Raw genomic sequence first — 144,179 nt, 5'->3', positions numbered from 1 at the left:
CAAACTTAGCATTACATCTGGTGCTTTCATGTGTTCCTTCCCAATCTCCCTTCCCCATCCCATTCCTGGAATGTACTCTTCATCTCCACCTGTTAAAATCCTTATTTACCTTCATGGCTCACTTCAGAGGTTACCCCTTTTGTGAAAACATCCTTGATGATTACAGCTATATGTACTCTCTCCCTTCTTGAATAATTCTAGAGCTTTATCTAATTCTCTTTTTTGCCCTGCCCCTTTATCCCCTAACCACATTTTATTTCTCTGTGTGCAAACTTGGAATCACACCCTAGTAATTATTCTCCCATGTTTCACATATACAATTATTTGCCAGTCTTTTTGATTCTACTTCTTTATTTCTTGAAATCATGCCTTTTTTTCAGTGGTGTTCTGGAGCTAACCTGCCTCTAGAGTTCCAATTATTCAAATGTCTGAGTAAAAATTTACATCCTGGAAATCCATGAACACCACAAATCAGGATTTAACTGTTTATTTTATATATTGTCTAGGCTTAGGAAAGTGATGAAAAGAGTATTAATAATACAGATTAAGTTGAAAAGTGTGCCCCTATAGAATTTTCTTTTTCCAGAGAAAAAGTTGTTAAACATTTATCAGCACTCCCTACCTTTTCTCTGCTTTTACTGCTATCACCTTACATCAAGCCCTCATACTATTCCTCTCAGCAATTATAATTGCCTCCTAATTGGTCTTTCTTCCTGATGTCTTTTCCCTTTTCCAGTATCTCCACTACTGTCAAAACTGTAATCCTAAAGCAAATCTCTGATTATGTCTCTTCTTGCCCAATAAATTCTAGCATATTACCATTAGGACAAAAGAAAAAATTTTTTTCTGCTTAATACTGAAATCCCTTTACAAACTAGTTCCAGAATATCTTTACAGTTTTATTATATATAATATCCACTTATTCTAATTAGAATGTGAGTTACTAGAGACCAAAGTTTCTTCTTTTTAAACATTTTTTACCCCCAATGCTTAGTGCAATAAGCACCCATAGTAAGTATTTAATAAGCATTTATTCAGTCAGGCAGTCAGTCAGTTTTTACTGTAATCAAACTAGTTTTCTTGCTATTCATTATCATTCAAGATCTCCCATCTTCATACATTTACAAAGGTTGCCATCCGTTCCGGGAATAGACTTCCTTCTAAGGTATTAAAATGCCTAGTTTCCTTCAAAGGTTAACTCAATCACCACCACTCAAATGAGGTCATTTACTATTCTTACTTCCTCCCCCTGCTAATGTTCTGTCTCATATCATATTTTGTACATGTGCATATTTTGACTCCTATAGGGTGTAAGCTTCTTGACAAGAAAGATTGTTTCTTTTATGCCTTTGTATCCTTTATACTTATCCCAGTGCCTGACACATAGTAGGTAATTAATATACACATGATTAATTGACTCTGTGAACACTGAACCCTATTTCCCTAGTAGAAAAATTAAAATTTGAACTGTTTAATTTTCATGTTTTTATAAATAGTATTTAGCACAATGCCTGGCACACATAACCATTTTTCCCCATTTGAACCAAAGAATAAATTTGCCTGCCAGATTCCTAGATCTGACACTTTCTTTGGACTTTTTCTATTCCTTGATGAAAGCACTTGCTTAAACAGGAGGATTTTCTTCAGATTTTACTTTAGAACCAAGTACCTCCATTATTAGAGGTTGTTTTCATATTCTCACCCAATCACACAATCAATGTTTCATCCTAGCTTGGGGCAGAATTTCAGGTGAGGTGCCATGATTTCTATTAGTCAGCAGGAAGTTGCATCACAATGTAATGATGATAATGAGAGAACCAGATTCCCCTCTTCCCTCACCTTGCATCCCCATGGCACCTCTGTGCTTTTGCCATTACTCATCCTGACCACAGACAGATGTCTGATTCAGGAGAAAACATTACTTCTTTGACAGCAGAATTCAGGGATTTAGGGAGTATTCAACAGTGAAATTAATAGAACTAGTTAGGATTTATTAAGACAAATTTTCAAGTAAAATCATCTTTATAATTAGTCTTATACTGCATGTAGCTAAAACCAATGCTTATTCAGCCATTTAAAAAAAAGTATTGGGTACTCAGTAAGTGCAGAAGGTTGGATGGTTATCTTTTCTTGTTACTTTATTTGTTATGCAGTTTGGTTTGTTATGCCTTTGCTTTTTGTGTCTTCATATGGGCTGGTAAAAAAAAAAAGTAGGTGTACCAGTAGGGGCTCATAAGTTATAGTTTGAGTAGTCACAGACCCACAAGGTCCCTGTGAGGGAAGATCCATATGTAAATTACAATTAGAAAAATAACCAAATTATTTTCCTATATTAAATTAATGACATGTGAGGGCCAGGTTAGAGTTGTAATTATCCCCTCAGGTATTAACATCTAAAGTACAGAATCAGAATGCTAGAGATGAAAATGACCTATCTTGAGATAATCTGGTCCAAACTATTCATTTTACAAATGGAGAAACTGAGACAAAGAGAAGCAAAATAACTTGCCCGATCATATAGTAGACTAGTGTGAGAGACAGATACAGATCTGGAATTCAAACCTATTGATTCAAAATCTAGTATTCCTTTGTCTTACATGATTTTTGTTGTTTAGTCATGTCCAATACTTCATGACTACATTTAGAGTTTTCTTGGTAGATACTGGAGTGGTTTGGCATTTCCTTCTCCAACTCATTTTACAAATGAGGAAACTGAGGTAAATAGGGTTGAGTGGCATGCCCAGGATCACACAGCTAGTAAATACTTGAAGCCAGATTGAACTCAAGAAGATTAGTTTTCTAGACTCCAAGCCTTGAGCTCTACCACCCAACTGCCTTTTCTGTATGATTCTTCCTCCAAAATTCAGTGATCAACTCGATTGCCAATGTGAACACAGCCATTTCTCTAAAGATATCTAATACCCCCCAGGAACTTACAAGATAACATATGAATGTATTATGCTAAGGATATAAAATATGTATGGTCAACCCTGGATCAATTATTCAATAAATTACAAATATCTAGAATGTCCAACTCTTATTGATTCCTTTCTCTAAAGAAAAATCTCTTTATCTAACCTTTATTAGAAGGAAAGTTTTAATAACTATTTGCTAGGGTTCATGGACATTGTAGATGTTAACAGATTTATTGAATCAAGATATTCAGGTATCGTAAATGCTTTGTAGTATTTGCCAATTTCAGAGGTATAAAATGTTCACACTGAAGATTAAACACCTCTTGCACACTTCTGCCTTCATATTAAAGACAATCTCATTGAAATTTTGATGTATAGTCCCATTTTCAAGAACTAGATTTCTTTTTTTTTTAAGCCCTTACCTTCCATATTGGAATCAATACTGTGCATTGGTTCCAAGGCAGAAGAGTGGTAAGGGCTAGTCAATGGGGGTCAAGTGACTTGCCCAGAGTTACATAGCTGGGAAGTTTCTGAGGCCAGCTTTGAACCTAGAACCTCCCATCTCTAGCCCTGGCTCTCAATCCACTGAGCTACCCAGTTGCCCCCAAGAACTAGATGTCTTAGAGCAGAAGTTTTCAAAGTTGAGACTATTATTTATCAGAAGTCTCTAATATATTTTCAAGAGGTTCATGAGTTCAATGCTATTTTCATAACAATACTAAATACTTATTTGTCTAATAAAATTTTATTCTCATTTGTGAGGCTAGCTTTTCTTCATATACTCCAATCAAAATATCATATCACAAAAGATTGATTGCATAAGAAATGAGAATCTAGTCATCTTCTATTAATATAAATATTAAAGAGATTTGCAGAAATATGTAAAACAATGCCACTGCTCACAATTTTTTTTGTTTTGGAAAAAATAGTTAATTTCATAAAAATATGTTATTTATGTTAATTCATTATTTTTAAATGAATAAATATTTATTAATTCATTTTAAAATATCTAATACAGTAAATATAGATATGTAACCCTTTCAAACAAAAGCTTTTGGGGATAAGGGTAGAGCCAAGATGGTGAAGTGAAACAAAGAAGTTCAATGAGCTCTTGTCCACAAAGTCCTCCAAATCAATTTAGAAAAAATCCAAGACTATATCTTGGTGTGGAAATCCTAACAAAGTGAATCCTTTATACAGCCCAGATCATATAGGGAGACAGTGGGCAAAAATGTCAGAAATTGGTGACTGAGTGGCCAGGAGCAATATGAATGCACTCTAAGACCCAAGGAAAAGCTGTGCACTAGGTCAAGGAAAGATTACAGACTTGTACTGGGCCACCATCAGACCAAAAACAGAGTACGGTGGTAGAGGCAGGTTGGCAGTTTAATCACCCATTATATATTTCTGTCATAGAACCAAGATGAAATGGGAAGGGAACCTGCACAATGGTGTGGTATTCTTAGGAAGGCAGGCTTTGGGGACTTTTTGGGTGGAGTCAAGATGATTGCATAGAGGCAGCAAAAGTTCAGACCTCTGAAAACCCTTCCTTACCAATTAAAAACCAAATGATCCTAGGGGACTGAAAGCCAAATCTAGCAGGACAGAACCAAGGAACCCTCCTGCTGGACTCAACTTAAAAGCTATACCCCCAAATAGCCTGAATTTGAGAACACTCGGGTTTAAGGGGAAGGAAGAAGGAAGGTCCCAGGACCCCTCCCCCACCTACAGTACTGAGCCTCCAGCAGTGGCTAGAATCTCTGGGCAGGCAAGGGAGCTAGACTGGAGGGAGTACTTTGTGAAGATATGCCTGGCTCAGGGCTTTGAACACAGGTGGCAGGGAGGCAGCTGGAGGAGAACTTCAAAGAAGGCAGCCCAATCACAGCCAAGACATTCCATATTGCCCTCCCTCCCCCGTTCCTGAGGTTTGGGCCTCAGGGCACATCCAGCTCTGCAAGTTCAACTCTCTGGGCTTAATCTTATCAAGTGTTCAGAGGGCAGGGAAGCTCAAGTTCCAACCCCCCCCCCAGATTGCTCTGAGAGCCTTGCTAAGCTCCAAGGGTGAAGGTTGACAGAAAAGCCCAAACCAACAGACCCAGCAAATAATGACAGGAGCGAGACTATAGGCAACTACAGGGGAAAAGGAAGGGCAAATATGAGCAAACAAAAGAAAATGAAAAAAGAAATTACAATCAACAGTTTATAACCAGGCAATGAACAAAGAGCAAATGTAACAAAGGAAGATCAAGAAACACTAAGCAATGACACAGAATCTCCAGCAAATTGGACACAGGCTTTGGAAGAACTCAAAATACAATTCAAAACACAATTAAGAGAGGCTGAAGACAATTGGGAAAAGAACTTAGAAAGCAAGATAAGTCATCTGCAAACAGAGGCACTTGAACTAAAATGAGAAAATAGTGTCTTGAAAACCAAAAATAATCAGCTTGAAAATGAGGCAAAGGTGATGAAAGATCAGAAGGAGAAGGATAACCAAAAAGCCAGGGATGAAATTTAGTCATTAAAAAACAAGAATATAACAATTAGAAGCAAATGACTTCACAAGGCAGCAGGAAACTATAACATAAAATCAAAAGAATGAAAAAATTGAGGAAACTATGAAATACCTCATTCAGAAAACAGACGATTTAGAAAATTGTTCCAGGAGAGACAACTTAAGAATCATTAGTCTACCTAAACACCATGACAAAAGAAAAAGCCTGGATATCAACCTACAGGAAATTATCCAAGAAAACTGCCCTGACATTCTAAAAAAGAGGGAAAAGTGGAGATTGAAAGAATACACAGATCACATCCTATACTTAATCCCCAACTGACAACACCTAGGAAGGTTATAGCCAAATTCAAGAACTATCAGACCAAGGAAAAAATATTACAAACTGCTAAGAAGAAGTCATTCAGATACCATGGAACTACAGTGAGGATAACACAGGATCTGGCTGCATCTACACTGAAGGACCAACAGGCATAGAATATGATATTCTAGAAAGCAAGGGAACTAGGTCTATAACAAAGAATCAACTACCCAGCAAAACTGACTGTATCCTTTCAGGGGAAAGTATGGTCATTTAATAAAATAGAAGAATTCCAAGCATTTGTAAAGAAAATACCAGACCTGAACAGAAAATTTGATGCCCAAACACATAACTCTAGAGAATCATCAAAAAGTAATTAAGAAAGGAGGAAAAAAACAAACAATCAAAAAAAATTTTAAAGGACTCAATAAGTTAAAATGATCGGTAATCTTACAAGAAAAGAGGATATTGGTAACTCTTAAAAATTGTTATTATCACCTGGATAGCTAGATGAATTATACTTAGAGGGAACAGTGACAAACTGTATAGGATGAAATGCCAAGAAATAAATAAGTATATAGATATATGTATGCATAAAAATATATATGTGTGTGTGTGTGTGTGTGTGTGTGTGTGTGTGTGTGTGTGTATACAACTAGAGTTAAAAAAAGAGGTTAATACTAAGAGAAATGAGAAAAGAAACAAAATGGGGTAAATTTATGTCACAAAGAAGCTCATTGTGGGAGGGGGGAGAATATCAATACACTGGAAAGGTAAAGACATTGGAGATAGGAAATACTCATTCTTACATGCATTGAAATTGACTCAAAGAAGGAAGAACAATCAAATACATTGGTGCAAAGAATTGATTTTCACCTAGGGGAATAGAAGGGTAACAAACAGACTGGTGGGGAGGGAAGGAGTATAAGGGAGGGAGAGGTGGGGGGGTAGTTTATAAAGACTGTAAAGAAAATAAGAGGGAAATAAGAAGGGAGGGGGTAGAAAGGGAATTAAAATGAGGGGGAAATTAGGGGGACTGATTAAAAACAAAACACTGGTATAGAAGGAAATAGTGAAAGAAGAAAGGGAAAGACTAGGAGTGAAAATCAAAATGCTGGGAAATACACAGCTGGTAATCATAACTCTGAATATGAATGGAATGAACTCACCCGTAACATGCAAGCAAATAGCAGAGTGGGTTAGAAACCAAAACCCTACCATATGTTGTCTATAAGAAACACACTTGAGGAAGGTAGATACTCATAGGGTCAAAGTAAGCAGATGGCACAAAATCTATTGGGCACCAAATGAGAAAAAGAAGGCAGGAGTCACAATCATGATATCTGACAAAGCCAAAGTAAAAATAGATCTAGTCAAAAGAGATAGGGAAGGTAATTACATCCTGATAAAAGGCAATATAGACAATGAGGAAATATCAATACTCAACATGTATGCACCAAATGGCATAGTATCCAAATTTCTAAAGGAGAAACTAGTGGAGCTCAAGGAGGAAATAGATGGAAAAATGATACTATTGGGAGACCTGAACCTTCCTCTATTAGAACAAGATAAATCAAACCAAAAAATAAATAAGAAAGAGGTAAGAGGGTTGAATGAAATCTTAGAAAAATTAGATTTAGTAGATATGTGGAGAAAAATAAATAGGGACAAAAAGGGATACACCTTCTTTTCAGTAGCACATGGTACATTCACAAAAAATTGACCATGTACTAGGACATCACAACATTGCAAACAAGTACAAAAGAGCAGAAATAATAAATGTAAAATTCTCAGGTCACAATGCAATGGAAATAATGATTAGTAAGGGTATATGGAGAGGCAAATCAAAAATTAATTGGAAATTAAACAATATGATACTATATTCCAAAATTGGTTAAAGAACAAATCATAGAAACAATTAATAATTTCATTGAAGAAAAATGACAATGATGAGACATCCTTCCAAAATCTAAGGGATGCAACCAAAGCATTACACAGGGGAGGATTTATATTCTTGATTTCATATATTAACAAATTAGGGAAGGCAGAGGTCAATAAATTGGGCATGCAAATTAAAAAACTAGAAAGTGAAAAAATTAAAAATCCTTAGAGGAAAACTAAATTAGAGATCCTAAAAATCAAAGGAGAAATTAATAAAATTGAAAGTCAAAGAACTATTGGTTTAATAAATAAGACTAGAAGCTGGTACTTTGAAGAAACAAAATAGACAAAGTACTGGTGAATCTAATTAAAAAAAGGAAAGAAGAAAACCAAATTGACAGTATCCAATATGAAAAGGGAGACCTCACCTCTAATGAAGAGGAAATTAAGGCAATCGTTAAAAATTATTATGCCCAATTATATGGCAATAAATATGGCAGTATAGGTGATATGGATGAATATTTACAAAAATATAAATTGCCTAGACTAACAGAGGAAGAAATAGAATACCTAAACAATTCCACATCAGAAAAAGAAATTGAACAAACTATCAAAGAACTCCCTAAGAAAAATCCCCAGGACCAGATGGATTCACAAATAAATTCTATCAAACATGCAAAGAACAACTAATCCCAATATTATACAAACTATTTGACAGAAGGCAGGCTTTGGGTTGTTTGAAGAAAGAAGGAATTTCAGAAATCAACAGTGGAAATGATATGGCTCAGATATCAGACTCAGAGATCGGTCTCATTTAAAGCACCCAGCTATGAAGATTAAATGAACTCTCCCCTGCCCATTTTTAGATTTAATCACCATAAGCATATACACCCCACTTACACTTCAGTAGGGGAGGTCTGTGACTCATGTGTGCGATAGTGGGTGACTAATCAGAATCGACTTACTGCCCCCTGGGCAGTCCTAAGCAAAGCTTTAGCTTTAGTTAGTACACTTAAAATGGAAGGAAGTCACAGGAAGTGAAAAGGATCTTTTAAAGTGCCAAGAACTTCCTGTGAAGAGGTCTTTTAGGTCTTTCATCTTCAACTTAACCCAAGGAGGAGCTCTGACTGAGGACCTTGGACTGCTTCTATTTTCTTTAGAACTACCACTTGGGGGGAGTGAAAAAAGGCTAACTCCTTTCTTGGGTTTTCTGAATGACTAGCCGTAAGAGAGGTGTACCCTCTTGAGTGAGGCTTCCTGCTTCCCCAGGTCCTTGGATCAAGGCTGAGAACCCTCTAGGTAAGGACTAATTAGCCCTGCCTGGGTTGAGGCAGGGGTCAGAGCAAAATACTTAGTGGGTAGGCTAGATATCTTACCCTATCCTCTCTCTGATTTTATTACTTTCACTCTTTCTATATTTTATAAATAAATTGCTAAAAAAATCATTTTGGAATTGATTAAAATTCCTGGTGAATCTACTCTTAAATAATCCAGTCCAATTTTTTATATTAACCCTTTAACATTCTAACCCCTTATACAGCTGAGACTGTAGAGCACTTATCAAGGGAAGAATCCCAAATCAAAGAGGCACTTAAAATTCTGTCACTTTGGAACAACAAAGTTTTCTAGCAAGCTTATAAAAAAAAGAATCCAGAAACAGTTTACTCTGGCACAGACCCAAACTGGGGTCTGGAACTTGCAGAACTTAAACCAAAGGGGCAGTAATAAGATTTTGCCTTGGATTAGACCACTCAGTAAATATAGAATGTTTACAGGTTGCTTTCCTGACTCGAGATCCTATAAAGACATTCTATATGCCAAGAAAGCAGCCACAAGACCAGCCCCAAACTTCCCTCCAGAAATCTTGTAAAGCTTAGCCCTAACATTAAGTCTAGAGCCAGAAAGTAGGATGGAAATATGAGAAAACAAACAAGCAAGTAAGCAAAAAGAATCCCATCATAAATAGCTATTCTGGTGGCAGGAAAGGTCAAGACCCAAACACAGAAGAAGAGAATGACTTTAAAGAATCTATAAGGGGGAAGCTGTTCAGTGGATTAAGAGCCAGGCCTAGGTATGGGAGGTACTAGGTTCAAAAATGGCCTCAGACACTTCATAGCTGTGTGACCCCGGGCAAGTCACTTAACCTTGTAAATCTTGAAATTTTTCAGACTTGTGAATGATAAAAATTTTCCCCAATGGGGAATTCTCAATTGGAACAATTCTCTACTGGGAACATTCCCCATTTCGACTGTGAGAATTCGCCAGGATCAGAAATGGGAAGACCTCTACTCCACCCATACTTAAGACTGCTTTAGGGGAGAAAACTCCTTGCTAAACAATGAAAGTACTTGGACCCATGCTTATGATGAGGCAGGGAGTTCTTTGAGCCATGCCTGTTTTTAGAATTGATACAATGGGATGCTAGGTACCTATAAAGGTCAGGCAACTTGTAAACTTGCCAGGAGCAAAGAGGTGGAAACTTACTTAGAGGTTTTCTCTTGAGGAGATTAGTCGACTCAGCTGTGTTTTCTCTGGTTCAGACTTACTGTGGGGATTAGTCAACCCAGCAGTGTTTTTTCTGATTCAAACTTACTAAAGGGATTAAGTCGACCCAGCAGTGTTTTTAGAATGGGTTGTCCTTTGGAAAACGTCTACAGTGATTGGTAGATGTAAGGACTTAGGGGAGGTGACATAGGAGAAAAACCCCTATATAAGAAAAAGCAGAATCTCTTGAGAGGAAGAATCCTTTTGGAGGATCTCTGATGAGGATCACTTGGGAAGAATCTCTTGAGAGAGGCTCTGGAGAAGGGAAGCTCTTGGAGGACAATCTCTAAGGAGGTCTCGCTGGAGCTCCTCTGAGGGGACTTTGTCCCTCTGGAGGCTCTGGAGAGAGGCCCTTTGAAACAGTCTCTGGCTGGATCTCTCTTTGAGGAGGACTCTGGCTGGAACTCTGTCTGGTGAAGTCAGCTGAGATGGAGCTGGCCTGGTGTCACTAGAATCCTTGCTTAGACAGACCTTGTGGTGAGTGATAAAAGACTGACTGACTGATCTCTCTCTCTTAAGACTCAGGTCTAGGCCATGTTGGCTTAAGACCCTTCATACTTATACTTTTTTTCTCTCTCTCTCTTTCTTTGATTACTCATTATATTATTAATTAAATTCTCTATAAAACCCAGTTGACTTGGGCATATTCATGATTGGGAATATATTCCCTGGCGACCACTTTATATTTGATTTAAAAACCAAGACACTGTAGTGAAACATATTTTCTGTGGTCAAATTTACTCACCCACTCTTATATCTATCACAATTTATATCTTCCACTATTTTACTCACTAGAGTTTATGGCATGTAACAACCTCCATTGCCTATTAAAAAAAATAAAACAAAGCTCATATAAATAATGTCTCAGGTAAAAACACACTGTGATTTTATTAAAAAACAAATAAAATAGAGCACTGGTTAATTTGATTAGAAACAGGAAGGAAGAAAAATCAAGCTAGCAGTATTAGAAATGAAAAGAGTGAATTAATCCCCCATGAAGCAGAAATTAAGAAATTGTTAGGAGCTCTTTTGCCTAATTATATGCCAGTAAATCTGACTATATAAATGAAATAGATGAATATTTGCAAAACTATGAAATGCTTAGATTAATAAAAGAGGAAGTAGAACATTTAAATCCCATCTCAGAAAAAGAAATTGAAGCCATTAATGAATTTCCTAAGGAAAAAAATCCCCAGGGTCAGATAGATTCACAAGTGAATTCTGTCAAACTTTTAAAGAACAATTAACCCAATATTATATAAACTCTTTGGCAAAATAAGCAAAGAAGGAGTCCTACCAAATTCATTTTGTGATAAAAATATGATGCTGATACCTATGCCAGGTAGAAGATAGAAAAAAGAAAAGAAGAAAAATAGAGAAAGAAAAGTATAGGCCAATTTCCTTCATGAATATAGGAGTAAAATTTTTAAATAAAATGTTAGCAAAGAGACTATAGAAATATATCACAAAGATTTTTCACTATGACCAGGTGGGATTTATACTAGGAATGAAAGTCTGGTTTAATATTAGGAAAACTATCAGCATAATTAACCATATCAATAACCAAACTAACAGAAAACATGATTCTAGATACAGAAAAAGCCTTTGACAAAATATACCAATTCCTATTAAAAAAATCAAACACCAGAAAGCAAATAAATGGGCCTTTCCTTAAAAAGATAAATAGTATCTATTTTAAATCATCAACAAGAATCATCTTCAATGAAGATAAACTAGAAAGGCCTTCTCAATAAGATCAGGGGTGAAGCAAGGATGCCTATTATCATCACTATTATTTAATATTGTAATAGAAATGCTAGCTTTAGCGATAAAAGAAGACAAAAGTAATTAAAGGAATCAAAGTAGGCAATGAGGAAACTGAACTATCAATTTGAAAATGATATGATGGTATATTTAGAGAATACTAGAGATTCAACTACAAACTAATTTAAATAATAATTTTAGCAAAGTTTCATGATACAATATAAAGTCATAGATTATTAACATTTCTGTTTTTGCCAACATAGTGTGATTTTTAAATCTCCATCTTGCTTGGTCTAGCACCCAAAATTGTGCACACCCACGCTACACGGGCATGTGCTAGGCAATGGCAAATCAGAAATAACTAACTGCCCACCTGGGCTATCCCAACCCAAGCTTGAGCCACCATTGGCACTTGTGAGGCACAGGAAGTGAGGTAGAGAAGAGCCTCGAGAGTTCGCTCACTTCCTGTGGACAGGGCTAGGCGCCAGTTCGTTTTAGGAACTAGAGCAGAGAAGAGGCCTGCAGACAGCTTTCCTTCACATCGGTCATGTGAGTCAAGGGACTGATTCCCTTCTCTACCTTGGCCTTCCAGGTGTAAACTCCCTCTGGCTCTGCCAGAAGGTTGAGTTAACCTTTTTCCCTTGCCCCTTCTTTCCTTCTCTCCCTCTCCTTCTTTCTTACGCCTGTTGTAATTAAACCACCATAAAACTCCATTCTGACTTGAATGTTTCATTTAGGAATTTCATAAGTGAATTCCTTGGTGACCTTAAATTAATATTATATCAATCTTTAAAAGTGATTTCACTATCACAATAGTCTACCAGCAAGAGATATAGAGAAAAATTCCATTTAAAATAACTCTAGACATTATAAAATACCTGGGAATCTGCTTGCAAAGACAAACACAGGAATTATATGCAAAAACTACTGGGAAAATAGTATCTCATACGCTATATACCAAGATAAGGTCAAAATGGCTGTATGGTTTAGACATAAAGGATGATATTGGGAGTAAAATTAGGGTAATAGAATATTTTACCTGTCAGATTTATGAAGAAGTAAAGAATTTATGACCAAATAAGAGATAGAGAACATTATAAGATATAAAATGAATAATTTTGATTGTATTAAATTTAAAAGGTTTTGCGCAAACAAAATCAATGCAACCAAGAGTAGAAGGTAAACAATAAACTGCTAAAAAAGTTTTACAATGAGATTCTCTGATAAAGATCTCATTCTCAAATAAATGGAGAACTGAGTCAAATTTATAAGAACACAAATCAGTCCTCAATTGACAAATTGTTAAAGGATATGCATAGTTTTTAGGTGAAGAAATCAAAGCTATCAGTAATCATATGAAACAATACTTTAAATCACTCTTGATTAGAAAAATTCACATTAAAACAACTCAGAGATAATACTCACCACATATCAGTTTGGCCAATATGACAGAAAAGGAAAGTGACAAATGTTGGAGGGTCTGTGGCACAATTAGGTCACTGGTGCATTATTGGTAGAGTTGTGAACTGATCCAATCATTCTGGAGGACAATTTGGAACTATGTTCAAAGGACTAAAAAACTGTGCATACTCTTTGATCCTGTAATACCGCTACTGGGCATGTTTACCAAAGAGATTTTTTTTTAAAAGATAGAGAGGAAGGACTTACATATACAAAAATATTTATAACAGCTCTTTTTATGTAGCAAAAAATTAGAAATTTTGAGGATGCCCCTCAACTGGAGAAGAGATGAACAAATTTTGGTATATGACGGTGATAGAATACTATTATGCTATAAGAAATGATAAGCAAGACATTTCAGAAAAAGCTGAAAAGATGTACATGGACTGATTTATAGTGAAATAAGCAGAATCAAGAGAACATTGTACCAAATAACAGCAATATTGTACCATGATTAACTGTGAAGAATTTAGCTCCTGTTAGCAATAAAATGAGGCGACAATTCTTTTTTAAATTTTCTTTTTTAAAGCCCTTACCTTCAGTCTTTGAACCAATACTGTGTATTGATTCTAAGGCAGAATAGTGGTAAGGGCTAAGCAATGGGGGTCAAGTGACGTGCCCAGGGTCACACAGCTAATCTGCCTAGAAACACCACAGCCAATAAATAACCACTCCTTCTGAAGGGAGGAGGCAATTCTTAAAGAGCCAGATTTAAAAAACATTTTTTTCTTTGCAAAAGACTTTTCAAGATACAAGATGGCAAAGAAATTATTACTAGCCATGGTTTATCTAGCCTTGATTGGACATTTCTTTTATATGATTTACCACTTATTTTTTTTGTCATGATTCCAGATTATATTTATTTTCTGCTTAACATCTATGAAAATTTTCAATGGCTGAAGATTAGTGTAGATCAATTGATTTTATTCATTCTCACATATGCTGGAGCATTATTCTCCTTAATCCAATTATACTATGGCCTAAAAAAAAAAGGTGTGCATCTAATTTATGGGAAAAAAAGCAAAAGATAATGAAATGGCATTGATGATTTTAGCCATGAAGGAGGAGATGACACAACTAAAGCAAATGGTTAAGCAATTGACTGCAGAGAAACAAAGTTGCAAAGATATTAACACACAACAAGACATACCTAAAAATAACAATATAACTGAGCAAGAAAAGACAGATGGCGCTGAAGGTGGAATACTGAGATCAAACAAGCCTACAACCAGAGAGTGTCATAATTCATATTAATACACATTAGCCATTTACAGCAGCAGACCTTGAAAGTCTGAAAAAAAGGATACCTTCCTGGTTTTCAGATCCTGTGGGATGTTTGAAATAATTTAAAAGAGCAGTTAGTGCTCTTTTATGCAGTTTGATACAAATTTCCAAGACACTGAAATTCTTCTCTCAGAATTATTTTCAAAAGGGGAAAAGCAACAATTTATTGATGAAACCAGAAATAATCTAAATTTAACATCCTGGCCAAAGGAAGGAACAGACTTAGAGTTATCTAATTATGCAAATCTACATTATCTAAAAAAATCCAGAGAAGATCTATTAGAGGCAATGAAAAGTTTTTCAAAAAGAGCAGATACTTGGAGACAATTTGAGAAATTGAGACAGGAGAGTGGGGAACATCCATCAAAGTTCCTCAATAGGGTGATTGAAGGAGCACAGGATGTGCTTGGATTTGAAATTTTAAATGAACAAAATTTCCAACACATAAGGAGACTATTTGTGAAAGACAGTAACATGCCTATTAGATCATATTTTATACATTAGTTCCCAGACTGGGAAACACTAAGTCTGGAAGATTTAAGAAAAATTGCAACTTACATATTCACAGGGCATATAGAAATCCTAAATGAAAAGGATGAAATAATAAAAGAGCTTTAAATCAAGCTCAAGGAAGCAAATAGCACAATTAAGCAAAAAGAAATTGAGGAAATAAAAAAATCTAGCCACTCTGCAGTCCTATAAACCCACAAGAAATTACACACAAAACAATCAAAGGAGAAATGTACTGAAATGTTTCCTATCTGGGAAATTGGGACACATAGTTCATGACTGCTATTTAAAGGCACAATTAGTCCAATTGGACTACAGTTCTATTGAGATGCTAGATGGACACACAATTTGGCAAAGAAGGACTTGTAAACCAGCTTACATTGCAATGATAGGTGGAGTTTGTCAAATAACAAAAGTTATACAAGCTTTACGAACAAGAATAGCAGAGTTCCACAAAATGGGTTTGATACAACAAACAGTACCCTGGATTACAATTTGTACAAAGTCAAACCACAAAGAAACAATAGTGACACATAATACTCAAAACAACAAGATCCCGGCAGTCAAGGATACCAGAGTGACATGGAGAAAACAACTTTCCAGCCCAAAGGAAAATATTTTTTTTAAATATATTTTATTTGATAATTTCCAAGCATTATTCGTTAAAGACATAGATCATTTTCTTTTCCTCCCCCCACCCCCCATAGCCGACGCGTAAGTCCACTGGGCATTAGATGTTTTCTTCATTTGAACCCATTGCTTTGTTGATAGTATTTGCATTAGAGTGTTCTTTTAGAGTCTCTCCTCTGTCATGTCCCCTCAACCTCTGTATTCAGGCAGTTGCTTTTCCTCGGTGTTTCCACTCCCATAGTTTATCCTTTGCTTATGAATAGTGTTTTTTTCTCCTGGATCCCTGCAAATTGTTCAGGGACATTACACCACCATTAGTGGAGACGTCCATTACGTTCGATTATACCACAGTGTATTAGTCTCTGTGTACAATGTTCTCCTGGTTCTGCTCCTCTCGCTCTGCATCACTTCCTGGAGGTTGTTCCAGTCTCCATGGAACTCCTCCACTTTATTATTCCTTTTAGCACAATAGTATTCCATCACCAACATATACCACAGTTTGTTCAGCCATTCCCCAATTGATGGGCATCCCCTCATTTTCCAGTTTTTGGCCACCACAAAGAGCTCAGCTATGAATATTTTTGAACAAGTCTCCAAAGGAAAATATTTTAAAGCATCTCAGAGGAAAAGCATCAAGAAAAGCTGCTAGAGAGAAGAAACAAAGAGAAAAAGCTGAAAGGGACAGCTAAGACTTTCAACTTTGTAAATTTATATAAGAAGAGGATAGAGGGAAAACGGGACTTATATGTAAGACTGGGTGTGGCAAAATCATAAAACAAAATTAATTTCACATATTAGGGAAATAGCATATAATACTACATAATGTGGAAGAAAGAAGAGATACATCAATCAACATGAGAAGTGGAAATTTGAAGAAACTTGATTAATTATTCATTCAACACAACACTATTAGACACAAAACACAAAATCACAAATTGACATTTATTGGGAGAGCTCGTGTAAATAAAGGAATGTCTGAAATTGTATTTATCAATATGAATATATATTTACATTTGACTGACATCAGGATGTGGGAACTATGTATATTGTTGTATTATAATCTCTATAAATAATGTATATGCTATAATTAGGTTAGTAACATAGTGATATGGTCTATAAATTGTAAACCTTAAAATTTCTTAGACTTATAAATGTTGGAAATTTCACCATTGGGAAATTTCATACTTGAAAAATCTCCTATTGATAGTGGGAACTCTATTGGAATGTGAACCCCATTGGCATGGGAGGTTCCTCCTCCTCCCTTCTTAAGATTACTTTAGGATAGAATCCTTTTGCTGAACAATGGAAAGGGCTTTGACCTATGCTTAAGCATAGAACAGGAAGTTCTTTGAGTCATGATTGATTTTAGAATTGATACAATAGAGATACGTGGAATGACAGAACCAGGTCTTGGAAAATACAATTTCCACCACACTCAGTCCTAACAGGATTTAGGAAGGGCTACAGCATAGATCAAAAACTGCCCCCCATACTAATGAACCCCATGTTACCTTAAAGGTGGGTAACACCTATTATGATTGTCTATTAGACACCGGAGCTTCCTGATCTGTATTAAAGAGAACACCTGATTTACAATGTTATTCTGTTGGCTCAGAGAATGTAATGGGAGTATCAGGAATAACCCAAAGAGTTAAAAGACTTCCTCCTAGAATGGTGTCTGTAGGACCCCTAGAGATACAACACTCCTTTCTTTTGATGCCTGACTCCCCTTTAAATTTGCTGGGGAAGGACCTTCTATGCAAACTCAGAGCCACAATAACCTGCTCCCCAGATGGCTCATTATCATTAGAAGTACCAGAGGAATCTTTAAATTTACTCCCTGTACTTCTCTCGGAAAACCAGGAGGCAAAAGAGCCTTCCACTTTTGAAATACCTAAAGATATACCGGAGTCTCTTTGGGCCACATCTTCTTTGGATGTAGGCTTACTTAAATCTGCTGTTCCTGTACAGATAAAAACTAAATCTAGCCCACCTCCTTCTATCCCTCAGTATCCCCTCTCAAAGGAGGCAATTGAGGGTATTACACCAGTTATTAACTCATTAATAGAACAGGGAATAATAATCCCTTGCAAATCTGAATACAACACGCCCATCCTGCCAATTAAAAAACCAAAAAAAGGGCCCGATGGCAAGCACCTCTATAGATTCATACAGGATCTAAGGGCAGTGAATAATCACGTTATAAAGAGATACTCCATAGTTTCTAACATACATACTATTATTTCATCTATTCCTAGCACAGCTACATACTTTACAGTAGTAGACTTGTGTTCAGCTTTCTTTTCCATACCAATACATGAGAACTCCAGGCATATTTTTGCTTTCACCTGGAAGGGCTCACAATATACCTGGTGTCGGCTGCCACAGGGTTATGTCGAAAGTCCGAGCTTATTTGAGCAAATTTTGAGCCAAGACACAGACAATATAACATTTAAAAATAGCAAATTAATCAAATATGTAGATGATCTACTCTTGGCTTCAACAGATACAAAAACATGTCAAGAAGATAGCAAACACCTTCTTTTGGAATTGCGCAAAAGAGGACATAAAATCTCTAAGGATAAAGTTCAGTGGTGTCTCCAAAAAGTAGAATATTTGGGATTCATCTTGACTGTGGGTGCTCGTTATATTTCTCCAAAACGAATTGAGAATATTCAAAAATTGAGTGCTCCTACCACTAAGAAACAGCTGAGAGCAATTTTAGGAGCAACAGGGTTTTGTAGACAATGGATTCCTTGCTATGGGGAAATCACTAAACCCCTTATAGCGCTAACAAGGGATTCGGTTCCTGAACCCCTCAAATTAGAGCCTGAACACTTGTCAGCTCTATCAGATCTAAATATGTAGCATAGCATGTATATATGTTGTACATAAGACAAGGTCATAGATTAGACTAGGGACTTAGAGAATAGTTATAATAAGTAGGGAATAGATTAGGAGTAAGTTAAGCTAAGCATAGCATAGACAGTTATATTTAGGAATAGATTTAAGCTGCATTTGCAAACAGTTAGTAAACTTTTAATTGTTTATTGTAAAGCTAATGTTGAAATTGTGTTTAATAGAAATATATATAACTAAAATAGTTTGCAAATAATTATAGATATAGAAAATAGAAAAAATGTTTGTATTAGTTTAATTTATCAAGAGTTAGTAGTATTAGCACTAAGATTCAAATTTCTTTGTAATGGTTTTGTTCAAACATTTATTGTACTGAATTTATTTGTAAAACCCCCAAACTACCCTTACCCAAACTTTCCTGCATAGAATTCCTTAAAGTAGATAAAGTTAGCATAGAATAGTAATAGAGTAATTGAGGAAGTTTGTTATTTTGGGGAGAGTAGTTAGAAAGTAGATTGAGTAGCTTGGTAAGGATAATAAATATAAGTGACCTTGGAAGGTCACAACAAATAAAGGGGGCGATTATGGAAAGTATCACAAGTGTCTTTGTGCACACTCATCTATACACCATAGATGAAAACGCACAAAGACAATCGTCATCCTCGGTTACCAAGAGACTACTACTAGACTAGACTAGATTATGGAAAGGAAAACTGAATCAAGCTCTGAACTTTCTGCCACTGAGGTGGAGCAAACAGCGGTTAGAAGGTTAGAGTGAAATTGATGGACAGCAATGACAGTTGGTGGGGAAAGGAGAATCTTGGAGAATGAGAGTTGCTCTTGAAGGACACTCTCTCTTTCCTGGCCCTCTGAGGGGAAGGAGCACTCTCTCCCTGTCTCTGGATAGAAGTACTTCTATTCCTGGATTTTCTCAACTGTGTGCTCTACCTGGATTCCTGTGATTGTGTCATTGAACAAAAGGATTTAAGGGAAGCAGTTTGAACTGTAAGGCTGGTCTTGAGGGGCATCAACCTGAAGAGATAGGCCCAACCAACTCTAAAGGTCAGAACCTTTTCTTCCTTTTGCTGTCTACTGCTAAAGACTTTGAACTTAAGAAAACTAGCATAGATTAGCATAAACAGGAATAAAAGAAACCCTCTACCAGCCTGCAAGGCCTGGCCTCAGCTCTAAAGTTGAGAGAGACTCAAACTCAGTCTAGGAAAATCCTGATTCCCTCTTCCCTGATACTGTCCCAATCCAAACTTGTTATTAAATTCATCTTGAGTTAAATAACCTGCAGTCAGATAAGAGGACTGTCATTTCAGGGGGACATAGAAGGAGCTGAACCTCAGGACAACCATTCAACCATAAATGGTCCTTATTGGACCCCTGCTGGGCAACCTTGGTCTAAGGGGAGGCTTGTCCCTCAGGAGGGTCTGTGCTTACCTTCCCTGGGGTATCTTCAACATCAATCAAGAGAGAAGAGATCCCCTCAGGCTATTATAGTTGGTCCATTTCTTGGGAACCTCATTTTTCAAAGATAGCCTCTCAGCCAGGGGTATCTCTCTCCTTTTACTTCACCAGCATCCATATTCCCTCTATCCCTTCAATGACTCCCTTCCCTATTACAAATCGTTCCTTATCCCCTGTATTTCTTCAGTTCCTACAATCCCTTTAACTATTACACAATTCAGAAACAATTGACTAACCTCTGGGTAGTCCTAAGAAAATTCTAAAACTGCGATTGGTCCACATAAAGTAGAAGGAAGGCACAGGAAGTGACCCAAAGAAAGGTTTTAAAAGTAGTTGCAACTTCCTGTGACCAGCTCTTTGTCCTTCTAACTTGACCTTGGAGGAGCCCCAGCTTGGGACCTCAGACTGTTTCTAGTAAGACTGTTTTTGTATCTTCACTTTGAACTACCACATGGGTGAGTGAAAAGGGCTGACTCCTTAAGGGACTAGCTTCCAGAGAGGCCCCCTGTCTTGGAGGAGGCCTTGTGGCTAGAACACTTGCTTTATTCACCACTGGCCCCTCTTACCTATGGTCCTCCAGTGGAGAGTTAACAAGCCCTGCCTGGTTTGAACAGAACCAGAGTAATTATCTAATGTGATAGGATAGATACCTTCTCTACCCTCTTTTTCATTTCTCTACTTTCACTCTTTGCATCTCTTTTATAAATAAATACTGCTAAAAAGTCATTTGACTTGAGATATATTAATTTTGGCATCCACATTTCTCTTATATTTAGTCAAACCTTAATTTTTAACTCTTACAACTTTATAAGTGTGACAAGGAAATCACTTTAAAAGACTGATATATATTAATTTAAGGTCACCAAGGAATTCAGCTATGTAATTCCTAAATGAAAACTCAAGTCAGCCGTCAATCTTTTATGGAGTTTAATTACAATAGGAGGAAGTAATTAGAGAGAGAGAGAGAGAAAGGGGAGAGAAGGGAATAGGGCTTAAATACCCCTTCTGTTTAGGCTGGGCCAAAAGGCCCAAGCCCTTAGATAGCTGGGGCAAAGAAAAGAGATCAGTCCCTATCACTCACGTGACCAAAATGGAGAAACAGTCTCAGAGGCCCCCACTTTCAGCTTCCTTCAGAGCAAGCTTCTCAGTGCACACCAACCACACCGACCAACTTCTCAACCACCCCGAGTCTTCAGACTCCCCCATCTTTAAGGAAACCATCCAAGTTGCCTCCCCTCAGTCCTCACATCTACCAATCACCTGTCCATCAATTTCCCTGTGCCAATGGAGGCTCTAGCTTAAACCCAGGACTGCCCAGAGGTCTCTGGCTTTTGCACATGTCTGTTGAAGGTCATATTTTCAAATAATTAAATCTTTGCTCCTTTGCTACAGCCCTTTCTAAATCCTGTTAACCTGAGTAGGGTAGAGATTGGAATAATTAAATTTTGATCTAGGCTGCAGCCCTTACTCAATCCTGTTAGGACTGAATAGGGTGGAGATTGATTCCAAGTATCTCCATTGTATCTATTCTAAAATCAATCATGACTCAAAGGAATTCCTGTTCTATGCTTAAGCATAGGTCAAAGCCCTTTCCATTGTTCAGCAAAAGGTTTCTGTCCTAAAGTAATCTGAAGAAGGGAAGAGAAGGAACCTCCCATGCCAATGGGGTTCACATTCCAATAGTCAAGACCCACTATCAATAGGGAATTTTTCAAGTATGAAATTTCCCAATGGTGAAATTTCCAACATTTATAAGTCTAAGAAATTTTGAGGTTTACAATCCCCCCTGATGATCATTGGGAGACTAGTCTCCCCATTGATCATTTAACATAATTATTTTGTAGTTCTAAATTCACTTCTAACTAAAGATATACACAATATTCAATTTTCTAAGAGAAATTAGAATAGTGAGAGAGGAAATAGAAAAGAAAAGAAAGCAAAACCAATGTTTGCTAGGCGCATTGATAGAAAGCCAAATTAGGGGCAGTCCCTTTTGGCATAAATGTGTACAGTTACAATAAATGTTCAATCAAAAGTTCAGTCCAATCAATCACATCCAAAGTTCATTCTTGATCTTCTTGATGAAGTGTAGGTTTTCGGCATCTTTCTGCAACAGTTCATTCTCTGGATATAAAAGTTTCAAGCTTCTTTCTTGAAGATCTTTTCTCGAACAAAATCAAAATCTTTGAATTTTTTTTATAAAAGTAAAATCTTAAACAAAATTCTTGGATTTTTATAAAAATACAATCTCAAACAAAAAAATTCAAAAATTCTTAGATTTTTAAATTAAAATACATAAGGCAATGAGAAATATTTTTTTTAAAAACTCAAAAGACTGAAAAATAAAAGAGAAAAGAAAATGTAAAGATATTTCATACCAAAAATGACTGACCTAGAAAAAAGATTGAGGGGGAAAAATAAATACGAATCATTGCACTATCTGAAAGTCATTACCAGAAAAGGCCTGCATATCATCTTTCAAGAAAACTTAAAACTGCCCAAATCTCTTGGAAATGTAACAGTTAAAATTTAGGGGAGATGGGGAGACTGAGGCAGGTAGAAATTCGTTTCTCTCTGCAAGAAGTATTATAATTTTTAGAGGTTTATTAAAGGTTAAAGATTAAAGAATATACAAGTAAGAAACATGTGCCTAGGCTAGAGGCCTAGACAAAATAACCTCACATCACGCAAGAGACGCGCCTGCTCCAAAACAGACGTCCAAAAGAGCCAAGACCCCCTCAAAAGCCTTTGAATGAGCTTAAATACCTTCTTGATCTCGGCCCAGGTGAGATTACAAGGCATTCTGGGGAAGTGGAGCAAAGGCTCATGGGGATTGTAGTCCTGTATTCGAGTCTATTTTTTTACAGAAATAGAAGGCAAAGAGGAAATAGAAAACATATGTCATCTTCTGAGTAAAAAAAATAATATCCTCGGTAACATCATAGTCAAAATCCAGAGTTTTCAGATCAGACATAAAATATTTAAGAATTCAAGTACAAAGAAGCCACAGTCAGGATTACATACACGATTTAGTAACCATCACTATAAAAGAGTGGAGAACTTGTAATATGACCTTCCAGAAGGCAAAATATATCAGTTTTCAACAAAGAACAACTTACCTACCAACACTGAGTCTAATGCCACAACAGGAAAAATTTAATTCTATCCATCAGAGGTGCTAAGAAACATTGAAGTTCAAAGGAGTGAAGAAAAACACTAAAATGGTTAACATGAATAAATAATGGTAAAAAAATTAACCAAAGAGAAATTACTTATATTCTGATACGGTGAGATGATTTGTGAGTCACCTCAAATAATGTTAAGAAAAGAATGGAAATAAAGGGAAGAAGAATATACTGGGGAGAAGGAAAAGGAAGGTTTGGGGAAATTATCTCCCATTATCAGGATGCACTAGTAGATATCTACATAGACAAAGGAGGAGAAGGGAATGGAGGAAGCAGCTGATATTTGAATTCCACTTTCTTCTGAACTATTTAATAGAAGGTTGAATACTTACATTCAAAGTTGAGTACAGAAATTCCTTTCATTCAATAGAAAAATAGGAAGGGGAGGAGGAATTAAAGAGAGGGTAACTTAAAGGTACATATTAATTAGTCCTAAGCAAATCAAATTCTTAAAAACATACAAAAATATTTATAGTTCTTCAGGTGGCAAAGAATGGGAATCTGAGGGAATGTTCACAAACTGAGAATGGGTTAACAAGTAATGCTATATACATGTAGTTGAATACTATTGGGCTGAACTTTTATTGGAGTAATGATCAACCAGGATTCCAGGGGACTAATGATGAAACATGCTACCCACTTCCTGACAGAAAGACAAAGAACTTAGAATTCAAAATCAAGCAAATTTCCCTTTTAGTTTACAGCCAACTTAGTAATTTGTTTTGATTGACTATATTTTAATGGGTCTAGTTTTTCTTGTGTTCTCAATTGGGAGAGGAGGATTGAGTTGTGAAGGTGAATCTTTGCTTACTAAACAAATAAAAAATATATTTCTTTAACTTTTTTTTTTTACCAATTACATGTAATAACAAGCTTTCACATACATTTTCTGGTTATATGATAAAAATTGTCTCTCTCCCTTATTCCTTCTCCCTTTCCAGAGCTGGCAAGCAATTCAATATGGTTTATACATGAATACATATATATAGTGAAGATTTAAATGAACTCTCCCCTGATTGTGAAGATTAAAATTGCAACCCCTGCCTATTTTTTAGATTTAATCACCAAAAATGTAAACACAAAAGTTTAGTATGGAGATTTGCCCATTTTTAGATCTAATCATCAAAAGTGTAAACATCCCACTTAATCATTAAGTAAGAGGTCTGTGACCCATGTGTGCAATAGTGAGTGATCAATCAGAATTAAACTGACTGCCCCTGGGCAGTCTTAAAGCAAAGCTTCAACTGTGATTGGTAGATGTAAAATTGGGGGAAGACACAGGAAGTGATGAAAAAGAAGCATCTTTAAAAGGAGCTGTCACTTCCTGTGATGGACAGTTTTTCATTTTTTGGAAGTAGAGACTGGATACAATTCTTCACTCTTTGGATTGGAGGTTGGACCCTAGACCCTGTTCCTGGTGAGGCTGTTCTAAAATATTTTCCTTTGAACTGACACATGGTGAGTAAAAAGCTGACTCTTAACTGCTGGATTTTCTGAGAAAACTAACCTCAGGAAAGACTCGCCTCTTAAGAGAGATTTAGATATCTTTACCTTATCCTCTCTCTGATTTTCTTACTTCCTTCTTTCTACATTTTATAAATAAATTGTAAATAAATCTCTTTGGAATAAATTAAATTCCTAGTGACCAGTCTTAAATAATCCAGTCCAACTCTTTTAAAATTAACCCCTTTTCCCCCTTTACTATATATATATTTAAGTTTTGGAATCCTCAATAATTTTTGAAGGTAAAGGAGTACTGAGCCCCAAAAGTTTGAGAACTCCTATCTTCTAGGCATATAATCTACTCTTCTACTTCTATTCTATTTTCTCTTGACTTATTTTCATCTTTCCTTTTTCTTTGTCTTTGTTTCTTTATTTAAAATTGGAAGGGCTTTAGAGGCAATCTAGTCCAATATCTTCATCTTAGAATGCTTCACTTTATTCTCCTTTTCTTTTTCTTCTGAATCTATCTCTATATTTACTTCACACACCTGAAGGTATAACATTGACATTATAAGTAGTGGGAGCAAGACCTAGACTTTAATTCACACATTTTACTTCTGACAACAAATATGAATAACCCACATGCTGCAATTCCTTTCTAAGTCAGAATTTTATTCACCTCTTCTAAAATGACTCATTTCAATTTCCAAACCATGAAATGAAACACAGAAATATATAGGAACTAAGGAAAAGATAACACCCTCTTTCTTACCTACTACCTTCAAAGCATCTGACCTTGAAAAAGTCAAAGCAACCTTCCTGGGTCTCAGTTTCCTCATCTCTAAAATGAAGATATTGGACTAGGTTGCCTCTAAAGCCCTTCCAATTTTAAATGTCATTTTTTAATAACAGTTAGCATTTTTATAGTCCTTTAAGATTTTCAAAGAGCTTTAAAAATATCTCATTTGGTCCTCACAACCACTTTGTGAGGGAGGTGTTATTTTTATTATTTTTCCATTCTTACAGATAAACTGAGGTAGAAAGAGGCTATGACTTTCTCAGGGTAACACAACTAGGAATTACTATACATGTAGCAGAATTTCAACTCAAGTCTGCTGAATGTAAGTTTAATCCACAAGGCCATATAGTTATATTTTTTAGTGACTGCCATTTTTTCTACTTTCAAGGCACTAGTTGTGAAAGAAAAACTCTTTGCATCTTAGCCAAATTCTGACAGAGACAATTTATTAATAAAGATGTTTCTGTCTGATGGAAGAATCAATTTCCCAAGTTAAGTGGAATTGCCATAGAACCTGGCAATTATCTACATTTTATAGTAATCATGAAACAAAAAAGAAAATTCCACAGAAATATTGCTACAAGGGTTCAAAGTCTTTTTTTTTTTTTACACAAAGTCTTGATAATGGTTTTTGATTTATCCAACAAAACTATAAAAATGTTTATATCGGGCACACCCTTGGAAAAATATCTTCCACCAGCCAATTATCCTCTCTTTAACCACTTCCTCTAAAAATTCCCCTTTCAGTCTGGTCAAAGGTGAACTCACAAAATTGCTTCTCTTAATTGGATTAAACAAAGACTTTCAATCTTTTCTTTGGTTAAGGGTGAGCAAGAGATTACTTTCTTAATTTGGTTCTTGTTAAATTGAGCAATACTTCCTCTGTGTAACAAAGGGACATTCACTATCTGATCTAAATTTTAAGGAGTCAAACAAGATTTCTCTTTGAATTCAAGTAAGCTTTTTATTACAAAAACGGATTCTTTTGATTCTAGTGAAATCAAGAACTTTAAACCTGGTCATCATTGCATAAATATTTCTCAATATTTTAAATATCACTTAATATGTGAAAGACAAATGTTCCAAAGTGATTGAGAACTGATTTGAAAACTGGGAAGATTTGCTTTCAAATCCTGTCTTTCCAATATATTGCTTGTATAATCCTGGGCAAGTAGGCAACTTTAAGACCAAGAGTTTCAAAGAAGGAGTCAACCTGCATAAGTAGAGGGATTTTCCTCACCCAAGAGTTTCCTATACAAATAAAATTACAGGTTCAATTTCTATCTTTAATATTTTCCAGCACAAAAGAGGTCTTCAATGGATAATAAAAGACTAACACTTCAGAGAACATTAAGGTTTATAAAATATTTCACATATAATACCTTGTTTGATACTGACAACAGCTTTCCCTGGTACAGTATGTTATTATTATTGCCATTTACAGATGTGGAAACTGAGACTGAGAGAGAAGCTGGTTTGTTTAGGATCACACAGCTAATAAGTGAAAGAGGTATAATTTCTTCAGAATTTCTTTACTCAATACCTAACTTTTCAGTCTGTCTCCCAGAACTTCCCCATGAACACCCTCAGGTAAAGCTAAAGAAGTCAGTTGTACCCCAACAGAACTTTCATTTGTATACACAATTTCTTTCTCCTAGAATACAGTTTTTTCCCCTTTTTCAGTTGTTTAAATCCTACGTATCCTTCAAAACCCAGTTCAAATTCTACTTCCCAGAGGAAGACTTTTCTGAACATACCTGCCCAGGTAACAGCTTCTTTAGCCTATCTCTCATTCCCCTGAAGTACTATATCATTTATTATTTCTATTTTGCACTTATTTAGCACATTGCCTACAATCTGGTTTAACTATCTTTTCATCTGAATATATTTTATATTACCATTTCCACTGTAAGATAGCAGAGTGGATAGAGCACTGGGCTTGGAATGAGGAACACTCATCTTTCTGAGTTCAGATCTGGCTACGGCAGTTACTAGCTATGTGAATCTGGGTCAGTCACTTAATTCTGTTTGCCTCAGTTTCCTCACCTGTAAATGAGCCAGAGGAGGAAATGGCAAACCACTCCAGTATCTTTGCCAAGAAAATCCCAAATGGGGCCAGGATAGGCAGACACAACTGAAAATAACTGAGCAACACCACCAACAACAAATTATACCTCCATCTCCATTAAAGATTTGAACCTCGAAAGCCAATATTGCAGTTCTTAGAGCCCCCACAATGTTTTAAACACAACCCATTGCAAATAGCAGGTGCTCAATAGATCATTAGAAGGGTATGAGATGTTCCTTAGTCTAGATATCCTGAGCAGGTTGAACTAAATGTTACTTGTGTAAAGTAAATAGAGAAATTGGCTGGGTCAAAGGGTTTAAGTAAATAAACAAACAGTCATACAGCATTGGAGTTAGAAGAGACATTATAATCCATCCCTTTCATTAGTTTTATTTTTGAAAAGTTTTATTGATGATTTAAAAAACATCATGGTTATTGTGTACTAATGAGTAACCTTCCCCCACACCCATTCCCTCAGTTTTTTAATAGGAAAAAATATTTTAAAGGAAAAATTGTTAAGCAAAAATGATTCTGAATACTCATCTTTCTGCAATTACTACAATTTCTGCAATTTCTACCATTACTACAGGTAGACAGGTAATGTGATAGATACTACTGTTTTCCTCTCTTTTTGAAGAGGACTAATGACATCAAGAGGTAATGTTTCAACTTGTGTATGAACTAGATTTAAGTGAATCAGAGTTTTACAAAGCCAGGAGCTTTACTCTCTCCTCCAGAGTCATCAAAGTCTAGTGGCAAGACAAAAATCAAGATGACTGACAATGCCCCAAGATGCAGTCAATGACCTCAGCATCTTTCACATCTGATTGAGTTCTAAGTACTCCAAAGTACCTGCTTTAGTTGCCTTCCTGGATATTAGAACAAATTGTTCTCATGTGCATATTTCTCTAAAAGAAGTCTTCATATGCTCAAAGTGGACATCCCCTTCACTCATCAACCAGTTTGAGGCCTATCAGTTACCCTCAATCTGGTTTAACCAGTTTGCTGAGACTGTTACCAGGGTATGGCTGCTGTGAATGCTATGGCTTCTTGGAGCCATAGGTAAGAGTCAGGTGATAAAATGTAATAAAGTGTTGAAGCTGAAGTTGGGAAGACCTGATTTCAAATATGTCTCAGATACTAACTAGTTGTTAAATTCTAGGTTAAATTTCTGACTCAGTTTCTTCATTTGTAAAATAAGAATAATAACAACACCTCTCACCCAATGGAAGGATAAAATGAGATAATATTTGAAAACCACTTTGAAATTATTAAAGCACTACAAATGCTGGTAGTTACTTTGGAGGTCAGTTCATCCAACCCCCTCATTTTACAGATGAGGAAATTAAGATCAAGAAAGATTAAGGCACTTGCCAAGGGTAACAGAGTTGGTAAATGTTTGAGGAAAGAGTCAAATCTAAATTTTCCAGATTTCAAGCCCAACTTTAGCCCAAGCCCAAATTTAATGATCATTCATTAAACTTTCTTCTTTAGCTTTCTACCTGGACTAGGAAGGTGTATTTGATTATCCATCTTCCAGTATCAACACTGGTTATTACAATTACTCAGAGTTTGTTTTCATAACCCTCTTTTATACCAATGATGAAACAGAGATCTGGAAAATGGTGACAAGGTCTCACAGTAAGTCACTCACAGTTAGTGAAAGAATCAGGACTAGAATCCAGGAACTCTCCATTATTCTTTGTATACAATCTCTCTACCAATCAATGCCTCTGGAATCCATAAATATAAAAGATTAATTAAAGCCATAGGGGACAATTTTGTCCTAAGGCCTCTATTGTCCAAGAAATCTCAAAACTTTATTTGCATTACAATTTGTTGTTCTTAATGACCATCCCAACAGGGAAGATCTCAGGGCTCTACTCCTCTTTAAATATCCCACAGATCAGCACTGTTTGGAGGGATGGCACCATAAGATAATATCCTGTTTTTAGCATGAAATCCGCAGAACCACTGAATCTCTATTTGAGGATAACTCCAAGCAGTTACTTAGTCATGACTTTCCCTTTGCAATCTCTCCAAAGTAGGATCTTACAAAAGGCTTTATATACATTATCTCATCTGACCTTCGTAAGATAGGTGTAGTTCATGTCTTTCTCTTGGAAGTTTTCTTAGCAAAGAATTTGAAGTGGTTTGCCATTTTCTTCTCCAGTTCATTTTACAAATGAGGAAACCGAGGCAAACAGGGTTAAGTGATTTGTCTAGAATCACACAGCAAGAATCTGAGCCTACATTTGAATTCAGGTCTTCCTTTATCTTCTGTGCCACCTAAGGTAAATACCACAGGCATTTTGCCCCAATTTAAGTATGAGGAAATTTAAAGTTAGGGAGATAAAGTAATATTCCCATGAGTACATAGCTAGTAAGTGTAGGAAATAAGATTCCAGGCCAAGTACCACAGAACTCCAGACTGAATAGACATTTCTCCAACTTTTTTGACAATGGTTTAGTCTTTGATTGAAGATTTCTGATGATGGAGAACTTAGTACCATTTAACACAAATCTTTACACATTGGGACAACTTTAATTGTTAGGAAGATTTTTTTCCCCTTTATATTCAACTTAAACTGGCCTCTTTCTACAATCTCAATCCAGGGCCATAATACAATTATTTTGTTTGATCTTCATAACAACCTAGTGAGGTAGGTAAGTGCGTTTATTATCTCCATTTTGCAGATGAGAAAATTGAGATTAAATGACTTGCATAGTTTCACATAGTTAACATCAAGGTACTCCCTGACAATAGTCTGGGGTCCGAAGGGGTAAGAAGAATGAAAGTGGAATTGACATGGGCACTGTACCCCAGAAACCCAGGCCAACTATGATCAGGGAAAACTCCATTGCCCTTGTATCCTTGTGACTTAACCTAGAAACACCCAATGACCCCACCCAGGGTCCTGAGATGTTTACCCTCTTTTGTCCTCTAGATTTAAGGTGGACAAAGAGATGAATCTTTATGCCTCCCAGCAGACCCCAGTCAGATGACCACCCCACCCCACCAAAAGCCTGAGGGACTAGCACTCACTCAGGTCTTGTCCACACCAGGACCTAGCATCTAAAGAGTATATAAACCCCAGAACTGATGTCGTCTGGGGGACAGCCTCTCCATCTATGTTATCCCCATGGAGGAACAGCCTTTCCTTTCATGCTGTCCTCCCAAGGAACTGCCCCCCATCTTGCTGTTCTACCTTGCTATCCTCCTGGCCACTCTCAACATTACTTCCTAAATTAATAAATCTCTTTTTGTTTTTAAGCTAAGTTTTGGAGTCATTGCATGCTTGCAAAAGGTATCCTTCCCGAACCCAAAAGGGTATCCTTCCATGCCCATAACAGAGTCAGGAGAATCAATGATGCGGATGTCAATCAAAGGAAACTTTATTGAGAGTAATCATGATTTTTATAAGGGGATGAAAGACAAGCTGTGGTTAGCTTTCCATATACATGGTAACAGGCAATGATTAACAGGGAGACTTTATGCTATTATAATACACTCTGTCATACATCAGTGATTTATTGGATACATTTTCAGTGGGGGTTCAAGAGACAGCGGAGGGAGAAACTTCCATGGGTTACTTAATACATGCCCAAAATATCCTTGGGTTACATGATACATACTCAAGAGTTTGCCTGGGTTACCTACACCTGCAGGGGTTTCTAGTGATATGGGATACAAACAAGCCCTAGAAGAAGAAGAAGAGAAGGGAGGGGGAATATGGCTAAGAACTTTCTGCTCTATGGACTTGAACTTTGCCTGAGGGTCTCCGGACCAGAGTTTTACTTTGGGGTCTTAGCCTGATACAAGTTAATCAGTATCTCAGGCTTGATTTGAATTCCAGTTTTCCTGATTCTAGGCCCAGTGCTCTATTCATTGCACCATCCAGCTGACCCTATTAAATAAAATAATAGTAATGGCCATTATTTATGAGAAAATATTTCACACCTCTTTTCTTCTCCAAATAACAAAGAAACCCCCCAGCAAACCTCCCCTTGATAATGTAATAGTGTTGAGAAAGACTTTGAGTAGGTAGAATTAAGTTATCTGCAAGGAAAGTGTGATTTAAGAGAAACTATCATCCATCTTACACATTTCATTTTCATTAGCCTGTCAGTATGTCTGAACTCCATGTACAGTCTTTTCTGGACTTAATAATGAGTTTGGGATCAGTCTTTTTGTTTTAGACTTTTCATTCTTCATTCCCTAGCTGAGTGGCCCTGGGTAAGTCTCAACCTCTCTAAGGCTTTGCATCCTCAAATACATTTGCATTATTTCCCTGACAAGATTGGTATGAAGAAGGCCCTTAAGGGATGCTAATGTAGTTATTATTGTTGTTGTTACCTATTTAAAATTCAAATACTTCCCAGAAAGTAGGAAAACACCTTAAATCAGTATTAACTAATACCTCAGTCAGCTTTTTTTTTTTTTAATCTGATCCTTTCACACAATAGTAAATAGTAATGCCCAACAAGAACAGGGCATTAGATGGTTCACAAAAATTGAAAGGACAGTTTGAAATAGAGAAGCAAGTTGAAAACGATGAGAGGGTGCTTAAAAGTAATTTCACTTTCTTTACATCTCTTCAACCCAATTCGATGATAATATGACTATCAGATAACATAATTGCTTGTTAGTTTGTTGTTCTCTAAATACTAACCCTAGTAAAAAATAAAGATGCTACACTGTCTCTCTTAATGTTCAAAATTCGATTTCTTTTCACAGTGGAATTTCATTTAGGTTTCAGGTCTGCCATCTAGTGCCCATTATAATAACTGAATAGTCTTGATGAAACTATAAAATCTGGTTCTATTCAAATTGGCAAACATTTATTAAGCACTTACAGTATTCAGAATACTGTGCTTGGGGAGATAGATAAAGATCAGGTCAAATTATTTTTCTTTCTATTAGTTTTTATGGACTAACAGAAATTGTAAGGTATTATTATTATTTTTTTGGGGGGGTAGTTGTGGGGAGAGGTAAACTGGTGAATTCATTCATGTTGGGAATTCTTGGAATGGAAATTCCCCTCGCAAGTCATATTGAAGATGCCCTGTTGTCTGAGGCACTGAACAACCTGTGATCATACAGTGAATGTGCATCTGAAGGACATGAACTCAACTTTTCTTGATTTCCAATTTTCCCCTCTATTTACTGCATCCCCTATCTCTCCACAAATAGTTATAACAGAAAATAATGTAAGCACCTAGGAGAGGTGGAAAACAAGGACTTGTGAAAGAAAGTTCATTAATAATAAGTTATCACAGGAAAAGTTTCATAGAAGAAGTAGCTTTTGAGTTGGGCTTTGAATGAGATTTCATTGCATGGGTAGGGAGTGGGGTGTGGATTGTATTCATTTTATAACTTCCAAATTCTTTTAGTTCAGATGAGCTCTTTCCTTTCTTATAGGACATGATGGTTTTTGCCCCTGATTCCACATATTTCTGTTTTGGGTCATGCAGGTCATTCCTCAGGTTTAGCTCTTTATGGGACTAGGGAAAAATGACTATCACCCCCCCCCCATTTTGCCTCTTTCAAGGTCATTTGATCTCCTATACTCCACTTATATTGTTGTTCAATCCTATCTTACTCTTCATGATCCTATTTGGTGTTCTCTTTTCAAAGATACTGGAGTAGTTTGTCATTTCCTACCCCAGCTCATTTTACAAATGAGGATACTGAAGCAAACAGGGTAAAAGACTTGCCAAGGGGTTACATTGCTATTAAATGTCTAAAACTAGATTTGAACTCAGGAAGATGAATCCTCCTGACTCCAGTCCAGGTGCTCAATTCACTGCACCACCTAGTAGGTCTCCACCTTATAGAGGAGAGAAGAAACAACCAGAAGAAAAGAAAGTACAGGATCAAGTGTTCATAAATCACATGGAAGGCTCAGGGAATATCAAGGCCAAAGACTATTCTCCCCAACTAGTAGCTTACAGGATTGGTGTCAAACTGAAATAGAAACAGATCCCAATGAGTTGAGCAGTGACTTGAAAAAAACCCCACAAATTAACATTATCTATACCATATTATAATTTTTTTTTTTGCTAAATATTTCTGAATTACATTTTAATCTGATTCTTCTCTGCTCTTAAGAGTGAGCTAGAAGTTTCACAGCTTTGGTTTATAGTTGTTTTTTGTTTTTGTTTTATTTTCCCCTTTGATAGCCATTGTAAAAGAAAACGAGAGAAAGATCAAGTTTCTACACTGAAGACTTTTGTCTGTTCTCTCAGTTTGGAACAGACAGACATTAGGTTTTTCTTTACCTTTCAGTAAGAAGATAACTAATGGTTTAAGAGTAATATATAAACTTACTCTTATATATATATATATATATATATATATATATATATATATATATATATATATATATATATATATAAATGCTCTGAATCAGGGAGTATACCTTCAACTCTCCCAGGTGAATTTGTTGTAGGCAAAACCTATCAAGAGTACAGTACCAATACTACCTGTTTGACACCACCATCTGGTCAGTACTTGTTAAGAAATTCATGATTTATATATGTTTATTTTATGTTTTATTCAGTTCATTTTAGTTTAATCTCACGAGTTCTTTAAGTAAGCCATATATTATGTGCAAAAAAGTGATATTTATCTTGGGGTTCTTATTTGTTCTTTTAAAATTTTATTTTTAGATCTGTATTCTTTCTTTCCCAACTCCCCCCAACAATTGAGAAGGCAAGAAAAAAATAAAACCTCAGTTAAAAATATCTCTGATTTGTTGTTCATTTTACCATACAAGGTGTCATATTCGTAAAATATATTTCAAAGAAAAATAACAAAGCAAAAGTAGCTTGTAAATCTTTGATTTTGAGGAATAAAAAAAATGTTAGAGCTTGAAGGAAAACTAAAGATCATAAAGTCCAGTTTATTCAGAACAAGAAAAGCAAATTAACTAATCCAAACTCACAGTTTAATTATGTATAAAGTCAGAATTAAAACTGAAGTCTTTTCCCACTGATTCTTCTTGAGAGCAGGGGCTGTTTTTTTGCCACAGGCAAGGTCCAGCTTCACTTGCAACTCCAGGGGTTCCTGACAGGTGGCGAATAGTCAGTTGAGAAAATAACAAATGGAAAACAGCTATATATTTTAAGACCATGGGCATGCTTTGCACCTGATAGCTGCTCCGCTATCCCCAGGCCTGATGTTTATTTTTATACCCATTTTTTGGGCACACAGATACATTATCTACCACACATGTCTAAATAGAGATAATTGGAAAAATGATACATTAACTTTGAAGAAATCACTTGATTAAAATTCCATATTCTTATATTGTGATTACAGTTTCTTGACAGAATAAAGGTTTCACACAAGATAAAAGATTTCATCACAGGTGGTTTAATTTTCTCATTACCCTGTGAGGAGTTTTGAGCTTATAAATAATCAAGGAAATTTACTTATTACTTTTAATAAAAATAAATAATCAATCAGAAGTTCTTAAAGACAATTCAACAATCATATCATTGAGGTTGAGAGGTACTAGGAACACAATTCAGATTTAATATTACTGATCATTTTCCAGGGTTTACTAGGGAGTTTCTCAAGGGGAAAAATCAAGTCACTGAGGCATGATGAAACTTGGTGTACCTGTACATTTTGTATGGGCTTTTATGATTGATTTGTATTCTGGCTTCATGAGAATAAATTTCTGTGAGTGGGAAAGTTCTGGGCTTGGCTTGTAGCTATGGTTTTACTGGGAATTATGTAACTAAGTAAAAGTTAATCCATGGTAGTCTTTTGAGATTGGGTTTGAGGGTCTGATCTTTTGGTGATGTTTTGGAGAAATAAAGTACAGGTATTTTGCTCTTGTATTATTCCTAGGTTAGGGAGAATAGTAATCATGTCAATTCCATAGGAAAGGGATGTTAATGAGAGAGGTTATGGAAGGGGGGTTGAGTGGGAAGTCACATCTTGCCAAGGGCCACTCTGTGGATTCCTTAGCTACCACAAGTGACTTTGTCGTGGTGTCATGGCCTGATGGCTCCCAGCATTTTTTGTTTGTTTATTTTCTTGTTTATTTTGTTTTATTTGTTTGCTTTGGGAGCTTATCACTTAGCACTGAGTCTGGAAAACAGTAAATACTTATTAAATTCTCATTAATTAACTGGGAAACCATTGAATTTTTCTGAGCTAAATCAACTCCCCTTTATAACCCATTCCATGTTGCAAGTACACTATTTAGGTTAGGACTAATAAAATTTTGTTTCCTCTCAAAACTTCCCAGAACAGTAGATATGGGTCTAGATTTCAAAATACTTTTCAGTTCAGTAAATATATATAACTGAGATCTTAGCCAATTTATAATTACTCAGGATAGGTACTAGTTGTTAATAATGAACATCTGAGAAATCAACATAATAATTGCTTAAGTGGAGTAGATGCTATAAATAAAATGTAAGATGAAAATCAAAGATTCACCATGTTTAATACAATTGATTATATTAACATTCAAATGGTTATATTATTTTTTCCTCCAATCCTTTTGACATGGATGATTTGAATTTATATTAATAATTGAACCAATGGTTTCTTTTCTAATTTTCATTCATTTTTGAAAAAAAAATTAGATGTGCAAAATACACATTGGGATTAATTCAGAGTTGGACTATCACCATATCTCCAAGAGCAAGCCAGGGAAATTCTCATGCTGAAAAGCTCCTTAGTAAATATACTGGGAAGAGTATCCAACAAAAGTTCCATTCTGATCAAGAAAGTTCAGAAGGCACACTGGATAAATATTGTGGATATTGCCAACTGTAATAATTGTGGTATGTTTGTTTCCATTATGATAGTTTGTTTCCATTAACTAAATTATTCTTTAATTCTAGTATCTGCTACATTGCATTGCCAGCAATGATTTTTGTGTCCTTTAGAATGCAATGCACATTCTAACACTCAGGTTGGTTGGTTGGCTATTAATAGTTCTTTATAATTGAAGAGGACCAAAATAGCATCACAATGTCAGAGTCATTGTACAGTGTGTCCAACTGTATTTTTTTTTATGAAATTGATGAATAAATGAATGGAGGTATAAAAAAAGAATTCTTTATTATTATTTTTTTAATTTAACAGGGGACCTGGAGGTCTTGTTACCATAGAGATGTATAGGGATTAACCAACCCACAGTAACAGGAAATAGAAACGACAATGCTGACAGTTAGGGCTGGCAGTGGTGGGGAAGTTGGCTGCTGGGAGTGTGTTGGGTTGGTGGTTGACATTTAGTTGCTGGAATATAAAGGTGGGTCCAAGTTTACTGAGAGGGCTTTTTGGCTTTAACCTTTAGAGGGCTTTTTGACCTTTTCTGGTTTGGGAGGTGACTGGTCTTTGATGACAGACCTAATTGGGTTTGATTAAGCGCTGATTGGATTGGTTTTGATTGGGTTGGAACTTTGTGGGGTGGTTATTATTATAGGTAGATATAGGCAGTATTAGGTAGTAATTATACATAGTTATAGGATAACTAACATAGGCTTTAGGAAATTTTCTTTCTCTACCTCTTTCCTATATTTCTCTACTTTACTATATTCATTTTACTATATTCTTTTACTATCTCTATTTTAATTAAATGAAATTATTAATTGTTAAAAGCTGCTAGAAGTTTTCTTTTCTCTGGATTAAAAAGATAATATTAATTTACAACTCTACTATATTCTCGTTAAAACTTAAATTATTAAAAGCTGCTCTCTTATTTTGTCAAAACTCCTAATTTAACTCTCACAGAAGAAAAGAAGCTCCAAATTAAAAACAAAAAACCACAAACCATTTAGGGATAATCAAGATATATGCATATATCTTGATCAGCTCAGAATAAAAGTTAAAAAACTAAATATGTCTCCTAGAGTAAAAGCCAAGGGTTATTTTAGGGAAAGCTAGTTATGAAAATGCCTGAGACTTCACTAAATTGGAGCACATTAGATCTGGACTTGAGGAAAAGGAGACCTTTCAGACTTTCCCTGACCTCTTCTCCTTGCCACTCATACCCCACCTTCCATGAAGATTTTAAAACAGACACTGCCACCACTCCCAGACAGTTGCATCTGACAGGCAGTCTTTAAAAAAATGTTTTTTATTGATGCCTTTTGTCGTTACATCAGTTAGTTCTAAAAAAAATTAAAAGATCCTACTAAATTAGAATCTTCTCTTCTGACATAGAAAATCAATCAAACAAAACCATGTGAATCTGAGTAGCTTGCTAGCTAGCTAGATGAGAGAGAAAGAGACAGACAAACAGACAGACAGACAGAGACAGAGAGATATAGAGAGAACATACTGCTGTGGTAACCATAGTCCCTTGCTCCTCCAGCATGAGAAGTAACCTGTGCTTCCTCATTTGCTCTGTGAGCATTAGTCCATAAATTCAGACTTCTTTTTTTTTTGTGTCATCTTTTCATTTACATTGTTATAATCATTGTGTTCTTTTGTTTCAGACCAATTCATCATCAGTTTGTATATATCTTCCCATCTTTCTAAATTTCTCCTATTCATCCTTTCTTAATAATGTCAGGGAGTACTTTAGATTCCTTATTTTTTACGTCAAGTAAAGGAGTTTGGAATATTTTTTTCAGGAATACAGGACAAAGGATTTTCTTTTTTTTTTTTTTCTTCCAAATGTGGGAGTGGAGATGGTGGGGAGAGAAAAATAAGTGATTGCTAACTGAAAAAATAAAACAGAAAAGAAACAAAGAAACAAAAAAGAAGCACCAAGGAAGATGCTATATAATTACTTTGGATGAGCACAAAAGTAATTTAATCTGTAAATTGACTGAATTGAACTAAATGATCTCTAATATTTCTTCTAATTATAACTTCCAGTATTTTCGTTCTACTGGGCTCTCATATATTTTTTCCAAGATTGACTCCATTTCTAGGAAGATTTTTTTAACTTTTCCCTATGCTCCCTAGGTGGTCTCACCTTTACTATACTCTTGTTGGTTGAGATGAAATGATCAATGAACACTGGCTATTTTCCCATTTTCCTCTCCTTTGACTTTATTAATCCTAATTATTTCATAGTTTTTGTGTGAATCTTATGTTTCATAACAACTAAAAATATTTAGGGGGTACATCATGAAACAATTAAATTAAGCCCTTAATTAAGGGTCTACTAAGTATAAGATACCATACTGCACTATGGGGATAATGAAAAATGGCTCCTACACACAAGGAACTTACATTATTTTGCAACAAAAGCCCCTACTGAGCTTTCAGCTAAACAGAGAGGATCATATTAACCATAGAGTCCTATGATTTCTAGATATGTCTCTTTTATATCTGATAACCCATATTCCTAATTAAAATTGAATTGCCTATCTTCTCTAAACTTACTTTCTGTGTTCTTCAAAGACTCCTCCTAGCACAGGGCTATGTTTCCCATTTGAGATACTCAGGTTATCATAACATTCAGAACCCCAGTGAAAATTTGGCACTTCTACAAGCTAATATGAGGCCCCATGTATTCATCTTTATAGTCGAGTCAGTCTGTTTATATATCTATAGTAATTTTATCTGTGGCCACTTTAAATGAGAAATGAATTTACCCAAACAGAATGTGAATTTGTAGCTTTATTGCTAAATTTAAGAAATATTTATCAAGAATTTATTCTGTGTAAGGTACCCTTATAGGTGCATCTCTTTTGAGGTAAACATAGATAAACATTCAGAAATCCAGTAAGACAAAAATAGCAAGAAGGAGAAAAAAGTTAAAGAATCCAATTCTGAGAGCGAGAAGGGCTAGTTCTAGTGCCTTTAATGCCATAAATAAGTTATTTGATTTTGAGTAATTCATTCAAACTTTCTGGGTCCATTTACTATTGGTAATTTAAGGGGGTTTATTTTTAAGGTGACTTCACAGTGTAATTTTTAAAATTCAACGACTTCTAAAAGTATATGTGGGGCCAGCTAGGTGATGCTATAAATAGAGTGCTAGACCTGGAGCCAGAAGACTTATCTTCCAGAATTCAAATCTGACCTCAGACACTAACTTCTGTTTGACTCTAAGCAAGTCACTTAACCCCATTTGCCTCAGTTCTTCATCTGGGAAATGAGCTGGAGAAGGAAATGGCAAACCACTCTAGTATCTCTGCCAAATAAACCCCAAATAGGGTCATGTAGAGTTGTTCACAAGTGAAATGACTAAACAACAACAGCAAAATTATATGAAAGGCAGAATAATGCAGTGAACAGAAAGGTGACATTAAAACTAGGAAAACTTGGGTTCAAGTTCAACCTCTGAAACATACTGACTATGAACATCTTTTCCTGAATACACTATGGGATATGGGGTAAACTGTCACCTTTTAGGGCTCCAGGGATATTTAAGACTTGCATTTAAAAGAAGGTATTGACTTGCATAACCAGAGGGAGTTTCTTTATCCATGAGTTTATATATATCAGTGTAGTCACAAATATTTCCTATCCCTTAAATTATATAGAGGTTGCCTTTATGAATATGCTATTTTAAGAAATGGGGACTATTATGCTCCAGATATACATAGTATATATTTCTTAATAGGGTGTACTTCATATACAAACTCTCAAATATTTGTCTGTAAGGAAAGCAGTTTGGCTTAGTGTAATAGGGCTAGATTGGGAGTCATAAAGTTTGAGTTCTTAATATTATTATTCCAGAGTAGGAAGGGTTCCCAAAAGTCATCTAGTTCAACACTTTAATTTTACCAATGAGAAAACTGAGGTCCAAGAAGTTTACATGACTTGACCCAGGTCCACAGGCAGTAAGTATCAGAGGATAAACTTTACCTGAAGCTCTATGACTCTAAAGTCAAAGCTCTTTTCAATTTCGACTCTATTACTTTACTACCTATGTGAATCTTGGGCAAGTCACCTAATTTTTCTGGACCTTAGTTTTCTCATTTGAATCCATATCCTATTTTATTTAAATACAACTTTGATTTAAACTAGGTTGTAGGCTAAAAACCTTATGATGTCAGAGATACTAGCAGAACTACTGCTGTTAAATCATAGTGGCTTTCAATAGTCTCCCTATCAAACTCATTATATATATTTTAAATTTCATTTCTCCTTCTTAAAAGTATTAAATTCATTCCCTGATCCCTATTCAAGGGTAAAATGTGCAATCAAAGCTATAGTTCCTACTTAGTAGCTTGACCATCCTGTGGAAATTGATTTATTTTTGTCAGATTTAAATCTGAGAAAGATATTTTTATTTATTATTTTTTAAACCCTTACCTTCTGTCTTGGAATCAACACCGTGTATTGGTTCTAAGGCAGAAGAATGGTAAAAGCTAGGCAATGGGGATTAAGTGACTTGCCCAGGGTCACACAGCTAGGAAGAGTCTGAGGTCAGATTTGAGCCTAGTATCTCCTATCTCTAGTCCTGGCTCTCAATCCACTGAGCCTCCAGCTGTCCCTGAGAAAGGGTTTTTGTTTAAATTATTTTTTATTTTGTTATTTTTTAATTTATTTTTTATATTATTATTTACTGTTTAAAAAATAAAAATTCATAGAGATTTAGAACCAGTGGTTCTCAGATACTTTATTCTGCCATACTTCTCCCTATAATCTAAAGGTTTCAAGTCCTTATATCTAGGACCAAGGACAGCTACAAACATTGCCTTAGACCGGATAGCTTTCTACCTTTGGATTTGCCTAGCGGAGAGTGGGGGAAGCTGGGTGGAAGGAGGGAGAGAAGTCATGAGGTGCATACCAATAGTTTATATACCATAACAGCAACATCCACTGCATAGTATTTAAATACCTTGCACCATTCTCTTGTTACCCAAAGGTTGGGGATTATGTAAGGGATAGGGAATACCTAAGGGAAGGGAGAGAAGAAGAATAGCACTTATTAAGTGCCTTCTATATGCTAGGCTCTTTGCTAAGTGATTAACAAATATCTCATTTGATCTTCACAATACCCTATGAGGCAGGTATTATTATCCCTATTTTATACTTGAGGAAACTGAGGCAGGCAGAAATTAATTGACTTGCCAAGAGTTACACAACTGTATCTGAGGATAAATCTTAATTTGGATCTCCCTTTTTCCAGATCCAACATTCTATTTAGTGAGATCACCTAGCTTCTGGAAACACAGGAGTGAGTCTTAATAAGATAAAGGGAAAAGGAAAGTAAAGGGCTAATACATAGAGATCCTGAGTCAAAAGTAATGGGAACAGAAAATAATAGAAATTAACATAGGATCATGGGGTTTTATAGAGCTGAGTCAGTAGCCTGGACTAGAGAATTGAGCTATAGTGAAATAGTTGTGTGACAAGTCTTATATCTTAAGATACTAGCTTCTGTCATATATGCTGAGTAAAGGCTGCTGGCTTTCACGTTAATCCATCCATGAAACTGTGGAACATGGAATTATCTGAGATGAGTATCAAAGTATGACAGAAATAGTTATTTTTGGTAATCCCTGATCCTTTAGTAACTTCCTTTTTTTAACCTTTACCTTCTTTCTTAGAATCAATACTAAATATCAGTTTCAAGGCAGAAGAATGGTAAGGGTCAGGTATTGGAGATTAAGTGACTTGCCCACTCTGGCATTCTATCCACTGAGACATCTCACTGCCTCTGTAGTAACTTTCAAGGGAACCTTGAGAGAATAAAATCATGTTCTTTCCAATCTGATTTATCACATCTCTTCCATAATAATATTGGGATTCTCAAAGCTCCATTTCAATTCCTTATTCTCTGACACATAAGGAAGTATTGGGTTGACAGAGAAAGTAAAAAAAGAGTGTCAATCCTGAAATTACAGGGTTACAGTAAGCTATGGGTATGCCTACGCAGAGAAATTTCTAGGAGTGAGGATAAGTCTATGAAAGCGACAAGGCAAAAATGAAGCATTAAGGTTTTTGAGAAGAGTTATTGATGCTATGTTATCATCTAGGACATTGCCTTGACTTGGGAATCCCCGGCTCTGGAGCTTTCTAGCCAATGTCACAGCTACCAGTCGACTATAGCCCTTCCTTCGGTGCTCAGGCAAGGTGTAACCATGAATCATTGTGGCAAACTGGTCTGTGAGACCCCAGGAAACTGGTTTACCATTTTCATCTCGGACACACACACTAGGAAAGCAGTAGATGAGGTTGGCAAGGTACCGGTGGCACTGTTCATTTCCACCCCGGGACCAAGTCCTGTTTAGGAGATCAGCCTCAGCAACACTCAGGTAAGACAGCTGAGGAGAAGACATCACACTAAAGGAAAATGTGGAATGTTAGATGGAATTCAATCAGATAATTAGAAGTCATTCTATTCATTTCCTTCATGCTGCCCAAAATTACAGTTACAACCATTTTAGGCAAGAGTAGTATAAGGCTAGAAAATTGTTTAGTTGATTTACAAGTAAATAAATTACATAGTTCTCTGTGACATCCCTTTGGAGTACTTCAAAAATTCTGATTATCAGTAAGTTTCTCCTTATAACTAATCTAAATCCTTTCTGTTTTAATATAAATCCATTTATTATTATACTCATTTAATGAAAATTAATTAGTACTTACCATGTCATAGATAATATCCCTTTTTAGAATTTGAGGTCTTACCAGGTTCTGTCTTTGCTAATCACTATGTAAACTTTTGGTAGGATTTATATTAATGGAGAGAGTTCACATGCCAATAATTCCCCATATTGATGAAACCACAGATCTTTCGTATAGTCAAATATAATATTTTGATAATTCTTTATATTCCAATCTACATATTCCATGGCATTAGAGAAAAAGTAGAAAGAATAGGACTTAAACCAAAAGATTACAATAATTAGAATTAGATGACCTATATCTAAATCCTGGGCAGGAAGATTGTCATTATAGAAGAATTTACAGAGAGAATAATATCAATGAAGTCATTATCTACCATACTATACTAATAACAGCCAATATTTAAATAGGGATATGTTTTCTAACTCGAACATCTCTACCTGTGCTATGAGCTTTTATTTAGGTTCCAGTTTGGTAACTATAAAACTATCTCAGAGAAGATGAATATCAATTGACTTATAAATAAGCAAATTCCACGGCTCCCTGTGGCATCCTTTTTGTGCACCTTAACTTCTGACTATCATTAAATTCTGGCACTTCATTGCCAACTTTCTAGTGTTTAAGGTAGCTCTATGAGTCAGTCAGCTAACTACTAAACAAGAAAATAATCAAGCCTTTGGCTTAAGTCGTATCTTTAATTTCTTCTTCAGAATTGTAACCAAAAGGGGCCAGAAGACATGAAATCAAAGACTGAAAGGTTATTGTCAAAGAGGACACCATCAAATACAGAAAATGTTTTCAGTTGATCATCTGGGTAACATTAATCAGGTAGTAAGTCATGTCTTGGTTTTTGTTTCTTTTGTCCAGTGAGCAGGACATTGAACAAATAATGAATGAGTTGGGTCAGCAGATAGGACTTTAGAGTTAGCTGGTCTAAATCTTTATACAAAAGGCTTCAGATCCCAGGCCAATGTCCAGGGTAAGATTAAAGCAAGATTGTGATTAATAGGCATTAGTAACTATTGTTCTATAACAATAATATTGAACCTAATCGAAAAGATGAGAACAAGGCCATGATGATAATGACCACTACTCATATTTATAATTTAACCTCAGTTTCTATTTTTTTCTTGGCTTTTATTATACTGATATCCAGAGTTGTAACTAGCGTTTTTCATTTCTGGCAAGCTTCATAAAATGTACTCTGGAAAATAACATAAAATGTCTTTAATCCCAATGTTTAAAAATTCAAATTCAGTTGAAGTTTTGCTGAGTGGAACTAAAGTGTGGCAGGAGCTTATCTGGAATATAGTAGCTTCAGAGAGGAGGTGTCTAGAAGCAGGCTATTTTAACTAATTATTTTTTATAATCACATGCTAAGCTCAGCTAGTATTTTCTTTAGTTGATTTATAACTGCTAAATCAGGTAAGGAGAATAAAATTATGAAATAATATGATTTGAAGACTACTATAGATAATGTAGAATCCATTAAAGACCTCTTTTTGTATCTACTTTGGTTTTTTTTTTTTAAGACAATATCCTTAATTCACAGACGTCTCTAACCTTCAAAACCCACTGAAAATTCATTTTAAGTTCGAGGACAATTTCAGTATCATGTCCCCTAGATTTGGATGTCTTGACTCCTGCTGCATATATTTCCTTAATGCTAATCCTCTAAACTCAGAAAAATGACCTAACCTACCGGGATTTGGCGTCTGGCATAGGGAATGGAGGAAACTCAACAGCCCTAAAGGAGGTCACATTTACATCCAACTGTTTAGAGTTTGCAACAGCTTTGGAAATTGCATATAATTCATCTTGGAGTCCTATGAAGAAAAAAAAAAAGAGGTAATGAAAATGAGAGTTTTAATTGAGAAATAAAAGTATTTTTATTTATTAAAAAAGGTAAACTCATTACAGCATTCTTCTAGCACTTAAGTAAATACCAAACAATTCAACAACAAATATGATACAGGAAGAAGAAAACTAGGTTTAAAGCCTGAAAAAAATCATACAACATTGGTAAGATTGGGAGTGAGAGAAACTATTTTCATATCTCAGCTCTAGCATTTATTAGCTTCATGACCTTTTCTAAGTCACTTTTGTAACCGTGAAAATAAGGTTTGCCAAGACTGTGAATTGCCAAACTGTAAAGGTTTTGGCCAAACTGTAAAGATAATTTTTAGTGTCTTGATTTAAATCAAAAATAAGTGGTCACCATGGGAAAATTCCCAAATATGAAAATGCCCAAGTCAGCTGGGTTTTATGGAGATTTTAATTAATACAAATGAAAGAATTAAGGGAAGAGAGAGAGAGAGAGAGAGAGAGAGAGAGAGAGAGAGAGAGAGAGAGAGAGAGAGAAGAGAGAGAGAGAGAGAGAGAGAGAGAGAGAGAGAGAGAGAGAGAGAGAGAGAGAGAGAGAGAGAGAGAGAGAGAGAGAGAGAGAGAGAGAGAGAGAGAGAGAGAGAGAGAGAGAGGAGAGAGAGAGAGAGAGAGAGAGAGAAGAGAGAGAGAGAAATAGTAGAAATGGCCTATGCCAAATGGCCTAGGTCTGAGCCTTAAGGGAGAGAGTCAGTCTTTATCACTCACCACAAAATCATCTCAAGCAAGCTCCAGTCTTTCACTGAAATCCTCAACTCCTGAACTGAGTTCAGAGACCCTCCTCTAAACTTCTGAACTCTCTAAACTGAGTTCAGAGAGCTCCTTTTAAAGAGAATTTTCTCTTATGTCACCTCCCCCAAATTTTCACATCTACCAATCATAGTAGATACTTTTTCCCAGGACTGCCCATTCTTAGTTCAAACCACTCTTTAGTTCTCACCTTCTCTGGGTAGATTATATCTTCTGAGTACTTCACACCTCTTTTGTTAAGCTTGGCTTTTGTAAGTTGTTTGACCTTTTAGTGATTAATTTAACCTTTATAGGTAGTTAGCACCTTTTTGTATTAGATCTAAAAATAGACCACCTAGCTTAAGGGTTTGGCTTCACTATAAGTAGGAGTTAGAGACTTTTCATTGTTCAGTCAGGAATTTGCAACTTTATCTTCCCCTAAGGCACTGTCTGAGCAGGGTAGAGTAATTTTAAAGTTCTCAATACATTCCTGACCAAGTACCTCCATTGTTACAATAGGGAAATTTGTTTAACCAAATTTTCTAAGGTACAGTCTGAGCAGTTTTAAGGTTCACACTTTATGACCTTGTTTCATTTTCCTGATCTGTAAAACAAGGGATCAATGAATTCTAATCTCTAAGGTTCCCTTCAGCTTTACATCTATGATTCTGTGAATTTAGTTTTAAGCTCTAGCTCAGTCACCTAGTAGGAAAGAAGCCTCAAGTGTCACTTAACTTCTTTGAGGTTCAAAATCCTCTGCTAAAATGTAGTTTGTCAGTATTTTCCTTACTGGGTGGTTGTGAGAAATGAATTAGATAAGGTGTGAAAGTGCTTTAAAGATATTTGTGTTAAAAATTAAGGAAACTTGTTAGTTACATATTATCTAATCTTTTATTCTAATTAATGCATATATTGAATATGAATTTTCTATTATTAATTTCACAATTATCAATAAATGTATCAATTTATAAAAACAAAAAATGAGGATTTTATACTTAATATTTAGGGGGAAAATACCTTTCTTGTCTACTTTATTTTAAAAAATTACAATATCCTTAATTCCCTGGCATTATCTTTATCCCTACAAAACTTCCTGAAAATTCAATTTCATCTCTAGAATCAATTTCAGTGCCAAGTTATGTTCAGTAACAAATCAAGTTATTTTGTACTTGTATTCTCCTTACCCAGTTGAGAAGTTCTAAATCAACTAAAGAAAGTACTAGATTAGTTTAGCATTTGTTTACCTAGATAATTAGTTAAAATCTGCTATATCCCAGATAAGTTCCTGCCACATCTGCTACATATTTATTTTTTGAAGGCATATTAACTTTAACAAAATAGTGACAAATTTATTCTTTTGTTTAGTAAGTCTGATTTTCAACATAGAATTGTTAGCCTCTTAAGGGCAGGTAACATTTCCTACTTCTGCTTACAAAACTGAAAAAAAATCAAATTGGAGGGAATCATAGAGATCTGAATATTTAATGAATATTTGACTGGATATATAGCATTTACTATGTGCCAAACACTGTGCTAAGTGCCTTACTTACATCATTTTAGCATTTGAACCTCACAAAAATGCTGAGAGGCATATGCTATTATTGTCCTCATTTTACCGATAAGGGAACTGAGGCAAACAGATTAAGTGAATTTGCTCAAGGTCACATAATTCATAAATATCGGAGGGCTAGATCTGAACTCAGATACTCTTGAGCCTCTATCCACTGTGCCACAAAACTGCCTTCTCTGGATGACCCAGAACTAAGTAACAGGAAAACTTTAGAGCTACCAGAATGTCTCATAGGCATGAACAACAATTAGCAAATCTAAGAAAACATCTCAAGTACAACAATAATAGTTAACATTTAATAGACCTGGAGCAGTGAAGTGGATGAGTGGACAGAGCACCAGACTTGGAGATGGGAGTCCCTGGGTTCAAATGTGACTTCAGGCACTTCCTAGCTGGGTGACCTGAGCAAATTACTTAATCTCAATTGCCTAACCCTTACTGCTCTTCTGCCTTGGAAATGATACTTAGTATTGATTCTAAAACAGAAGGTTAAGGGTTTATTTATTTATTTTTTTTTTATGGAGCCTTAAGGTTAACAAAGTGCTTTTTACACATTATTTTATACCATCTTTCTCTCATAAATCATTACTAACTTGCCCTCTCCAGCTTTATTGAAACAAGCGTTATCATGCAAAATATATTTGAAAGTGCTAGGACCATTTCCTTTTCATGAAGTTGGAATGAGGAGGAAGTGGTTCCAATATATGAAGTAGGAGATAGAAGGAATTTTTTTTTAATGTGAAATAATTTCATAGAATTAAGGAAAGATGTGGAGATGTAAAAGATTTGAGGAGGCAGTGCTACAATGAAAAAACACCATACTTGGAGAGAGACGATAGGTTCAAATTATAGTCCTATCTCTTTCTACTTGTGCATTTTTGGCAAATCATTAGATCTCCAGTCTGAAGTTTTCTCATCTATGCTGTGGGTTAGACTTGATTTCTTCAAAGGTGCCTTCCAGATCTTAATTGATAATCCTCTAAAATACAAGGGACCTAAGCTATTATAGAATCTAAATAGAAAGGGACTGAGGATATTTAGTCCAAACCATTGATTAAGTAAACATCTTCTCTATTATGCACCTGATAGTCATCCAGTTTTTGCCTAAAAATTTCTACAGGATGGGAGAGAGGGAAAGGTAACCAATTTCTAAGCAGGCCATTCCATTTTTGCTTGCTCTAATTAGTGGGGTACTTTAATTCATTCAAGCCTACCTATGCCTTTCAAAAACTTCCATCCATCAAAATTTTGCCCTGTGGGGAACCAGGAGGAGAAATCTAAACCCTTTCCCAGTTAACTGTCCTTTAAAATCTTGAACATAGTAATCATGGCCCTAAGTTTTCTCTCTTCCAGACTAAACTTACTTCCTAAAGCATAATTAGATATTTTGGCACCCAAGATACCACCTTCTTCTCCTTCTGAATGACCCCACAAACCATGGAACATTTCTGATATCCTGGTTGGTTGGGTGGAGTGGGGGAAAGGGATCCAAATTGAAGCTCAGCTGAAGTGGAATTGAGAGGCAGGAATGATAACAATCACAATGGTAACAACTAGGTTATGTTCAATTATTTTTTTTCTGCTGAATGCAATAATATGTTTAAAAAGTGTCCATTTAAAAAAATCACTATTAATTTCTTCCTCCTTCCCTGGCCTCCTAAACTATCCATGTCTTAAAACTCAGGTGACCTATCAACTTCTTTTTTTTTTTCCCCATGATTTATATCAGATTTTATTAGAAAGATTTTTTTTTAAAAATCTAGAATATTTTTCCATGGCTACATGATTCATGATCTCCCCCCACCCCACTCTTTCTTCCCCCTCCTGTATCTGACAAACAGTTCCACTGGGTTAGACATGCATCATTATTCAAAACCTATTTCTGTGTTATTTGTATCTGCAGTAGCGTGATCCTTTAACATCAAAACCCCAATCATATCCGCATCTCATTATGTGATTGATCACATATTTTTCTAATGCATTTACATTTCCACAGTTCTTTCTCTGGATTCGGATAGTGTTCTTTCTCACAAGTTCCTCTGAATTGTCTTGGGTCATTGCATTGCTGTTAGTAGAGAAGTTTATTATATTCAATTATACCACAGTGTATACTCTATGTACAATGTTCTCCAGGTTCTGCTCCTTTCACTCTGCATCAATTCCTGGAGGTCATTCCAGTTCACATGGAATTCCTCCAGTTCAATAGTCCTTTTAGCACAATAGTATTACATCACCAATAGATACCACAATTTGTTCAGCCATTCCCCAGTAGACATCCCCCCATTTTCCAATTTTTTGCTACCACGAGAGTGCAGCTATAAATATTTTTGTACAAGTTTTTTTCCCCCTTATTACCTGGGTAAAACCTAGCAGCGGTATGGCTGAGTCAAAGGGTAGGCATTCTTTTAAAGCCCTTTGCACATAGTTCCAAATTGCCCTCCTGAGTGGTCCATCAACTCCTTTAAATTACTTCTCATTCATAGTTTCTAGACCTATCAAATCTTAGACTGAGAAAGGCAAGATTTTAGGAGTTATCTATTTTAACCTCTTCATTTTATAAAGGAGGATGGTGAGTTCAGAGGAGTCATTCTACCTAAATCAAAGTTTCTGTGGGCTTTTTTGGGGGGGTGAATGTGACTACTCAATAATTTTAAGGGATTTTAAGACCAAAATATTTGAGAATAATTGCTTTTAAGTATTGAGTGAGTGATGAGGAATGAGCCCCTAGAACACCATGTAACAAGATTTGTGAAAATGTTTTGTTTCTTTGTTACTTTCATTTGCAGATATATATATTTATGTATATATATATATATATACACATATGTATATATATAAACACACACACATACTTTTTCTTCCAGCTAAGAAGCCGTATCTTATAGAGAAGATTTAAGGGGGAAAGGTGGGGGAAAGCAGTTTAAAAAATGAACAAACCATAATGTTGAAAAGTATATGTAATATTCCACATGTATTGTTCCATTTGTGCAAAAAAAGGGAGATGCATTTGTTTTTTAATTTTTATCTAGGGTCAAGCTGAATATTTATAATTTCTCAGTATTAAAAGTTTTTCCTCTCCATTTACATTATTGTAGCCATTGTGTATATTATTTTGTAGATTCTGTTTATTCCACTCTGAATCATTTAATATGTCTTGTTACTCTTCTCTGGATGCTTCCTATTCATAATTTTTTAGAGAATAGTAATATTCCCTTATACTTGTTATTCATCACAGTTTGTTTAGCTCTTCCCCAAGTCAAGAAGTGTATACAATATATATATTATATATAATATTTCTATTTGAATCTTTTGAAAAATAATACCATTAGTATTTCTGTTTATATTGGATCTTTTTTCCATCTTCACATTTTGGGGAGTATCTTCCTAACAATGCAATCTCTGAGTCAAAGGGTAAGGGAACAAAGGGCTATTAAAAAAATCAATAATTCCAAATTGCTAGTTGTTGGACCAATTCACAGCTCTACCAACAATGAAACCTGATTTTATTTCTCTAAGCAAATGTTCACTCTGTGAACTACATGATTAGGGATGAAGAATAAAAGGGAAAAGGAAGACACATTGATAAGTATGAGCTGGACTAATGCAAATTTAGGGAACCAAATATTTTTTATAGGCAATGATTTCTAAAAATAACTTGCAGAACAAAAAATTTTAAAAATTACCTCACCAAACACCAAGGTTACAAAAATTTGTTCTGTCATATTTGTTGAGAGGAGAGATAATGTAGACCTTATAACTGTGGAAAATTAATTTGAACTGGGATATTATTGAAAAATCATTTTCCCCCCTTTAGGATCAGGATAAAGAAGTTTGATTTTATAGTTGAGGCAAACAGTGCTCCCTCCCTACTATGAAACTGGATTAAGTCCTCCTTTCTTTTGTCCAAATCTTTTAGAGATAGCATGGAGACATGCTTCTTGTTTGTCTGTGGACAAGTCTCTTAGGTAATGAAGTTGACTATGTAGCCACCATGTTGGGAAATGTGAACTGTGCAGCCATTCTGGCAATGATGTGGTCAGTCTCTTGGAGTTCTTGGAATACTCTCCTTCCTGTGATGAAAGAGTTCTGCTCTCCGATTCTACTTAATGCTGTTTTCTAATAAAAAACCTTTTAGGATGCCCTGGGGATGGACTCAATGATGATGTCACAAGGGATATATAAGATGTGAGAGAGAGGAAGTTGACCTCTTTTGTGCTTATCTTCTGGTCTCCTTGTCTCTGTCTCCCTCATCCAGCCTAGCTGCTTAGTAACTTAGACTTAAGCTTCTGCTTTTTCTAGTCAAGTTAAGCCATCTGGCTGCCCATGTCCCTCTTTTTGGGGCCCTATTTGAGGGTTTGGCATCTGTTCAAGCTGTGAAAGGAATCTGCTGGTTAGTTAGAAATCTCAAGTGGTTACTACTAAATTCATATTTTAAAATAAAAAATTAAAATTAAAATGCATTTAAAATATTAAAAAATCATTCATTATATACCAAGAAATAGGAATGATATTCTTATCTCTTTCTAGTTGTGAAAGAATATAAAACTTCCCTTTTGGATCAATCTTATTTCAAAATAACGAGAACTACATTGGGATCGTATATAAGAGGATGAGAAAGGAATACACGTATCACATTTTGAGAGCACCTATGGAAATCTATAACAGATGCTATTAACATTTCTTGCTATTGAAATAAATTCCAATTAAAAGGGTCTTCTTTCCATAAAAGTCAACTTCGTATTTCACATAACAAAGAAACTTATTTTTAAATACAAATATTAACACCCTTGTCCCCTCCAAAAAAAAAAAGTCATGAGTAGTAAGGGAAAAAATTCTGTGTCCATAGCTCTTTTTACACATTTGACTTCACCTTGTATCTGAAATACTTGCTCCCAGTTGATAACATCAGGCTCCTCTAGAAGCTTACGATAAGCCCTGGAATCTTTATAGAAGACTGCATAGGCATTTGTATAAATGTCCAGATCATCTGTCATAGCCTTGGAAGAAAAATATAGACATAAAATTAAGAAAAGCTTATAAGACATTCAAATTTTGAAGGTCTGTGTCTTGCTCAGTTCCAAAATCTTAAATTGAATTTTTCTTTTACATCAGCGATTTTTCCAAAAGGTATTCTAAAAGTATGTATCTAAGGCATCTAGGTGGCACAGTGTATAGAGTTCCAGGCATGGAATAAAGAAGACTCCTTTTTTCTGAGTTCAAATTTGATCTCAGTTTCCTACTAGTGGTGTGACCATAGGTAAGTCACTTAACCCTGTTTGCCTCAGTTTCCTTATCTGTAAAATGTACTGGAAAAGGAAATGACAAATACTCTAGCATCTTTGCCAAGAAAACCCATAAGGGGTCAGGAAGAGTTTTGTACCACCTGAAATATGTGGATAATATAGATGGAAAAATTTGTAGATTTGTTGTTGGTATACCACTCAAAAATTAGGCTTTATAAGCCTGTGTAGGCCTGAATGTCAGCTTGTAGGCCCAAACGCTATCTGACTGTTTGACAACTTGGTAAAAACAGTAATTAAGGTTTATTTATATCCAAGTAAAAGAGGGAGGGAGGAGGACCAGGGAAAAGGAGTCCCTAAGCTATAAAATCTGGATAATCCTCCCTCCTTTCTATGGGCTTCTTATGAAGCTGTCTTCAAGTTCTTCTGGCTGCCTTTCTCTACTCTGGCTCTCTATAAAATCTCACACTAGCTATATAATCTGACCTAACTGGTCCTACAAATTACTGGTAGGCAAGTTAAAAGTTTGTCAGATATTTGATAGCTTGACCTCTTGGTGAGATCACCGTCCTAGGCCAAAGGCCAAGGGCTTTTCTCACTGAGAGGTTTTCACTGGGTACTAGTAGTCAGGAAACTCTCAGGATCTTATAGAGGGAAATTGGAGACAGGCACAGTCAGGATCTCAGGATCTCCAGATCGCTGGGAAGCAGGACACCTTTGGCTCCCAGGAAACAAGTAGGCCAGTTCCCCTTTGGCTCAGACAGACCCAGGAAGTTACCTCTCCCAGGACAGGATCCAAAAACTTCCCAACTGTCTCCATGTGTCCTATTTTATCAAGTCCCTAGATTCTAAAATATAGTCAGTTCCATGCATGTGGCCAGACCCTCTTTATAAACCCTTGCTTTTAGCCTCTTTTGCAAAAGCCCTTCTTTCTTTCAGTCTCTCTTACACACCGAAAAACAACTTGACTGAATTTGTGTGTATGTATCCATATATGGAGGGAAATGCATATATGTATTTGAACATATGCATATTTGTTTATATGTTTATGCATACATGTTTATATATATATCACATATATGCATGTGTGAATATATACACATCTAGGCATTACTGCCAGTTAAATACCAATTGTGATCTCGTCAATATGGGGACTCAGGTGAGATTATAGGGAATTCTGGGAAATACCAAGGACTTCTGGGGATTGAAGCCTAGGGTTCAAAATCTCCATTTTTACAATATGTGTGTGAATATATTTATATACAGAATATATATATATTATATAAATATAATATATCATATACTGAATACAGATGAGAACAGTTTGTTCCAGTAGCCATGAAGGCAGCTGAATAGGCACTGTGGAGTATTTAGAACTTGGTTAGACATCAAGAAACCAAGGTTAACCACTGCCATACCAATTGTCTTTACTTTTATCTGACCACTGGACTTTGATAACTCTGGGAGACTGAGGCTGATGACTACATGCAACTTGGCTTTGATTAGATCCAATTTATGTGAGAGTCAAAAGAAACCCCCCAATGATGTCATTTTGGTCCTCTTCAAGTAAGAAAGGCAATAACCAACCAACTAACATGTAGAGCGAAGTGTTACAGTGGACAAAGTACCAGGCCTGGAGTGAGGAAGACCTGAGTTCATATCTGGCCTCAGACACTAATTGAGTGACCTTGGGCAAGTGCCTCATGTCTAACTCAGTTTTCCTAACAATAAAATGGGAGTCACAATATCACTTACCTTCCAAGGTTGTTGTAAGGATCAAATGAGATAATATTAATAATGTACTTAGCACAGTGACTACCATAAAGTAAGCATTTAGCAGATACTATATATCATATTATTTATACATATATGCACTTTTATACATGTATGTATTTTTGTTGTTGTTGTTGCTGAGGCCTTTCAGTCATGTCCAACTCTTCATGACCCTATATGGGTTTTCTTGGCAAAAATACTGTTATTTCCTTTTCTATTTTATTTTATAGATAATGAAACTGAGGCAAACAGGGTTCTGACTTGACCACGGTCATATAGGTAGTGTCTGAGGCCAGATTTGGACTCATGAAGAAGAGTCTTCCTAATTCTAAGCCTAGTGCTCTATCCACTTTACCACCTAACAATGGAGATGGGCATATAAAATATATACAAATGAAAAGACAGTTAACCAAACCAGGCAAGGTGTATGCAAGGGGCTAAATAAGTGATGAATGGATACAATAAATGGTATAATTTCAGGGGAATGAGAAATAAGCTAAAGAAGCTGTTACTGGTCAGGTCTGTTCAAAAAAGTCCTCTTTTGAGAAGTGGAATTTATTTAACACTCTGTCTACTGCAGCCGATTGCCTGACCATTTTCGGCATTATCAGTGAAGTGGTGGTATGCCTCGAAAACAATCACTAAATGGGAAAGGAGGTTAATAGTCTAGATCTGTGTTGGTGAACCTATGGCATGAGTGCCAGAACATGCTGGAGGGGGCTGGTCTCTTCTCCCTCTCCACATGTGCCTGAAGACATTTCTCACAAGAGCCCCTCCTCTGCCCAGCAGCCCAGTGGGAACACTTCCTCCATCCCCTGTCTGGGGTAAGGTGGGGGCCTCACATGTGACAGAAAAATAGCAATTTGGGCACTCAGTCTCTAAAAGGTTTGCCATCATTGGTCTACATGATTCTAAATCTTTACTAGGATCCTTCCTTTAGGAATATTGCCAATATATACCCAGGAGTTCTTACTCTTTCTGGGTTTGGATGGCCCATCCATTGATTTTGTTGACTCTCTGCCTACATCATGGTGAACTGCCTAACTCTTTAGCTCTACTCAGAGAGCCAAATGGGCCTCTCAGAACTTTTGGAACAGGAGCAAATGATGCCAAAAGTCAATTGGTTAACATGAGCTTTTTCTCTGCTTTCTCTAGGTCCCTAGAGCAGCAATGTGACTGAAGAATCCTAGTTGAGGTGTCAAACTAGAGGAACTATAAAAGAAAAATATTTGCTCTCCCTGCCCACTTTCATAAATTAAAAGCTGGAGAAGTTGATTTCAGAGGAGAGCATATAGAAGTCAGAAGAAATGCATAAAGAGTAGGAGATTCCATCATTTAAAGAATGAAAAAGATGTGCAATGCCCCTTTATGGCTCCTTATTCTCATGGAAATTTGTGCCCTGGAATTTAATGCTATTTGGTCTTGAATCACTGCAACCATGCTGAAACTTTCCCACCTAGAAGTACTTCTACTAATATCAAGATTCAGGCTTAAGTACTTCTTCTTCTCATCAATGATTCTTTGTTACTGGATCCAGGAGAGTAGGGTTCTTGTCCTATAGTTATTTAGGCACTGACTTTGGGGACTCTACCCTCCCACACATTCTCTTGAATTTACTGCCCCTCAAATATGAAACTTCTTTATTGAAGGCCATACTTATTCTGTTTGGTATTATCACAAAAATACTGATTTAAATGAAGCCTCTAATTAATTCTAAACCCTTAAACCAGAAAACTACTCCTTCCTCTTCTATAATTGAAACCTTGGTAAAATGGGGTCTAGCCTATACATTTTTTTTTAAACCCTTACCTTCCGTCTTGGAGTCAATACTGTGAATTGGTTCCAAGGCAGAAGAGTGGTAAGGGCTAGGCAATGGGGGTCAAGTGACTTGCCCAGGGTCACACAGCTGGGAAGTGGCTGAGGCTAGATTTGAACCTAGGACCTCCCACCTCTAGGCCTGGCTCTCAATCCACTGAGCCACCCAGATGCCCCTTAGCCTATACATTTTTAAAAATTCTTTTTAAAAGAGCATAAAATCATCCAGTGGATGTGCGTCAGTTACGGGAAGGATGGGGGGAGAGGAGGGAGGAATAGAATATGATTTTTGTAACCAAGGAATAATGTTTGAAATTGGCCAAATTAAAAATATATATATATATATATTTCTTTTAAAAAAGAGCATAAAATCCATAATGTCTAGGAGTAGGAAAATGATAGATCCTTTGTTCTCTGACCTGAATAGACCTCACCTGGGACCATGTTTTAAGTAGAATATTGACAAAATTAGAGAGCATCCAGAGAAGAGTGACCAGGACTACATGTGAATTGGTTGAAAGAATGAGGGCATGAATGGGATATTACAGTTATCTTCAATTTGAAGGGCTGTTGTATTGAAAAATAATTAGATATAAAATAATGTTACTGGTCAAATAAAAAAGCATAACCAAGTTTTACAGAATTCAAATATATTCATTGAAAAATATATACCTTTTACTATAATTTTATCTACATTGTGTTTAAATATCAAATGCTCAGGACTGAACCAAATATTAAATTAGACTTAATTTTGAATATTTTCTGTTCTTGTTTATCTTGTCTGTAAAATATATGCATATATAGATTAGCTTTTATCTCTATATTTTTGGTGTAATTTCACAAAACTAATTTTCTTTAATGAGAAAATTACAAATATGATCATGATTAGACTTGTCATGCTTTTACTGCAAAGATCAGAATGAGGAAAATGGCTGATTATTATAAAGAGGACAATTTAGGCCTCCCTTACCTTTATTCTGAAATGTGTGTGTGTGTGTGTGTGTGTGTGTGTGTATAGGCTGTGTGACCCTGCACACAAGACTTAATCTCTTAGTTCTTTAGGTAAGACTCTAAATCATAGAGAAGTTACCAAATGGAACTGGAAGAAGTTTCCTCACCTAGAAGTTTCCTATACCAATGAAATCAAAAGTCCAGACTCTATTTAAATTTAGTTCCATGATCCAGGACTCTGAAACTTTTCTCTCTGATCATTATCCTTCTATTTTTTTTTCTGTCTCACCCCTCCAAAACCTATTTTTCTTTTTAGTCTAATCTCCAGGTACTCCATCCCTTCCCACTCTCTCAGTCCACCCTTCTTGTTCTGATCTCCTGTCTTTCCAGTTGCAATCTTTACCCTGTAGTTAACCAATTCAACTATATGCTAATTTACCTCTCTCATTGAATCCCTTGCTAAACTTCAACACTCGTTACTTGCACCAGACTCAGATCTCTGATCCTATTCTTGCACTGTTGAATGTAAGCTGGAGAAATACATACAAGTGAAAAGCTCTATATTTACTAACTAATTAGTACTACATTAATAATGTAGTTTTGAAATTTTCTTTTCTTAAACCCTTACTTTTCATCTTGGGAACAGCTGTAAGACAGAAAGACAGAAGAGCCAAGGGCTGGGCAAATAAATAGGGCTAACTGACTTGCCCAGGGTCACATAGCTGGGAGTGCCTGAGGCCAGATTTGAGCCCAGATCCTCCTGACTCTAAGCCTGGAACTCTATCCATTGGACCACCTACCTGTGCCCAATAATGTAGTTTTAATAACATAGCCATAAATAGAGATTTTCCCCAGAGAACTAATATCTGAGATACTTCTTCCAAGTGAAAACCTTCAGACATGTTGTCCCTAAAGGGTTCCACTTCTCTTACAAGGTCTACATTACTTTAACTATCTCATTTTTATGGGTCAGTATTCTAGGGTCACATACCATGGCAGGAAGAGGACTGGAGCCTGACTTTCAGCAGTCTTCCAGACCAATTACATCTGACTAAAGTAGACCATCTCCTTTGCTGTTTTTTCCCCCTATTTTTCACCTCATTCCCAGTTCCCACACTCTACTTTTAACAGGGTACCAGAATTCCTTCTTATAGTTCAGAGTAATAATAGATAAGATAAACAATTTGCTAAAAATGAAGGTATTAGTTATGTGTTATTTTTGGATGATAACCATTTAAATTTAAAAATAAATAAAATTATCTCCCCTACCCTGGCCTCTATTTCTGTTCCTTTCCTCCTGAATGACTCTAATCCTTATTCTCCTCTGCCAAAATCGCACCCATCTCTTGCTAATAAGCCCTTGCTCTCTGGAAGATGCAATTTTAAACTGATTTTCAGTATTAGTAGATACCTCTTTCTTCCTCCGAGTAATGACAGTTTTGAAGTCTGGCCAAGAATCCACCACCACTTCCTTCTGAAAGGGATTTCCACGATTCATGTTCATGACTGCTCCATAAACCTGAGTCAGGAAATTCAGAGAAGTAAGTAGATAAGTATCCAAAACTAATGGCTTCCATTGAGGTGGTAGTCTTCATTTTATATCCTTCTGAACAATGACAACAATCCTAATAATTGACATAACCAGAAGGAAAATGAAAAGAAAATGGATTCTCCTGCTTTCTCTGGTTATTTCTTAGTATTCCCTCTCCCCCCAAATAGGTGCCAGATCTATGCAGTCCTGCATGAGTCCACCCAAACTTCAATCAATTAACCCACATATGTTGAACTCCTATGTGCCTTGTATTGGGTAGGTAGTTAGGATACAAATCCGAAAAAAGAAAAAAGAAAGAGAGAGAGAGAGCAAGAGAGAATTTATCTCCAAGCAACCTAGAGTCTATTGTAGTAAACAATATATAAGCATAATATAGTAGTGTCAAATACCCTCATGATGGTCACTTGATACCTATGACCTAATGAGAACTGCCAAATGCAAATATATCATCATTCAACTAAGAAGTCTAAGTAAATCTTAGTAAGGTGTGAGCATGGTATAGCAGAAAGATGGCTGGTCTTGAAATAAGGAGAGATGTAGACTCAGTTCCTCTTTGTGACACATATTTGATATGTCACCCTGGAGAAATCACTCAACTGCTCTGAATATCAATTTTCTTATCTATAAAATGGGTACTAAAGTACCCATATGGACTTTCTTGTTATCATCCATCACTGGAAAAATGTTGGTGTTACTAAGATGGGCCCTTGTTTCAGGAAGAAAACTTGGATTCATAAAAGAAATGAGAAAATTTTCAAAGATGGTCCTGTCTGTTCTTTTCTTCCTTTTGGTCAGTTCTGAGATATATCATCCTTCTCTTCCTTTAAGAAGCAGCTCAAATGCCATTTTCTTCATGAAACCATTCTTGAAGCCTCAATTACGAAAGCACTCCCTCCTCAACTACTTTATTTGTTATTTTAATTTTTACTACTAAAAGGGAGTTTTTATTCCCTTAGTCTATTTTAAGTTTTTACTTTAAGAACTTAAAGTATCCCTACTTAACACTTAGTCACTAACAAAGAAAGTTCACAACCTAAAAGGACACAAGCACCCGCTCCCACCCCACCCCACCCCCCCAGGTCAATGCTAGGCAAATTAAAAGGCTGTGGTTGATTCCTGAGATGTGATGAGGAGAGATTGTGGGTGGAGAAAAATGTATATAAATATATAAGCCTGAGAGAGATTCAGGGTCTTTATGCTAGTGCTTCATTATTGGAGGCTCTTAGCCTCAAGTGTGCTGAAAGTTCTCAGCAGTTTTCAGCATCTTTTTGGCTAACTCTTGCTTCCTTTGCATGAGAGACTGCCCTTTGCAGCTCAGCCTCTTCCAAGTTGATTTTTGGTTGTTAGAATGTCTGACTTGAGATACTCTAATGGACTGGTGAAATTTACATTTGGATTTGCATTCAAGATCTGGAGGCACTAAGATTGGAACTCAGGGTATTTTTAACTGGGCAATGTTTTCTACCTCCTTCCTATATTTGCCACTTTAATATCTCAACCTTGCTGTAAATAAAGCTACTAACATTCTCATAGTTTAATTTTTATAAACAGTGATCACAACAACATTTTTAAACTCATAAACCATTTTTATGAACACTACTTTGTATATATTTATGTTTATTTACTTTATAAATCATGTGACAATTGATTGTCTAAATCATTTATTCATTTTGATCTTCTCTTAGTGAATGTTGTAAAATATTGGTCTATACATAGTTTTTGCCAAACTAGTTTCTAGTTGTTTGAGCAGTTTTTACCAAATAATGATTTCTTATCCCCAAAACCTGGATCATTTATCAAATACAAGGTTATTACAACCTTTTCACATTGCTTGTTGTATGTCTCTTCTGTTCCACTGTTCTGTCTTTCTATTTCTTAGCCAGTACCAGATAGTTTTGATAATTACTATTTTATAATACAATTTAAAATCTGGTACTGCTAGAATTCTTTCTTTCATTAAAAAAAATTCTTTTGATATTCTTGATCTTTTGTTATTCCAAATGAATTTTGTCATTACTTTTTCCTAGTTCAATAAAATAATTTTTTTGGTAATTTAATTGGGATGGCATTGAATAAGTAGATTAGTTTAGGTAGGATTGATATTTTAATTATATTGACTCTGGCCATTTTCTTTTCTCCTATTATTTAGAGCTGGCTTTATTTGTATAAAAACTATTTTACATAATTATGTTCATATAGTTCTTAGGTTTGTTTTGCTATGTATAATCCCAGGTATTTTATTCTATATGTGGTTATTTTAAGTGGAGCAGCACCTCTTTCTATCTCTTCTTGTAGAACTTAGTCAGTAGTATATAAAAATTCTGATGATTTATGCAAGTTTATTTTATATCCTGCTACTTTGCCAAAATTATTTATAGTCTCAAGTAACTTTTTAGTTGAATTGCTAGGATTTTTCACATATAACATCATGCCAATTGCAAACAGAGATAATTTTATTACCTCTCTACCCATTCTAATTTCTTTCTTTTTCTAGTTTTCTTGCTATTGCTAGCATTTGTATTGTTATTATTGGTGATAATAGCCATCTTTGTTTTATTTCAGATCTTATTGGTAAGACTTTTAGCTTTTCCCCATTACAAATAATACTTGATGATGGGTTTATATCAAAGTAGTAGTAATAAAGAGAGAGAAAGGTAGGGGAGAGAGGTAGAGAGTCACTTAGCTTTCTCCTCTATTGGCCACCATGATGGATTGAGGTTTATCTGACAAGTGTTCCCTCAGCTCTTTTCTCTGCTTACTAACTCTCACAGTCATATCTCAGAAACCAACCACATTTGCTTCATTTGTCTGACTTCGCCTAGGGGGTAGTGCCTGTGGAATCAGTTTCCCCTCACATTGGTTCCTGGGTTATTTTTAACTTCCTTCATCTGAGGGTATTATCTATATCTGGATTTACTTCGTGGTAGTTGGCCTCCATGTCACTGAGAAATGATGCCAACAAATTGACACAATGGAGAGAGAAATTCTCTTCCCACAAATAAATGTCTGTTTTTATTTGTTATTCATTTAAACCTCTTAGAATCATAATGAAACAGTCTTTGATAAAATGAGGAAAAGTGAAATTTTGATATATGTATATATAGTAATATTTTAAAGAGGATATAACTTGGTTATAATACTTATCTCTAAAACATAGTGACTGTGTGACCCTGGGAAAATTACTTGATATCAGAGTTGTCTAGGCTGTCCAAGATAAGTTAGAAAGCAGATATTAACTTGTATTAGTAAAAGTTTCCTCACTTGGGAGTTGCCTATACCAGCAAGATCACAAGGGCAGTTCCAATCCTACTAATATTAACACATAAACATAGCTATTTAATCAATATATAAATTTACTAATTACATTTTTGCTTGACAATGTATATTTGCTAGGTCAAATGATAAATTTTCTGAAAGATAATTTTTGAAGTAACTTGGTCTTTGTAATCCTGTTGACAACTAAAAAAGTTAACAAGCCATGAAGACTTAAAACAATTTACCCTCAGCAAATATTATACATGCATTATCTAATTGGACTTTATTGACCCTGTGCATAATCAAGCCAAATAACCTCTTTTTCAAATGAGGAAAACGAAGTCCAGAGATGCTAAATAATTCACATATAGTGTTTCAGCAATATGTTCTCTTGGGTATTCAGTAATGGTTATCTCCACAAGAAAAGACTAGGTATATGGTACCTTGAGAGATTCAGGAAAGTTACTCTTTAGCATTTGCTCTAGCATCTGCAGTTTGGTAGAACAATTGAGCAGTATCATCTTCTACAATACTCTTAGACACAGCTCAGCACCTAAAAAAACAAAAAAAGCAAAGTGAAACTTTATCTTCAGACTCTGACATCTAGATGAAGAAATCAGGTTAAACCTGTTTGAAAGTGACCTTTTCCATTTGTCCTCCTGGAGAAACCCCCTAGACATATTTAAATTAGTTCTTGTTTCCTGGACAAGATGAAACTCATAGTCTCATTCTCAATCATCTTGATTTTAGAAGCTGCTCTGGGAGAGAAAATATGAAAACATTCCTTTGATTGTTAGGAAAAAGGAATGAGGAAAAAAGTTGGGAAAAATATCAAGCCTCAATTAGAAATAAACATAATGCTAAACATTATCTAGATATTAAAATGATACAGCTTTAGGAATAAATTTTCTTGTTCACCCTCTGACTCATTGAAGGATAAAGTCCTTTCGATGAATCACTAATTCTTAAGATAAACACTTATCAAGTCTTTTTAAAAAAGAAAACAAAACTCTGAGGCATGGGGTTTTAACATGATATAAAGAGTTACAAAAGAAATTTGTGAAGCACCTATAAAAAGTCAAAGGAAGTAGTCTTTTCTGGCAGATGGGTCTTAAAAACAAACAAAATAATGGTGCATGGGGAAAAAAATGAAATGGATAATCCAACCAATACCAAATGGGTAATGAAATGGATGGTTAACTCAACCACTACTATTCAGTCTTCTATATCCTAGGACTGAGTCTGAGAGTCCTCAGATGTACCTGTCTGATTTTGGGGGATATCTTTTATTGCTGTCATCTTCCCTGTCTTAGGCCTTTTGGAATTATGCTGGCTATCAGAAGAGTTTCTCTGGCAGATCTGTTTTTTCCTGGTCAATGTCACTGATAATATCTTTCTCCAAAATATCTTGTGAAGTAGATCTTTATACAATTAAATACAGTCCATCTAAATTTTTATTTGTCAACAACTAGGTTATATAGTGAGACCTAACTCAAAATTTATAATTCTAATCTTATTAATGTATGAAAAACAACCAATTATGAACCTTTACACTAGAAAACTTGCATTTTCTATGCTTCTTGCTATTCTTTATGTCTGCCTAAGCCAGGTACTTCATTTAGAACCTGCCAATGACAGACTGGAAGGAGAATTTAAAAGAATCTATGAGGATCTGACTTTTAGAAAGAACCCTTCTAGTCAAAAAATTTTTTTATATTTATCAATTTTTACAACTTAGTATTAGAACATAACCAATGCCTTTGAATCCCATTAAAAGCAATTATATTTTGGAAATAGGTCTTGATCAATGACACATGTAAAACCCAGTGGAACTTCATGTTGGCTATGGGAGTGGGGTGAAAGAAGGGGAGGGAAAGAACATAAATCATGTAACCATAGAAGAATTTTCTTAATCAATTACATAAAATAAAAAGCAATTATATTTGACACATATAACCACCACATCTTGCTGCTTTCTCAATAAAATTTCATTCCAATTATTTATTATAGTTATTTACTTTTATCTTTTCATTCCTCCCTCAGAAGGATGAGATACTGCTAAGAATCTAATCCCATATACGAGCCTATAGATAACCACACCTTATGCAAACAAATAACTTATATGCCTAAATTTGATGGCCATTTAAATGAATATACCTAAAAATTCTTCTCTTCTGATTGTAACAATAGACATCAGATGGAATGTGTAAAAGATTAGTTATCAAATTATAAATTTTATCAAATAAGTTATCTGTAGTAAAACATATCCAGTAACTAATGATATTCAAACTAAATATTATACCCACATAGATCACTGCTCTTAGTTCCCCTATAAATCCTTCTGTAATCTCCTTGTCTTATAGAATATGCCCTATATTCAAGTGTTAGTCTCATATTAAATAACAAATCTTAAATAGAATTAGTTGACTCATTGAGTTAACTTAAGATAGACTACAAATCACTTTCCCCTAAGATAAGTAATTACATGAAAATTCTTCTAAGAACAGAAGATGTTTCTTATTTAGCCTCAACAAGTAGTAGAATTACATTCTTATTTTATGAATTCCCATTGTTTATAAGATATCTGAAAGACCTTGTTTATATGTGAGTAAGTAATTAATAACAGATAACAAGGTTGAATCCTAATCTACTTAGTTATTTCTAGAGTATGGAAAGGAATACAATTTCAGTTTGAATAGACTAGTTTAGATTTTAGGAATTTGTAGCCTAGATGTGTTTCATCCATAGTCTATTAGAAAAATATTCAATATTGTGTTCATATATTTCACTGATCACTTGCCTTGATTATAGAAAGTTGCCATGAGAGGAAGAAAAGGGACATAGCTACTCATAGTAATGGGAAGATCCTCCCTTAGTCTGATGTTTATTCCAGGCAAGAGACATTGAAATAGATAATTGCATTGACAAAAGTTTAATAAGCTAGTCAGCTAATATATATTAATATATATAGTTTCATATAGCTAGTCAGCTAAAAGTTTCATAAGCTAATCAGTTTTATGGGAATATTTATCATTCAAGAAGAAATGTCATAGGAGGCAAATTAAAAGCAGGAGAGTCCTACTATAGACCATGTCAAAGTTGCTCTCCCAGTTACTCCCTTGAGTCTAATACCAATTTGAATTTACAGATGTCACCCCAGTAGGTCTGCCGGCACTACAAATCATTGGTTCAATAGCACTTCTTGAGGATCTGGCTCAAAATCATATCAGTTACAGTCTCATAAGATTTCACTTCAAATAGCCAGTTTCATCAACCATAGCTTAAGTATGAACTATTATTTCTTTCCTGGTGTTGTAATAAAAAAACAAAAACAAACAAACAAAAACACACACACACACACACACAAAACTTTGCCAGGCCTTAAAATCTTACTCACATATTTTGCTAGAATCTAAACTCATCCTGGTATAAAATCTATCACCAGAAATCAAGAAATTAGTTGCATCCTGCAATTCCAGGTAGATGATGAATATATTATAGTTTATTCAAAACCCTAGGAAAACATTGGCCAATATCTGTAAACTTCCAGACCAACAGAGACTAGAGTTTGCTTGTTTTGTGTTTATATTGGTTCAAGATACAACTGCTATATCTGTCTATCTCCATATTAAAATTCCACTGAAAATATAATTACATAATTCACAATAAAATAGTTCCATAGGATAAATAGATTCCTAATTACTCTCCCTTTGGGAACTGCTCTCCTTCTGATCAAGAAGTAAGGTTATACTGGAGGAGGGGATAAGAATTTCAACTGCTATTATGGTTCTCAAGCAAACAGGGAGATTTAAAAAGATCTCTTCACTTTTCTCCTCTAAAATATAGTTAATTAAATGGTGAGTTTGAACATTATCAGTATTATATAATATTACGTAGTAACACAGTACAGTTAATATTATGCAATAATCTTATGAATTGGTTTTCCATTATCATAAAGAATAGCGAAATAATTTTAGGATGAACCAATGCTTCAGAATTATTTTTATAAACAAAATTATAATTAAAATTCAGAACCACAATGCTTCCAAATATTATAACACATGATCATCAGGGCTGATAAAAAAACATTTTCCCAAATATATATATGTATATATTTTTATTTCACCTTTTTTTAAAGTTCAGTGTAATCTGACAACATCCAAATTAAAGAGATGCTGATTTACTACAATACATCCTTCAAGTAGTTTGTCAGATTTCACATGAACATAACCAATATTATGAATTTGAAACATGAAGCAAAACCTATTATCAATCATGAAACCAAGTCAATTTAATACATTTCCAAATTATCTTACACAGAATTACATCAACTTATCACCTTTTATAATTTTCTTAATCACATCTAAAACTTGCAAAAAGCTATCCAGAATGAAGTATTTATATTTTATTAAAAAATAATAATCATAAAATAATCAACACTTATATAGTGCTTACCATATACTAGGCAGGGTGTTAAAGATTAAAAATGTTAATATTTCCACTTTCCTTTTGAAGCCAAATAACTAGTAAATTACTGAGACTAGATTTTAACTCAGACTTTCTGAATTCTGCCATTTACTAGTATTAATAATTTTTTTTAAATAACAAATGTAAAAAAAGTAAAAAATATATTTTTTTACATTGATCTGATTTACCAAGATTATATACCAATAGGAAAATACACTTCATTGTCAATAAAACCACAGCATGATCTAGTTTTAGTAACAAATTAAAACTGGATTTATAATCACCAATGAATACTTAAATCTCAAATTATCCAAGGGTTATTTACTGTTAGTTGTTCAAAGTGAAAAGCATTTTTAAAAAATCAATATTTAATTTTAAAATATCCCATCTCCCTATAATTTTGTCCCTATTTCCTTTCAAAGAGCTGGGTTATTTTTTTGTCACTGCCTAAAGGCCTAATCAATGTCTTTTATGTTCATTTAAACAGTTTTTTTTTTCTCTTTACCTGTCCCATAGGCTTTTCAAATAAGTAAAACCAATGATTTCTAGTTTCCCTCTCTTTTTCTCATCTGCTTCTCCAATTTGGCCACAGTTGGAAGTGGAAAGGAGACTCTCTTTTATTTCAAAGAATGTTAAACTGTACTCCAAGCTTCTCACTCTAGCTAGGTAGTTTTTTCACCTCTGAGATTAGGAGTTTTCCTTATCCCATGTTATCAAAGTTCAAGATATTAGATAAAATAGTAAAAACTTTTAAAAATTATTACAATTCCAATGAAACTTAATAAGAATAGAAGTTTTTAAAAATAATATTTTAACCACTGAGCTTATATCTTTACAGTATTTAAATTACAGGAGAATTCATCTTCCTGTCTATATGGCTGTTATAAAAGTGAATCTGTACTTAATTTTGTATTAAAGGTATTAGGAAATACATATATAGCATTACCAATTTGAATCCACATATGTTACTATTTGGTTAGTTTAAAGCATTCTGGACTAAATATCATAAGTCATGGTCTTAATTATCTCTTGTTCTAAAATTTTTTATTTGTAACTCCAAGAAATTCTATCTGAAATTGATAGGTGTGACCCTCCTAAAGTCCTTCAATGATTTTACCAAACAAAAATGAAGTTAATACATTGAATTCCAATTTTTGAAGATCACGATAGCCAATATTCTCATGGTGTTTGACATATATGTGAAGCTAAACATTCTATAATAAAAGTTCTTTACAAATCATTTCTAAAAGTTGTTCTGACTATCAGAAGCTTATTTAACTTTATCTGTGGTTGATCGAAGAGTTACACAGTCTGATTCAGTGGTTAGAGGTCATATTGGATATAACCCAATCTATAAAAATACTTCTTAATACCATGAATTAACACATTTATATTAGGTTAACAAGTTGGTAAGCTGAGGTAATTTGACCTAACACCTTGCCTTTAAGGTCAAATAGCAGAGTAAATCTGATTAATTGTAATTGCCTTACTAAAAACAACACCCAAATAAATTCTATCACACAAATTCTATCACACAATTTTATATTCCCAAATGGTACCACACAGGATACTCAAGTAATAATTTCAAGTATTTAGCTCTAATCTTTATAAGACTCAATTATTTTAAGAAATACATAGGACCCACAAGTTTCAACTACTTTAAGGATGGATATTTAAGACAGTTATTCTTTGTTCTATATAATAATTTTCATAACAAAGGGAAGCACTTAATTCAGGATTGATGTCAACCAAATCATATCTAGATTTTTATAAATATTAATATCATATATCTTCTATTATCTTGGAATTACTCAAATGAGCCTACTATATGAAATGTCCCATTCTACATTTTTTTCAGAAAACTTCCTCAAACTTCATTTCTTTGATGTGCTAGAACTTCCTCCTTTAATTTCTCTTTCTCTAGGTATTAGATGTACATATATATATATATACACATATATATATGTGTATATATATATATATATATATGCACTATTTCTCAGGTGCCCCTAATATCATACCTGTCTTATTTCCTCCACATTTTTAAACCTCCCTTTGTATCCTTGAATTATATATTCTTTTCACTTTCTATGCATTTCTCATACTCTATGTATTTCACTGAAAATTGCTTCTATAATTTTAACACATAAATTATATTAAAGAAAATTCAATTAATTACTAAAATCTTTATTTACCCAGTTATAAAATGGAATCCCCACTCATGTAACCTCTTTTCACTATTTTGCTTGAGAATAAATAATTATCATTATTTCCCTAAAGAATGTGACCTTATCACTACTCTTTTACTTGTCTCCATTGTGAGAGATAGAGAAGGGGACAGAGAAGATTTCACTTCCTTCTACCTGCACAATTTCTAAGCCAGTAAAAAGAAGGAACTCATCAAAAGTTCATTAAGATGTCTATAATTATAAAAATCTTCAAGAGGTCCAAAAAAGTCATACTCCTGTTGAAGCACAGAAGTTGATGGCAAGGTAAGATACTAGGTTCCTCAGTCCTAACTGATCACTTAATAGAAACTTGAGCAAATTAATACCTAAACAAAACATTTTTCCCCAAAATAAACTAAATTTACTGTTTTCTTCTGTGCTTGCTCTTCAGCTTTAAGAATCTGAAGAAAATTATTAATTCTTTTTTGAAATTAAAAGATATTCACTTTCTGACTTATAAAAACATTAATTTATGAACTGATTGAATTTTGAGAATTTATTTCATTCATATAAACCTTGATCAAAATATACCTTAAAGAACTTTTGTAGTTTTAACTATATTGTGCTGATGTCAGATATTAGGCGAGTAAATAAAATACCATCAGAAAACAGGGTATCCTTAAGTCTGTCCAGGAAATCTCGTCTTCAGTAGTTCACAGGGGGATCTAGACATAAGGAGAAAGGGGAGAAAGGAGTGTTAGCATAATCTACTAACCAACTAAACCTTAATTTACTCACTTAGTTTTAAAAATAATTTTCAAATAAAAGTTATAATCTTTTTCATTAATATTTATTTTATATGTAACAATATAGAATATAATGATAAGAGAGTACATATGATTTGTTATAAATGTGTAAATAAATTATAATAAATATTCTTAATCAAGAAAAACAAATTTTTACATTAGTTATGCCCAGAAATGTATCTGATTCTTTTTCCTCCAACTCTTCACCCCTCCTTCCTATCCAAGAAGACAGGTAACATGATAGAGGATATATACATATTATCATTTGACACTTTTTTTTTTATTCATCATGTTATGAAACATTACATATTAGAGAAACATTTATGGAGGAAGTAAAGTGAAGAATGTTAAGTTTCAATCTGCATTAAGACTCTATCTGTTCCTTCTATGGTGATGGATATCTTTTTTCATCATGTGTCTCTTGGAATTCCTAGATCCTTGTCTTGCTGATTAATAATAGTTAAGTCATTCACAGTTGATGATCATATATTATTGTTACTGTGCACAGTGGTTTCCTGGTTCTACTCAGTTCACTTTGCATTACTTCATATAAATTCAATTTTTTTTGTCATTTCTTATGACACAATAGTATTCCATTATAATCATATATCATAACATGTTCAAACTTTTATTTTTAAAAGTAGGAAGGAAAGCCTCTGTTTTTCTTATTTAAAACAAAAAATTTTACCCTCAGTCACAACTGGTGGAAAAGAAAGAGAAGGGTTAAAAGTAGGACAGGAGGAGTAAAAAGGAAAAGGAATCTTTTCTGAGATTCTGTGGTCTTCCCCCTCCTCTTCTGGTTTAGATGGGTGGGAGAATATTCATTCTGTTTGAGACTGAGTGATATGCCCATTGAGAAGAAAAGGATCAGGATATTAAAACTATAGGGAATGTTAATAAATACTATTTTATGCTCAGGGGACCCTAGCTGGAAAACTAATGAATTAGTTAAGTCTGTGGATTATCTTTTCTCTTAGACTAACCATAAAGCATTGCTACCACTTAAGAAAGCCACCAAAGACATCTCTCCTTTTGTCTGTAGAAAAAGTAGCTTGCTATTTCTTACTTATAGACACATACACAGAGAAGATAAATTTTGATTCATAAAATTTCTTACATTTCTATGAGGACCTATGGGCTGAGGGCTTGACCATATACCTCAAATCTGGGGTCTTTTCTGAATGCTCCTTAAATAATTTATAAGTCCCCCTATATGGGGCAGATGCCTTGACAGAACTACTGGGCTTCACCAGAAGGGCTGCCTAAGTGCCTGCTTTGTTGAGAAGGCATCATTTCCTCAGTCTTTTCAGTTCCCAGTAACATCCCTATCACCTTAAGGTATGCTCTTATATATACACATATGTGTGTGTGTACATATGTGTACACACACACACACACACATATTCCAACCCTGCTGTAAAAAATAAAACAAAACCAAGATTCCTTAAAGAATAAATATCTTAGAGGTCAGTCCAGAAAATGCATCCAATATTTAAATTTCCTAATTGTTTATAGATTTTTATAAGTTAAAGCGGGGTTTTTTTGTGTGTGTTTTTTTTAATTTTTAGAAATCCTATTTTAGTCCAATGGTCATAGTTTTAGCTGGAGGGCAAAGGCTTTTTAGAATTAATTAAAACTGGATTGGTGAGCTTATGGACACAAACAGAAACATGTGGACTCCAAAGTAGATAAAGATCACACAGTCTCTATAATTGGGGATAAGACCAAGTAAGACCAGTTTACTGCTTTCTGCTGGGAAAAAAAAATCTCCTTCAGACACTTTGCTGAGCTATTCTCATTTTGGCCTCTAACTGTTACTGACCAGGTTTTAAGCCATTAAAATATATGAAAAAAAGAAACAAACATGTAGGACACACACAGAAAAGATACATCTTACACAGAAAAGATCTGATTATTAGGAACAGGGAGAAAGCCCTGCAATACCCATAGATTTTTCATCAAAGTGCTCACCCCTAATGGATGAAATCTCTACTTGGGTCCAAAAGATTGGGGTAAGGATTCTAATAAGACTCTGGAGAAAAACTTGGGGTTGCAGTACCTTCATGATTCACCATCTTGAATGATTAAAAATTCTTAGAGACTGGTTTCCAGATAAGAAAACCAATTTATTATAAGGCTAGCATAACCAGTAAATTAATTGGTCAGTGATCTCTCTTGGTAAAAAGGCAATTTCATTCAGCAATTTGGGAGTCATTAAATACAATTTTGGAATTTGATTATTCAGCTCTTCCTAAAACCTCTCTAATTGGTAAATAGGTAAATGCCTAATTTGGAGATGGGATTAATAACTTTTCAGTCCTTTCCTCATCATAGGATTGCAATATCTAGATGGAAAAAAAAATCAGGTTAAGCCTGGTTAAAAGCGACCTTCTTACACAGAAGAAAAACAACTACTTGATTACATGGGTTCAAGGGGATATGGTTGGGAATGTAGACTCTAAATGAACATCCTAATGCAAACACCAACAACATGAAGTAGCCCCAAAAAGACCAAAGATGGAAAAATTAAAAAGAAATAAAGCAGATAGACCCCTGTCCGGGCACAGACCTGGCTTCCCTTCTCACAGGAGATCAAGCTGTTTATGCAGATAACAAACTGGTTTCTGCTTAGCTTGGGTGGCAGGAGACAAAGAGGAATTTCAGGGTCAGCGAACTAACATTTGGCTAAGTGAAGATAAACACTCCTTGGATAACAGCCCCCTCATAAATCTAAGGGTTGCCTCCTCCTTTTCTCGGACCCCACATTCCTGTGTTAAAGTCTGTTTGTTATCAGATAAGAACCTGTATGTGAAGAGTAATAACTTATATCTTGTAACTCTATATAATCTGTTCCTTAATGTCAAACTGGAGCAGTTTTCCATTAGGGAATTCTGTACCAGCTGGTAGATTCTTTATTTCTCTCTTTTATTAATAAATTACAGTTCCAATAATTGAAATTCTAGGTGTTTGAACTCATTTGTGAAATGTATCACTTGAACCCATGTAATCAAACATGGAAATAGGTTCTGATCAAGGTCACATGTAATACCCAGTAGAATTGTTCATCAGCTACAGGAAGGGTGGGATGCGGGGAGGGAGGGATAGAATATGATTCTTGTAACTAAGGAATAATGTTCTAAATTGAGTAAATTAAAAAAAGTAACCTTCTTCATTCATCCTAATGGGGAATTCAAGGACACCCTCTAAATCCACTTGGTTTAAACTAGTTCCTGTTTACCAGACAAGATGGGACTCACAGTTTCATTCTCAATCATCCTGATTTTAGAAGCTGCTCTCAGGGAGGGAATGTGAAGGATTCCTTGGATTATTAGAACAAATGAAAGAAGAAAGTTTGGAAAAAGAACAAATATCAATTATAAATAATGATAATTCAGAGCATTATTTAGAAATAAAAATAATTCAACATTAGGAATAAATTTTCTCACTCTCAGATCTTTTGTGGTAACAAAGAAAAATTGATGGGAAAAGTAACCACATCATCAACATCTATTATATTCCTCCACTGCTCCTGAACTCCTCAATTCCTCAACTCACCTCTTTGATAAGAGGATGGAATTCATAACATTGAATCCAAGTTAATAAGTCATTTAGTGTTTACTTCATTTATACTATTGTGGTCATTAGATGCATTTTTCTTTTGGTTCAATTTCCTTTATTCAGCATCATACCTTACAAGTTTTCCCATATAGCTCTAAATGCCTGATATTTATTTCTTATGATTTAATAACATTGAACATGGATCAATTATTCAATCACCAAGTATATTTAAAGCACTGTTATATTGGACAAGGGCAGTGCTAGGTGACAGAGAAAATGATTATTCCTTGACTTTTGCAAATATTTTCTCTTTGGAGGAACAATAAACATATAGATGTATAGAGCAAATATAACATATTTATAAAGCAAACACAAGATAATTCCAGAGTAGAAACAGCATTAGCAGCTGGGGAAGGGGGAGTCAAAAAAAGTCTCATGTAGCAGGCAGCACTTGAGCTGATCTTTAACAAAATTTGGGATTATACAAGGCAGAGAGGAAGAGAAAGTATATTCCTGAATCAGGGGAACAATTCAGGCAAAGGGTCAAAAATGGGAAATGAACTACCTTATATAAAGGACATGTAGGATAGTTAGATTCAGTTTTAGAGTATACAACGAATATATATACTAAATCTAGAAAGAGGCTAAAACAAATTTGTGATAGATTAAAATGTCAGAAAAAAGTATATTTAATCCTAGAGGTATTACAAAGTGATTGGAGTTTACGTTTTTAAAATATCACTTTGGAAAAAGTGTAGAATGTGGTTTGGAAAGGGGGAAGTCAATTGGTAGAGACAAAAGTTTGTAGGCTATTATAATTGTTCAGCCAAGATTTGGATGAGGACCTGAATTTGAGGGGGTAACTGTCTGGGTGAAAAGCAGGGTATGCGTGTGAGAGATGCATGGAGTTAGAATGAATTTGTTGTACATATAGTCATATGTACAAAAAAGTCATAACTGACTTTTTGCAACTTCATTTGGGATTTTCTTGGTAAAAATCCTGGAGTAGTTTGCCATTTTCCTCTCTAGCTCATTTTACAGATGATGAGAAAACTGAAGCAAACAGGATTAAGTGACTTGTCCAATGTCATATAGCTAGTAAATGTTTGAGGACAGATTTGAACTCAGAAGGATGAATCTTCTTGACTCAGATCATGTACTCTATCCACTGCACTGCCTAGCAGCAACAACTGAACTTATAAACAAGGATGACTAGAAGAAGAATGATACCCTTCACAGAAATAAGGAATTTAGGAGAAAGGTAAATTTGGAAGTAAAGATTATTAGTTCTGAGTTGGACAACTTTATTCTAATATGCCTAAGGGAAGTCAAACTGGATATATCAATTGCAGAACTGGAACTAAAGAGAGTAGAGGCTAATCACATAAATCTGCAGATCATTTAGACAGAGCAGGCAACTAAATTTTGGTGATGAGATCATAATGAGAGGGAGTTTAGAAAGAAAGAAGAGAACATATTTCATACTCTTTTTTTACCCTTTCCCCAATGAATGAGAACACATTTTATTTCTATTCTTTAATTTTATTTTTATTACTTTTATTTTTGTTTCTTTTTAGCTACCAGATCATTGCTATTACTATTTTTTAAGCTATAAGAACTTTAGTTGTATGCAGGAATATAAGATGGCCAAGTGAGGGAGACTCAGTCCACTGAAACTCTCCAAACACACAAAAGTAGAAAATACCTGCCTCAGGACAAAGGAAAGCAAGAGAGAAATATCTCATTGGGATGAGAAGGGAGAATAACTCATCAAATGTGGGCACTGGGGGTACTGACTGAACTAGGAACAGTCCCATGAGTTTCCACATGGCCTAAGGTAATGAAATCAGATAGAGGTGGGTAATAACTCAAGGCCAGCCCTATGTGTTTCCATGTTTAATGAGGCAATGAAATAAAAGAGCTGGGAAGCAGGCCAGCAATGGAGAAAACAGGGAAACCAACAGTAGGGGGAGTGAAATCTATCTGGACAAAACAGCTTCAACCTTCCCACAAGAAGTCAACTGCGCCACTCTTTCAAAATGTACACTAAGCAACCCAAAGACAGACAGATCACCCCCAAGCACCAGAGAAGACTATTCTGCATGCTTCAAGCAGCACCTCCTCTACCATAGGAGTAAAATAGAACCTCAATAGATAGACAAAATAATGAGTGGGGGGAAATAATAACTAGAAAAATGAGCAAAAGACAAAAAAAACTAACCTTGGAAAGTTACTATAATATCAGAGAAGATCAAACTATAAACTCAGAAGAGGACAACAGGGCAGAATGGAAACAAAAAGCCTCAAAGGAAAATGAAAAAGGATGTCAGACCCCAAAAGACCTCTTGAAAGAATTTGAAAAAAAAATTAAAAAGCAAATAATAAAAGGAATGATAGAAAGATTCAACAACTTGGAAACCAGAATAGGCCAAATGGAAATGTAGGCCAAAAACAAAAAAAACAAACAAATCCAACTGAATATAACAATTCTTAGAGTTTAGAATGATCAAATATAAAAGGAAACATAAATGCTCATGCAAGAAAATAACTCCCTGAGAACTAGAATTGAACAAATGGAAGCTAATGATTCCATAAAGTATCAGGAAACAGGAAGACAAAATTAGAAGAATGAAAAAAATAGAACAAAATCTGAAATATCACACTGAAAAAAAACAACTGGTGTAGAAAATAGATCCAGGAGGGACAATTCAAGAATCATCTGAATATCTGAAAGATATAGTTAAGAAAATATCCAGATTACAAGAAATAATCAGGGAAAGCTGCCCTGTTATCCCCAAACAAGAGAGTAAAATAGAAATGGAAATAATCCACCCAGCACTCCTAAAAAGTCCTGAAATAAAAATTCCAAGATTATTATAGCAAAATTCAAAAGATGCCAGACTAAGGAAAAAATATTGCAAGCAACCAGAAAGAAACAATTCAAATATCATGGAACCACAGTCAGGATTCCACCTGCATTAAAGGACTGAAAGGTAAGGAATACATTATTCCACAAGGCAAAGGATCTAGGGCCTACAACCAAAAATCACACACCCAGCAAAACTGAGCATAACATTCTGGGGTGTGGGGAGAGGGAGTTAATGTTTAATGAAATAGAGGACTTCCAAGGATACCTTCCAAAAAAAAAAAGAATTGAAAAGACAATTTGATAAGGAAATTAGATACTCAAGAGAAGCATAAAAAGGTAAATAGAAAAGTAAAAACTTGAGGATTTCAATAAGGCTGAATTGAGTACATTCATCCCTGGAGAAGTGATAATTAAGATATTATATATATATATATATACCTAAAGTACTTAGGATACTTAAGAACTTTATCACTATTAGGATAGCAAGAAGGTATATACTTAGTTTTCCACCCCTAATTTAAACAATATTTACAGTTTCATATAGAAACAATTTTTGACAACTGTTTTTTGACATTTTAGAATTCAGATTTTCTCTCTCTCTACAGTACTGCCCTCCCCATGGTGGTGAATAGTCTCATATAGGTTATACCCATTCTTTCATGGAATACACATTTGCATATTGTTCATTTCATGACAGAAGACACATAACACGTGCAATAGAAATTTTATAAAGGAAATATAGTGGAAGATGACATGCTTTGATCTACACTCAGACTCTAACAGTTCCTTCTTTAGCTGTGAATAGCAATTATCATCATGAGTACCTTGTAGTTATCTTGGAGACTTGCTTTGCTGATAGTGGTTTAGTCCTTCAGAGCTGATCAACAAGTATATTTGTTACTGTATACATTGTTCTCTGGTCCTGCTCACTCCACTTTGTATCCATCCATATAAGTTTTTCCAAGTTTTTCTAAACACAATCTGTTCATGATTTCTTATGGACAATAGAATTTCATTAGAACCATATATCACAACTTGCTCATCAATTATCCAAGTGATTGACAGTTTCTAATTCTTGCTACCACTAAAGGAGTTGCCAAAAATATTTTTTTCCAGGTAAGTACTTTTCCCTTGTCACTGATCTCTTTCAAATATAGACCAGTAGTGGTATTGTTGGTCCAAAGGGTGTGCATAGTTTTGTGGCCCTTTGAGCCTTTTCCCATATTTCTCTCCAAAATAGTCGTTGTATGAGTTGACGGTTCTACTAATGGTGTATTCATGTCCCAATTTTCCCACATCACCTCTAACATTTATCATTTTCCTTTTGGGGCATGTTAGCCAATCTGTTATGTGTGAGGTTGTATCTCAGATTTGTTTTAACTTGCGCTTCTCTAATCAATAGTGATTTGAAGCATTTTTCCCCTATGACTGTGGACAGTTTTAATTTCTTCCTTTGAGAACTACCTGTTCATATCTTTTGATCATTTTTTGATTGAGGAATTCTTTGTATTCTCATGTTTGATTCAGTTCTCTAAATATTTAAGAAATGAGACTTTCGTCAAAGGCACTTTCTTCTTTTTAAAACCCTTACCTTCCATCTTAGAATCAATACTTTATATTGGCTCCAAGGCAGAAGAGCAATAAGTGCTAGGCAACAGGGGTTCAGGGACTTGCTCAGAGTCACACAGCTAAGAAGTGTCTGAGGTCATATTGGAACCCAGGACCTCCCATCTCTAGACCTGTCTCCCAATCCACTGAGCCACACAACTGCTCCCCAGAGATACTTTCTATAATTTTTTCCTCACATTTGTTCTTTCCCTTCTAATCTTGGTTGCATTGTTTTATTTGTACAGAACCACTTAAGTTTAATGTAGCCAAAATTATCTTTTTCATTTTTAATAATGTTCTTTATATCTCATTTCATCATGAATTTTACCTTTATAAATCTGACAGGCAAATTTTTCTTTGTTCACATAATTTGTTTATGGTATCAAACTTTGCTTCTAGATCAAGTATAGACTTTGAGCCAGTTTTCCCAGCCATTTTTGTCACAAAATGATTTCTTTTCTCAATTGCTTGAATCTTTGGGTTTATCAAACATTAAGTTGCTATGGGCATTACTTGCCATGTGTTGATTACCCAATCTATTCCACTGATCCTCTGCCCTTTTACCTAGCAACTACCAAACTGTTTAAATGATTAGTGCTTTATAGTATAGTTTCAGATCTGGTACAGTCAGGCCTCTTTTCTTCATCTCATTAATTCCCTTACTGTTCTTAGGATATTATTATTGGGAAGGGTTTTAGTTTATACCCATTACATATAATGCTTGCTTAAAGTTTTAAATAGATTCCATTTATCACTTTCAGGAAGGTTCCATTTAGTCCAATGTTTTTTATAAGGAATGGGTGATGTATTTTGTGAAAGGCTTTTCCTGCATATGTTAAAAGTAATATTTGTAATAGTTTTATTACTAATGTGGTCATTTATGCTGATGGTTTTCTTAATATTGAACTATCTCTGCATTTCTGGTATAAAACCCATTTGACCATGGTGCATGATTCTTGTGATATAATGTAATTTCCTTGATAGTATTTTATTTTTAAAAATTGCATCAATGTTCAGTTGGGAGATTGGTATATAGCTTTCTTTCTCTGCTTTAGCTCTTCTTAGTTAAGGTAAACAATATCATATCTGTATTAAAAGTGGTTGGAAGGATTCTTCCTAAATTTTCTAAAAAGTTTATATAGTGATGGAATTAGTTGTTTAAATGTTTGGTAGAATTGTGAATCCATCAGGCCCTGGGGCCTCTTTCTTAGGGAATTCTTTGATGTTTTGTTCAATTTATTTTTCTGTGACTGGATTGCTTAAATATTTTATTTCCTCTTTTGCTAATCTGGAAAGTTTATATTGTTGTAAGTATTCATTTATTTTATTTAAATTGTCAGATTTATTGGCATATAGTTAGACAAGATAACTTCCAAGAACTGCTTTAAATTCTTCCTCTTTGGTTGTGATTTATCTTTTTTGTTTGTTTGTTTTTGATACTAGTAATTTGGTTTTCTTCTCTCATTTTTTAATAAAGTTAACCATTTGTCTTTGATAAAACCAACTCCTAGTCTTATTTATTGCTTTGATGACTTTCTTATTTAAATGCTATTAGTTGCTTCATCAATTTTCCAGTATTTCCAGTTGTGTTTAGTTAGGGATTTTAAATTTGTTCTTTTTCTAGCTTTTTTTTTTTTAGTCACATGCCCAATTTACTGAACTGCTCTTTCTCTATTTTATTGATGTAAACATTTATAGAGGTGAATTTCCCTTTAAGTACTGCTTTGGCTGCATATATTTTGATATTTTTTCTCCTCATTGTAATTTTCATTAATGGACAATGGAAATATTTGCCTGCCAGACTTATACATAAGGGAAGAATTTATGCGCAAACAAGACATAGAGAATATAAAAATGAAATGGATAATTTTTATTGGGTCAAATTAAAAGAGGTTTTTGTCAAAAAATGTACCCAAGATTAAAAGGGAAACAAAAAATTGGGGGAAAATGTATAGCAAGTGTTTCTAACAAAAGTCTAATCTTTCAAATATATACAGAACTGGCTCAAATTTAAAAGAATAGAAAGCATTCCCCAATTGAAAAATACTCAAAGGATATGACCATGCAATTTTCAGATGAAGAAATTAAAGCCACTTATAGTCATATGAAAAAATGTTCCAAATTACTATTTATTAGAGAAATATAAATTAAAACAACTCTGAGATACCACCTTACACCTATCAGACTGGCTAATATGACTTAAAAGGAAAAAAGATAAATGTTGGAGGGGATGTGGGAAATTTGGGACACCACTAAACTGCTAGTGGTCCTGTGAACGGTTGCAACCATTCTAAAGAGCCATATAAAGCCATATTCAAAGAGCCATAAAGCTATGTATACCCTTGACTCAGCAGTACCACTACTGAGTTTGTATCCCAAAGAGGTGAGAGTTAGGAGAAAAGGACTACTTGTATAGAAATATTTTTAGCAGTTCTTTTTTGTAGTGGCAAAGAATTGGAAATTGTGGCATTGACCATCAATTGGGGAATGGCTGTTCAAGTTCTGGTATACGGTTGTAATGGAATACTATTATGACATAAAAAAAATGATGAACAGGATGAGTTCAAAAATACCTGGGAAAAAGGGAGCTAAAAGACTGTCTGCCCTTTGATCCAGCCATAGCACTGCTGGGCTTGTACCCCAAAGAGATAATAAGGAAAAAGACTTGTACAAGAATATTCAAAGCTGCACTCTTTGTGGTGGCAAAAAAATTGGAAAATGAGGGGATGTCCTTCAATTGGGGAATGGCTGAACAAATTGTGGAATATGTTGGTAATGGAATACTGTTGTGCATAAAGGAATAATGAAGTGTAGGAATTCCATGGGAACTGAAACAACCTCCAGGAATTGATGCAGAGTAAGAGGAGCAGAACCAGGAAAACATTATACACACTGTGGTACAATCGAACGTAATGGACTTCTCCATTAGTGGCAATGCAGTGATCCTGAACAACTTGGAGGGATCTACGAGAAAAACCACTATCTACATTCAGAGGAAACACTGTGGGAGTAAAAACACCGATGGAAAACAACTGCTTGAATACATGGATCAAAGGGATATGGCTGGGGATGTAGACTAAATGAGCATCCTAAGGCAAACACCAACAGCATGGAAATAGGTTCTGATCAAGGACACAAGTAATATCCAATGAAATTGTGTGTGGGTTGTGGGAAGGGTAGGTAGAGGGGAGGGAGGGAAATAATATGATTATTGTAACCACAGAATAATGTTCTAAATTGACTAAATAAAATAAAAAAAATACCTGGGAAGCCTTATATGAACTGATGTAAAGTGAAGTTAGAATCAGGAGAACAATACATAAGACCCATTGTGAAGGACCAAACTATTATAAATAAAACAAAGTCCTGACATAACCTCAAAGGTCTTGGAATTAAAAAAATGCTATCTACAGCCAAGGAAGGAATCTTTGAAATTGCATTGCAGCTCAAAGCCCTCCTTCTTTCACTTTATTTACTTCATGATGTTTTTTTTTTTAAATTATATGTGTGATATGTGTCATATCCTGACATGGGCAATATGAAAACATGTATTACATAAAAGCACTGGCATAATCTATATCAAACTATTTACCACCTAGGGGAGAGAGGGAAGGGAGAGAAAATCAGAATCACAAAATGTCAGAAGCAATTGTCAATAATTCTTTCTACTTGTAATTGAAAAATAAAATATAAAGATATAAGAACTTTCATTGACATTGATGTTCTGAAGGGATATGGCTAGTAATTGGATTATTGGGTCAAAGGCTATGAAAAATTTAATTCTGTGAATATATCCTTCTCTAGGAAACAAAGAGTTTTTTCATTCATTTGAGTTGCATCCCATAGATAGTCCACCCTGGCTGAATGTACAATACTTTGATGATTCTTTATTATTAGGAAAGTACCCTTCTCTTTAATGCCTTTTTTTTTTTACAATATGAGTATCAACCTTCAATATTCTATTTTCTCCAACTTCAAATTTTTTTTTGGTAATAAAAGCATATAGAGAAAAAAAGCTTCTGCCAGCATCAAACTCAGTAAAGAAGAGAAATTTTCACATGGTAAAATACTTTGAACTAGCATTCACCCAGGTTTTCCAAAAGAAATATAATACATATTAGCTTAATTGTTATTTCTTTAATACCAATGTTTTTGGTTTGAAGAATTTTTTAAAAGATTGTGTATGTGTGTGTGTCTGTGTGTGTATGTGTGTGTGCTAAATGTTAACACCTTTTGACTTAGACAGAACCTAAAGGCCATCTTGTTCACCCTACAAGTATAAAATTCCTTCTACCTGACAACTGGACATTCAGTGTTCACTTGAAGGTTTCTAGTGAGAAAGGAATCATTATTTCTGTAGACAACCTACTCTTCCTTTGGTTGTCACCCACAATTTTTAAAAATATATTACCTTATTGTTATAATTTTCTTTGATGAAATTATCTATTATTTATATGAATTGTTCTTTGCTCCACCAAGACTTAGGAATTAAGTGAATCAGTCTACTTAATTTAAATTCTTTCTTTAATATTCTATTGCTGTTAATTTTTACAATGTTGTAATCAGTATGGATGGATTTAATATTTTGCTTTTTTGCATTTATTGATGGTGTTTTTATGACATACATGATTACTTTTTTCAAAGTTTCCATAAACAGCTGGAAATATATAGATATAGATACCTTTCTGTTTCAATTCAGTAATTGCCAAAGTGCTACCATATCTTGTAATAAAATAAAAATATATAATATATGTTAAACATAATTTATATAATAAAATATTCTATTCATATATGTATGTATACACACATATTTGACATTTCATTGTTTATGGTGATTATAAGCAGAATGTTATTTCTTTTTCTTCTTTTAATAATGTTTTTTTGTTGGGGGGCAGTTTGAAACAGTGATTGCAGACCTGTTTTTTGAGTTGACTTCAAGCACAATGAATTCTTTGAGCTGCTACTACCAAAAATGTTGCTGAAAACATTTTGACATATATAGGAACTTTCTTTTCTCATTGACCTCTTTGGAGTATATCTCTATCAATGAAGTCTCTGTGTATAGATATTTTAGGTTTTTTTTTTAAATTTTTATGTAGGGGGTAAAGGGGGGTGGCTTAATTTTAAATAGCTCTGCAGAATGGCTGGAATAATTTAAAGATGCACTGAATGGATTTGTGTACCTTTCTTTCCAAAATCCTTCCAACATTAACCATTTTCATACTGTATCTTTTTTTGCTTATTTATGAGATGAAGTCTTAGAGTTTTTTTGATTTACATTTCTCTCATTAAATATGCCTTTTTAATCAACCATAAGATCTTACTTTTAGGATATTATATCAGAAAACTGACTTATATTGAGGAAACTAAAACTTCCAGATCTTTTTCAGTAAACATTTTATATAATTATGTTTCCTTTTTTGTACTTGTAATTTTTTAAACCCAAATATGCAACTTTAAATAATCTCTATTTAAATTTATCTTATTAGATTTGGCTCAGTATTCTAATCTGTTCTGATCTTTTTGCATTAAATCTATTATCCAGTGTACTAGCTATCTGTCCTAATTTTGTGTCATGTCTATTCTACTGAACAACCACTCTATTTCTTTTTTAGTTGCAAATTGTTAGATGATGACCACTGTGGTATTGTTTGAGAATTAGTATTGTTAGACACTCTTTTCACATTTATTTCATTTATTCCCTTAATATTCTTGTTGATGAATTTTATCAAAATTTTTAGCTCTATAAAACTCTCTTCCATTTTTGAAAGCTATAACATTATTTACTTAAATAAGTTTTATAGCAATTTTTCCATTCTCAATGATCTTTTCAAGATAATTGATAGTAACAGTAATGACCTTGTTCAAATTGTTAATTACCTAGGAATTGGGTTCATTTGACTTTATTTGGGCCAGAGCAGTTAAGTGCTTTTTTCACTATATACTAATTTATTCTAGTTTCAACTCTCTACCTGTTTTTTTTCCCCAGCTTTTCAAGTACAAAAATTTTATTCTAAAAATTTACTCTCTCTTTCTATATATAAAAGGAAAAATTTACTCAAAAAAGAAAAAGAAAAGCAAAATGTTTAAATAGTTTTACATATTCTATCATCTGTTATCTTCAAAATAGCTTTGAAAAATCCTTCTTTTTGTTGGCCTTAGTTTTCCTTTCCCACTTTCACTCATGCCAAGCTCTAGCTTTTTTGAAACCACATTTTAAAAATTCATTATATCTATCTATCTATCTATCTATCTATCTATCTATCTATCTATCTATCTATCTATCTATCTATCTGTTCTCTCTTTCTCTGTCTCTCCCTATTCTCTCTCTGTCTCTATCTCTCCTTTGTTTCCTCCCCTACTTACCTGTATGTATTGTGCTGTTGATTAGGCTTACTTTATATCAGATGCTACGTGTTTTTTTTTTTGAAGTTTCTTTGAATTCTTCATATTTATTATATTTTAACAATATTCCATTAATTTCATATAGTACAATTTGCTCACCCCTAAATCAAGGGGCACTTGTTTTCACTTTCTTTTTTCTACAAAAATGCTGCTAGAATATTTTGGCATATTGTATATAACTCTCATCTCTCCCTTCATGTCCTTGGCTCCAAGAATGGAAAGCATAGATTTGAGATGATCTTTAAGGTCCCTACTAACTCTAAACCTACAGATCTACTCTTAGTCTTTGTGTTCTCTTTTTCAATCTTTAAAATGGGCACTTTCTACCTTGTGGTTCTTTAAATATTTTGTAAACTTTAAAGTACTCTATAAATGTGAGTGATTTATATCATTATTATTAGTATGGAACAATGTAATTTTTATGTATGAAATGCTATATATTTCTTCTTCCTAATAGCAACTGAAATCTAATCTTTATTTAATATTCAAAAATCCATTAAAGAATTAAGAATGGAGGTAGCTAGATGGCTCAGTGGGTTGAAAAACAGGCATAGAGATGAGAGGTTCTCAGGTCAAATCCAGCTTCAGACACTTCCTAGTTTATATGACTTGGGGAAGTCATTTAACCCCCATTGCTTAGCCCTTAACATTCTTCTGCCTTGGAACTAATACATAGTATTGTGTCTAAGACATAATATAAGGGTTTAAAAAAGAAAAGAATTAAGAGTAGTAATAAAAGTCTTCTTCCTTCCCTTCTCTAAAAAAATAAGCAAGCAACAACATTTGGCCTACATGAAAAACAAATAAATAAAAACATATGTCCTGCTACTTATTCCTCCCCCTTTCCCTCCCAGCTTTTTCGTTTTTTTTTTTTACCTTATCACTCAATATGTAAACAAATTGAGAAAAGGTAGGATAATGTTTTCTGTAAAGCACTATAATTAAGTTCTTAGTAATAATTATACAGGTTTTCGCTCAACATATTTCCAATTATTTTTAGAGGATTAATGTAACCTATTGAGTTTCACATTCAAGGGGGGGATTTTCTCTAAGGTAGTACATTTGGAAATTTTAACTCTAATTTTATTTTTCTAAGACTAACCAAAGAAGAAAAACAAGATATATTATTTTGTGTGGAAATGTTTCCCCTCATGGAAGGGAAAAGGATTTCAGACACATTTAAGAGTATCTTCATGGATAAAATTAACAAATGATTATGGCAATTCCAAGCTGACTTGGAAGAGTATGTCTTCCCCTTCAAATTTGAGCAACTATAAATAAGGTGCATTCAGGGACTGGGGTTGCTTTTTAATGCCTTGACTAAATTAACTTCAACAGCAGACTTTAACTTTAAGAATGTGCCAAGAAAAATAATTATGCCTATATAGCTTTTAGGGATTTCTGTTTCTCTGGAGCGTTCTGTCTCCACCAGGGTATGAGTACTTAAAATATTTCATTAATTAATGTATGCTGAATATCCACTTACGACACAAAAATATATTAGATGTTTTGACAATAATAGCATATGAGAAAAATAAATATATCCCTTTTAACAAAATGATAGAGATGACAATTATAAATATAAATATTCTTAAAATTCCTTTATTTATATACTATATTATCAATTCTCTGAATATAGACTTTTAGTCTTCAAAGTCCACTCATCCACCCACCTCTATTCTGACCCACATTCAAGTGAAAACTATTAAATATTTTGTGGGGTTCATTTTTTAAAAATAAAAATACTTTTCACATTGATATATGTGCTTCTAAATCCAAATATGTACCATTATTTCTGTGAAATGGTTAATATCATCTTTCCTTTTTGTTTTTAAATGTTTTCTTCCCATTGTCACTCACTCTTTGCAGACCTTATAAATTAAATCATTCCTACCTGTTGTTGATAGTTAACCTTGAAACTGGTGTAGTAACAACAATATCTCCGTTCTGTAGGCTTGCAGACTATTAAAGGAGCAGAGAGCTTATAGTCTTTGAGCCTGTTATAGCCCTTATGTGGAAAAGGAGGGAGAAGGGAGAATGTCCACACCTCTGGAGGAGGAGGAGTTTATGATGAGAATGAAAGGGAAATTATTTCAAGTTCCTTGTTCTTTTTTCTGATTCCTTACTTCTTTCTTTATCTGTAACATAACATTAATTTTCCCAGCAACCAAGATAATTTATGAGAATTATGTCATGAGATCTAAAAACAAGACCAGCACAGGTATAATCACTGAACCGGTGATTTCAATGACATAGAGAAATCTCCAATGGAAAATCTTTTAGGAATGTAGGTCTACAACTATGCAAGAGGCAATAAAGCAAATGGGCACAGAATGACTAATGTTGACCATCATGATAGGGACATTCTGGGAGTCTACTGGAAGGGAAATGTACACAGTGTCAGGAGGGTATCATGGCACCCCCTGTGTATAAGAGGGGCTTTCTTAGCACCTCTGAAATAAAAATCAGGAAAGACTCAGTTACACATATAACCCCTTTATTCTCTCTAAATGTAACTTTACTGTGTGATAGCTTTAGTCAAATAAAGAAGAAAATAAAATCAGTTATAAGTGTAGGCAATTTAGTGAATTTTAAAAGTCCCTTTTTTCCTTCTCCCAACATAAATTTCATTTTGATAGTACAAATCAATGTTTCTTCATCTCCAAGAGATGAATGTAAATGATCATCTCTCTGTCTCTTTGTCTCTATCTCTAACTTTCTTTCTCTCCTTTTCTCTCTCTTGTTCTTTCCAGAAAACAATCCTTCTACCAGAGGATGTTTAACAGTAGAAAAGTCTCTAAGGTCCATAAGAGATTGCCTCAATTCAGAAAGATAGTCACTTGGGAAAATATTGTTTTCCATCTCTCCTGCTCTTGATATGGTGTGGCAGATTTCCAGAGGTTTTAGCCTTTATTTACTAATGGAGGGGGACAGTTGGGAAGTCCTTCAAATGATGCCACAAGGTCAAGGTACCCAAGCTGCATTATATCTATATTTAAAAGAAGCTGGAAGTCAGCAGTCTTTAATATGTGAGAGCCTCATGTGAAAGATTTTCTTTTTAATTCTACTGGAAATATTAAGAAATAACATTACTTTAGTCTAAAGTCATTTAAAGGCTTTTCCTATTATGAAAGTGCACCAAGAACAGCATGTTGAAAGCTGAAGAATGATAGCTACAATCCAGAAAAATTGATTAAAGGTGTTAACCAAACTTAAAAAGAGACATTTTTCACAGCTAGTTAAGATCTTTGCTTTCTCTATTTTATAGAAGGAATTGGACTAATGACCCTTCTAAAGGTGGTCCCTTCTTTCCCCACTGGAGGGATTTTTAATTACTTTAAATACTTCAGGGCATTTGCCACAAGCTGGGAAGGCTGAGCTTTTGGGGGGAATGCTCAAAGAGGAATAAGTGGTTGGAGGAGGAAGATTTGCCAGGACCATTCTCTAAAGATCGGATAATTATTTCCTATAAGTTTGATTAGAATGTTAACCCCAAATTCTTTTTATCATTTTGTGACATTTTTCTTGTTCAAGATTTCTGTTAACTTCAAATTATTAAATTGTCTTTGTGAAATGATGAAGGCATGGGTGATGGTGAAGAAGAGACTACATAAGTTTGAGTATTTCTCTCTAAGGTAGAAATGTTTAGATTTAGAATAGTATTATAATAAAAATTGTTTCTGTCAGACATGCCTAAAACAGAGTACAATATTAATATTCTTTTATTCAGCAAACAAATGTTACCCATTAAACACTGAAAGGAAAACTGGTTATTTTCCAATTAAATGCTTATTATATTAACTAATCTTCATTCCCTATATGATCCTGGACAAGTCAAGATCTCTATAGATTTCAGTTCCTGCACCTGGAAGATAAGGTTAGACTATATGTCTCTGAAGTCTATTGGTGCTCTAGATCTGTGATACTACTAACTTATGAAACTATGAAAAAATGAATGAATGATTATCCTTTATATTACAAAGGAATGCTTGAGAGCTTCACTTCTTCCCATTAAGTCTGTTTAAGAGATTTAGTCCTTTCCACACCAAGAACACAAGCTAATTATTTTGCTCTTTTTATCATAGTTATTATCTATAGTCATTCTTGATGCATCGCTTTAATTTATATTCTCTCTTTATGTGTGTACATTAATGAATACATACATATAGACATGTATATGGTATGTATGAATATTCAAGGAGGACTAGCTTGGTATGAGGGCTTGCTGATCCCTTCTCAGGGCTGCTCATCCAGCCTTAGTTTCCACCTTGCACTCAACTCTCACCTGTGGCTCCAAGAAAGCTATAGTATGCACAGGGACCCTTCTTGGCAGAAGGCTAAACCAGGTTGAGAGTAACCAGTGGGCTACAAACCCATTAGTGAGTTAGGGGCTCTCTACCCCACACATGTGAAGAATTTCCCCAGTGGAATGGGCAGAGGAGACCAATTTGTTTGAACAGCCATGAAGGCAGATGAAGCAGGTACTGTGGAGCCCTTAGAGTTTGGTCAGATGTCAAAGATGCTAAGGCCATCCATTGCATCCTAGGCCATCATCAGTCATCCTGATTTTTGTCTGCCATCAAACTTTGATGACTCTGGAAAGATGAGTGAAGCTGCCATCTTTGGGCAATTCAATCTGATTTAAATCTAATTAATGCAGAAGTCAAGACATCACCCCATGCTGCCACTGGTTTTCCTTGAAAACAAAGGACAAATAAGAACCTATATGCATAAATATATATGTGTATGCATATATATGTATGTTTACACATGCATTTTGTCTCCTTGATAGAATATTTTTGTCTTTTTATTCTGTGTCTAGCATAAACTTGGTACATTTTAGGTGCTTGACATTTGGAAAATGATACAAAATGAACAAGAATATTATATATCTTAGAAAGGTGACAAAATCAGTTGTGGTATGCCAGAGAATTAGACAGGTCCTATGGAAATTATTTTGTTAATTCTTTCTCTAGGAAAGTTGGCATCTAGCTCTTTCAGATAAATGGTGTTATTATTTTCTTTTCTTTATTAAAAAAAACTCTTACTTTTTGTCTTAGTATCAGTTCTAAGATAAAAGAGAAGCAAGGGCTATGCAATCAAGGTTAAGTGACTTGCTCAACGTCACACAACATGTAAATATCTGTGACTGAATTTGAACCCAGGTCCTTCCAACAGGCCTGGTGCTCTATCTACTGTGCTGCCTAGCTGCTGCTGCTGCTGCTATTCTTTTCATAAAGGACTTACACATCCATCAAATCATACATTTTAACCATCAAGCTCATTGATGCCCTACACCAAAATGATCTAGAACTTCAATTGTCTTCTATTTTAAGATGGTGTAATGGACAGAGAACTGATGTAAGGTGGAAGAATGCTCAGTTTAAGTTCCAACCCAACACAAACTGGTTGCATAACCCCAAGGAACCTATACATGCTCTAGGCAACCCCCTAAGATTCTAGATTGAGAGAAGGTGCAGTGCAATATGTATCGGTAGATGGAGTTTCCTCAACCAGGAGTTATTATGCCAATGAAATCATAACTGTAATCTCTATCTCCTATGACATCATATTTATTCTATACCTATTTCAGATTGAGTTTAAGTTGATGCTTAAATAGCAAAGGGATGTTAAGGAAGGAGAACTACATATATAAAAGATTATTCTTCTTGTAAATATATTAATTTGGAGTAATAATTTTTGAGGTTTTAGGTAAAATTGAATTTTAAATATTTTAGCCAATAAATTAGGCATTCACCAAATAATTGTCAGTAAGAACTATACCATAAAAATGCTTTTCATATATTAACATCCTTTAATAAATGCACTTTAATATTAATGTATTAATCCCATCTATAGGGAAATAAGATTATTATATTACCTGAGTGATTGTGGACAATAGGATTAAATCTTTTGAGTCTCTATTTCTTGGTCTTTTATTTAAGTCACTATTGGGCATACCCACTCACTTGTAGCAATTTTTCATAGTGGGACAAGGTTTGAACATTTGAAGCAGTGGTTCCTAACACATGGTCCCCAATACTATTAAGAGTAGAAGGCTCCAAAGTTATAATAGTTCTTCCAATACATATGTGAAATATTATTAAAAAAGTATGATTTCTGTACATGGAATAAATAATATTTTCTACATATTGGTATTTTTAACTGGATTCATAGTATTCCTACATAATGTTAGTATATAAAAGTGTGGCTTTTTCAATTATATGCAGATACTGTTCTGACTAACACAATACAAATTTAAATAATACATTAAAATAACTTTTGTCCTTTATACTCTATTTTCTCCAAAGAGTACAATTACCATCATCATAATAAAAATATTTGTGTACTTTTTATGTTTTATGAGATAATTGACATGTGATTTCATATGATCTTCACAACAGTCCTCTAAGGTAGTTATTACTATCCTCGCTTTATAATCAGGAAAATGAGGCTAGGAGAGATTAAGTGATTTGCCCAGGGTAATAGTAGTTGAGGCTGGATTTGAATTCAGTTCTTTCTGACTCTTAGTCTAGGACTCTTATCTACTATTCCAATTAACTGCCTAGATAATGTGAAGTCCTCTGACTTTTTTTTTTATGGTAAATGGGTTTTCACTTAAAAAAAAAAATTAGGAACCATGACTTAAAGTATCAATTCAATTAGCCTAAATTCACAAAATGCTTATTAAGGGCCTGCTCTATGCCATGCAATATGGTAGGTATGGGGAATATAAAACAAAATGAAATATATAGCAAATCTTTGGATTTAGAAACTTGTAGATCATTGGTGACTTACTCTGTTTCATTATACTAATGTATGATATTTATATCTCTTTAAATTTTGCCAAGTACTTACATAATCTCACTTACATTTCCAAATAACCCTATAAGGAAAGTACTAAAGGATTTATAGAGGAGGAAACTGAGGCTCAATAAGGGTAATTGACTTGTCTAAGATTATACGGTTTAGCACCAGAAAAAGGTTTTGAACTTATACCTTCCTATGTCAAGTTCAGTGCTCTATTTATTATACTATAATGCCTCTCTCACTTTACGAGTTACTTCTGCTAATTAGATTTAAGGCATACTTGGGCTGTAGGTGAACGTGGCCAGAAAGGGCTTGTTTCTGCTAGTGGCTTAAAAAAATAAAATATCGGTTTTTAAAATGCTTTGGAATTATTTCAGCTAATTAGAAAAAAGTCCTCTCCAATATCTCCATTGCTCTGATACAGCAATTATACAAAGTTCTAATTCCTTAGAGTATATAGAACAGAATAAATGATGTGTTTTCATCATTAAAGGACTCTCTAACATGTAAGCAATGGAGGATAACCTTATTAACCAGAACAACTAATTAAAATACAAACCAATGACTCAAACAGTCACCTGGAAGTTATTGAAGCCCATATGGAAATTTGAATTTCTTCCTGTTGTGTGGTTTTTTTTTGTTGTTGTTCAGGAAAAATTCTGCATGTCACTTCATGAAACATAAGAATAAACTGAAGTTCTATTTTCAGAAACTACAGTAGGATTTTTCATTGCAACCCTGATTAATCTGAACACAGTTCTTTCTTTTTTTTTTTTAACCAGGTGCAAAGATACTTATTTTGCAATAAATAGAGAAAACCAGGAAATTCTACACCTCTGGTTAAAATGGATACTAATCCTTTAAGTTCAGGTTTCTTGTAGGTATTTTGTGAACAAAACATGTGATTATTATTTTTTCCAACATCAATTGAGGATTGGGCAAAAAAGAAGAACTCAGTGAACCTTAATCATGAAGGTGAAATTTCTATGACAAAGCACTGGGTTTGCCTCCACCCTTTTTAAAAAAAAATTTCTTTCTGCCTAGGGATTTTTTTTCTCTATCTCTTTTGCTGACATTTTTAAATTTAAAATTCCATTTTAATTGTAATTTTGAAAAAAACAAGGGTGTTTCTACGTCAACAATGACTATCAAAATATCATCTTACAGCTAAAGAAGTATATTTTTCCAGTGATATCTATATGTATTCTGCAGTGCAAGTAGAGGAACAGAAAATATTACTTAATATATATATATATATATATTATTTTTTGGTTCATTGCTGCAATATATGGCAACAACATACTGATATAATCCAAGTGGCTTCTATCTAGATATGTGCTAGACCCATATAGGATTGGGAGTGTTATTTGTTAAATATTCATTGTGGACAATAATACCATGGAAATGCAGCAAACACTATAAATTGTGGTTTAATTTATTGCTTTGTTAATTGTCTAGACTTAAGAAATGAATGGGAAAATGTTAATTTAGCTTGAGTCTTAAAATATATCATGAATTTTTGAAGAACCAGTTGTTAAGCATTTGATTTCCCCCATCACATTTGTATATATATTTGCCATCAAACAACCCCTTCTCTATTCTTTTAAGGTTTCCCTATTGATGTTGTTGTTGAGTTTATTTCAGACCCTTCTTGCCCCTATTTGGGGCTTTCTTAACAAAAATACTAATGTGGTTTATTATTTCCTGTTCCAGCTCATTTTACAGAGGAGGAAACTGAGAAAAACGGGGTTAAGTGATTTGCCTAGCATCACACAGCTAGTGAGTATTCCAGGTCATAATTTACCTCAGGAAGATGAAACTTTCTGACTAGCACTTTATCTACTTGTCCTCTCCCAACTTTACATCTTTTCAAGTTTGCAGCCATGAACTTCAGGGTTGAGAATATGGTCATACACATTACATAATCAATGAGCAATGCTTCCTATAAAACACAAAATAATCACAGACATTTTTATAAATGGACCATTACAAAAATAACCATGGCTGATAACTTTTAGGGCATCGAAGTGGCACAGTGGATAGAGTGCAAGGCTTGAAGTTAGGAGCATTCAACTTCCTGAATTAAAATCTCAGATACTTACTAGTTCTGTGCCTATAGGTAAGTCACTTTGTCTTGTTTTTCTCAGTTCCACACCTAGAAAATGATCCAGAGAAAGAAATGGTAGACCACTCTAGTATCTTTGCCAAGAAAATCCCAAGTGGGGCCACAGAGACAGACATAACTGAAATGACTAAATAATAGCGTTAATTTTTCTAATTAGCCTGTTTATCTGGTCTTTTTTGGTTCTGTCTTTAAACCTTCCACAAAATATGTGACCTTTTTCTTTGTTTCCCTCATTGGAGGATCATTTAAAGAGACACAGGAAACTTTTGGCAGCTTCAAAATAATTGTCAACAGTAGAGAGTTAAAGGATTGTGTTCATGAAGATGATTACATTGTTACCAAAAGATATTTGTGGAAAAGGGAGTAATCAATCAGTGTAATCTGATTTTGCCCTGACTATATTCATAAATCTAAGAAAAAGTCAGTCATAGTCTTCACGTTTGGGTAACACCATGAAATGTAGTTTCACAATTCTCAATATGTCTTTGAAGCCTTAAGTTTAACAATTGTACCCCTGAAGATGTGGCAAAGATGCAGAAGGTTCAGTACATTATGGATCTTTGGATTGAAACCATTGCATCTTATATAATTCTAATTCTTACTACAAAAAATATATACATGAAAATAGACTGCTTTTGTGTCCCAATCAGTCAAATTTGTACATCTATTTGTATTCCTTATGGTAGACTCTTTCAAAAATTATCTTTCTCCTCTTAAGTTCTTTCAAAACCATCTTCCTCCTTCAGATAATTGACCACCAGTTTTTTAAAGGCCTTTTGACTTTTCAGAAGAGAATGTGGAATGGAAGCTTTGTCTTCTTTCTTAAGTAAAAAGCACAAGGTTCGGGCTGCTCCGGAATCAAAGATATGTACTGCATAGGACTTTTGAGGATGGAAAAGGATTCTGAGGAGGAGCAACCCTCTTGATTGTTTTCAATATGGTCTGTAAGAATTCACATATACATGTAAATATATGTATAATAAGTAAATACATATAAATGTATGTGTGTGTATATATATATGTATATTTGTTATGAAATTGTTTTTCTTTTTTAATTGTGCAGGGGGTAGGAGGGAGAGAAAATAACATATTTTTTTTAAATAGAGTTTTAGAGCCAGGATATGTAATGTAGATGATAAACATTGCATTAACTTTAAGATAAAGTTTCTTTATTTTACTTAAATGTTTCTCTTTATTACAAGAGACCTTTTATTGAGAGGGATTAATCTATAAATGTTTGTAATGTAAAACTAAAATATATCAATAAAACTGTTCCCCTCCTCAACTTTAACATGTTAAATTTAATTGTGGTTGGACTCTGAATATTTATATAGGTGGTCACCAGGGATTTAATTTCTAAATCCCAAAATGAATTACTAAGGTAAATGGAATTTATGGTAGTTTATTTACAATAAAGGGAAGAGATTAAGGAAGAGAGAAAAGGAGAGAGAGGGTTAGATCTCTGGCTTCTTCTGATATCAGTTAGAATTTCTAAGCCCCAGCCAGGGGAAAAAATTCTCAAGACGATGGGCTTTTTCTCAAAGGTTTACACCTCCAAGAAAGGCAGGGTCACTAAGTTAGCCTTTCACTCACCAATGGTGACTGTCTAAATGGAAAGAAGTCTGGGTGTCTGTCTTTCAGTCGCTCCTCAAGTGTCTGTCTTCCAGTCTCTCCTCCAAGTCAGAGAGCTCTTCTGTCTCCATGAATCGAATATCAAATCAAATATATCTTCTTCTGCCCTCTGGTCCTCTTTTTAAAGATCTTTTTCTCTTTTGTCACCTCCCCTAAATTTCACATCTATCAATCACAGCAGACACTTTTCTCCAGGACTACCCACTCTTTATTTCATACCTTCTTTGATTAGATTATACCTTTTTGCTTTACTTAACACCTTTTTTGGTTAGTTCACCTTTTGTAGTTACTTAACACCCTTTTTGTATTTAAAATGGGTAGATCTACTCAAAATACTGAGTTATCATCTTTTGGGGATTAAAATCTAAAAATAGATTGTGGATTACAATTCAATCTTCCCACTAAAGGAAGCTAAGTATCTTCCTTGTTACAATCAGAAGATAGCTAAATCCAGTCTTCACAACATCAACAAATGTATTTATTAAAGTCCCCAAGCATAAATTGAAGAGTTTTAAAGAAATGCTACTTAAGGAAAGGTCCTTTTATTCCTATGTTTTCTAGTGTTTTCAATAAGAATAGGGTGTTGTATTTTGTCAATGGATTTTTCTGCATCTATTGAGATAATCATGTGATTTCTCTTCATTTGATTATTGATATGATCAATTATGTGGATGGTTTTCCTAATATTAAATCAGCCATGCATTCCTGGTATAAATCCCACCTAGTCATAGTGAATAATCCTTGTGATATAATGCTGTATTCTCTTTTCAAGTATTTTATTTAATATTTTTGCATTTATATACATTAAAGAGATTGGTCTGTAATTTTCCTTATGTTTTTGGTCTTCCTAGCTTAGTTAACAGTACCATATTTGTGTCATAAAAAGAATTTGGTAAGACTTCTTCTTTGCTTATTTTGACAAATAGTTTATATTGTATTGGTATTAATTGTTCTTTAATTATTTGATAGAATTCACTTGTGAATCCATCTGGCTCTGGAGGTTTTTTCCCCTGGAATGTTCACTGATGGCTTGTTCAATTTATTTTTCTTAGATGGGATTATTTAAGGATTCTATTTCCTCTTTTGTTAATCTAGGCAATTTATATTTTTATAAATATTCACCCATTCCACCTAGATTATCAGATTTATTGTCATATAAATAGGATGAAATAACTCCTAATAATTGCTTTGATTTCCACTTCATTAGAGGTGAAACATTTTTGATTTGGTACTGGTATTGGATTGGATTTGATACTGGTAATTTGACTCTCTTCTTTCTTTTTATTAACTCAAATTAACCAATACTCTATTTTATTTGTTTTTTCCCCATAGAAGTAGCTTCTAGTCTTAGTTTATTAGTTAAATAGTTCTTTTATTTTCAATCTTATTAGTTTTGCTTTTGGTTTTTGTTATTTCCAATTTAGTCTTTATCTGGGGATTTTTAATTTGTTCTTTTTCTAGGTTTTTTTTAGTTGCATGCTCAATTCACCTCCTTTTTCTCTATTTTATTGATATAAGCATTCAGGGATACAAATTTTTCTCAAGTACTATTTTGGCTGTATTCTATAAGTTTTGATATGTTGTCTCCTCAGTGTCATTCTCTTCAATGAAATCAGCTGTTGTTTCTATGATTTGATTTTTGACTCACTCATTTTGAAGAATTAGATTATGTAGTTTCCATTTAATTTTTAAATTGCCTTTCCATGAATTCTTATTGATTATACTTTTTATTACACTGTGATCTGAAAAAAAGTTGTATTTAATATTTCTGCTTTTCTGTATTTTTTTGTGAATTTTTTATGCCCCAGTACATGGTCAATTTTTTGTATATGTACCATGTACTGTTGAAAAGAAGGTGTATTCCTTTTCAGTTTTCTTCTGATATCTATTAACTCTCACTTTTCTAAATTTCATTCACTTTCCTTACTTCTTTCTTATTTATTCTTTGGTTAGAGTTATCCAGTTCTGATAGGGTAAAATTGAGGTCCACCTCTATTATAGTTTTACTATCTATTTTGTCCTTAAGCTCCTTTAGTTTCTACTTTAAAAATTTGACCACTATTCCGTTTGGTGTACATATGTTAAATAACAAAATTTCTTCATTGTCTATACTGCCTTTTATCAAGATATGATTACCTTCCTTATTATCAGATCTATTTTTGCTTTAGCTTTGTCTGAGCTTATGATTGCTACTCCTGCCTTCTTTGTCTCAGTTGGAGTCTAATAGATTCTGTTCCTGCCTCCTACCTTTACTCTGGGTGTATCTACTTGCCTCAAATACATTTCTTGTAAACAACATATGGTAGGATTTTGGTTTTTAGATCACTCTGATATCTGCTTCTATTTTATAGGTAAGTTCATCCCATTTACATTCACAGTTATGATTACTATCTGTGTATTCTCCTCTATCTTGATTCCCTCTTTTAACTCTGCCCTTTCTTCTTTCCCTCCATCCCAGTGTTTTGCTTTTAATCACCCCCCCATTCCCCCTTCCTTATGTTATATCCCCTTCCCACCACCTCCCTTCTTATTACCCTCCTACTTCTCTTTAGGGTCTCTTAATCACCCCCAACTTCTCATACTCTTAGCTTACTCCTCTCCTCACCATTCCATTTCTTATCCCCCTTCTACTTCTCTACAGAGTAAGATAGGATTCTATATACCAGTTAATATGGCTATTCTTCCCTCTCTGAGCCAATTCCAATGAGAATAAGGTTTGAGTATTACCCATCACCACCCTCATCCTTCCCACCCTTGTTATAATATTCCCATCCCTGACCCATGCCTCTTTATGTGATATAATTTATCCTCTTTTACTTCTCTCTTCCTGTTTTGTTTAGTACAATCCTCTTTTCCACCCCTAGTTTTTTTTACATATCCTAAATAGCTTATTAAAACACCATCTATCTATGTATATTTCTTCTAACTACTATGAGATTGTTAATAATTTTTAAGAGTTACAGATATAGTTTTTCCATATAGAAGTATAAACAATTTGACCTTATTAAAGCCCTTTTTTCTCTCTTTATTATTTACCTTTCTCTGCTTCTCTTTAATATTGTATTTGGGCATCAGATTTTCTGTTTAAGTCTGGTATTTTCTTCAGTAATGCTTAGAAAACCATTTTACTAAATGACTGTACTTTCCCCTGAAATAATATAATCAGTTTTGATGGGTAGATTATTTTTGGTTGTAAACTAGTTCTCTTGCCTTCTGAAATATCATATCCCACACCTTCCAGTCTTTCAATGTGGAAGCTGCCAGATCCTGTGTAATCCTTACTGGGGCTCCATGATATCTGAATTGTTTCTTTTTGGAAGCTTGCAGTATTTTGTCCTTGGCCTGAGAATTCTTGAACTTTGCTATAACATTCCTGGGAGATGTCATTTGGGGACTTATTGAAGGATATGATCCTTGTATTCCTTCTATCTCTCTTTTATCCTCTTGTTAAAGAACATCAGAGTAGTTTTCTTGGAAAATTTCTTGTATTATGATCTAGAGTTTTGTTGTTGTTGTTGTTGTGACTTTCAGGTAGTCCAGTAATTCTTAAATTATCTCTCCTCCATCTGTTTTCTGGTTCAGTTGTTTTTTCAATAAGATATTTCATATTTTCTTATATTTTTTTCATTCTTTTGATTTCATTTTATTGTTTGCTAAGGTCTCATGAAATCATTAGCTTCATTCTGCCCAATTCTAATTTTTAATATTGAATTACTTCCATGACTTTTTGATCTTCCTTTTTCATTTGATCCATTCTACTTTTCATGGTGCTCTTTTCATTTTTTTTCCCTAAGAGGTCAATTCTGTTTTTTAAAAAACTTTTTCTCTGGATTGGATTTTTGTGCCTCTTTTTCCACTTCAACAACTTTGTTTTTTAAACTATTTCATTTTTGTATTACTTTAATTTCTTTTTTCCATTTTTCTTCAACCTATATTATTTGTTTTTTAATTCCTTTTTGAATCCTTCAAAAATTTAAGATCAATTCCCAGATTTTTTTGAAGTTTTGCATGTAGTTGTTTGGATCTCACTATCTCCTGCTGATTTTGTTCTTTCTTCTTTTTCTTCATAGAAATTTTCAAAGTTTAAGGGTTTTGGTTTTTATTTTGTTTGTTTGTTTGCTGTTTGCTCATTTTCCCAGGCTTTTTTTTTTTGCCTGTGGCCTGAGAATTCTGAAAACTGTTTGCTGATTCTGTCTCCTTGGCTGACTTGCAGAGTTAGACACTCTGAGGTATTTTTTATTTTGCCCAGAGCTAAATCTTCATTGTTGCTGTGGAGTCTTGAAAGAGTCCAGTACTGTGGACTTCCACATCTCACTGCAAGCTGGTGCCAGGGCCTGGGACTTCAAGGAGTGGCTCTGAAGTGCTCTTTTGCTATTTTAGGCTGCATTCTAGAATTCCAAATTTGGCCTATGATCAGGTGTTCTGAATCTTGTGTTGTAGGTAGGAGGGATGTTTGTTCAGCACTCCTCTGTGTGCAATTTTGCTTACAGTCCCTGCTTATGTTGTGAAAATCAACTCTTTCTGCCTACATTTCTAGTTGATGTGGATTGGCAGTGGGTAGTAAGGGATAGTAATGGGAACAGGACCCTCATACTCTAAAATCTTGCATTTCTCACTAGTTATCACTAATTAAAAATGAACTACAACACCTGTAGTTTCATCATTAATCAAACATGAATTGTAGATTATTCAATTCTCTACTCTGTGTACCAGACTGGGAATGCTAGGCATTTGCTTTGTACCTGTTATGTTTTATTGATTGCTTATATTGTTCTTAGAAATAATTATCTATAGTAGTCCTCTAATGTACTGTGTCCCCTCCCCATGTTTCCACTCTGAAAGGACATCAAGACCTCTCCCTGAAAAATGATGACAAAGTCAACAATGGAGGAATGTGGAACCTGCTTACTGAGGTCCCCCAATCTTGCACATGCTCCTTATTACCTGTGGCAATAAACCCAAAAATATACCTCCACCTGTTTGGAAAAAGAGGTGCTAAACAATTAGACCCCACTAAATATGCCAAACCTGATCCATAGGGTGTAGAAGCTACCACTTCTTGGTGGAAGCTGTCACACTGCAATGGAAGCTACAGAGGAACTACCACTATCAGCTCCATACAGGCTACTCTACTAGCTCCTGGGTTTGTCAATCAGCCCTAAGACTACCTGATTATCCCCCAGTCTTTTAAAACCACAACTTTAAATAAAATTCTTTTTTTTTATTTGGAATGGAATAATGGAATAAACAAAGTTTGAGTCTCCCATTCTTGGGGTGAGACCTTAATACAAACTTGGGTGTGTTTCTCCCACATCAAAGTTGTGTTCAGTGGAAGAGTCCCCTTACCACATCCTGCTTTGACTCCTATTGTTTTAAGGCACCTTCTAAAGATCAGTTTGGAAGGACAGTCAGAATAATTTCAGTTTTCATTGCTACTAAGCCACCATCTTAGCTTCATCTCCAATTTAAGTTTTAAAGGTCTTCAAAACCTGGTCCCCTTCTTGCCTTTCCCATCATTTTTAATGTGATCCCCCATCTCCCTGCTATTAACTGAAAAGAAAATTTCAATTTATCCATTTTATATTATATTATTAATCATAAGCTGAGTGATTATATATAATCCTTTACTCAGTAAACTGCTAGTTAGTAATTAGAGTTAGACCAAGTTATTAAAATGAAATGTATATAAGTATAATAAAAGATAAGGAATTCTTAATCTTTATAATAAGTAAGGATAGATAGAATGTAATAGCAAGTGATAAAATTAAGAGTTTCTGAAATGCTAGAAATTGTGACATTTTCCTGTGCCACATACTCTAGAGGTTAAACTATTGAGACAAGGGCCCCTGACCTTGTAACATCTTGAGTAGGACACCCAAAAAAGGAGTTCAGACCTTACTAACTCAACTCAGAAGGAAAAGGACAAAGAGTCTGACTCAGTTTTAACCTTTTTTTCTTTAAGCTGGAATTTATTAACCATTTTATCAAAACATTCCCAATTCACTTAGGAACATATTTTGTGTATCTGTTAATGACCTCTGTTTCTGTTAAGAACTGTCAAAGGCTTATAAAACCACATGCCAACTTTAAGAAGAGATTTTTCCTGGGTCTTGATCAATGGCACATGTTAAACCCAGTGGAATTGCACGTCAGATATGGGAGGGGACTGAGAGGCGAGGAGGGAAGGAACATGAGTCTTGTAACCATGGAAAATTATTCTAAATCATCTAATTAAATTTTTTTTAAAAAAGAAGAGGTTTTCCCCATAGTCTGGGCATGACTACAAACCTCTGACTTTTGAATTTGTGTCCACAAATAAATGGAAGATCTTCGTCTCAGGAATCTAGTCTTCATTTTGTACAATTGGCAACTCAGATGGGACAGAGAAAAGGACTTGGGACCCCAATGTCCCTCAGGAAAAATTTCTCAGGGATGGCTGGGAAATCTCTTTGAGGGACTCTCTGGATCCTGATTCTTCTTCATCAAAAGAACTTATTCACCCTGAGAAGAAGCAACCACATCTCTTAAGGAGAGATTCTTTCATGGGCTGTTTTGTGTTACCTTGTCATTGTTTTTGTTTTGTTAATAGCTATTCTTCTAATACTTGTAGTGAGACACATGCATTAGAAATCTGGCTTGTCTGCCTGAAATTTAAGAAGGCTGGATTGTTCAACTGAATTTTAAGTGGACTAGTTTGTGAATTTTAAGTGAGCTGGTTTGTGTGGTTGATTTTTGGGTTGGCTTGTGCAGCCACCAGGGTTTTGAATAACTTAGATGCTTCTTTTCATTCTATCATTTCTTCTCAGAAAAAGGTTCCAGACCAGTGTCTTGACAAGGACATGTCTAGGAGATAGGAAGGAATAACTTTGCTAAAAGAAATTTTTGTTAACAAAGATCTTTGTCTTTCTTAGGGGAAGGCAAGCTTACATGGACCTTACTTACCTAAGTGTATTAATTGCTTGTTATTCATGAGCTCTAGAATTAATTTACCTTTGAGAGAAGTCTTCCAAGTTGTGCATTTGAATACCAAAAGCATTTTAAATTGGCTAACTATTCATACAGGCTCAACTAGAGTCTTGACTGCTTTAAGAAATAGTAGAGACAAGGTACAGAGTATATTATTTATGCCACTTCAGAAGATAGCTTCTTAGACTGTTATCACAAGCTATAAATTTATTGGAATTGGCTGCTGAAATGACTTTCTTCTGATGACTTAATAGCATTTAACAGCAATAAGGATATGTTTTATAGTATATAATATATCTGTCCCCTAAAATAATTGTGCTTAACAGATCTCTGTATATCTCTATAATGTAAGTGTGTAGATTAGATAAAGTAAAGGAAACCTGTTAAAGTTTAAAAATTCTCACAGCTAGGCTCTAAATTACCAAGAAATAGGAAGTGAAAATTCTATTCCATTAGAAACCCCTCTTGAGTAATTAATTAAAATTTAGGGGGAAAGCAAAACTCCCTGTCCAATCTAGAATAAAAAAAACCCAAGGCAATCAAACTGAATAAGATCTGGTCCTAGAATGTCAGAAACTCCTCAGATGATCTGTTTTAGTCAATATTTGGATGTTTAAAGCAAAAAATTTTCAAAGAACTTAGAATTGTCCTTCAAACAACATCCAGAACATATGCATTGCTGGTATTGTTAGTACAAACTGGTCAATTTGTCAAGGAGAGAGGGAGAGAGACAGAGACAGAGACAGAGACAGACAGACAGAGAGACAGAGAGAATCTAATGCAAATATTTAGAATGCATCATACTTTTAATCCATCTGATTTAGCAGTCTGGGAAAAAAAAAAGGTACTCCAAACTTTGATGAGGATTCCCTCAATGCAACAAAATTGTTTCAAGAAATATTTAGGGGCTTTAATCCAAATTGGACAGATAGTACTGAACTGCTTGATACAATTCTCACCCAAGGAGAAAAGACTGCTGTTAATTGAGGCTACTTATAAATGACTAATAACTGGAATGTCAGAATGACAGAATGCTCAGAATTGGGAAATTTAGAACCCTCGCTGGGACCTTAAAAGCCCAGCAGATTATATGATAGACTAGTCCAAGGAAGAAAGGCTTTAATTAGGGGAATGGAGGACTGTGCATAGAGACCAGAGACTTTTAGTAGATTTTAGGAGAGTCTTCAAGAAGAAAAAGAGACTCCCTAATCAGATTTATGATTGCTTTTGAAAGGGGGCTAAAAGGTATGCAGGATTGGAACCAAATAATCCCAGAAATTATAGGATCCTGAACACAGTTGTTGATTAACCAATCTTCCACAGAAATCAGAGATTATTTCCACAATAATTGTCAATGGTGGCATGAGAAAACTACAAGGGAGCTTAAGACCATACTATTATATTTAGTTGAGAGAGAAAAGAAAAAGGAAGACAAAAAGAAAGGGAAATCAGAGTCAAAAAATATCTTGGCAATCACCTCAGAATATATATCCAAGGCAGAAAGAGGCAAACTTCTTAAATATTATTACTGTGGCAGAAAGGGATACCTTATTGACGAATGCAAAGTTGGACAAAGAGAACAACAGAGAAAGCTCCATAATAATCAGTTTCCTAGATGAGAGCAGGACTGTTTTCAAAGCTATTATGAATGCAAACATAGGGAAAAAGGCAAACCCTATAAAGAAAATACTACATTAAAGTAGGTGGAGAGTGAGGGGGGGTGGCCAGAATCATTCCTAGAAGATAAGTTTGTGATTCCAGAATCTGATGTTCTTATTGCTCCTGCCATATCTGTCACTGCCTCCTCTTGCACTGCAGAACCCAATGTCTCTATTAAGACAAATGATATTGTTTATATTTGCCTAATAGATATAGGAGCTTCTTTGGCTATTCTCACCACTTTGCCAGAATCTTCAAAATTTAGTGGTACTCAGTCTATCATTGAAGTCTCTGGAGGAATTCAGATAGTAGATATCTTATCATTAATATAATTTACTATAGGACTTTTATCTGTAGAGCATTCATTTTTGTTTGTGACTAAAATTAATATTTTGGAAGAGATTTTATGTAAATTAAGAGCTACTAGTGGTTATGCTGATGATGGTTCTTTGTCCCTATATTTACCTAAAAAAATACCTTACCATGCTTCCTATATTATTAGGTGCTAACCCTTTTACAGAAAAAGAGCCCCTTATAGGGTCTCCAAATGTATATACACTTATAGGGCCATGTCCAAATTTAATGTCAGTCCCAGAATCATTACAGACTATTTATTCTACTGATGTAGGATTGTCAAAATCAGCTGTACCTATCACCATAAATGTAAATGGAGGGCCCCCTCCCTATACACTATAATATCCTTAATCCAAAGAAGTTATTGAAGAAAAAGAGACTATTACTAATTCACTTATTGATAAGGAAATCCTAATAAAATGTTGGTCAGTCTGTAATTCACTTATACACCAAGAAACAAACCTAAACCAAGTATAGATAACAAATAATGTACTTTTTTGGTCAAGAGCTCAGGATTATTAATTCCTGTGTTATAGCTAGACATCCAATAGTATCTAACCATTGTCCATTGTCTCCACCATTCCATGCACTGCCAAATGTTTAACTGTTATTTTTATTCTGCTTATCATACTATTCTATTCATGAATCTGCAAGGTATCTGTTTGTATTTACTTGGAAATCTGGGCAAGACTATCTCAAAGGTATGTAGAAAGCCCAACTCTTTTCTCACAAAATTTGCAGCAAGATTCAGCTTTAATTTCTTTTGAAGCCTATTCTTTGATACTTTGATAACTTATTTCTAGCCTCCTCTGAGGTGAAATTAGATTCTGTTACCCTAAAAACTATGATTCCCAGCTAAACTACCATCCCCAGCAAAAGCTATGATTCCCAGAATCCCACTCATTTCCTGTTGTAGACTAGATATAAATTGGGTGGAATTCCATGTCTAGCTCTCTTTCTTTCCTGTTGGTAGCTTTGTGGAGTGGGTCCTTTTGAGAAGGCAGATTAACTTAATCACGTGGTTCTATTAATAATAAACTTTATAAAAATAATACTTGAAGTATTGGACATTAATTTAACTCTTACATTGATGATGATGTTTGTGAAAATGATAGTTGTTATGAAAGAGGACAATGATGCCTTTCTCATGTTGCATATTTAGATTTTCTTCTATTAGAAGGTTCCTTCATGATCATACCTAAATGAGTCCAGATAAAGGAACCAAAGACCAAAAAAGCAATTCCTTACAATCCTCGGAACAGTGGGTTACTGCAGACAATGGGTACCTGCATATGGCGAACTCATAAAACCTCTGATTGCCTTAACTAAAGATTCTGTTCCAGAACCATTGTGTTTTTAGCCTGAGCTCTTAACTGCTTTAAAGGAGCTAAAGAAATCTTTACTCTCAGCACCAGCCTTTGGTCTGCCATAAAGAAATAAATCTGGACCAAAATAAGAACTGAAATGAACTTTTATTTATGGGCAAATAATCAGTGGCCTAATCACATGCAGTCTGATGAAAAATATCTTGTATATTCAAAGGTGTTTTATGGGCTTTTGACAGTTCAGATCAGTGTTTAATAAAACCAAGTGATCAATATATGCTAGCTAATAATTAATAAAGCTAGTAGTACAAAGTCCAAGCATTTTGTTGATCCTATACTTAATACCCTCAGACAATGACTCTAGGAAGAGACTTAAAAATAAATAGTCATCCTTCTGGGATTTAGAATCTAAGGATCCTTTTGGTTACGTGAATTCTTATAGAAACAAATACTAGTAATATATTCCTTCTTCTGCAAATGATTCTAAGATCACTTCTGTTACCTTTATCTGAAATCAGGATTTAGTCAAGCTGTGTATTTAATATTCTAAGATTGATAACAGGGAACTCAAGCAAACTCTTCTTATCTATCATGGTTAATTAACAACTGAGATTACGTTTTCTAACATCATAAGTCACAGATACTACCTAAAGCATTATGTGAAATGAATTGGTTTATAATAAATGATATAAAAAGTGTTGCATAATTCTAACCATAAGAAAGCAATTAAGAGAAACTGATTCTCTAAGCCAAAAAAGAATTAGGTTTACTGTAAGAGGGCTGGTCTCACAATAAAGTCAGACTTCTGGTCAAGACCAAAAAACCACAAACACTGTGAGAGACCTTCCTATATACCCTAAAGAATATCACAACTTATACACCAAGTAAAAATAATCCAAGACCATGTTAAAAATAGAGCAGGACGTAGGAGAAGTCATTTAATGATGACTTGAAGGTCACTTGATACCATGTTAAAAATAGAGCAGGACGTAGGAGAAGTCATTTAATGATGACTTGAAGGTCACTTGATAGACAAGGGGGAAATGGGGAAGTGGTACCAGGCTTTGAAGCCAGGCACAGGTCTAGTGACCTATACTGGATCATGAGTTTAAGACCATAATTATTGTGAAACCTTAATACTTATACTAAAATAATCTCCAAAGGCCTTCTAGAATCATTACTTATGCCGACTCTCTTGGAATTACAATTATAATTAACTCAAAACTACTGCAACATTAAAATCTAATCCTCATATAAGGGGTAGAGGATTTTTCACTCACAAAAGAAATAAAATGCAAGCTAATTTATTCAGTTCCTTTCATCACATTCTGAACATGTTCTGAAGTGTGTTGATTATAATTTTGATAGCACTTTATATTACACGGAGGGCAGTCCTATATGAAGTATGCATAGTCCAGAAGGGGCATTCCTTTACTGAGATGCATAATACAAACAAAATGGAATACAACAGTACTATGTTACAATATTCTTAAGTCAATAACATATTTTTTCCATCAAAGTGATATTTAGATTATGACTTAGCTGCCTTTTTTTTTATTTATAAGATGTAAAGAACTGTAGTATTCTGGAATCTTAAACAGTAGGGACCAAGGTGTTGTGGAGGGCTGGAGATTAACCCTTGGTCTTGGGAGGGTGCCCTTTCAAGAATGAGAGACTCCAATGGAAACCCTTTAAAGACACAGAGATTTATTTAGGTTGAATGGTCAGGAGGCAGTGTGCAGGACCAACTGCCTCCCTGAACAGAAAAAAGTTTAGGATTTTTATATCCTAAAAGGATTGGGTTAAGTGAATTGGAAAGGAAGAATGGGGAGGGGGCTGAACAATGAGAACACACAAGTGGGGCAGTCAGGGGAGAAGAGATAACAGAATAGGTGCCTTTGGATCTGGGGGCTTAAACATAAGCAAACATCTTTTATGACAACCTCATCATACAGGTGGGTCTGGGGGCATAGTACAAGTATACATCCTTTATGGCAACCTGATCATGTTACCCATCTTGAGAAACCTGGGGATGCTTGGGATCATAAGTGATGCTTGAGGTGTAGGGATCATAAATGTGGGTAAGTTATCTGGAGAAACCTAAAGTGTTTGAGATGTTAATATGAGGGGTTTGAAATCAGTATTCTCTAGGCTTAGCAAAATCTGTGTGGGCTTTAAAGTAATTAGGGTATTTAACATAACAGTGAGCATAAAGAAATGGAATTGAAGGAAAAGTTAAGGGTAAAGATATTTTCTGGCTGTAATTCAAGTTAGGAAATACATCGGGGAGGGTAACCAGAGAAAACCAATCTAAGGATCTGATTGAATCTTGAATATCTCATGTTCAGACCCTTATCTTAGAGACAGAGGATCCTATGTTGTTCAGCTTCCAGCCCTACAAGGTGAATTCTTCATGTAATCTTTTACCTATAGTGTCTCTAGAAATTTGGGGAATATTGGGGGACCCTGGTGCCCACCACAAAGGAAAGAGAATTTCTCTTGTAGATGAATTCTAGGTGAAGAACCTTGATCTGACATAATCTAAGAGACAAACAGATTTTGGGATAACCCATAGTAACTCATTAGAAATAGAATACTCTGGTCTAAGAATGTTATATGAATAAGAATCAAGAGTCACACCTAGGATATTCACATGCCAAACAGCATTGTCACTATCATCTCTGTTTACATGAATCATCATAACAGAAGCCTTTGTTTCTTTAACTGACTTCCAGCAACATTTAAAAAGCAAGCTAGTTAATTTAAGTAGAAACTTGTTACAACAGTTAAAATATCTCAAAATACATGGTCCTAGGAAAATGATAAGCAAAATAATCAATACCCATCTGTCTATAGTAGAAAAAATGCCTGAACCTGCTAGCCAGCTGAAAGCAGAGGAGAGCCATGAAAAGGGATCCCAACCAAGAGTTGGAGACCTGAGTTCCTTCTCTAATTTGGTGTATTTTAGTGAAGACTCCTTGGAGAGCACTCACATCAAAATCATTTCACCTGTGCAATTAATGTAGTAACAGAAAGATTGGTTAATCCCAGCACAGACTCATCCTTAAGGAGATCTAATGAGGTCAAGAACTAATCAGTTTTGAATGACCACCTGTGCCAAAGAATTTGCAAATTTATAATAGTACTATTAATATGTGCTAACTCTTGAGCAGTGAACTGGGCTGTTTCCAAGTTCCACAGAGAGATTTTTAACTGAATTTATAACAAAATGTGAGCCAGATGCTAGAACTATAGATGTCATAAATCTTGCAAAAAGAGAGACTTGTGCAGCCTCATTATCTGCTATAGAAATAGTTTCTCTCTTTATCCCTTTATGCCAATAAGCTCCACATTTCCAAAGACATTTTTTCCTAATGCAGTATTATTACCTCTTCCTCTTTTTTTGTTTACATATAAAACCTAGAAGGAATAATTCCTCTCACCTTATGAAATACCTTTGTTTAATCTCTCTCTTCAGTATACACATCACTGTTAGGAGGAGAATTTTCCATTTCTTCTTATATTAGAAGTTTGCAAAAGTGGTTGAGAGAACTCCACAAAGCAGGAATTGCCACATAGACTAGACCTTGAGACTTTTCATTGCATAACTTTCAACCAGGAGAGAAAGTATACTTAAAAATTAACCAATACCATAAGCTTTGTTTCCAGGGGTCACAAATATCCATGGATACTCTGGGGGCAGTTAGTTGCTTGCCAGAAGAGACCTGTTACTGTATGTCAAAGTAACATGTAAGGAAGTTAAGTGTATGCTTGATCTATTTGAAATGGAAATTACTTTTTTCCTTTAGGATGAAATGATGATACCTTTGCACATAAAAATGATTAAGCCTTCCAATTTTTGACAAGTCAAGACTATATTCATAATCTCCTTTTCCCACAAAAGTAGAATTCTTTCTTTTTGGGGTTGCTACAAGACATAAAAGGAAATGAAGAGTTAGTTGTTGTACCAGGAGAAGTGGGAGCCTGCTTTTCTTTGTTTTCATAAACTCCTATGGTTTAGAAAGGGGTTTGAAATCAATATTCTCTAGGCTTAGCAAAATCTGTATGGGCTTTAAAGTAATTAGGGTATTTAACATAACAATGAGCATAAAGAAATGGAACTGAAGGGGAAGTTAAGGGTACAGGTATTTTCTGGCTGTAATTCAAGTTAGGAATTATATCATGGAGGGTAACCAGAGAAAACCAATTTAAGGATCTGATTGAATCTTGTATATCTGATTGTATATCCAGCTACCAACTTGTTCTATCACACCTGCTTCTTTGAGTTGCATTCCAACTAAAGTGTCTTTCTTGGGGGCAGCTGGATAGTTCAGTGGGTTGAGAGCTAGGCCTAGAGATGGGAGGTCCCGGGTTCAATTTTGACCTCAGACACTTCCCAGCTGTGTGACCCTGGGCAAGTCACTTAACCCCCATTGCCTATCCCTTTCCACTCTTCTGCCTTGGAACCAATATACAGTATTGATTATAGGACAGAAGATAAGGGTTTTAAATAATAATAATAATAAAGTGTCTTTCCTAATAGTAAAGCTTCCCTCTGTTCATGGCTATCATCATGCCCTAAAGGAAGTATAGTAACTGGAAGTGGGAGATTCTCAGGAATCTTGATTTATAATGAAATCCACACTATTCTTTTAAATTTAAAAAGAAATGACTCAAAATGCCATGGGAATTTTGCTGGGGCATCCTTATGCCTATACAGAAATTTATCATTAATTTTGTACCATGTAGCGTAATGATTGTTCATCAGTGCACTATTTTCCTATTACTCTTCCCCTACCTATAATCACAGAAGTCTCAGGCAATAAGAGATTGAATTTTTTAAAAGTATAGGTAAAATTGCCTGGAGGCTTCTAAACACTAAGTCCATTATGAGTAGTATTCCATAGGCACTCTTAAGGTTAGAAACCCTTGTTTTCTCTGAATGGATAGTGTGCATTTGTAACTATCTCATAAGACAGTGGGGTGCATGAAACTCCTCCCATGGAATATTTTGATCAAAATACCACAAAGTATGGGGAATTTTAAAAGATTTCATCTTATTTTCACATATTATTCATTTCTCCTCCCTTTTTTTTAGATGGCTGATATTGAAAAAAAAAAGGGTTTCCTCGTACTCTAGATAGGGTTAGGCATCAGTAAGCATAGAAGGATAGCAAAGGGATCTCCACATTAGATAACACAAAACAGATAATATTTACTTAAAGCATTCTACAAATATAGTAGTTCATTTAGGATCACACAAATCTTCTAAAGGATTTTTGATAAGAGACTATATTTTATTCAATGACATGTAGGTAGAGATAGCAGAACCTTCACTCAGCAATTTCTTCTCTTGAATAAATTGGTGTCCTTGCTGCTTTAGCATGGGAACAATGAATCCATGAGTCCTTCCCTTCCACTCTAGTAGTTGTAGGCATTAACAATACCTGAAAACTTAAAGGACCTTTTCAGCCATGAAGGTTGAGTTCTTCCAATTTTATGGAAAAATTTTAAGTATACTTTCTCTCCTGGTTGAAAGTTATGCAATGAAAAGTCTCAAGGTCTAGTCTGTATGGCAATTCCTGCTTTGTGGAGTTCTCTCAACCACTTTTGCAAACTTCTGATATAAGAAGAAATGGAAAATTCTCCTCCTAACAGTGATGTGTATACTGGAGAGAGAGATTAAACAAAGGTATTTCATAAGGTGAGAGGAGTTATTCCTTCTAGGTTTTATATGTAAACAAAAAAAGAGGAAGAGGTAATATTACTGGCCCCATTAAATAAATCTCAATACACAGTTTTCCAACTATCATTTTAAGTTCTCTATTCATTCTTTCAGCTTGACCAGAAGTCTTAGGGGTAATATGGGATGTGATAATAAGATAGTACCTAGATAGGAATTGACCTTCCTTAGCACAGCACAGCATCAATAAAATGAGATCTTCTATATAAATCAATGAGTGTGGGTGTATCAAATCTTAGAATAATTTATTTTAGAAGAATTTTAATAACAAAGTCTGAAGTAGCTCTAGAGCTCAGAAAAGCTTCTATACACTTGGTAAGCTAACCAATAATGGGAAGATTTAGGCATATTAATGTAATTTGGAGGTAGGTACCCACAAAAAGGTCTTCTTAAAAGGTTATGACTGGCATAATTTATAGGCTGTACAAATTTGTGCCAGTACAAAGGAAATGTCAGGGGCAAACAACACTTGTTTGATTATGTCCATCATTCCTTGAGAGCCAGAATGTCTCTTTTTAATCGATATACTGACAAATCTCTTGATAAAAAGTCCTAGGAAAGAGTGGGTTACCATTCTATAATTCATACTCCAGCTACCTGTTTTGCATTAAACCAAGTTTTCCAGGTCTCAACTTCTTTGTCATTATACATAGAAGAGTTATTCTTGGAGAGAAAGATGGAACTGTTCACCCTGATAAAAAAAAATAAGTGTTAATGAAAAGAGATAAAATGGTCCATTAACAACAACCTCTTCCTTTGCTGCCCTGTCAGCTCTGCTGTTTCCCCAATATATTGGATCTGTTTCTACTGTATACACAACACAATGGATGAGTGCCAGTACCCTGGGAAGTTTAATGGCCTCCCAAAGATATTATAAAAGATCAGAGTTCATTATGAACTTTCCTATAGATGTAAGAAAACTTCATTACAGTCACAATATACCTTTAGCATGACAAACTCCAAAAGCATTGAGAGAATCTGTATATGTTAGTGAAGGGTTTCAGTAATGACAAATCATGAGGGTAATAAAGATGTATTCAAAAGCTGATTCCAATGAGCAAGGTGTTCATGGATCAGACTTAAATGGATATATTTCTAATATTTCACATGGTCGACAAAGACTGAATCTTTCTGTTGGCCTTAGAAATTGTTTTCTTTCAAAGAAATGAAGGTGCAGCTGGCAGATGGACTGAAAAGGTCTTTTAGAATCTCTAAGGCTTACCTTTACAATCTGAATAAGCTTTGACCTGGGTTCTAGGAAGAGAAAGGTTTGACTTAAGTCAGGAAGGACTTTCAAATAAGCTTCTTTCTTGCCACCTGACTGAACTATGGTTTTACCACCTGTTTCATTATCTCTGTAATTGGACTTATAATATTACGTAAAACTTCTGGCATTTCCTTTGTTTGGAGGATATCCTGAAACCCCCAATGATGTGAAAGATAAATAAACTGGTCAGAAACAAGCTCTCTCTCTCTCAAACTGATTGATCTGACAACATGGTAAGTGTAAAGGCTGACTTCCTTCCTTGCCCTATCTGGAGGCTTGAACCTCCAGGAAAGGGCCCATCATCTTGAGACTCCTTTCCCCTGTCTGGGGCCTTAGAATTGCTACCTGGCTTGCTCAGAAGAAGCTCTCTCTCTCTCTCTCTCTCTCTCTCTCTCTCTCTCTCTCTCTCTCTCTCTCTCTCTCTCTCTCTCACTCTTTTTCTCTCCCCTTTTCTCTCTTCCTTAATATCTTCCCTCCATTGTAAAATAAACTATCATAAATTCCATTTTACTTTAGTAATTCATTTTGGGGATTTAGAAATTAAATCCCTGGTGACCAATTAAATATTCAGTCCAACCATAAAAGTAACAGTCTCCATCCCCAGTCTTAAACCCTTTACTCAATTGTTTTCCCAGTCTTTGACATTCCTCCTAGGTGATAAGAATCCATGCAAGTTTTTTGAAGGTACTGGACCTCTTCAGTTAGCTGCCATAATTTCAACAGTCTGGCATCCATGAGTCAAGGCCATGAATTTAGCTACTTGAGCACTAAGATTAGAAGGAAGGGATGCTTCCTGATAAGTATCCAAAAGCACAGCAGCTTCCATATAGCGAATTCCCTCTTTCATGAAAGAGGAACCATCAGCAAAAAAGAATCAAATCTGGTTCTGTAAAAGGGACATCTATAAGATTTTTTCTTCACTTTTCATCCATATCTACAAGAATGTTACAATTATGTACAAGATATGTCTTATCAGACAGAGGCAGTGCTGGGAGTAGTGTAGCTAGATTAAGAAAGGAGCATCTCTTGATTGTTATATTCTCTTTGCTTAACAAGGCTATCTAGTATTTAACAAGTCTCTGATCTAAAAAAGCCCAAGTATAGTATCTTAGCAACAGAGCCTCTACTTCATTAGGGAACAATACAGTGTGTGGAGACCCTAATACTAGATTACACGACTTGTCTCCTTGCAATGCAGCTGTTGCAGTGGCCTGGAGACATGAAGTTCCTCTTGGAGACTCGGAGGTACCCATGAAGCCACAGGGTCCAGCTGTCCAGAAAGTAGACTATCAGATGAAGAGAAGGCCCAAAATACCGAGAAAGAACCCTGGAAGTCACATCCTTTTATTCATGAAGAAAGAAGAAAAAAAGGTTTTTTGGCCCAATGGCTGGGGCCAATAGTAGATTTCTTTAGCTTTTTTTTTTTATAATAATATTTTATTTGATCATATCCAAGCATTATTCATTAAAGACAAAGATCATTTTCTTTTCCTCCCCACTAACCCCCCATAGTCAATGTATGATTCCACTGGATATCACCTGTGTTCTTGATTCGAACCCATTGCCATGTTGTTACTATTTGCATTAGAGTGTTCGTTTAGAGTCACTCCTCTGTCATGTCCCCTCAATCGCTGTAGTCAGTCAGTTGCTTTTGCTCGGTGTTTCTACTCCCATAGTTTGTCCTCTGCTTTTGGATAGTGTTTTTTTCTCCTAGATCCCTGCAGATTTTTCAGGGACATTACACCGCCACTAATGGAGAAGTCCATTACGTTCGATTATACCACAGTGTATTAGTCTCTGTGTACAATGTTCTCCTGGTTCTGCTCCTCTCGCTCTGCATCACTTCCTGGAGGTCGTTCCAGTCTCCATGGAATTCCTCCACTTTATTATTCCTTTTAGCACAATAGTATTCCATCACCAACATATACCACAATTTGCTCAGCCATTCCCCAATTGATGGGCATCCCCTCGTTTTCCAATTTTTGGCCACCACAAAGAATGCAGCTATGAATATTCTTGCACAAGTCTTTTTCCTCATTATCTCTTTGGGGTACAGACCCAGCAGTGCTATGGCTGGATCAAATGGTAGACATTCTTTTATCACCCTTTGGGCATAGTTCCAAATTGCCCTCCAGAATGGTTGGATCAGTTCACAACTCCACCAGCAATGAATCAATGTCCCTACTTTGCCACATTCCCTCCAGCATTCACTGCTTTCCTCTGCTATCATGTTAGCCAATCTGCTAGGTGTGAGGTGATACCTCAGAGTTGTTTTGATTTGCATTTCTCTGAATATAAGAGATTTAGAACACTTCTTCATGTGCTTGTTAATAGTTTTGATTTCTTTATCTGAAAACTGCCTATCCATGTTCCTTGCCCATTTATCAATTGGAGAATGGCTTGATTTTTTGTACAATTGATTTAGCTCTTTATAAATTTGAGTAATTAAACCTTTGTAAGAGGTTTCTATGAAGATTGTTTCCCAATTTGTTGTTTCCCTTCTGATTTTAGTTACATTGGTTTTGTTTGTACAAAAGCTTTTTAATTTGATGTAGTCTATATTATTTATTTTACATTTTGTGATTCTTTCTATGCCTTGCTTGGTTTTAAAGTCTTTCCCCTCCCAAAGGTCTGACATGTATACTATTCTGTGTTTACCCAATTTACTTATAGTTTCCTTCTTTATGTTTAAGTCACTCACCCATTTTGAATTTATCTTGGTGTAGGGTGTGAGGTGTTGATCAATTCCTAATCTCTCCCACACTGTCCTCCAATTTTCCCAGCAGTTTTTATTGAATAGTGGATTTTTGTCCCCAAAGCTGGGATCTTTGTGTTTATTGTATACTGTCTTGCTGAGGTCGCTTGCCCCAAGTCTATTCCACTGATCCTCCTTTCTGTCTCTTAGCCAGTACCAAATTGTTTTGATGACTGCTGCTTTGTAATATAGTTTGAGGTCTGGGACTGCAAGGCCCCCATCATATGTGTTTTTTATTTCATTATTTCCCTGGATATCCTTGATGCTTTGTTATTCCAAATGAACTTTGTTATGGTTTTTTTCTAAATCAGTAAAGAAATATTTTGGGAGTTCAATGGGTATGGCACTAAATAGATAAATAAGTTTGGGTAGGATGGTCATTTTTATTATGTTGGCTCGTTCTATCCATGAGCAGTTAATGTTTTTCCAATTGCTCAAGTCCAGTTTTAGTTTTGTGGAAGTGTTTTGTAGTTGTGTTCATATAGTTCCTGTGTTTGTCTCGGGAGGTAGATTCCTAGGTATTTTATTTTGTCTAAGGTGATTTTGAATGGTATTTCTCTTTCTAGTTTTTGCTGCTGAGCTGTGTTGGAGATATATAGAAATGCTGATGACTTATGCGGGTTTATTTTGTATCCTGCAACTTTGCTAAAGTTGTTGATTATTTCGATTAGCTTTTTGGTTGAATCTCGAGGATTCTTTAAGTAGACTATCATATCATCTGCAAAGAGCGATAACTTGGTCTCCTCCTTGCGGAAGCCAGGAATTGCTGGTGTTTCAGTGTTACTGCCCTCCTCAGTTCCCTCCAGATGCTTCTCTGTTGCCTTATTTCCATGCTCTGAGCCTGGCTTGGCACTCTCCGCGAGGTGTTTCAATGCCTTTGCTGGCCAGAAGACCTTGCACTCTGAGGGGGGAGGGGCCGCGGCTTCCTGGAGCTCTGAAGTCTCCTGATAGGATTAACTTCCACTGGGTTGAACTGAGTATGCCCTGAGGCAGGGACCTTCTGTGAGACTCGGATGGAAGGATCCAGCCAGGGGGCTACAGGTTCCCCCCATCTCTCTCTGTTTCCCTGCTGTCTGTGTTGAGTACCCCCGCGACTGAGTCAGGTTGTTTTCAGGAAGCAGCCTTCAGAATAGCTGGCTCTGAGGCTCTGAGGTTCCCTCTACTGCCTCGGACTCAGCACTCTGGGTTGGGGGGGATGGGTCCTGCGACCTTCCTTCTGCCTACCCCTTAGGTCTGAGTGATCTCGAGTTCTGGCTTTTGCGGTGCCGTACCTTTTGATCCAGGTCCAGGAGGAGAGTTCCCGGGGTCTATGCTGTTGTTCATTTTGAATTCCGGTGCCCTAGGAGCATATAGTTTGAGATTGGTAAGGAAGGGTTTCCGGAGATCTGAACTTTAGCTCTCTCTAAGCCGCCATCTTGACTGGAAGTGTCTCTTTAGCTTTTAAAGTTGTATTGTATAATTGAAAATCTGTTACCCTTAAAAAAACCCCTACATTTCCCGGGAGCCCACTGACTTCCTGTTGCTACATACTTTCTGTAGACAGAGGATATTAGGCGAGGATGGGTAAGGTCCCTGTGATAGAGGCTGGCACTAGAGAAAAAGTGACAGGGGAGGGGCCCCAGGAGTGGAATCCTGAGGAGAGAAGACTCTGGTGAGGAAGACAGTGAGGGTCTCTCCATTTTGAGACATAGAAGAGAGAAGGTGGATAAAGATTTTCTCCCGAGGGTTCCCCATTTTTCCTGCTGGTGACTGGAAATATTTCCCCCTAACACTTCTGAATTGAAGGGACTTTCTGAAGAGAAACCTGAGCAGACTACCTCAGCTCCTGTTGCTCAGGGGTGAGTCAACCTGACTTTCTCTCGAGGGGCTCAGGCTGCCAAGGTCGAGTTCTGCCCCAGACTCGAGGAGGGAGGAAAAGAGTTTAGATAAAGACAGGGACCCCCTTTCCCCACTTTCCTTCTCCCATTCTTCCCTGCCCATTATTTCCTTCTGTAGTACCTGATTGGGTTAACATTAAAAATTTATCTGTTCCCCAAGCTGAGTGTTAGTGATCAAGGGGAGACCTTTTGTGTCTCAAGTAGTGGAGGGGGGACAAGAGGGACAAGAGCAAATTGGGCAGAACAGCTTTAGCTAAGGAGGGAAGGCAGAAGGGGTGACATCTTCAAACCCCATCTCCTCTCTCTGAGCCAACCCGTTACGTCTGTTGTCTCCCCTTAACCCCACTTTGTGGAGTAGGGAGTTCTCATCTCTCTTCCCTCTCTCTATACCTCAGGGTACAAGACTCCCCTCGGTATACATTCCCTTCTTTTTAAAAAATTTTTTAAACATCCTGTCTCTCTCTTTGGCATGATGCAGTGAACATGGTGGTGGTGGAAAGCTAAGCATGGGGATATTTTAAATGGGCTAATCAGCCATGGACATGTGTTATTCACTTTGTATCTTCTTTCTTTATTCCTTGATTTCTAATGATCATAAATAAACCGCCTAAAATACAATATTTAAATTTGAGAATTAATTTAAATTTTTACAGTATGGAAGAACACTTTTAAAGTGTTCAGGTTGCAAATACAATGGTTCTAAAATAAAGTTCTTAGTTAAGACTATCAAAGGTTTTGTGAGCTCACCATAACTTGGTACCATTAATAATTGGTTCTATTCCCTCAGTAGCTTCCTTGGACAAAGGATATTGTGGTTTAGGTGGAGGGGACTCATCCTTCACCTTTATGATTACAGGTCACAGATTTTAACAATACATCAGTGGAAGAAGTGGCCTATACAGATTCTAGTATTGTAGATGGAATTGGATGTGACCCTAAAAGTGTGTGTGTGTATATATATAGTGGGGGAGTCAGTAAGTGGCGCCTCTTCTGTGAAATGACCAGTTTACAATACTATAGGAAATAAGAAAGGAATTTTCAGGTATATATAAAGACAATGATTCATTAACACAAGTAATTGTAACTCTTAATTTACATAGTAAATATCTTCCTAAAATATTAATTGACCCATTAGACATAAACAAAAATGAATGATCTACATAAAGCAATCATACTTTTACATGAATCAGAGATAATACATCCACTGTGTGATTGATTGAGTACCAGTACACTTTGAAGATTCTGGCCAAGTAGTGAGGACATACAAAGAAGCACTAGTATTAATTAGACAATAATAAACGGAATAACTTATCTTAACAGAGTCATAGGATTCCACAGTGCAAGAGGAGGCGGTGACAAGTGTTTCAGAGGTAATAAAAATTTTAGAATTTGGAAATACAAACTCATCATCTTCCAATAATGCTTTTACCATCCTCCCAGGACTTTTATGAAGGTTTTTCTCTATAAAATTTGCCTGATTCCTTAAGTCTACATTCATACTGACTGTGAAAACTGATCTACCCTGTTTCTAGAAACTCATTGTTGTGAGACTTTCCCTCTGTTTCTTTCTGCATTCTTTAAAAAGATATCCCATTTTACTACAGTAGAAACAAGTAAGAGGTTTGCCTCTATCTGTCTTGGACCTATGTTTTGAAGTGACTGCAATGACATTCTTTGACTCTGAATCCTTTTCTTTTTATCTTCCTTTTTTTCTTTTCTCTTTCAAATATGCATAATGTTATGGACTTAAGTTCATTTTCATTTTTTTATGCCACCATGGATAATTATTATGGAAATAATATTTGATTCCAAGGGCAGATTGGTTAACAAAGGATGCATTCAAGAATCTAGCATTTTCTTTAATTAAAAAAAATTTCAACTCTTACCTTCCATTTTAGGATCAATACTGTGTATTGGTTCTAAGGAAGAAGACTGGTAAAGGCTAGGCAATGGGAGTTTAGTCAGGATCGCACAGCTAGGAAGTATCCGAGGCTAGATTTGAACCCAGAACCTCCCATCTCTGGGTCTGACTCTCAATTTACTGAGCCACCCAGCTTCCCTCTAGCATTTCTAGAATTAATTAGATCTAAACCTACAAACCTTTTAGCTCTTTTACAAGAATGATCATAAGATTGATGAGGTTTCTTTTTTCTCTTGAGTAATCTCCTGAAATCTACTGAAATTGTCAGACCCCACTTCCATCCCCCTAAAAAAATGTCTTTCTTCCTTGCATGAGTATAGCATAACTTTGTTGGATCACTAGGGTTCATTGAGGGTCTTGAGTTGGCCAATTCTGAGCATGTTGTCCTGTTGGCAGTCCTGCTTTCACTAATCTATTAGTAGCCTCAATAACTGCAGTCTTTTCTCCTGGAGTGAGAAGAGTATTAAACAAATCCATGGCATCTCCTCAGTTTGGATTAAAACCCTTAAATATTGCTTGAAATAATTTTATCACATTAAGAGGATCCTCATCAAGGCCAGGACCATTTTTTCCCCAAGTTGTTTATTTCCAAGTTGGACTAAAAAGATGCTGTACTCTAATATTGCTAATCCTAACTCACTCTGAACTATTTTTTTCCTGATAACAGGAACATTATGGCTGCTTGATAGTTGTAAGGAAAGGGAGAAGAAGGGACCTTTTGCATCAAGTTAATGTTTTTCTTGCTCTGATTTTAGCAAATTCCCTATTTCCCACCAAAAATACCAATCTTTCATGTGTTCTGAAAGTTGTGTTTGAAGAGTTAGTCTAAGATCCTCTAAAATTTCCAGTTTTCAAAAATTGGCTAAAATAAATCATTTGAGAAGTTTCAGATAGTCTTGGATCAAATTTCATTCAATTTAATTGCTCTGACCTTTGTCATTTTAGCTTGAACAGGAAGTTTTACTCAATCCCCAAGCTTTAATTAATTGCTCAAGAGGTGTCTAAAGGGAGAGAATGTCTTATTCCCATTTCTTAAAGACCTGTAGCATGAAATTCTTAACCTTAATGAGTTTCCTTATCTAATTTACACACACACACACACACACACACATACTATATATATATATATATATGTGTATATATATATATACACATATATATATATATATCTACTATAGAGGAAGTCCTTATCAATGTTTAGTTGCATTATATCAGAGAGAATTATATCAACAACCACTTCTAATAAATTTATTATCCATTTACCAGTTTAAAATTTCTTGTCCACACTGGCTTTTCAGCTTTTTCTCATAGTCTTCAAGATTCCAGCTGAGCCTATATAGAGTTAGTCAATTTAAAATGTTCTTGGCCATCCAATACACAACTTTAAAAATTTCTCTCAAATGCAAATTACTTTAGATCTCAAGAATAACAAATAATCAACACATTTAGATGAGGTCCAAACCAGCAGGCCTCCCAATGAGATAAAGACACAAACACAAATATACAAATTTTTTCTTAGCAAAGTTATTCCTCCAGGTCTGATAATAATAAAAAAGGTCCCTGTTAAAACACTAGTTTAAACCTTTTGCTAAAAGAAAGAATAGAAAGCACCTAGGTATAAACTCTGGTGGAGATAAAGTCAATTCAAACCCCTGTGGAGACAGATGTCTATCCCTGTGGGCATCTTTCTTTTTTTTGATCCCTGCATGTGGCTTACTAGAAATTATAGAGAAAATGATAATCATAGCGATATACACAGGACCGATTTGACACAACACAGCCCACAAAAGAATCACCCCTTAAGAGATAGGACTCACTTCAGCTCAGCATGGCTGCAAACTCTAATGAGAAGTCAATATCAAGAGTCCTTCAGAATCTCCAGGCATCCCCAAGAAGTTTCTTTGGAGTCCAAAATCCTTTTCTCAGGCTCAAATATCAATTGCCTAAATTATAAAGAAATCTAAGCCTAAATCTGAGCTGAAACTGACTTTTATTTGTAGGCAAATACTCATTGGTCTCATCACATGTAATCTGCAGTGAAAAATATCCTTTGGATGTTCACAGTTGTTTTCATTGGCTTTTGGCAGTTATTTCTGTAGAAAAGAAAACTGAATCAAGTTCTGGACTTTCTGCCACTGAGGTAGAGCAAACAGCAGTTGGAAGGTTAGAGTTAAATTGATGAACAGTGATGACAGTTGCAGGGGGGGGGGTGCATCTTGGAGAGTGAGAGTTGCTAGTGAAGGACTCTCTCTCTTTCCTGGCCCTCAGACTGGAAGGAGTGCTCTCTCCCTGTCTCTGGATAGAATTACCTCTATTCCTGGATTTTCCCAACTGTAGGCTCTACCTGGATTCCTGTGATTGTGTCATTGAACAAAGGGATTTAAGGGGAGTAGTTTGAACTGTAAGACAGGTCTTTAGGGGTATAATCCTGAAGAGACAGGCCCAACCAGCTCTGAAGGTCAGAACCTTTTCTTCCTCTTGCTGTCTACTGCTAAAGACTTTGAACTTACGAAAACTAGAACTTAAGAAAGCATAGATTAGCATAGATAGAAATAAAAAGAAACCCTTTACCAGCCTGCCAGGTCTGGCCTCAGCTCAAAAGCTGAGAAAGACTCAAACCCAATCTAGGGAAATCTTGATTCCCTCTTCCCTGATATCTTCCCATTCCAAACTTGTTATTAAAATTTCATCTTGAGTTAAATAACCCGCAGTCAGATAAGAGAACTATCATTGGCCAAAAACCAATGAAAACAACTGTGAACATCCAAAGGATATCCTTTGCCACAGATTACACGTGATGGGTATTTGCCTACAAATAAAAGTCAGTTTCAGCTCAGGGGACATAGAGGGAGCAGAAATTCAAAACAGCCATTCAGCCATAAACAGTCCTTATCGGACCCCTGCTGGGTGACCTTTGGTCTGGGGGGAGACTTGTTCTTCAGGGGGGATCTGTGCTTACCTGTTCTGGGGTATCTTCAACATCAATCAAGAGAAGACTTCCCCTCAGACTATCACAGTTGGCCCATTTCTTGGGAACCCCATTTTTCAAAGATAGCCTCTCAGCAGGGGGTATCTCTCTCCTTTTACCTCACCAGCATCCATATTCCCTCTATCCCTTCAACTCCTCCATTTCCTGTTACAAAACCTTCCATATTCCCTGATACCTCTTCAATATCCCTACAATTCCTTTAACAATTACATTTCAGATCAGTAAGTAACAGAACCAAAATTTCAAAATATGTTAGGTAAAATTTAATAAATTCTAGTGCAAATTCCAAGCATTTTATTGCTTCTGTATCTTCTACCTTCAAACAATGGCTCTAGGAAGAGACATTGATCCTATAACTAATAATCTCAGACAAAAGTAACTTTAGGAACAGACTTAAAAGATAAACAGAGTCATTTCTCTGGGTCATAGAATTTGAGGATACTATTAGTGACAAATTCTTATAAAAGCAAAGACTGGTAATACATTCCTTCTTTTTTCAACTGACTCTATGATCACTTTTGTTATTAAAGCTTCCTCAGAGGGGAGAGAAGCTTTAAGGTAGGAAGATAGAGACAGGATAGAAGTTTTAGATACCATGAGGGGGATGATGGAGTCAAATTAGAGATATGAGGTGGCAGGAATGAGTCACAAAAAGCTTTTTTTTTCTGTTCACAAACAAAAGAATATGGTCTCCAGAGTGCTTACTCAGTATCTTGAACCATCTCTTTTTCCCACAACCAGCTGGATTCTGTGACTTCAGGGGGTACTTCCATGCCTCCAGGCCATAGCTGAAGCCTCCTGATTGGTGGAAAACCAGATTACATGGTACTGAGACTGTGTTGCATCCTCACAAAGTAGAGACTTTGTTATTGAGATACTGCTCTCAGTCTTTCTCAGATCAAAGACTGGCTCAATATGAGGCAGACAAGTTAGACAAAATAAAACAATTAAAAGATGCTCTGTTCTTAACCCAACTTCCCTATTCCCAGAATTGCCTCTGTCAGAGAAGAAATTACATTCACAAGACAACATTTCTGTGGACAGGCTTAGAAGCTGTAAGAAAATTTTGCAAATATCCCTATTTCAAAACCTAATTTGACTCTTTTTACTGATGGTTCCTTATGTAAGAGTGAGAGCATTCACTATATGGAAGCCTCAACAGTGTCAGATACTGATATTATCTAGTCAGCAACCCTTTCTTCTAATCTTAGAATCCAAGCAGTGGAAGTCATTGCCTTTTTTGTCAGTTAGAAGCTGCCATCTTGGCTGACTGAATTTACATGTGATTGGAGAATCTCTTTAGCAAATTAAGTTAATTGAATGAGAATTTATTTAGATTTATAGTCAGATAGCGTGTTGGGTTTTAGTGTCGGTGTAGATATTAGTGTAGGGCCTACACTGTAGGCAGATCAGAAGACTCCACCATGAGGTGGACTTAGCAGGTGGGTAGAGACAGTTCCTGGCTAGAGTTAAGGTTTCCTTATTTTTAATCCTTATTTTCATATTATTAAACATAAATAAATAGATTTTTATTATATAGTGTGTCTTTAAGAACCTTCCATATTGACCTAAGGAAGGGAAGCCATCCCTAGCTTTCCTTCAGAGAGGAAAGTTAAAAGGTACTTTGTGAACACCAAACAAAGTATCTTCTCACATCCTCCTCATAACTCCAATGTATCAACATTATTTCTTCAATAGGGCATCTTTTTCATAGAATCAGATTCACAGGATCCATTCAGACCCTTGGAAAACTTCTCTTATGCTTCCTGATATGGTCGCTAAACTGAACTCCAGACAGAAAATACTTGTAGCCTTAAGTTCTCCTTTTCCTCCTTTTATCTATGCTCACTGTTTTGTTAAAAACCAAGATTTCTCTGAAGTAGATCCAGATCTTTCTAAGCCTAAAGATACTGATCTCAAATTCTTGTCTAAACCTTAGGGACTATGAGAAACAAGAAAAGCAGGTTCCCACCTTTCCCTGTGCAACAACTAACTCCTCATTTCCTGTTTTGTCTTATGGAAACCCCATGCAGAAAAAACTTCAAATTTGTGGGAAAGGCTAAGTGTGAAAATGGTCTTGACTCACCTAAAATTGAAAAAGTTCAGTCCATTTGGGGAGAAAAATGTCTCCATAACATTTTAAAAGAAAAGTGTCATTTTATTTTTATTTACCAATTACATGTAATAACAAATTTATACATACATTTTCTGAAGTTATATGATCCAAATTGCCTCCCTCTTTTCTTTACTCCCCATTCCTGAAAGTGTCAAGCAATTCAATCTGGGTATTATTACGCAAAACACGTTTCTGCATTGTTCATTTTTTAAAGTGAATAATCTTATAAAACCAAAACATATACCCAAATAAACAAGTGAAAAATCATATGCTTTTATCTCCATTCCAATTTGAATACTTCTTTTTCTGGAGATGTATAGCATTCTTTGTCATAGATCACTCAGAAATATCCTGTACTGTTTTATTGTGGGGATAGTTCAGTCTATCACAGTTGATCATTCCACAATATTGCTGTTACTCTCTCTGTACAGTGTTTTCCTGGTTCTGTTTATTTCACCTGCATCATTCCATGAAATTCTTTCCAGTTGTCTCTGAAATCATCCTGTTCATCATTCCTTATAGCACAATAGTAAAATTTGTCCAGCCATTCCCCAATTGATGGACTTACCTTTATTTTCCAATTCTTTGCTACCACAAAAAGGTCAGCCATAACTATTCTTGTACAAGCAGGTTCTAGATTATTTTTATTTTTTAACTCCTTAGGATACAGAACTAGTAGTGTTATTACTGGAACAAGGACATGCATTTTTAAATAGCCCTTTAGGCATAAATCCAAATTGCCCTCCATAATGGTTAGATCAGTTCACAATTTCACCATTAATGCATTTGGGTACAAATTTTACCACAACCATTCCAATATTTACCATTTTCTATTACTGACATTTTGGCCAATTTGATAGGTGTGAGATGGTACATCAGAGTTGTTTTAATTTGCATATCTCTAATCAAGAGGAATTTAGAACATTTTTTCATACGATTATTGATAACTTTTGTTTCTTCCTCTGAAAATTGCCTATTCACATCCTTTGACAATTTGTCATTTGGGGAATAACTTGTGTTCTTGTAAATTTGACTTACTTCTTTATATATCTGAGAAATTGGACCTTTATCAGACAAATTTATTATAAAACTTTTTCCAATGTGTTGTTACCTTTCTTCTTGATTACATTGGTTTTACCTGTACAAAACCTTTTTTAGTTTAACATAATCAAAATTATTCATTTTGTAGCTTGTAATGTTCTCTATCTCTTGTTTGGTCATAAATTCTTCCCATCTCCATAGATCTGACAAGAAAACTATTTTATGTTCCCCTAATTTACTTATAATATCACCCCGTATGTCTAAATTATATACCCATTTTCAGTATATCTTGGTGCATGGAGTGAGATACCTCATTTTTGCTACTTTGTTTTCCAGTGTTCTAAGCAGTTTTTGTCAAATAGTGAGTTATCCTAAAAACTGAGATCTTTGGGTTTATTAAACACTAAATTGCTGAGGTAATTTACCCCTAATCTATTCCACTGGTTCATCCTTCTATTTCTTAGACAATACCAGATTGTTTTAATGATTACTGCTTTATAGTTTAAGATCTGGTATTACTAGGCCAATGTCCTTCACATTTTTTTTCATTAGTTCCATTGACATTCTTGATCTTTTGTTCTTTCAGATGAATTTTGTTATTATTTTTTCCAGTTCTATAAAATAGTTTTTTGGTAGTTTGATTAGTTATGGCACTTAATAAGTAAATTAATTTAGGCAGAATTGTTATTTTTATTGTAACAATTCTGCCTAACTATGAGAAATTAATGTTTTTCAAATTTTTTAGATCTAACTTTATTTGTGGGAAATGTGTTTCGTAATTGTGTTCATATAATTCCTGTGTTTGTCTTGGCAAATAGATTCCCAAGAGTTTCATATTGTCTAGAGAGATCTTGAATGGAATTTCTCTTTATAACTTTTGCTGCTGGACTTTGTTGGAAATATATGGAAATTCTGATGATTTGTTTGGGTTTATTTTATATCCTGCCACTTTGCTAAACTTATTCATTATTTCAACTAGTTCTTTTGTTGATTCTCTAAGTATGCCAACATATAATTCGTAAAGTGTGATACTTTAATTTCCTCACTGTCTACTTTCACTCCTTTGATTTCTTTTTCTTCTCTTATTGCTAAAGGTAGCATTTCAAGTACAATGTTAAATAATAGTAGTGATAATGGGCATCCTTGTACCACTTTTGATCTTATTGGGAAGGTGTCTCACTTCTCCCCATTGCAAAACATAATTTCTGATTGCTTCAGACAGATACTAATTATTTAAAGGAAAGGTCTTTTTATTTCTTTGCTTTCTAGTGTTTTAAAATGGGAATGGCATATAATTGGGCAAAATAATTTTTAATGATTGCCTTGATTTCTTCTTCATTAGAGGTGAGGGATCCCTTTTCATCTTGGATACTATTGATTTGGTTTTTTTTCTTCCCTTTTTAAAATTAGATAGACCAATACTTTGTCTGTTGTATTTGTTTTTTCAAAGTACCAGCTTCTAGTCTTGTTTAGTAATTCAATAGTATTTTGACTTTCAATTTCATTTATTTCTCCTTTAATTTTTAGGATCTCTAATTTAGTTTTCATCTGGAGGTTTTTAATTTGTTCACTTTCTAGTTTTTTCATTTATTTGCCCAATTCTTTGACTTCTGCCCTTATGAATTTGTTAATTATATGAATTCAAGAATATGAATTTCCTCCTTAGTACTGCCTTGGCTACATCAATAGATTTTGAAAGGATGTTTCACCACTGTCATTTTCTTCAATGAAATTATTAATTGTTTCTATGACTTATTCTTTAACTAGCCAATTTTGGAGAATTGTATTATTTAATTTCCAATTAATTTTTGATTTGCCTCTCCATGTACCCTTACTAATTACTATTTTTATTGTATTACAATCTGAAAAGGTTGCATTTATTATTTCTGCTCTTTTGCACTTGTTTGTCATGTTTTTATGCCCTAGTACATGGTCAATCTTTGTGAATGTATCATGTGCTGCTGAAAAGAAGGTGCATTCCTTTTGGTCCCAATTTATTTTTCTCCATATATCTATTAACTCTAATTTTTCTAAGCTTTCATTCATATCTCTTACCTCTTATTTATTTTTTGGTTTGATTTATCTAAATCTGATAGAGGAATGTTCAGGTCTCCCAATAATATAGTTTTACTATTTATTTCCTCCTTCAATTCCTCTAATTTCTCCTTTAGAAATTTGGATGCTATACTATTTGGTACATACATATATAGCACTGATTTTTCCTCATTGTCTATACTGCCTTTTATCAGGATGTAATTACCTTCGACAGGCCGGCTAAACCTTGTGAGAGTAGCCATTGGGTCGTCGTCGACCCCTGGTGAACTAAGGCTTTGCTCACCCAGCATGTGAAGACTGTTTCGGCGGAACAGGCGAAGGAAACCAACAAGAAGGTTCAGCGGCTGAGATGGCGATACAGCAAGGCACTGTGGAGTGCTTAGGGCGTGTTGGAGCACAAAAGACAACACGGCCATCCAATGCAGCTGAGGAAGTCTCCAGGTGTAACGACTTTTCGTGCCAATGGACCCAGGTTTCCAACGCTGAGAGAGTGGGACTGTCTCTGAGCACCAACTTTTCCACTTAAATCTTCATGCACAAGTGTCTTTGTGCACAAAAATGCACAATCATCATCCTCGGTTACCGAGAGACTACAATAATAATAAATAATTACCTTCCCTATCTCTTTTATTCAGATCTATTTTTACTTTGGCTTTGGCAGATATCATGATTGCAACTCCTGCCTTCTTTTTCTCATTTGAAGCCCAATAGATTTTTCTCCAGTCTTTCACCCTTAATCTGTGTGTGTCTACCTGCCTCATGTGTGTTTCTTATAAACAACATATGGTAGCATTTTGGTTTCTAATCCACTCTGTTATTTGCTTCCACTTTATGGGTAGGTTCATCCCATTCACATTCAAAGTTATGATTACTTCTTGTGTATTCCCCAACATTTTGATTTTCTCTCCCTGTCCTACCCTTTCTTCTTTCACTATTTCTTTCTACACTAATATTCTATTTTTAATCAGTCCCCCTAATTTACACCCTTATCTTACTTTCCTTTCTCCCCTTTCCCTTCTTATTCCTTTCTTATTTTTCTTTTGGGGTCCTTTTAAGCTATCCTACATACTCTCCCTCCCTAGCATTGCTTCCCTGCCAACCCTTCCTTTCTGCCCCCCCTTTTTATTCCCCTTTTATTTTTTAGGGTCTATTAAATTCCTTTCCCCCTTTCTTTCCCTCCCCCCTTTTTAACTCCCCCCATACTCCCCCCCCTTAGTTTTCCCCTCTCAACTTCCCTATAGTATAAGATAGAATTCAATAACCCAATGGATCTAGATGCTCTTTCCTCCCAGATTTAATTTCACTGAGAGTAAGGTTTGAGTATTACCTTGTAGCACTCTCTTCCTCTCCTTCTTATAGTTGTATTCTTCCTCTTCCCCTCCCATGTGCCTTTTTGTGTAGTATAGATTATTGTAATTTTCTTATTCCTTAAACTTTTTCTTGGTGCCATCTTCTCTCCCCTCCACCCTTTTCTTTCTTTTTTATGTATGATTTAAAAGCTAGGTGATCTGAATGTATATTTAAATCTAGGTGATATGAATGAATATTTACAAAAACATAAATTGCCTAGATTAACAGAAGAAATAGAATACTTAAATAGCCTCATATCAGAAAAAGAAATTGAACAAGCCATCAAAGAACTCCCTAAGAAAAAATCCCCACAACCTGATGGATTCACAAGAGAATTCTATCAAATATTCAAAGAACAACTAATCCCAATATTATACAAACTATTTGACAGAATAAGAAAAGAAGGAGTTCTTTTTTTTTTAATATTATTTTATTTGGTCGTTTTCATACATTATTCACTGGAAACAAAGATCGTTTTCTTTTCCTCCCCTCCCCTTCCCCCCCCCCCCCACATTTCCCTCTCCCATAGCCGACGCATGATTCCACTGGTTATCACATGTGTTCTTGACTCGAACCCATTTCCCTGTTGTTGGAGTTTGCATTATAGTATTCATTTAGAGTCTCTCCTCAGTCTTATCTCCTCCAACCCTGTAGTCAAGCAGTTGCTTTTCATCGGTGTTTTTACTCCCACAGTTTATCCTCTGCTTGTGGGTAGTATTTTTTTTTAGATCCCTGCAGATTGTTCAGGGAAATTGCATTGATACTAATGGAGAAGACCATCACCTTCGATTGTACCACAATGTATCAGTCTCTGTGTATAATGTTTTCCTGGTTCTGCTCCTTTCGCTCTGCATCACTTCCTGGAGGTTGTTCCAGTCTCCATGGAATTCCTCCACTTTATTATTCCTTTTAGCACAATAGTATTCCATCACCAACATATACCACAATTTGTTCAGCCATTCCCCAATTGAAGGGCATCCCCTCGTTTTCCTATTTTTGGCCACCACAAAGAGCGCAGCTATGAATATTTTTGTACAAGTCTTTTTGTCCATTATCTCTTTGGGGTACAAGCCCAGCAGTGCTATGGCTGGATCAAAGGGCAGACAGTCTTTTATCACCCTTTGGACATAGTTCCAAATTGCCCTCCAGAATGGTTGGATCAATTCACAACTCCACCAGCAATGAATTAATGTCCCCACTTTGCCACATCCCCTCCAGCATTCATTACTTTGCATAGCTGTCATGTTAGCCAATCTGCTAGGTGTGAGATGATACCTCAGAGTTGTTTTGATTTGCATCTCTCTGATTATAAGAGATGTAGAGCACTTTTTCATGTGCTTATTAATAGTTTTGATTTCTTTGGCTGAGAATTACCTGTTCATGTCCCTTGCCCATTTGTCAAATGGAGAATGGCTTGATTTTTTGTACAATTGATTTAGTTCTTTATAAATTTTAGTAATTAAACCTTTGTCAGAGGTTTTTATGAAGATTGTTTCCCAATTTGTTGCTACCCTTCTGATTTTGGTTACATTGGTTTTGTTTGTACAAAAACTTTTTAATTTGATGTAATCCAGATTATTTATTTTGCATTTTGTAACTCTTTCTAATTCTTGCTTGGTTTTGAAGTATTTCCCTTCCCAAAGGTCTGACATGTATACTATTCTGTGTTCGCCTAATTTTCTTATAGTTTCCTTCTTTATGTTCAAGTCATTCATCCATTTTGAATTTATCTTGGTGTAGGGTGTGAGGTGTTGATCTAAGCCTAATCTTTCCCATACTGTCCTCCAATTTTCCCAACAGTTTTTATGAAATAGTGGATTTTTGTCCCAAAAGCTGGGGTCTTTGTGTTTATTGTATACTGTCTTGCTGAGGTTGCTTGCCCCCAGTCTATTCCACTGATCCTCCTTTCTGTCTCTTAGCCAGTACCAAATTGTTTTGATGACCGCTGCTTTGTAATATAGTCTGAGATCTGGGACTACAAGACCCTCTTCCTTTGTATTTTTTTTCATTAATTCCCTGGATATCCTTGATCTTTTGTTCTTCCAAATGAACTTTGTTATGTTTTTTTCTAAATCAGTAAAAAAAATTTTTGGAAGTTCCATGGGTATGGCACTAAATAGATAGATGAGTTTGGGTAGGATGGTCATTTTTATTATATTGGCTCGTCCTACCCATGAGCAGTTAATGTTCTTCCAATTGTTCAAGTCTAGTTTTAGTTGTGTGGAAAGTGTTTTGTAGTTGTGTTCATATAGATCCTGTGTTTGTCTCGGGAGATAGATTCCTAAGTATTTTATTTTGTCTAAGGTGATTTTGAATGGAATTTCTCTTTCTAGTTCTTGCTGCTGAGCTGTGTTGGAATTATATAGAAATGCTGATGACTTATGTGGGTTTATTATGTATTCTGCAACTTTGCTAAAGTTGTTGATTATTTCAATTAGCTTTTTGGTTGCGTCTCTAGAATTCTTTAAGTAGACCATCATGTCATCTGCAAAGAGCGATAATTTGGTCTCCTCCTTGCCTATTTTGATGCCTTCAATTTCTTTTTCTTCTCTAATTGCTACTGCTAGTGTTTCTAATACAATGTCGAATAATAGAGGTGATAATGGGCATCCTTGTTTCACTCCTGATCTTAATGGGAATGGATTTAGTTTATCCCCATTGCAGATGATATTAGCTGATGGTTTTAGATATATACTGTTTATTATTTTTAGGAATGACCCTTCTATTCCTATGCTTTCTAGTGTTTTTAGTAGGAATGGATGTTGTATTTTATCAAAGGCTTTTTCTGCATCTATTGAGATAATCATGTGGTTCTTGTTGGTTTGCTTGTTGATGTGGTCAATTATGTGGATAGTTTTCCTAATGTTGAACCAGCCCTGCATCCCTGGTATAAATCCTACTTGATCATGGTGGATGACCCTTCTAATCACTTGCTGGAGTCTTTTTGCTAGTATCCTATTTAAGATTTTTGCATCTATATTCATTAGGGAGATTGGTCTATAATTTTCTTTCTGTTTTTGGCCTGCCTGGTTTTGGAATCAGTACCATGCTTGTGTCATAAAAGGAGTTTGGTAGGACTCCCTCTTTGCTTATTATGTCAAATAGTTTGTATAGTATTGGGATTAACTGTTCTCTGAATGTTTGATAGAATTCGCTGGTGAATCCATCAGGCCCTGGGGATTTTTTCTTAGGAAGTTCTGTGATGGCCTGTTGGATTTCTTTTTCTGATATGGGATTATTTAAGAAAACTATTTCTTCTTCTGTTAGTCTAGGCAATTTATATTTTTGTAAATATTCATCCATATCACCTAGGTTGGTATATTTATTGCCATATAGTTGGGCAAAGTAGTTTTTAATGATTGCCTTAATTTCCTCTTCATTGGAGGTGAGATCCCCCTTTTCATCCTTGATGCTATTAATTTGCCTTTCTTCTTTCCTTTTTTTAATTAAATTAACCAGTACTTTGTCTATTTTGTCTGTTTTTTCAAAGTACCAGCTTCTAGTCTTGTTTATTAGCTCAATAGTTCTGTCACTTTCTATTTTATTAATTTCTCCCTTAATTTTTAGGATCTCTAGTATGGTTTTCTTCTGGGGGTTTTTAATTTGTTCATTCTCAAGTTTTTTGATTTGCATTTCCAATTCCTTGGTCTCTGTCCTCCCTAATTTGTTAATATATGCACTCAGGGATATGAATTTTCCTCTAAGTACTGCCTTGGCTGCATCCCATATGGTTTGAAAGGATGTTTCGCCGTTGTCATTTTCTTCAACGAAATTGTTAATTGTTTCTATGATTTCTTCTCTAACTATCCGATTTTGGAGTATCATGTTATTTAATTTCCAATTAATTTTTGATTTGGGTCTCCATGTACCCTTGCCGATCAATATTTTAATTGCCTTGTGATCTGAAAAGGCTGCAGTTAATATTTCTGCTTTTCTGCATTTGAGTGCCATGTTTCTATGACCTAGTGTATGATCTATTTTTGTGAATGTGCCATGTGGTGCTGAAAAGAAGGTGTATTCTTTTTTGTCCCTATTTATTTTTCTCCATATGTCTATTAATTCTAATTTTTCTAAGATTTCATTCACCTCTTTTACCTCTTTCTTATTTATTTTTTGGTTTGATTTATCTAAATTTGATAGTGGCTGGTTCAAGTCTCCCACTAATATGGTTTTACTGTCTATTTCCTCCTTCAATTCTCCTAGTTTCTCTATTAAAAATTTGGATGCTATACCATTTGGTGCATACATGTTGATTAGTGATATTTCCTCATTGTCTATACTTCCTTTTAGCAGAATATATTTACCTTCCCTATCCCTTTTGATCAGGTCTATTTGTACTTTGGCTTTGTCAGATATCATGATTGCAACTCCTGCCTTCTTTCTATCGGTTGAGGCCCAAAAGGTCTTACTCCAACCTTTAATTCTAACCTTGTGAGTGTCAACCCGCCTCATATGTGTTTCTTGAAGACAACATATGGTAGGGTTTTGGGTTCTAATCCAATCTGCTATTTGTCTGCATTTTATGGGTGAGTTCATCCCATTCACGTTCAAAGTTATGATTGTTATTTGTGGATTCGCTGGCATTTTGATATCTTCCCCTAGTTCTGACCTTTCTTCTTTAGCTTTCTTCTTTTGAACCAGTGAGAAAGTGTCAGTCCCCCTAGTCCCCTCCCTTGAGATGCTTCCCTTTCTAGCCCCTCCCTTTTTATGCTCCCTTCCCCTCCCCCCTCTCCTTCCCTCCCTTTTTGTACTCCCTCCCCCCCTCCCCCTCCTTGATTTTCCTTTCTTTCTTGCCCTAATGGATAAGATAGAATTCAGGATCCCACTGGATCTAGATGTTCTTCCCTCTCAGATTTGATTTCACTGAGAGTAAGGTTTAAGTAATTCCACTTCACGCTCTCTTCCTCTCCTTCTCATATGAGAGTTCTTCCCCTCCCCTTCCCATGTGTATCTTTATATGGGAAAGATTATTCTATTGATTCCCCCCCTATTTCTTGAAGTTAATCTTAGTATTATCGCGGTTCCCCCCTCCCTTTTCCTTTCTTTGCCCCAACTTTCCCCAAATCTTCTTAATGCCCCAATCTTTCCCTATGCATGTTTCTTCTAACTACTCTTATGATGATACAATTTATGAGAGTTACACAAAACATTTTCCCCACATATTAATATATATAATTTGATGTAAATGTAGTCCTTATAGAAGAGAGTTTGACTTAAAGAAAAAGATAAGATTTATCTCCTTTTCCCTTTCTTTCATATTTACCTTTTCATGTTTCTCTTGCTTTCTGTGCTTGGATATCGAATTTTCCACAGAGCTCTGGTCTTTTCTTAGCAAATGCTTGGAAATCTTCTATTTTGTTGAATGCCCATACTTTCCCCTGGAAGTATATAGTCAGTTTTGCTGGGTAGTTGATTCTTGGTTGGAGACCCAGCTCTCTTGCCTTTCTAAATATCGTGTTCCATGCTTTGCGGTCTCTTAGTGTGTTAGCCGCTAAGTCGTGTGTGATCCTTATGGGAGCCCCCTTATATCTGAAGCTCTTCTTCTTGGCTTCTTGTAGGATTTTCTCCTTTACTTGGAAGCTCTTGAATTTGGCAATTACATTCCTAGGCGTTGTCTTTTGGGGATTTAGTATAGAAGGTGTTCTATGAATCCTTTCTATTTCTATTTTGCCCCCTTGCTCCAGAACGTGGGGGCAATTTTCTTTTATAATCTCCTGTAGAATAATATCCAATTTGTTGTTTACATCTGGTTTTTCTGGGAGACCGATAATACGGAGATTTTCTCATCTTCCTCTGTTCTCCAGGTCTGTGACCTTGTCAGTGAGATATTTTATGTTTTCTTCCAATTCATTAATTATTTGGGTTTGCTTTATTGATTCTTGCTGTTTTATCATCTCACTTTCTTCGAGGTGCTTAATTCTGGTCATTAGGGACTGGTTTTGCTTTTCAGCCTTGTCTGCCCTTCTATTGGATGCTTCGAGTTCTTTTTCCAATTGAGCATTCTTATCTGTGTCAGACAGCTGATCTCTTTCTCCCATTTTTCTTTCCAGGTTTTGTAACAGTTAAAATTTAGGGGAGATGGGGAGACTGAGGCAGGTAGAAATTAGTTTCTCTCTGCAAGGAGTATTATATTTTTTAGAGGTTTATTAAAGGTTAAAGATTAAGAATATACAAGTAAGAAACATGTGCCTAGGCCAGAGGCCTAGACAAAATAACCTCACATCATGGAAGAGAAGCCTCTGCTCCAAAACGGAAGTCCAAAAAAAGCCAAGACCCCCTCAAAAGCCTTTGAATGAGCTTAAATATCTTCTTGATCTCGGCCCAGGTGAGATTACAAGGCATTCTGGGGAAGTGGAGCAAAGGCTCATGGGGATTGTAGTCCTGTATTCGAATCTATTTTTCACATTCCCCCGTGTGATCATTTGCAAAAAAATTAATTTTTTTCCAAAGGATCATGAAAACAAAATCAACTTAAAAGATTACAATAGTGTGAGGATAAGAGAAAAAAGAATAAAACCAATAATTTCTGAACACATTGACAAAAAGCCGTTAGGGGGCAGTCCCCTTTGGCATAAAAGTATACATACAAATAAATGTTCAATCAACCACACCCAAAGTTCAATTTTGTGCAACTTGTGGTCTGGAGGCTTCTTCATGGTGGCTTCTCCAACAGTTCAGTTCTGGATTCAGAGAGGGAGCATCTTCTTTACCTAAAATTCTTCTGAAAAGGAATTTAAACTTTGCAATTTAAATAATGATATTTTTTTTACATTCCCCCGTGTTGTGGGTGATTGAAAGATTCAGAATCAGTTAGGGATGCATGGCTGAGGTATGAGGTATATGAATCAATTGGCAAGAGATATTAAAAAGACATCAGAAAATCCAAAAGAAAAATTTCTGGATGAAAATATAGACTATCAAAGTCTTATGTGTAAAAATTTCAAGTAGAAGAAAAATAAATCTATAACAGGTCCTTCAATCAGGGCCCAATCAAAATGATCTAAGTAATGATGCATTTACCCAGTCATTGCCAGGACTACAGAAAGGTACCACACTATGAGAGGCAGAAAAGAAAGGGACCAGATTATAGGAGCCAAGGTTTCGGGGATACTCGTCTGTGAGTATCTTCAGGGTGAGTGTAGATACAAGGAAAGCCTATGTCTTAACACATGTTAAACATAGGAACCTCGAGTCTTCACACTAGATTCAAGACCTTTGTATTGGCCTAGAAGTGCATCAATCCATCTTGGATTGGCCTTTCTTTGGCTCTGTGCAATGGCTCTTGTGTGTATATCTTGTCCTGGAATCAAACAGAATCATTAAGCAAAGTCCTATAATTTATTTAAATAATTAGTGGCATCATTTTTTTTTAAATATATTTTATTTGATCATTTCCAAGCATTATTCGTTAGACATAGATCATTTTCTTTTCCTCCCCCCCACCCCCCATAGCCGACACGTAAGTCCACTGGGCATTAGATGTTTTCTTGATTTGAACTCATTGCTTTGTTGATAGTATTTGCATTAGAGTGTTCATTTAAAGTCTGTCCTCTGTCATGTCCCCTCAACCTCTGTATTCAGGCAGTTGCTTTTTCTCGGTGTTTCCACTCCCATAGTTTATCCTTTGCTTATGAATGGTGTTTTTTTTTTCTCCTGGATCCCTGAAAGTTGTTCAGGGACATTACACCGCCCCTAATGGAGAAGTCCATTACGTTCGATTATACCACAGTGTATTAGTCTCTGTGTACAATGTTCTCCTGGTTCTGCTCCTCTCGCTCTGCATCACTTCCTGGAGGTTGTTCCAGTCTCCATGGAACTTCTCCACTTTATTATTCCTTTTAGCACAATAGTATTCCATCACCAACATATACCACAGTTTGTTCAGCCATTCCCCAATTGATGGGCATCCCCTCGTTTTCCAGTTTTGGGCCACCACAAAGAGCGCAGCTATGAATATTTTTGTACAAGTCTTTGTGTCCATTATCTCTTTGGGGTACAGACCCAGCAGTGCTATGGCTGGGTCAAAGGGTAGATATTCTTTTAGCACCCTTTGGGCATAGTTCCAAATTGCCCTCCAGAATGGTTGGATCAGTTCACAGCTCCACCAGCAATGAATTAATGTCCCTACTTTGAGTGGCATCATTTTTATAGTCACAAGCCTTTTAGGGCATGTATTAGCAAATGTATCTTAAACTTAAAAATCAAAAGGTTAAAGAAAATCTTAATACTGGTGACATGTGCTTCAAATATAAAAAGGAGAGAAAAAATAATAAAAAAAAACTGAAAAAGTATGTTGCACGTGCATGAAAAATATAACAATAAAAGAGCTTTAAAAAATTCAAAAATATAGCTTATAATCATTGACACTCTGTGTCAGGTAAGAAAATATAAAATACAAGGCTTTCTCACCAAAAAATGAGATCCATTTCCTCTTTGTATCTGGCCATGATCACTGTGAGTAGAAGGCAAATGAATTGAACAAGGTTAACAATTTTTCATCTTTAAAAATACAGTAGTACAAATATGTAGATATCAAAATCCCCAAAATTCTCAATAGCCCAATTAATTACAATAGCAAACAAACACACTTTCATATTTCACATAAGTTGCTGTATGACATTTTTAAAACCTATGAATTGATGGACATTTGTCACAATTTTTACAAACATAGCAATCCTTCAACCTTGGTATTTAAACATATTTTTTAAAACAAAGTAAAACTCATCTTGGGTTTAGAACATAATCAAGAAATCTATATATCATTCTGGTAGAAGTAAAGTAGTGAGCTGAAGAGCATAAATAAAGGAGTGCCCCTTTTTTTTGGAGGCTTATAGGGATACAAATGCCCTGAGATTAACTGCCCAACTTCCATTCACATGTGGGAAGGTTGGGGGTTATAAAATACATTTCACTTCAGCTACTGTAATGGGCCTTACCTCGTGGTAGGAGCAGGCAAAAATAACCAGATTGTTAAAAAAAATTCCAAAAATCATATTTAAAAAACCCTTAAAATCAAATCATTTGAGGTATTTAGCACATTAAAATTCCAAAGGTTGTTAATACAATTATAACCAGTTCTGAAGTCCATCTATCCTCAGCAAAATAGAAAAAAAGCTGTTTTTTCATATATGGGCTTATTCACAATAATATTTGTTCAACACAGTTATAGGGGAAAAACAACAGAATTTCAAAACTCAGTACATTCAAAATAACTTCAATCAACCTTCAGTTCACAGAATAATATTGAATCCAGTAATATATGAACTTAAAATCACAAAGTTATATCTTAAACAAAACAATGCAATAGAATACAGAGATTTTTTTTTTATAAACCATTGGAGTCTGAAATGCCTTAGAATATAGCCTTTAGTCTCTTCAAAGTTCCGTGGGTTTTTTTTTTGTTTGTTTGTTTGTTTGTTTTTAATTATCCATTTAAATGTCTATTGTCCGAAAGTAGAGTAGTAAAGGCTAGGCTATGGGGTTCAAGGGATCCATCCAGGGCCCCATAGCTGGGAAGCATCGGAGGCCAGATTTTAACTAGAGACCTCCCGTCTCTGGGCCTGGCTTCCAGTTCGCTGGGCCACCCATTTTCAAATTCAAAGTTGAATCTTTGGGCTGAGTCTGCTCCCAGACAGGCAGGTAAAATCAATGAAATTGCCAGAAGAGTCAAAAATCCTTTTAAACAGCCCATTGCTTTTTAGGTTTCCATTTGAAAAGTCTGTTTCTTCTCTCTAGTCTTTTCTCTCTTTCTCCTCTCTGATACCCCTGTAGCCAATACCCCCAGCCACGTGGAGGCTTAGCCTAAGGGAAAATTACCCGGTCTCCTTTCCCTCTTGTCTCTCCCCTCCACCCACGTGGCCAATACTGTTACCAGCTGGTCGAAATGAGTCCTGAGTGATCTGCTCCAAGGATCTGGGTGATGAGCCGGCTGGGTCCGGCTCCTGGGTCTGGGGCACAGAAATAAGCAGGCAGCGGGCCGGTGAGAGGCCAGGAGCAGGAGCGGCTGTGGGGGTGGGCAAGGCCGGGACCAGGTACCAGGTGAGGACGATCAGGGCTGCAGGCTGCAGGCAGGAAGCGGCGGGGCCAGGTGGGGTGGGCAGCAGGTCCGGAGCCTGTAGCAGCTTTGCGAGGGTAGAAAACCTTGGCCAGAGAGATATGGCTCAAAAAAAATTTTTTTTTCTAGGTACTAGATATTAAAACTGAATTTAAGATCAGAAAAGAAATCAGAAGATTGAAAGTTCTTTTTTCCATTAGGTCGCCAACTGTAACAGTTAAAATTTAGGGGAATGGGGAGACTGAGGCAGGTAGAAATTAGTTTCTCTCTGCAAGGAGTATTATATTTTTTAGAGGTTTATTAAAGGTTAAAGATTAAGAATATACAAGTAAGAAACATGTGCCTAGGCCAGAGGCCTAGACAAAATAACCTCACATCATGGAAGAGACGCCTCTGCTCCAAAACGGAAGTCCAAAAAAAGCCAAGACCCCCTCAAAAGCCTTTGAATGAGCTTAAATACCTTCTTGATCTCGGCCCAGGTGAGATTACAAGGCATTCTGGGGAAGTGGAGCAAAGGCTCATGGGGATTGTAGTCCTGTATTCGAGTCTATTTTTCACAGTTTCCATCTTTTGGATAAGTTCCAGTTTGAGATCTTCCAGAGCTTGTTGATAGTTTCCATTTTGGGAGGCGTGATCTGAATTTTTTTGGATTTCCACCTCATTCTCCTCTTTTCCTTGGGTACTTCCACCATAAAAGTTTTCAATAGTCACTTTTTTCCCTTTCTTCCTGGAGGCTTGATTTTGGGCCATGTGAGCCATCCCTTTGGTGGTTTTATTCCCCTTTCCTTTTTGGTCTGGGGTCTGGGTTATATGAGCGGTTTTTCTGTGAATTTAGGTTGCTTCAGACTAGTTCTTCCCAGCCTCCGAGCCCAGGTATTCAGCTCCGCCCAGATAATCAGCGCGTGGTCCGTGTTGTTCATCGCAGCCAGCCCCAAGTACAGCTCCGCTGGATTCTCCAGTGAAAGCGCCCTGAGAAGTTTTTTCCTGGCAGTCCCCAGATCCCAAGGACCCTGGAGTGCCCCCCCAGACAGAGACTCTCCCCACTCACTCGCTGTTCCAGTGAGCGCTCAGGTAGCTCACTCTGGTTTAGTGGGGGAGGTGGGGTGGGGGAAGGGTGGCTCAGTTCACTTTTCTGTGCAAGCTTTTCCTTCTTATTTTAGTGTGGAAATGTTCAAGCCCCACGTACCTTTGCCTCTGTGGGGTACTGGGGAGTCCTTCTGTTCCTCCAAAGGTGATTTTATGCTCCTTTGATGTAGACTATTTCATTCAGTGCCGGGGAGAGGAAGCGTGTGGCGTCTAGATTGCAGCCATGATTACCCGGAAGTCGAAGGAGTTCTACCAAATTCCTTATATGACACAAATGTTTATTGTTTCCAAAGCCAGGTAGATTAAAAACAGAGAAAGAAGACTACAGACCAATCTCCTTAGTGAACATAGATGCAAAAATCTTAAATAGAATACTAGCAAAAATACTGCAGCAAGTGATCAGAAGGGTTATTCATTATGATAAGGTAGGATTTTTACCAGGAATGTAAGGATGGCTCAATATTAGGAAAACATTCACATAATTGACCATATCAACAAGCAAACCAACAAAAATCACATGATTATCTCAATAGATGCAGAAAAAGTCTTTAACAAAACATAACACTCATTCCTATAGAAAACACTAGAAAGTATAGGAATAGATGGGCCTTTTCTAAAAATAATAAACAGTGTATATCTAAAACCATCAGCAAACATCATCTTCAATGGGGATAAATTAGAAGCCTTCCCAATAAGATCAGGAGTGAAACAAGGATGCCCATTACCATCTTTATTATTTAATATTGTACTAGAAACACTAGCAGTAGAGATTAGAGAAGCAAAAGAAATTGAAGGTATTAAAATAGGCAATGAAGAGACCAAGCTATCACTCTTTGCAGATGATATGATATTCTACTTAAAGAATCCTAGAGAATCAACTAAAAAGCTAGTAGAAATAGTCAACAACTTTAGCAAGGTTGCAGGATACAAAATAAACCCATAGAAATCATCAGCATTTCTATATACTTCCAACTCATCCTAGCAGCAAGAGTTAAAAAGAGAAATTCCATTTAAAATCACCCTAGACAATATAAAATACTTAGGAATCTATCTGCCAAAACAAACACAGGAACTATGTGAATAGAACTACAAAATATTCTCCACACAATTAAAACTAGATCTAAATAACTGGAAAAACATTAACTGCTCATGGGTAGGATGAGTCATAATAAAAATATAATAAAAATGGCAATCATACCCAAACTAATTTACTTATTTAGTGCCATACCCATCAAACTACCAAAAAAGTTACTGAATTAGAAAAAAAAAACAATAACAAATTTTATTTAGAAAAATAAGAGATCAAGAATATCAAGGGAAATAATGAAAAAAATGTGGAGGAAGGTGACATAACAGTCCCAGATCTCAAACTATACTATAAAGAAGTGGTCATCAAAACAATATGGTAGTGACTAAGAGACAGAAGGGAGGATCAGTGGAATAGACTTGGGGTAAGTGACCTCAACAAGACAGTCTATGATAAACCCAAACATCCCAGCTTTTGGGACAAAAGTCCAGTATTTGACAAAAACTGCTGGGAAAATTGGAAAACAGTATGCAAGAGATTAGGTCTAGATCAACATCTCACATCTTACACCAAGATAAACTCAGAATGGATGAATGAATTGAACATAAAGAAGGAAACTATAAGTAAATTAAGTGAACCCAGAACAGTATACGTGTCAGATCTTTGGGAAAGGAAAGATTTTAAGACCAAGTAAAAGTTAGAAAAAATTACAAAATGCAAAATAAATAATTCTGATTACATTAAATTAAAAAGCTTTTATACAAAGAAAACCAATGCAATCAAAATTAGAAGGGAAGTAACTAATTGGGAAACAATCTTTATAACAAAAACCTCTGACAAAGGTCTAATCACTCAAATTTATAAGAACTTAAATCAATTGTACAAAAAATCAAGCCATTCCCCAATCAATAAATGGGCAAGGGACATCAATAGGCAATTTTCAGATAAAGATATCAAAACTATTAACAAGCACATGAAAAAATGTTCTAAATCTCTTATAACTAGAGAAATGCAAATCAAAACAACACTGAGGTATCACCTCACACCTAGCAGATTGGCTAACATGGCAGCAAAGGAAAGTAATACGTGATAAAGGGGATGCGGCAAAATTGGAACCTTTATGCATTGTTGGTGGAGTTGTGAATTCATCCAACCATTCTGGAAGGCAATTTGGAACTATGTCCAAAGGGAAATAAAGGACTTTCTGCCCTTTGATCCAGCCATAGCACTGCTGTGTTTGTACCCCAAAGAGATAATAAGGAAAAAAGACTTGTACAAGAATAGTCATAGCCACACTATTTGTGGTGGCAAAAAATTGGAAAATGAGGGCATGCCCTCCAATTGGGGAATGGCTGAACAAATTGTGGTATATGTTGGTGATGGAATACTATTGTGCTCAAAGTAATAACAAACTGGAAGAATTCCATGTGAACTGGAATGACCTCCAGGAATTGATGCAGAATGAAAGGAGCAGAACCAAGAGGACAATGTACACAGAGAATGAAGCACTATGGAAAAATCAAATGTAATCGACTTCTCTACTAGTAACAATGCATGATCCAGAACTATTCAGAGGGACATATGAGAAAGAATGCTATTCACATCCAGAGGAAGAGGGAGAAGCATAGAAGAAAAACAAATGCTTAATCACATGGGTTGATGGAGATATGACTGGGGAAGTAGACTCTAAAAATCACCCTAGTGCAAATATTAACAATATAGAAATAGGTCTTAATCAATCACACATGTTAAATCCAGTGGAATTGCGTGTCAGATATGGGAGAGGTTGGGGGAGGGGAGGGAAAGAACATAAATCTTGTAATGATGGAAAAATATTCTAAATTAACTAATTAAAAATAATTTTCAAAAAAAAATGGGAATGGGTGTTATGTTTTGTCAAAGGCTTTTTCTGAATCTATTGAGATGTAATTTCTGTTAGTCTGGTTATAGATATGATCAATTATGCTGATAATTTTCCCAATATTAAACCAGTCTTGCCTTCCTGGTATAAATTCCACCTGGTCATAGTGAATAATCCATGTGATTATTATTGCTGTCTCTCCTAGTATTTTACTTGAGATTTTTGCATTGATATTCATTAAGGAAATTGGTCTGTAATTTGTTTGGTTTTGGTCTTCCTGGCTTAGGTATCAGCACCATATTTGTGTCATGAAAAGAATTTGGTAGGACTCCTTCTTTGCTTATTTTGCCAAATAGTTTAAATAGTATTCAGATTTATTGTTCTTTAAATGTTTGATAGAATTCATTTTTGAGTCCATCTGGCCTTGGGAATTTTTTTTAGGTAGTTTATTGATGATTTGTTTAATTTATTTTTCTGAGGTGAGATTTTTTTAAGTGTTCTACTTCCTCTTTTATTAATGTAGGCAATTTATATTTGAAAAAATATTCATCCTTTCACCTAGATTATCAGATTTATTGACATATAATTGGGCAAAATAGTTCCTAATCATTGCTTTAATCTCCTCTTCATTGGAGGTGAATTCATCCATTTCATTTTTGATACAGGTTATTTGATTCTCTTCTCTCCTTTTTTTTAAATAAAACTAATCAGTGCTCTATTTTATTTGTTTCTCATAGAATCAACTCCTACTCTTAATTATTAGTTCAACAGCTCTTTTATTTCAATTTTATTAATTTATTCCTTTATTTTTAGGATTTCCTATTTAATCTTCATTTGAGGATTTTAAATTTGTTCTTTTTCTAGTGTTTTTTTTAAAGTTTCAAGCCCAATTCATTGATCTACTTTTTCTTTAGATATAAGCATTTAAAGATATAAATTTTCACCTGTGTACTGTTTTGACTGCCATAAATTTTAACATGTTGTCTCCTCATTGTCATAATGAAATCTCTGATTGTTTCTATGATTTGTTCTTTATATATATTAAACCTAACTTTTCTAAAATTTTGTTCATTTCCTTTCCTTCTTTCTTATTTATTTATTTTTTATTAGATTTCTTTAATTCTGATAGGGAAAGTTGAGCCCCCCACTTTAGTATAGTTTTACTGTTTATTTCCTCCTTAACCTCCTTTTGTTTCTCCTTTAAAAAATGTGAATGCTATGCCATTTGGTGTATATAGGTGAAGTATTGATATTACTTCATTATCTTTATTTCTTTTTTATCAAGATATAATTACCTTTCTTATCTCTTTTTTATCAGATCTATTTTTGTTTTAGTTTTGTCCAAGATCATGATTGCTATTCTTGCTTTTTTTTTTCCTCAGTGGAAGCTCAATCAATTGTTTCATTCCCTTCCCTTTACTTTGTATGTCTATCTGCCTCAAATGTGTTTCTTGTAAACAATATATGGCAGGATTGTTGTTAACTCTGTTATTCACTTTCATTTAATTGGTGAATTCATTGCATTTACATTCACAGCTATGATTACCATCCCTGCATTCGTTTGGTCTGGAATGCTTGGAAATCTAAATAACCATACTTTCTCTTGAAAGAATATAGTCAGATTCTTCTAGCAGAGAAATTGGTTTGGGGATGAAATTGTCTGGCTAAGGAACTGAACTTCTTTTAACCTTTGAGGGATGTCATGTAGTATTTGACTTCATGTAGTGAAAATGGGGATGGGCAAACTGCATAGTTTCTAGAGACCAGAAAAACTTAACTTTCTTTTTTTTTTAAAATATATTTTATTTGATCATTTCCAAGCATTATTCGTTAAAGACATAGATCATTTTCTTTTCCTCCCCCCCACCCCCCATAGCCGACGCGTAAGTCCACTGGGCATTAGATGTTTTCTTGATTTGAACCCATTGCTTTGTTGATAGTATTTGCATTAGAGTGTTCATTTAGAGTCTATCCTCTGTCATGTCCCCTCAACCTCTGTATTCAGGCAGTTGCTTTTTCTCGGTGTTTCCACTCCCATAGTTTATCCTTTGCTTATGAATGGTGTTTTTTTCTCCTGGATCCCTGCAAGTTGTTCAGGGACATTACACCGCCCCTAATGGAGAAGTCCATTACGTTCGATTATACCACAGTGTATTAGTCTCTGTGTACAATGTTCTCCTGGTTCTGCTCCTCTCGCTCTGCATCACTTCCTGGAGGTTGTTCCAGTCTCCATGGAACTTCTCCACTTTATTATTCCTTTTAGCACAATAGTATTCCATCACCAACATATACCACAGTTTGTTCAGCCATTCCCCAATTGATGGGCATCCCCTCGTTTTCCAGTTTTGGGCCACCACAAAGAGCGCAGCTATGAATATT

The 144,179-nt window shown here is 35.3% G+C and overlaps 1 protein-coding gene across 5 annotated transcripts; it reads right to left on the bottom strand.

The window, feature by feature from the left end:
- Positions 1–34,752: 34,752 nt before the first annotated feature.
- Positions 34,753–108,232, bottom strand: GLYATL3 (glycine-N-acyltransferase like 3). 5 transcript variants are annotated; one of them, XM_007484061.3, is made up of 8 exons: positions 108,102–108,224; positions 92,700–92,752; positions 69,133–69,266; positions 62,350–62,459; positions 58,511–58,618; positions 52,191–52,317; positions 44,843–44,966; positions 34,753–42,855 (listed from the first exon to the last, which is right to left on the bottom strand). In XM_007484061.3, exons 4-8 carry the CDS (start codon positions 62,425–62,427, stop codon positions 42,441–42,443), a joined length of 852 nt encoding a protein of 283 aa, XP_007484123.1. In that variant the 5' UTR covers positions 62,428–62,459; positions 69,133–69,266; positions 92,700–92,752; positions 108,102–108,224; the 3' UTR covers positions 34,753–42,440. The 5 variants fall into 5 exon arrangements, with proteins under 5 accessions (XP_007484123.1, XP_007484121.1, XP_007484124.1 ...); XM_007484059.3 differs by lacking the exon at positions 92,700–92,752 and having other exon boundaries at positions 108,102–108,232; XM_007484062.3 differs by lacking the exon at positions 92,700–92,752 and having other exon boundaries at positions 69,201–69,266; positions 108,102–108,232.
- Positions 108,233–144,179: the final 35,947 nt, after the last annotated feature.

This window comes from Monodelphis domestica, chromosome 2, assembly GCF_027887165.1.
Source record: "Monodelphis domestica isolate mMonDom1 chromosome 2, mMonDom1.pri, whole genome shotgun sequence".
Classification (NCBI taxonomy): domain Eukaryota; kingdom Metazoa; phylum Chordata; class Mammalia; order Didelphimorphia; family Didelphidae; genus Monodelphis; species Monodelphis domestica.
The sequence above is the reverse complement of the archived record's forward strand: the minus strand, read 5'-3'. Positions and strand labels throughout refer to the sequence as shown.

Coding starts and splice junctions, on each gene's coding strand:
- GLYATL3 (XM_007484059.3), bottom strand. CDS start 62,427: ATGATACTGCTCAATTGTTCTACCAAACTGCAGATGCTAGAGCAAATG. Junction 52,318..58,510: donor TTACTCGGAGGAAGAAAGAG/GTATCTACTAAT, acceptor TTTTCTTCCAAG/GCTATGACAGATGATCTGGA. Junction 42,856..44,842: donor ATGCCAGACGCCAAATCCCG/GTAGGTTAGGTC, acceptor ATTTTCCTTTAG/TGTGATGTCTTCTCCTCAGC.